The following is a 144,179-nucleotide window of genomic DNA, read 5'->3' as shown; positions in this document are numbered from 1 at the left end:
GCGACACTTCCTTGCAAGGAAATAGCGCTTGCACATATCTACGTATCGAAGCAATAGAGTTCAAATGCTTCTTAAAACGAGATATTGCATCTCATATCTATGTTTCATGATAAGATATAATATTCATTACGAAGTGTTATGCATTCCTGGTCTACGATTCAAATGAATGTAAATGCGACACTTCCTTGCAAGGAAATAGCGTTTGCACATATCTACGTATCGAAGCAATAGTGTTCAAATGCTTCTTAAAACGAGATATCGCATCTCATTTCTATGTTTCATGGTAAGATATAATATTCATTTGCGAAGTGTTATGCATTCCTCGTCTACGCTTCAAATCAACGTAAATGCGACACTTCCTTGCAAGGAAATAGCGTTTGCAGATGCCTACGTATCGAAGCAATAGAGTTCAAATGCTTCTTAAAACGAGATATTGCATCTCATATCTATGTTTCATAATAAGATATAATATTCATTGCGAAGTGTTATGCATTCCTCGTCTACGATTCAAATGAATGTAAATGCGACACTTCCATGCAAGGAAATAGCGTTTGCAGATGTCTACGTATCGTAGCAATAGAGTTCTTATGATTCTTAAAACGCGATATCGCATCTCATTTCTATGTTTCATGGTAAGATATAATATGATTTGCGAAGTGTTATGCATTCCTCGTCTACACTTCAAATGAATGTGAATGCGACACTTCCTTGCATGGAAATAGCGTTTGCAGATGTCTACGTATCGTAGCAATAGAGTTCTTATGATTCTTAAAACGCGATATTGCATCTCATTTCTATGTTTCATGGTAAGATATAACATGATTTGCGAAGTGTTATATATTCCCCGTCTACACATCAAATGAATGTGAATGCGACACTTCCTCGCTAGGAAATAGCGTCTGAAGATGTCTAGGTATTTTAGCAATAGAGTTCTTATGATTCTTAAAACGCGATATTGCATCTCATTTCAATGTTTCATGGTAAGATATAATATGATATGCGAAGTGTCATGTATTCCTCGTCTACACTTCAAATGAATGTAAATGCGACACTTCCTTGCTAGGAAATAGCGTCTGAAGATGTCTAGGTATCGTAGCAATAGAGTTCTAATGCTTCTCAAAACGCGATATCGCATCTCATTTCTATGTTTCATGGTAAGATATAACATGATTTGCGAAGTGTTATGTATTCCCCGTCTACACTTCAAATGAATGTGAATGCGACACTTCCTTGCTAGGAAATAGCGTTTGCAGATGTCTACGTATGGTTGCAATAGATTTCTAATGCTTCTTAAAACGCGATATCGCATCTCATTTCTATGTTTCATGGTAAGATATAATATTCATTGCGAAGTGTTATGCATTCCTCGTCTACGCTTCAAATGAACGTAAATGCGACACTTCCTTCCAAGGAAATAGCGTTTGCAGATGCCTACGTATCGAAGCAATAGAGTTCAAATGCTTCTTAAAACGAGATATTGCATTTCATATCTATGTTTCATAATAAGATATAATATTCATTGCGAAGTGTTATGCATTCCTCGTCTACGATTCAAATGAAAGTAAATGCGACACTTCCTTGCATGGAAATAGCGTTTGCAGATGTCTACGTATCGTAGCAATAGAGTTCTTATGATTCTTAAAAAGCGATATTGCATCTCATTTCTATGTTTCATGGTGAGGTATAATATGATTTGCGAAGTGTCATGTATTCCTCGTCTGCACTTCAAATGAATGTAATTGCGACACTTGCTTGCAAGGAAATAGCGTTTGCAGATGTCTCCGTATCGTAGCAATAGAGCTCTTATGATTCTTGAAACGCGATATCGAATCTCATTTCTATGTTTCATGGTAAGATATAATATGATATGCGAAGTGTCATGTATTCCTCGTCTACACTTCAAATGAATGTAAATGCGACACTTCCTTGCTAGGAAATAGCGTCTGAAGATGTCTAGGTATCGTAGCAATAGAGTTCTAATGCTTCTTAAAATGCGATATCGCATCTCATTTCTATGTTTCATGGTAAGATATAATATGATTTGCGAAGTTTTATGTATTCCTCGTCTACACTTCAAATGAATGTAAATGCGACACTTCCTTGCTAGGATATAGCGTTTGCAGATGTCTACGTATCGTAGCAATAGATTTCTAATGCTTCTTAAAACGCGATATCGCACCTCATTTCTATGTTTCATGGTAAGATATAATATTCATTGCGAAGTGTTATGCATTCCTCGTCTACGCTTCAAATCAACGTAAATGCGACACTTCCTTGCAAGGAAATAGTGTTTGCAGATGCCTACGTATCGAAGCAATAGAGTTCAAATGCTTCTTAAAACGAGATATTGCATCTCATATCTATGTTTCATAATAAGATATAATATTCATTGCGAAGTGTTATGCATTCCTCGTCTACGATTCAAATGAATGTAAATGCGACACTTCCTTGCAAGGAAATAGCGTTTGCAGATGTCTACGTATCGTAGCAATAGAGTTCTTATGATTCTTAAAACGCGATATCGCATCTCATTTCTATGTTTCATGGTAAGATATAATATGACATGCGAAGTGTCATGTATTCCTCGTCTACACTTCAAATGAATGTAAATGCGACACTTCCTCGCTAGGAAATGGCGTTTGCAGATGTCTACGTATCGTAGCAATAGTTTTCTAATGCTTCCTAAAACGCAATATCGCATCTCATTTCTATGTTTCATGGTAAGATATAATATGATTTGCGAAGTGTTATGTATTCCTCGTCTACACTTCAAATGAATGTAAATGCGACACTTCCTTGCTAGGAAATAGCGTTTGCAGATGTCTACGTATCGTAGCAATAGATTTCTAATGCTTCTTAAAACGCGATATCGCACCTCATTTCTATGTTTCATGGTAAGATATAATATTCATTGCGAAGTGTTATGCATTCCTCGTCTACGCTTCAAATCAACGTAAATGCGAAACTTCCTTGCAAGGAAATAGTGTTTGCAGATGCCTACGTATCGAAGCAATAGAGTTCAAATGCTTCTTAAAACGAGATATTGCATCTCATATCTATGTTTCATAATAAGATATAATATTCATTGCGAAGTGTTATGCATTCCTCGTCTACGATTCAAATGAACGTACATGCGACACTTCCTTGCAAGGAAATAGCGTTTGCAGATGCCTACGTATCGAAGCAATAGAGTTCAAATGCTTCTTAAAACGAGATATTGCATTTCATATCTATGTTTCATGGTAAGGTATAATATGATTTGCGAAGTGTCATGTATTCCTCGTCTGCACTTCAAATGAATGTAAATGCGACACTTCCTTGCATGGAAATAGCGTTTGCAGATGTCTACGTATCGTAGCAATAGAGTTCTTATGATTCTTAAAGCGCGATATCGCATCTCATTTCTATGTTTCATGATAAGATATAATATTCATTACGAAGTGTTATGCATTCCTGGTCTACGATTCAAATGAATGTAAATGCGGCACTTCCTTGCTAGGAAATAGCGTCTGAAGATGTCTACGTATCGTAGCAATAGAGTTCTTATGATTCTTAAAACGCGATATTGCATCTCATTTCTATGTTTCATGGTAAGATATAACATGATTTGCGAAGTGTTATGTATTCCTCGTCTACACTTCAAATGAATGTGAATGCGACACTTCGTCGCTAGGAAATGGCGTTTGCAGATGTCTACGTATCGTAGCAATAGTTTGCTAATGCTTCCTAAAACGCGATATCGCATCTCATTTCTGTGTTTCATGGTAAGATATAACACGATTTGCGAAGTGTTATGTATTCCTCGTCTACACTTCAAATGAATGTAAATGCGACACTTCCTTGCTAGGAAATAGCGCCTGCAGATGTCTAGGTATCGTAGCGATAGAGTTATAATGCTACTTAAAACGCGATACCGCATCTCATTTCTATGTTTCATGGTAAGATATAATATTCATTGCGAAGTGTTATGAATTCCTCGTCTACGCTTCAAATGAACGTAAATGCGACAATTCCTTGCAAGGAAATAGCGTTTGCAGATGCCTACGTATCGAAGCAATAGAGTTCAAATGCTTCTTAAAACGAGATATTGCATCTCATATCTATGTTTCATAATAAGATATAATATTCATTGCGAAGTGTTATGCATTCCACGTCTACGCTTCAAATGAACGTAAATGCGACACTTCCTTGCAAGGAAATAGCGTTTGCAGATGCCTACGTATCGAAGCAATGGAGTTCAAATGCTTCTTAAAACGAGATATTGCATCTCATATCTATGTTTCATAATAAGATTTAATATTCATTGCGAAGTGTTATGCATTCCTCGTCTACGATTCAAATGAATGTAAATGCGACACTTCCTTGCAAGGAAATAGCGTTTGCAGATGTCTACGTATCGTAGCAATAGAGTTCTTATGATTCTTAAAACGCGATATCGCATCTCATTTCTATGTTTCATGGTAAGATATAATATGATTTGCGAAGTGTTATGTATTCCTCGTCTACACTTCAAATGGATGTAAATGCGACACTTCCTTGCAAGGAAATAGCGTTTGCAGATATCTACGTATCGAAGCAATAGAGTTCAAATGCTTCTTAAAACGAGATATTGCATCTCATATCTATGTTTCATGATAAGATATAATATTCAACACGACGTGTTATGCATTCCTGGTCTACGATTCAAATGAATGTAAATGCGACACTTCCTTGCAAGGAAATAGCGTTTGCAGATGTCTACGTATCGACGCAATAGAGTTCAAATGCTTCTTAAAACGAGATATTGCATCTCATATCTATGTTTCATGATAAGATATAATATTCATTGCGCAGTGTTATGTATTCCTCGTCTACACTTCAAATGAATGTGAATGCGACACTTCCTTGCATGGAAATAGCGCTTGCAGATGTCTACGTATCGTAGCAATAGAGTTCTTATGATTCTTAAAACGCGATATCGCATCTCATTTCTATGTTTCATGGTAAGATATAATATAATTTGCGAAGTGTTATGTATTCCTCGTCTACACTTCAAATGAATGTGAATGCGACACTTCCTTGCATGGAAATAGCGTTTGCAGATGTCTACGTATCGTAGCAATAGAGTTCTTATGATTCTTAAAACGCGATATTGCATCTCATTTCTATGTTTCATGGTAAGGTATGATATGTTTTGCGAAGTGTCATGTATTCCTCGTCTGCACTTCAAATGAATGTAAATGCGACACTTGCTTGCAAGGAAATAGCGTTTGCAGATGTCTCCGTATCGTAGCAATAGAGTTCTTATGATTCTTAAAACGCGATATCGCATCTCATTTCTATGTTTCATGGTAAGATATAATATGATATGCGAAGTGTCATGTATTCCTCGTCTACACTTCAAATGAATGTAAATGCGACACTTCCTTGCTAGGAAATAGCGTCTGAAGATGTCTAGGTATCGTAGCAATAGAGTTCTAATGCTTCTTAAAACGCGATATCGCATCTCATTTCTATGTTTCATGGTAAGATATAATATGATTTGCGAAGTGTTATGTATTCCTCGTCTACACTTCAAATGAATGTAAATGCGACACTTCCTTGCAAGGAAATAGCGTTTGCACATATCTACGTATCGAAGCAATAGAGTTCAAATGCTTCTTAAAACGAGATATTGCATCTCATATCTATGTTTCATGATAAGATATAATATTCATTACGAAGTGTTATGTATTCCTGGTCTACGATTCAAATGAATGTAAATCCGACACTTCCTTGCAAGGAAATAGCGTTTGCAGATGTCTACGTATCGAAGCAATAGAGTTCAAACGCTTCTTAAAACGAGATATTGCATCTCATATCTATGTTTCATGATAAGATATAATATTCATTGCAAAGTGTTATGCATTCCTCGTCTACGATTCAAATGAAAGTAAATGCGACACTTCCTTGCAAGGAAATAGAGTTTGCAGATATCTACGTATCGTAGCAATAGAGTTCATATGATTCTTAAAACGCGATATCGCATCTCATTTCTATGTTTCATGGTAAGATATAACATGATTCGCGAAGTGTTATGTATTCCTCGTCTACACTTCAAATGAATGTGAATGCGACACTTCCTCGCTAGGAAATGGCGTTTGCAGATGTCTACGTATCGTAGCAATAGTTTTCTAATGCTTCCTAAAACGCGATATCGCATCTCATTTCTGTGTTTCATGGTAAGATATAACACGATTTGCGAAGTGTTATGTATTCCTCGTCTACACTTCAAATGAATGTAAATGCGACACTTCCTTGCTAGGAAATAGCGTTTGCAGATGTCTACGTATCGTAGCAATAGTTTTCTAATGCTTCCTAAAACGCGATATCGCATCTCATTTCTGTGTTTCATGGTGAGATATAACACGATTTGCGAAGTGTTATGTATTCCTCGTCTACACTTCAAATCAATGTAAATGCGACACTTCCTTGCTAGGAAATAGCGTTTGCAGATGTCTACGTATCGTAGCAATAGATTTCTAATGCTTCTTAAAACGCGATGTCGCATCTCATTTCCATGTTACATGGTAAGATATAATATTCATTGCGAAGTGTTATGCATTCCTCGTCTACGCTTCAAATGAACGTAAATGCGACACTTCCTTGCAAGGAAATAGCGTTTGCAGATGCCTACGTATCGAAGCAATAGAGTTCAAATGCTTCTTAAAACGAGATATTGCATTTCATATCTATGTTTCATGGTAAGATATAATATGATATGCGAAGTGTCATGTATTCCTCGTATACACTTCAAATGAATGTAAATGCGACACTTCCTTGCTAGGAAATAGCGTCTGAAGATGTCTAGGTATCGTAGCAATAGAGTTCTAATGCTTCTTAAAACGCGATATCGCATCTCATCTCTATGTTTCATGGTAAGATATAATATGATTTGCGAAGTGTTATGTATTCCTCGTCTACACTTCAAATGAATGTAAATGCGACACTTCCTTGCAAGGAAATAGCGTTTGCACATATCTACGTATCGAAGCAATAGAGTTCAAATGCTTCTTAAAACGAGATATTGCATCTCATATCTATGTTTCATGATAAGATATAATATTCATTACGAAGTGTTATGCATTCCTGGTCTACGATTCAAATGAATGTAAATGCGACACTTCCTTGCAAGGAGATAGCGTTTGCAGATGTCTACGTATCGAAGCAATAGAGTTCATATGATTCTTAAAACGCGATATCGCATCTCAATTCTATGTTTCATGGTAAGATATAACAGGATTTGCGAAGTGTTATGTATTCCTCGTCTACACTTCAAATGAATGTGAATGCGACACTTCCTCGCTAGGAAATGGCGTTTGCAGATGTCTACGTATCGTAGCAATAGAGTTCTTATGATTCTTAAAACGCGATATCGCATCTCATTTCTATGTTTCATGGTAAGATATAATATGATTTGCGAAGTGTTATGTATTCCTCGTCTACACTTCAAATGAATGTGAATGCGACACTTCCTTGCATGGAAATAGCGTTTGCAGATGTCTACGTATCGTAGCAATAGAGTTCTTATGATTCTTAAAACGCGATATTGCATCTCATTTCTATGTTTCATGGTAAGGTATAATATGATTTGCGAAGTGTCATGTATTCCTCGTCTACACTTCAAATGAATGTAAATGCGACACTTCCTTGCTAGGAAATAGCGTCTGAAGATGTCTAGGTATCGTAGCAATAGAGTTCTAATGCTTCTTAAAACGCGATATCGCATCTCATTTCTATGTTTCATGGTAAGATATAATATGATTTGCGAAGTGTTATGTATTCCTCGTCTACACTTCAAATGAATGTAAATGCGACACTTCCTTGCAAGGAAATAGCGTTTGCACATATCTACGTATCGAAGCAATAGAGTTCAAATGCTTCTTAAAACGAGATATTGCATCTCATATCTATGTTTCATGATAAGATATAATATTCATTACGAAGTGTTATGCATTCCTGGTCTACGATTCAAATGAATGTAAATGCGACACTTCCTTGCAAGGAAATAGCGTTTGCAGATGTCTACGTATCGAAGCAATAGAGTTCAAATGCTTCTTAAAACGAGATATTGCATCTTATATCTATGTTTCATGGTAAGATATAATATGATTTGCGAAGTGTTATGTATTCCTCGTCTGCACTTCAAATGAATGTAAATGCGACACTTCCTTGCAAGGAAATAGCGTTTGCACATATCTACGTATCGAAGCAATAGAGTTCAAATGCTTCTTAAAACGAGATATTGCATCTCATATCTATGTTTCATAATAAGATATAATATTCATTGCGAAGTGTTATGCATTCCTCGTCTACGATTCAAATGAATGTAAATGCGACACTTCCATGCAAGGAAATAGCGTTTGCAGATGTCTACGTATCGTAGCAATAGAGTTCTTATGATTCTTAAAACGCGATATCGCATCTCATTTCTATGTTTCATGGTAAGATATAATATGATTTGCGAAGTGTTATGCATTCCTCGTCTACACTTCAAATGAATGTGAATGCGACACTTCCTTGCATGGAAATAGCGTTTGCAGATGTCTACGTATCGTAGCAATAGAGTTCTTATGATTCTTAAAACGCGATATTGCATCTCATTTCTATGTTTCATGGTAAGATATAACATGATTTGCGAAGTGTTATATATTCCCCGTCTACACATCAAATGAATGTGAATGCGACACTTCCTCGCTAGGAAATAGCGTCTGAAGATGTCTAGGTATTTTAGCAATAGAGTTCTTATGATTCTTAAAACGCGATATTGCATCTCATTTCAATGTTTCATGGTAAGATATAATATGATATGCGAAGTGTCATGTATTCCTCGTCTACACTTCAAATGAATGTAAATGCGACACTTCCTTGCTAGGAAATAGCGTCTGAAGATGTCTAGGTATCGTAGCAATAGAGTTCTAATGCTTCTCAAAACGCGATATCGCATCTCATTTCTATGTTTCATGGTAAGATATAACATGATTTGCGAAGTGTTATGTATTCCCCGTCTACACTTCAAATGAATGTGAATGCGACACTTCCTTGCTAGGAAATAGCGTTTGCAGATGTCTACGTATGGTTGCAATAGATTTCTAATGCTTCTTAAAACGCGATATCGCATCTCATTTCTATGTTTCATGGTAAGATATAATATTCATTGCGAAGTGTTATGCATTCCTCGTCTACGATTCAAATGAAAGTAAATGCGACACTTCCTTGCATGGAAATAGCGTTTGCAGATGTCTACGTATCGTAGCAATAGAGTTCTTATGATTCTTAAAAAGCGATATTGCATCTCATTTCTATGTTTCATGGTAAGATATAATATGATATGCGAAGTGTCATGTATTCCTCGTCTACACTTCAAATGAATGTAAATGCGACACTTCCTTGCTAGGAAATAGCGTCTGAAGATGTCTAGGTATCGTAGCAATAGAGTTCTAATGCTTCTTAAAATGCGATATCGCATCTCATTTCTATGTTTCATGGTAAGATATAATATGATTTGCGAAGTTTTATGTATTCCTCGTCTACACTTCAAATGAATGTAAATGCGACACTTCCTTGCTAGGATATAGCGTTTGCAGATGTCTACGTATCGTAGCAATAGATTTCTAATGCTTCTTAAAACGCGATATCGCACCTCATTTCTATGTTTCATGGTAAGATATAATATTCATTGCGAAGTGTTATGCATTCCTCGTCTACGCTTCAAATCAACGTAAATGCGACACTTCCTTGCAAGGAAATAGTGTTTGCAGATGCCTACGTATCGAAGCAATAGAGTTCAAATGCTTCTTAAAACGAGATATTGCATCTCATATCTATGTTTCATAATAAGATATAATATTCATTGCGAAGTGTTATGCATTCCTCGTCTACGCTTCAAATCAACGTAAATGCGACACTTCCTTGCAAGGAAATAGTGTTTGCAGATGCCTACGTATCGAAGCAATAGAGTTCAAATGCTTCTTAAAACGAGATATTGCATCTCATATCTATGTTTCATAATAAGATATAATATTCATTGCGAAGTGTTATGCATTCCTCGTCTACGATTCAAATGAATGTAAATGCGACACTTCCTTGCAAGGAAATAGCGTTTGCAGATGTCTACGTATCGTAGCAATAGAGTTCTTATGATTCTTAAAACGCGATATCGCATCTCATTTCTATGTTTCATGGTAAGATATAATATGACATGCGAAGTGTCATGTATTCCTCGTCTACACTTCAAATGAATGTAAATGCGACACTTCCTCGCTAGGAAATGGCGTTTGCAGATGTCTACGTATCGTAGCAATAGTTTTCTAATGCTTCCTAAAACGCAATATCGCATCTCATTTCTATGTTTCATGGTAAGATATAATATGATTTGCGAAGTGTTATGTATTCCTCGTCTACACTTCAAATGAATGTAAATGCGACACTTCCTTGCTAGGAAATAGCGTTTGCAGATGTCTACGTATCGTAGCAATAGATTTCTAATGCTTCTTAAAACGCGATATCGCACCTCATTTCTATGTTTCATGGTAAGATATAATATTCATTGCGAAGTGTTATGCATTCCTCGTCTACGCTTCAAATCAACGTAAATGCGAAACTTCCTTGCAAGGAAATAGTGTTTGCAGATGCCTACGTATCGAAGCAATAGAGTTCAAATGCTTCTTAAAACGAGATATTGCATCTCATATCTATGTTTCATAATAAGATATAATATTCATTGCGAAGTGTTATGCATTCCTCGTCTACGATTCAAATGAACGTACATGCGACACTTCCTTGCAAGGAAATAGCGTTTGCAGATGCCTACGTATCGAAGCAATAGAGTTCTAATGCTTCTTAAAATGCGATATCGCATCTCATTTCTATGTTTCATGGTAAGATATAATATGATTTGCGAAGTTTTATGTATTCCTCGTCTACACTTCAAATGAATGTAAATGCGACACTTCCTTGCTAGGATATAGCGTTTGCAGATGTCTACGTATCGTAGCAATAGATTTCTAATGCTTCTTAAAACGCGATATCGCACCTCATTTCTATGTTTCATGGTAAGATATAATATTCATTGCGAAGTGTTATGCATTCCTCGTCTACGCTTCAAATCAACGTAAATGCGACACTTCCTTGCAAGGAAATAGTGTTTGCAGATGCCTACGTATCGAAGCAATAGAGTTCAAATGCTTCTTAAAACGAGATATTGCATCTCATATCTATGTTTCATAATAAGATATAATATTCATTGCGAAGTGTTATGCATTCCTCGTCTACGATTCAAATGAATGTAAATGCGACACTTCCTTGCAAGGAAATAGCGTTTGCAGATGTCTACGTATCGTAGCAATAGAGTTCTTATGATTCTTAAAACGCGATATCGCATCTCATTTCTATGTTTCATGGTAAGATATAATATGACATGCGAAGTGTCATGTATTCCTCGTCTACACTTCAAATGAATGTAAATGCGACACTTCCTCGCTAGGAAATGGCGTTTGCAGATGTCTACGTATCGTAGCAATAGTTTTCTAATGCTTCCTAAAACGCAATATCGCATCTCATTTCTATGTTTCATGGTAAGATATAATATGATTTGCGAAGTGTTATGTATTCCTCGTCTACACTTCAAATGAATGTAAATGCGACACTTCCTTGCTAGGAAATAGCGTTTGCAGATGTCTACGTATCGTAGCAATAGATTTCTAATGCTTCTTAAAACGCGATATCGCACCTCATTTCTATGTTTCATGGTAAGGTATAATATGATTTGCGAAGTGTCATGTATTCCTCGTCTGCACTTCAAATGAATGTAATTGCGACACTTGCTTGCAAGGAAATAGCGTTTGCAGATGTCTCCGTATCGTAGCAATAGAGCTCTTATGATTCTTGAAACGCGATATCGAATCTCATTTCTATGTTTCATGGTAAGATATAATATGATATGCGAAGTGTCATGTATTCCTCGTCTACACTTCAAATGAATGTAAATGCGACACTTCCTTGCTAGGAAATAGCGTCTGAAGATGTCTAGGTATCGTAGCAATAGAGTTCTAATGCTTCTTAAAATGCGATATCGCATCTCATTTCTATGTTTCATGGTAAGATATAATATGATTTGCGAAGTTTTATGTATTCCTCGTCTACACTTCAAATGAATGTAAATGCGACACTTCCTTGCTAGGATATAGCGTTTGCAGATGTCTACGTATCGTAGCAATAGATTTCTAATGCTTCTTAAAACGCGATATCGCACCTCATTTCTATGTTTCATGGTAAGATATAATATTCATTGCGAAGTGTTATGCATTCCTCGTCTACGCTTCAAATCAACGTAAATGCGACACTTCCTTGCAAGGAAATAGTGTTTGCAGATGCCTACGTATCGAAGCAATAGAGTTCAAATGCTTCTTAAAACGAGATATTGCATCTCATATCTATGTTTCATAATAAGATATAATATTCATTGCGAAGTGTTATGCATTCCTCGTCTACGATTCAAATGAATGTAAATGCGACACTTCCTTGCAAGGAAATAGCGTTTGCAGATGTCTACGTATCGTAGCAATAGAGTTCTTATGATTCTTAAAACGCGATATCGCATCTCATTTCTATGTTTCATGGTAAGATATAATATGACATGCGAAGTGTCATGTATTCCTCGTCTACACTTCAAATGAATGTAAATGCGACACTTCCTCGCTAGGAAATGGCGTTTGCAGATGTCTACGTATCGTAGCAATAGTTTTCTAATGCTTCCTAAAACGCAATATCGCATCTCATTTCTATGTTTCATGGTAAGATATAATATGATTTGCGAAGTGTTATGTATTCCTCGTCTACACTTCAAATGAATGTAAATGCGACACTTCCTTGCTAGGAAATAGCGTTTGCAGATGTCTACGTATCGTAGCAATAGATTTCTAATGCTTCTTAAAACGCGATATCGCACCTCATTTCTATGTTTCATGGTAAGATATAATATTCATTGCGAAGTGTTATGCATTCCTCGTCTACGCTTCAAATCAACGTAAATGCGAAACTTCCTTGCAAGGAAATAGTGTTTGCAGATGCCTACGTATCGAAGCAATAGAGTTCAAATGCTTCTTAAAACGAGATATTGCATCTCATATCTATGTTTCATAATAAGATATAATATTCATTGCGAAGTGTTATGCATTCCTCGTCTACGATTCAAATGAACGTACATGCGACACTTCCTTGCAAGGAAATAGCGTTTGCAGATGCCTACGTATCGAAGCAATAGAGTTCAAATGCTTCTTAAAACGAGATATTGCATTTCATATCTATGTTTCATGGTAAGGTATAATATGATTTGCGAAGTGTCATGTATTCCTCGTCTGCACTTCAAATGAATGTAAATGCGACACTTCCTTGCATGGAAATAGCGTTTGCAGATGTCTACGTATCGTAGCAATAGAGTTCTTATGATTCTTAAAGCGCGATATCGCATCTCATTTCTATGTTTCATGATAAGATATAATATTCATTACGAAGTGTTATGCATTCCTGGTCTACGATTCAAATGAATGTAAATGCGGCACTTCCTTGCTAGGAAATAGCGTCTGAAGATGTCTACGTATCGTAGCAATAGAGTTCTTATGATTCTTAAAACGCGATATTGCATCTCATTTCTATGTTTCATGGTAAGATATAACATGATTTGCGAAGTGTTATGTATTCCTCGTCTACACTTCAAATGAATGTGAATGCGACACTTCGTCGCTAGGAAATGGCGTTTGCAGATGTCTACGTATCGTAGCAATAGTTTGCTAATGCTTCCTAAAACGCGATATCGCATCTCATTTCTGTGTTTCATGGTAAGATATAACACGATTTGCGAAGTGTTATGTATTCCTCGTCTACACTTCAAATGAATGTAAATGCGACACTTCCTTGCTAGGAAATAGCGCCTGCAGATGTCTAGGTATCGTAGCGATAGAGTTATAATGCTACTTAAAACGCGATACCGCATCTCATTTCTATGTTTCATGGTAAGATATAATATTCATTGCGAAGTGTTATGAATTCCTCGTCTACGCTTCAAATGAACGTAAATGCGACAATTCCTTGCAAGGAAATAGCGTTTGCAGATGCCTACGTATCGAAGCAATAGAGTTCAAATGCTTCTTAAAACGAGATATTGCATCTCATATCTATGTTTCATAATAAGATATAATATTCATTGCGAAGTGTTATGCATTCCACGTCTACGCTTCAAATGAACGTAAATGCGACACTTCCTTGCAAGGAAATAGCGTTTGCAGATGCCTACGTATCGAAGCAATGGAGTTCAAATGCTTCTTAAAACGAGATATTGCATCTCATATCTATGTTTCATAATAAGATTTAATATTCATTGCGAAGTGTTATGCATTCCTCGTCTACGATTCAAATGAATGTAAATGCGACACTTCCTTGCAAGGAAATAGCGTTTGCAGATGTCTACGTATCGTAGCAATAGAGTTCTTATGATTCTTAAAACGCGATATCGCATCTCATTTCTATGTTTCATGGTAAGATATAATATGATTTGCGAAGTGTTATGTATTCCTCGTCTACACTTCAAATGGATGTAAATGCGACACTTCCTTGCAAGGAAATAGCGTTTGCAGATATCTACGTATCGAAGCAATAGAGTTCAAATGCTTCTTAAAACGAGATATTGCATCTCATATCTATGTTTCATGATAAGATATAATATTCAACACGACGTGTTATGCATTCCTGGTCTACGATTCAAATGAATGTAAATGCGACACTTCCTTGCAAGGAAATAGCGTTTGCAGATGTCTACGTATCGACGCAATAGAGTTCAAATGCTTCTTAAAACGAGATATTGCATCTCATATCTATGTTTCATGATAAGATATAATATTCATTGCGCAGTGTTATGTATTCCTCGTCTACACTTCAAATGAATGTGAATGCGACACTTCCTTGCATGGAAATAGCGCTTGCAGATGTCTACGTATCGTAGCAATAGAGTTCTTATGATTCTTAAAACGCGATATCGCATCTCATTTCTATGTTTCATGGTAAGATATAATATAATTTGCGAAGTGTTATGTATTCCTCGTCTACACTTCAAATGAATGTGAATGCGACACTTCCTTGCATGGAAATAGCGTTTGCAGATGTCTACGTATCGTAGCAATAGAGTTCTTATGATTCTTAAAACGCGATATTGCATCTCATTTCTATGTTTCATGGTAAGGTATGATATGTTTTGCGAAGTGTCATGTATTCCTCGTCTGCACTTCAAATGAATGTAAATGCGACACTTGCTTGCAAGGAAATAGCGTTTGCAGATGTCTCCGTATCGTAGCAATAGAGTTCTTATGATTCTTAAAACGCGATATCGCATCTCATTTCTATGTTTCATGGTAAGATATAATATGATATGCGAAGTGTCATGTATTCCTCGTCTACACTTCAAATGAATGTAAATGCGACACTTCCTTGCTAGGAAATAGCGTCTGAAGATGTCTAGGTATCGTAGCAATAGAGTTCTAATGCTTCTTAAAACGCGATATCGCATCTCATTTCTATGTTTCATGGTAAGATATAATATGATTTGCGAAGTGTTATGTATTCCTCGTCTACACTTCAAATGAATGTAAATGCGACACTTCCTTGCAAGGAAATAGCGTTTGCACATATCTACGTATCGAAGCAATAGAGTTCAAATGCTTCTTAAAACGAGATATTGCATCTCATATCTATGTTTCATGATAAGATATAATATTCATTACGAAGTGTTATGCATTCCTGGTCTACGATTCAAATGAATGTAAATCCGACACTTCCTTGCAAGGAAATAGCGTTTGCAGATGTCTACGTATCGAAGCAATAGAGTTCAAACGCTTCTTAAAACGAGATATTGCATCTCATATCTATGTTTCATGATAAGATATAATATTCATTGCGAAGTGTTATGCATTCCTCGTCTACGATTCAAATGAAAGTAAATGCGACACTTCCTTGCAAGGAAATAGAGTTTGCAGATATCTACGTATCGTAGCAATAGAGTTCATATGATTCTTAAAACGCGATATCGCATCTCATTTCTATGTTTCATGGTAAGATATAACATGATTCGCGAAGTGTTATGTATTCCTCGTCTACACTTCAAATGAATGTGAATGCGACACTTCCTCGCTAGGAAATGGCGTTTGCAGATGTCTACGTATCGTAGCAATAGTTTTCTAATGCTTCCTAAAACGCGATATCGCATCTCATTTCTGTGTTTCATGGTAAGATATAACACGATTTGCGAAGTGTTATGTATTCCTCGTCTACACTTCAAATGAATGTAAATGCGACACTTCCTTGCTAGGAAATAGCGTTTGCAGATGTCTACGTATCGTAGCAATAGTTTTCTAATGCTTCCTAAAACGCGATATCGCATCTCATTTCTGTGTTTCATGGTAAGATATAACACGATTTGCGAAGTGTTATGTATTCCTCGTCTACACTTCAAATCAATGTAAATGCGACACTTCCTTGCTAGGAAATAGCGTTTGCAGATGTCTACGTATCGTAGCAATAGATTTCTAATGCTTCTTAAAACGCGATGTCGCATCTCATTTCCATGTTACATGGTAAGATATAATATTCATTGCGAAGTGTTATGCATTCCTCGTCTACGCTTCAAATGAACGTAAATGCGACACTTCCTTGCAAGGAAATAGCGTTTGCAGATGCCTACGTATCGAAGCAATAGAGTTCAAATGCTTCTTAAAACGAGATATTGCATTTCATATCTATGTTTCATGGTAAGATATAATATGATATGCGAAGTGTCATGTATTCCTCGTATACACTTCAAATGAATGTAAATGCGACACTTCCTTGCTAGGAAATAGCGTCTGAAGATGTCTAGGTATCGTAGCAATAGAGTTCTAATGCTTCTTAAAACGCGATATCGCATCTCATCTCTATGTTTCATGGTAAGATATAATATGATTTGCGAAGTGTTATGTATTCCTCGTCTACACTTCAAATGAATGTAAATGCGACACTTCCTTGCAAGGAAATAGCGTTTGCACATATCTACGTATCGAAGCAATAGAGTTCAAATGCTTCTTAAAACGAGATATTGCATCTCATATCTATGTTTCATGATAAGATATAATATTCATTACGAAGTGTTATGCATTCCTGGTCTACGATTCAAATGAATGTAAATGCGACACTTCCTTGCAAGGAGATAGCGTTTGCAGATGTCTACGTATCGAAGCAATAGAGTTCATATGATTCTTAAAACGCGATATCGCATCTCAATTCTATGTTTCATGGTAAGATATAACAGGATTTGCGAAGTGTTATGTATTCCTCGTCTACACTTCAAATGAATGTGAATGCGACACTTCCTCGCTAGGAAATGGCGTTTGCAGATGTCTACGTATCGTAGCAATAGAGTTCTTATGATTCTTAAAACGCGATATCGCATCTCATTTCTATGTTTCATGGTAAGATATAATATGATTTGCGAAGTGTTATGTATTCCTCGTCTACACTTCAAATGAATGTGAATGCGACACTTCCTTGCATGGAAATAGCGTTTGCAGATGTCTACGTATCGTAGCAATAGAGTTCTTATGATTCTTAAAACGCGATATTGCATCTCATTTCTATGTTTCATGGTAAGGTATAATATGATTTGCGAAGTGTCATGTATTCCTCGTCTACACTTCAAATGAATGTAAATGCGACACTTCCTTGCAAGGAAATAGAGTTTGCAGATGTCTACGTATCGTAGCAATAGAGTTCATATGATTCTTAAAACGCGATATCGCATCTCATTTCTATGTTTCATGGTAAGATATAACATGATTTGCGAAGTGTTATGTATTCCTCGTCTACACTTCAAATGAATGTGAATGCGACACTTCCTCGCTAGGAAATGGCGTTTGCAGATGTCTACGTATCGTAGCAATAGTTTTCTAATGCTTCCTAAAACGCGATATCGCATCTCATTTCCGTGTTTCATGGTAAGATATAACACGATTTGCGAAGTGTTATGTATTCCTCGTCTACACTTCAAATCAATGTAAATGCGACACTTCCTTGCTAGGAAATAGCGTTTGCAGATGTCTACGTATCGTAGCAATAGATTTCTAATGCTTCTTAAAACGCGATGTCGCATCTCATTTCCATGTTACATGGTAAGATATAATATTCATTGCGAAGTGTTATGCATTCCTCGTCTACGCTTCAAATGAACGTAAATGCGACACTTCCTTGCAAGGAAATAGCGTTTGCAGATGCCTACGTATCGAAGCAATAGAGTTCAAATGCTTCTTAAAACGAGATATTGCATTTCATATCTATGTTTCATGGTAAGATATAATATGATATGCGAAGTGTCATGTATTCCTCGTATACACTTCAAATGAATGTAAATGCGACACTTCCTTGCTAGGAAATAGCGTCTGAAGATGTCTAGGTATCGTAGCAATAGAGTTCTAATGCTTCTTAAAACGCGATATCGCATCTCATCTCTATGTTTCATGGTAAGATATAATATGATTTGCGAAGTGTTATGTATTCCTCGTCTACACTTCAAATGAATGTAAATGCGACACTTCCTTGCAAGGAAATAGCGTTTGCACATATCTACGTATCGAAGCAATAGAGTTCAAATGCTTCTTAAAAGGAGATATTGCATCTCATATCTATGTTTCATGATAAGATATAATATTCATTACGAAGTGTTATGCATTCCTGGTCTACGATTCAAATGAATGTAAATGCGACACTTCCTTGCAAGGAAATAGCGTTTGCAGATGTCTACGTATCGAAGCAATAGAGTTCATATGATTCTTAAAACGCGATATCGCATCTCAATTCTATGTTTCATGGTAAGATATAACATGATTTGCGAAGTGTTAAGTATTCCTCGTCTACACTTCAAATGAATGTGAATGCGACACTTCCTCGCTAGGAAATGGCGTTTGCAGATGTCTACGTATCGTAGCAATAGTTTTCTAATGCTTCCTAAAACGCGATATCGCATCTCATTTCTGTGTTTCATGGTAAGATATAACACTGATTTGCGAAGTGTTATGTATTCCTCGTCTACACTTCAAATGAATGTAAATGCGACACTTCCTTGCTAGGAAATAGCGTTTGCAGATGCCTACGTATCGAAGCAATAGAGTTCTTATTATTCTTAAAACGCGATATCGCATCTCATTTCTATGTTTCATGGTAAGATATAATATGATATGCGAAGTGTCATGTATTCCTCGTCTACACTTCAAATGAATGTAAATGCGACACTTCCTTGCTAGGAAATAGCGTCTGAAGATGTCTAGGTATCGTAGCAATAGAGTTCTAATGCTTCTTAAAACGCGATATCGCATCTCATTTCTATGTTTCATGGTAAGATATAATATGATTTGCGAAGTGTTATGTATTCCTCGTCTACACTTCAAATGAATGTAAATGCGACACTTCCTTGCAAGGAAATAGCGTTTGCACATATCTACGTATCGAAGCAATAGAGTTCAAATGCTTCTTAAAACGATATATTGCATCTCATATCTATGTTTCATGATAAGATATAATATTCATTGCAAAGTGTTATGCATTCCTCGTCTACGATTCAAATGAAAGTAAATGCGACACTTCCTTGCAAGGAAATAGAGTTTGCAGATGCCTACGTATCGAAGCAATAGAGTTCAAATGCTTCTTAAAACGAGATATTGCATCTCATATCTATGTTTCATAATAAGATATAATATTCATTGCGAAGTGTTATGCATTCCTCGTCTACGATTCAAATGAACGTAAATGCGACACTTCCTTGCAAGGAAATAGCGTTTGCAGATGCCTACGTATCGAAGCAATAGAGTTCAAATGCTTCTTAAAACGAGATATTGCATCTCATATCTATGTTTCATAATAAGATATAATATTCATTGCGAAGTGTTATGCATTCCTCGTCTACGATTCAAATGAAAGTAAATGCGACACTTCCTTGCAAGGAAATAGAGTTTGCAGATGCCTACGTATCGAAGCAATAGAGTTCAAATGCTTCTTAAAAGGAGATATTGCATCTCATATCTATGTTTCATAATAAGATATAATATTCATTGCGAAGTGTTATGCATTCCTCGTCTACGATTCAAATGAACGTAAATGCGACACTTCCTTGCAAGGAAATAGCGTTTGCAGATTGCTACGTATCGAAGCAATAGAGTTCAAATGCTTCTTAAAACGAGATATTGCATCTCATATCTATGTTTCATAATAAGATATAATATTCATTGCGAAGTGTTATGCATTCCTCGTCTACGATTCAAATGAATGTAAATGCGACACTTCCTTGCAAGGAAATAGCGTCTGCAGATGTCTAGGTATCGTAGCAATAGTGTTCTAATGCTTCTTAAAACGAGATATTGCATCTCATATCTATGTTTCATGATAAGATATAATATTCATTGCGAAGTGTTATGCATTCCTCGTCTACGATTCAAATGAAAGTAAATGCGACACTTCCTTTCATGGAAATAGCGTTTGCAGATGTCTACGTATCGTAGCAATAGAGTTCTTATGATTCTTAAAACGCGATATCGCATCTCATTTCTATGTTTCATAGTAAGATATAATATTCATTGCGAAGTGTTATGCATTCCTCGTCTACGATTCAAATGAAAGTAAATGCGACACTTCCTTGCATGGAAATAGCGTTTGCAGATGTCTACGTATCGTAGCAATAGAGTTCTTATGATTCTTAAAACGCGATATCGCATCTCATTTCTATGTTTCATGGTAAGATATAATATGATATGCGAAGTGTCATGTATTCCTCGTCTACACTTCAAATGAATGTAAATGCGACACTCCCTTGCTAGGAAATAGCGTTTGCACATGTCTACGTATCGTAGCAATAGATTTCAATTGCTTCTTAAAACGCGATATCGCATCTCATTTCTATGTTTCATGGTAAGATATAATATTCATTGCGAAGTGTTATGCATTCCTCGTCTACGATTCAAATGAATGTAAATGCGACACTTCCTTGCAAGGAAATAGCGTTTGCAGATGTCTACGTATCGTAGCAATAGAGTTCTTATGATTCTTAAAACGCGATATCGCATCTCATTTCTATGTTTCGTGGTAAGATATAATATGATTTGCGAAGTGTTATGTATTCCTCGTCTACACTTCAAATGGATGTAAATGCGACACTTCCTTGCAAGGAAATAGCGTTTGCAGATATCTACGTATCGAAGCAATAGAGTTCAAATGCTTCTTAAAACGAGATATTGCATCTCATATCTATGTTTCATGATAAGATATAATATTCAACACGACGTGTTATGCATTCCTGGTCTACGATTCAAATGAATGTAAATGCGACACTTCCTTGCAAGGAAATAGCGTTTGCAGATGTCTACGTATCGACGCAATAGAGTTCAAATGCTTCTTAAAACGAGATATTGCATCTCATATCTATGTTTCATGATAAGATATAATATTCATTGCGCAGTGTTATGTATTCCTCGTCTACACTTCAAATGAATGTGAATGCGACACTTCCTTGCATGGAAATAGCGCTTGCAGATGTCTACGTATCGTAGCAATAGAGTTCTTATGATTCTTAAAACGCGATATCGCATCTCATTTCTATGTTTCATGGTAAGATATAATATGATTTGCGAAGTGTTATGTATTCCTCGTCTACACTTCAAATGAATGTAAATGCGACACTTCCTTGCTAGGAAATAGCGTCTGAAGATGTCTAGGTATCGTAGCAATAGAGTTCTAATGCTACTTAAAACGCGATACCGCATCTCATTTCTATGTTTCATGGTAAGATATATTATGATTTGCGAAGTGTCATGTATTCCTCGTCTACACTTCAAATGAATGTAAATGCGACACTTCCTTGCCAGGAAATAGCGTTTGCAGATGTCTACGTATCGTAGCAATAGATTTCTAATGCTTCTTAAAACGCGATATCGCATCTCATTTCTATGTTTCATGGTAAGATATAATATTCATTGCGAAGTGTTATGCATTCCTCGTCTACGCTTCAAATGAACGTAAATGCGACAATTCCTTGCAAGGAAATAGCGTTTGCAGATGCCTACGTATCGAAGCAATAGAGTTCAAATGCTTCTTAAAACGAGATATTGCATCTCATATCTATGTTTCATAATAAGATATAATATTCATTGCGAAGTGTTATGCATTCCTCGTCTACGCTTCAAATGAACGTAAATGCGACACTTCCTTGCAAGGAAATAGCGTTTGCAGATGCCTACGTATCGAAGCAATAGAGTTCAAATGCTTCTTAAAACGAGATATTGCATCTTATATCTATGTTTCATGATAAGATATAATATTCATTGCGAAGTGTTATGCATTCCACGTCTACGATTCAAATGAAAGTAAATGCGACACTTCCTTGCAAGGAAATAGAGTTTGCAGATGTCTACGTATCGTAGCAATAGAGTTCATATGATTCTTAAAACGCGATATCGCATCTCATTTCTATGTTTCATGGTAAGATATAACATGATTTGCGAAGTGTTATGTATTCCTCGTCTACACTTCAAATGAATGTGAATGCGACACTTCCTCGCTAGGAAATGGCGTTTGCAGATGTCTACGTATCGTAGCAATAGTTTTCTAATGCTTCCTAAAACGCGATATCGCATCTCATTTCTATGTTTCATGGTAAGATATAATATGATTTGCGAAGTGTTATGTATTCCTCGTCTACACTTCAAATCAATGTAAATGCGACACTTCCTTGCTAGGAAATAGCGTTTGCAGATGTCTACGTATCGTATGTGACGTCAGGCGTAGCGCCTGCCACCCATTACATACGTCAGCATCCTCGTAACCTCCAGCATCGACCCCTGGACACAGGCAACCTGCAATACTCGCCTGAAGTATCGGCAACCAGCAGAGTTCGCGCGCGCACGACCGCACGCACTCAGTCGTACCTGCAAGGACCGCTGTCTCGCTCGCACCTACGAGCAACCCTATCGCCCTCTCATCAGGAATTCCGCCCAACAGAGAGAAGAAGCCGCAGTCCGTCGCCGCAATGGGGACTTTTCCAGTTCAGGGAATCTACGTTGCCTGAACCTACGTACTATTTTTAGAATAAGCCTATAATACTCATAGATATAAGTACTCGACACGAATTGTAACACACCACAACACACATGTAATTCTAAGTCCTTATTCTTAAGATTAGACGCTAGATGCGCCCAGGCTATCGGCACGAGCCGCTAGCCCCACCACGAGCCGCGAGTCCCCACTCGCTGGACCGCGCGCTCCCTACCACGAGCGCCTGCGACCGTAGCGCCTCGCGAACCGAGGAGGTCCCAGACGCGCCTCGAGAGACACATTCGGGTCCTCGGGCTTCTAGAGTTAACATCGATCTTCCATCTCAAGCCGCCTCAATGTGGGGTCTAGGCTACGCGTTGCTATTTCCATTTTACTAGTTCTAACTTAGAATAATTTCACTTTTGTACACTTTAACTTAGAATATATTTTACTTTAGTTACTAAATCCAATCTACAAGTTCTTTTACCAGTTCTACTAGTTCCTATTCCAATAATTACTAAATCTAAACATAATATACTAGTTCTTACGTTAAAACATTATTCTTAAACTACGAATTCTACGACGTGTTCCTTCCAACAACTGGGTTGCGTTTGTTCACCTTGAAGGAGTATAGAACTCAGCTTTGCGACGTTGCGATAGAGCGGACCGCCGCTTATCCTTCTGAACATTGCCTGAAAGTACAGAAAAACTGGGTGAATGAAACGTGGATCCGGTTCGCGAAGAACACGACGCGCGGGTCGTAAGAATTTTATACGTTCACTTGTTCGTGAATACCTGGGAGATACACCCCGAGTCCTCGTACCGCAGCAACCTGTCGTCATCGTTCCGGTTCAGTCACAGTTTTCCGAAACGCCGATCAACGCCGATTCGCCTGCCTCTGCAGCCAACGTCTCTGCAATATCCACAGTCTCCGCTGAATCTACTCTGCATCCAGACCGCTGTTTCCCGTTTTGCTGGAAGTTAATCGAAGTCACCGTCAACATCAACCGACCGATCGCTGCATCGATACCTACCAACGACCCCCGACGCACATTCTACCTGCGTATCGAGACTGAAGCCAGCGAAAGGTAAGGCTTTTCCATCATATCGCGAGTGTTTTTCCCGCGTCGCGTAAGCCAAAAATATCGGACCCGGTCGTAACGCGTTCCCGCGGACCGAAAACCGTATAAATAGGCTCGTGTCGTGAAGCCTCCGGATAAACGAAAAATTCTTTCGCCGGACGTGACATAAATTTGGTGACAGCGGTGGGATTGTCGCGCTTACCTTGCTTTAATTCGACTGTTAGGGTACGCGAACAGCCATGGCTACGCGCACGCCAGTTAAACGCACGCGTCTCCAATCGCAAAAGGACACCGCCAACGAAACCGAACACCGCCAAGTCCTAGAATTCCATGACGCGCCCGCTACAGACGCCGCCGCCGTTCCTACAAATCCGATAGCTTCGACTTCTGCGAATAAAGACAAAGAACAGACGATTATAAGTTTGACGCATCAGATGGAAATATTACGGCAAGAACTAGATTCACTGCGCGCTAACCAGTCGACCAACGCTGAGGCGATTTCTTTTGGCACACCACGTACTCAGACATTTGTACCCTCCGTATCCGATACTCTAACACCGCATTCAGATAAACTGTCTTTCCGCGAAGCCCTCGAAAGCGTCCCAATATTCGACGGGAAAAATATTCCTGTGCTGCAGTTTATCCGGGCATGTAAACGAGCCAAAGAATTAGTGTCGCCCGACGCAGAACCTTCGCTTACGCGGTTAATAATCAACCGTCTTCGGGGTCGAGCTTACCTGGCGGTCGAGGACGAACCGTGCACCTCGATCAGGCAATTAGCCGACGTTTTACGGTCAGCCTTCGGTTCATTAAAATCTACAGACCATTACCGCGGAGAATTGACGAACACCTTCATGCGTCCCGGTGAACACATTTTGGATTTTATAGGCCGTGTTAAAGATTTACGAAATGCGGCAATTGATTGTGAACGGTACGACCCCGCAGAACTAATTAACTCGCGTTCCGGTATTGATGCTCTCACTTTGAGGTGCTTCTGTGACGGACTTATTCCTGAGATTCGTTTAGCGATGAACAGTCGGTTATATGACAACTTTAACGATGCATTCGCTCACGCGAAAGAATTATATCGTCGGTATGAATTAGATAGAGAACGACTCGTCACATCGCGCCAGCGTAGCGAACCTTCATTTAACGAACGCCGTATCGAAAATATCTGCAGTAAATGCAATAGCCGAAATCATAGTACGCGCGATTGTAGAGTTAATAATAATCCCCGGCCGTATGTTACTTACCCTCGCGACGAACCGCCGAGGGATCCGCGCCGTTTCCAAGACAATAGACCCCAAATAACGGGACCTCCGCGCGGTCAGTACGCGCCGCGCGACCGATTCGAAACTACCTGTCGATATTGCAAATATCCAGGGCACACTATCGATGAGTGCCGAAAACGCATATATAATAATTCAATTACAAATAGAAACGTCGAAAATAATATCCGCCAGCGTCAGGGAAACGAGAACGGCCTCCAGATCCGCCGCGAGACGGCACGCGGGGCCGCATCGAATCACAACGTTCTCGCAATAACGGAAGAGAGAGAGAAGATATAAATTATAGAGCCGCGGTTAATGTAACCGGAAAAACGAGCGTTCCTACCGTAATAATAGATTCTAAATCGTTAATTCAACCGGTCATAATGATGATTGATACCGGGGCGGAAATCAATGTAATAAAGGAGAACTTTCTTAGGAAAGACATCCCAGTAAACCGCGCCGAGCAGTTAACTATCACCGGGGTTACTCAGGGCACCGTAGGCACGTTAGGAACCGTCACATTATTTATGTTCTCGCGAGAAGTGCCTTTCAACGTAGTCAGCTCAGAATTTCCTATCAAGACAGCCGGAATCCTAGGATCAGGCTTCTGTGCGGACGCCGACATCTCCTTCAGAGATAAATTCATTCTTTGGCACGGTAATCGCATACCGTTCGCGTGTCGAAAGGACACAGTCGAGAAAATAACACTTCCTCCACGAACCAACTCAGGAATTCGCGTTAGGGTAATTAACTCCAACGTTGATGAGGGAATAATCCCCAAAGTTGAGCTCGCCGAGGGAGTATATTTCGGTAACGCGATAGTACGCATCGAAAAGGGACATGCGGTGACGCGCATAATAAATGCGACCGACCGCGAAATGACGATCCCTATTCCGAAAGTCTATGTGGATCCTCTTCCCGCTTCCAACACAATACTAAATCCTTCACTGTATCCATTATTTTCTAATTCTAATGTCCAACAAACATCTCCGAATCAAAAATTACCAAGCACTGCATCCAATAATACCAAGTCCGTCAACGCTGGATCCTCAAAAATCACGAAATTTTTTTCAAACCATGATTCAAAGCATCGCGTAAATATTCAACATCAGCAAATATCGAATAAATCCCTTTCTAAGAACCCTAGAGCTGGGAATGTAAACGAAGCTTCATACGCCGATATCGTTAAGAGACACCCGACACCAAAGATAACGCGCAGCGTCTCAAGTGCGACGCAATCCGAGAATAGACTTAAGAAAATAATCTCAGCCTTACGCCTCGATCACCTCAACAGTGAGGAAAGAAAAGATATACATGATTTAATTTCCAATGCACAAGACCTTTTTCATTTACCCGGCGACAAATTAGGATGTACAAATGTAACTTCACACCGAATTCCAACAGTTAACGACCAACCCGTAAATGTTAAACAATACAGATTTCCTCCGATACACAAACAGGAAATTCAAAAACAAATGGAACAATTGTTAAACGACGACATAATCAGACCTTCGAAATCTCCGTACAATTCCCCGCTCTGGGTAGTTCCAAAAAAGCCAGACTCTGCAGGGAACAAGAGGTGGCGCGTCGTGATCGACTACCGCGCGCTGAACGAACGATCCATAGCCGACGCATACCCTCTCCCCTGCATCACGGAAATACTGGACCAACTGGGCAGTGCAAAGTACTTCAGTACATTTGACCTGGCCAGTGGTTTCCACCAAATACCAATGTCTCCCTCCGACGCTGCGAAAACCGCGTTTTCGACTCCACACGGACATTTCGAATTCCAGCGAATGCCCTTTGGTTTACGTAATGCTCCAGCCACGTTCCAGAGACTCATGGATAGCGTGTTAACGGGTCTCCAAGGGAACGAAATGTTCGTGTACTTAGACGATATTGTTATATACGCTAGTTCGCTACAGGAACACAGAAATAAATTTAATAAACTTGCCGAGCGATTACGGGCTGCAAATTTAGTATTGCAGCCTGATAAATGTGAGTTCTTGCGACGGGAGGTAAATTATCTAGGACACATAATTAGTGAGAGAGGGGTAAAACCCGATCCAAATAAAGTTCGCGCCGTGAAAGATTTTCCGAGACCGCAAAATCCAAAACAGATCAAGCAATTTCTCGGCCTCGCAGGCTACTACCGTCGATTTATTGCCAATTTTTCCGCACTTGCAAAACCATTAACCAATTTGCTAAAAAAGGACGCTAAATTCATTTGGCGTAACGATCATGAAAACGCGTTCGTAACCCTTCGCGACATGCTTTGTGAAGCACCAATTCTGCAATATCCCGATTTCACAAAACCATTTATTATTACATCTGATGCATCCGCAGACGCAATTGGCGCCGTATTAAGTCAGGGTCCTATTGGAAAGGATCTACCAATCGCCTACGCATCTAGATTATTAAATAATGCCGAAAAAAATTATTCGACTATTGAAAAGGAATGCTTGGCGATCATATATGCAGTACATTTCTTCAGACCGTATATTTATGGAAAAACATTCAAACTAGTTACCGATCACAGGCCACTAGTTTGGATGAATTCAGTAAAAGACCCTTCGAGTAGGTTAATCCGCTGGCGACTCAAATTGGCAGAATACGAGTATGAAATAATCTACAAGCCAGGTAAAATCAACATGAATGCTGACGCGTTGTCTCGTAATCCAGTAGCTGTACAACCTATTACTAATCCCACTGATTCCGAGGACGATCTTTTCGACATCCGTCGTCCCTCTACAATTTCAATTCCGATCGCTCCACCGCCAACGCCAGCATCCTCTTCCGAAAGCCTTAATACTCCTTATCCACCGACAGAACAAGAGAACCCTTCATTACCGACACCATCCACCGAATGGCCGACCGCCGATACCGACTTGACCAGACGACAACGACCTCTGTTCGTAACAACTAGAGATTCAATAGCTGCACGTCGCGATAACCAAGTAATTTTTATAACAAAAGGTGGCCGCCCACTCGATAGAGGCGCCCTCGAATTGCAAAAAGCAGGAAAATTTTTCCAACATAAAGAACATATTACATTAGGAAGGGCCAAAGTAAACTCTGACAGTGGTTATTTCCAAATCGCGCTTCCAGTCACCGAACACGAGAGAAAAGCTATCGATAATGAAATCCTTATAGAATCACTAAGATCATTGTATGACGTAGTAACCGAACTACAACTTCAAACATTTAGCATTAGACAAACATACATAGACACCGTAACTTTCGCCCAAATTAAAAGAATTCTGTTAGATCTTTTCTTCGAAACAAACGTACAAATAACCATTTGCCAAGGGCTAATCCAAATTCCACCACCAGAACGTAGAACCGATATAATACGCGAAAACCATGACACACCACTCGGAGGTCACAAAGGCATCAATAAAACGTATTCAAGAATCCGCGAGAGACACTTTTGGCCAAATATGAAATCAGAAATACAAACATATATCGATAACTGTGACCAATGCCAGAAACAAAAGCTAACACGGGTTAAGACGCGTCAACCACTTACACTCACAGACACTCCGGGCACCGCCTTTGAAAAAATTTCTATGGACGTCATGGGTCCTTTACCACCAACACCAGACGGATTCACTAACATCCTAACCATTCAATGCCTATTAACCAAGTATTCCTTAGCCGTTCCCTTAAAACGCACTACAGCAGTAGACATCGCCGACGCCTTCATTACGCATTTCATCTGCCAATTTGGATGTCCCAAAGGTATTCTTACAGATCAAGGATCTAATTTTATCAATTCACTTATGAAAACAATAGCAAAACGTTTCAAAATTCAACAATTCAAAACCACAGCTTTTCATCCACAAACTAATGGTTCCGTAGAAAGGTCGCACCATGTACTCGCGGAATATTTAAAACATTTTATTGGCAATCGTAACAACTGGGAGAAGTGGCTCCCTTTCGCAATGTTCTCATATAATACGAGCACGCACGAGGGTACGCGTTATACACCGTACGAGCTCGTATACGGTAAAGTCGCCAGGCCCCCTTCATCAATTCCATTTCATGACACTTCCGAAAATGAATCTTACGCTAAATATCTGGATGAACTTAGCGACAGAATCCGAACTTCGCAAGAACTCGCGAAACAGAATTTAGATGGAGCGAAAGTCCGTTCTAAACATTATTATGATAGGAAACTCAATGTCCAGAAATTCCAAGTAGGTCAATGGGTGTACCTACTCCGCGAACCATTGCAACACAAATTTCAATCACAATACACCGGACCATATAAAATATTGGAAATTCTGGATAATCATAATGCGAAAATTAATGTTAAGGGTAGGCATAAGGTTGTACATACAAACAAATTAAAATTATGTAAACGATTGCAAGCATCTAATGTAAGAGCGAATGTATGCAAGAATGATAAATCTAGTGCCAGTGTTCAGTGCACCCCCAATTCAAAAACTGAAAACCACGATGAACAAAGTGTAATAGAAAACCCCAAAAACATAGTGGAAAGTGTGACAAGGACCACTAGTGTAGCAACACAAGACATGGCCAGCACAACATCACCGCAGAATCCACAGCATCCGCAGCGTCCGCTGAACACGCAGAGTCAGCAGCATCTACAGCATCCGCAACACAGGCAGAGCCCGCAGAACGCACAGCATCCGCAGCAAACACAACGCCACCAGAATCCATCGCATCCGCAGCATCCGCAGCATCCGCAGCATATGTTGCACCCACTACATCTACAAAGCCGAGAAAAGGATAAGAGCCAGGGAAAAGAAATAATCCACCCGCAATTGACAACCCGCACATCCTCAGTCCAGAGATTTCGGCATCGCCGAAATTCTTTTTCAATGGGGGGAGGTGTGACGTCAGGCGTAGCGCCTGCCACCCATTACATACGTCAGCATCCTCGTAACCTCCAGCATCGACCCCTGGACACAGGCAACCTGCAATACTCGCCTGAAGTATCGGCAACCAGCAGAGTTCGCGCGCGCACGACCGCACGCACTCAGTCGTACCTGCAAGGACCGCTGTCTCGCTCGCACCTACGAGCAACCCTATCGCCCTCTCATCAGGAATTCCGCCCAACAGAGAGAAGAAGCCGCAGTCCGTCGCCGCAATGGGGACTTTTCCAGTTCAGGGAATCTACGTTGCCTGAACCTACGTACTATTTTTAGAATAAGCCTATAATACTCATAGATATAAGTACTCGACACGAATTGTAACACACCACAACACACATGTAATTCTAAGTCCTTATTCTTAAGATTAGACGCTAGATGCGCCCAGGCTATCGGCACGAGCCGCTAGCCCCACCACGAGCCGCGAGTCCCCACTCGCTGGACCGCGCGCTCCCTACCACGAGCGCCTGCGACCGTAGCGCCTCGCGAACCGAGGAGGTCCCAGACGCGCCTCGAGAGACACATTCGGGTCCTCGGGCTTCTAGAGTTAACATCGATCTTCCATCTCAAGCCGCCTCAATGTGGGGTCTAGGCTACGCGTTGCTATTTCCATTTTACTAGTTCTAACTTAGAATAATTTCACTTTTGTACACTTTAACTTAGAATATATTTTACTTTAGTTACTAAATCCAATCTACAAGTTCTTTTACCAGTTCTACTAGTTCCTATTCCAATAATTACTAAATCTAAACATAATATACTAGTTCTTACGTTAAAACATTATTCTTAAACTACGAATTCTACGACGTGTTCCTTCCAACAACTGGGTTGCGTTTGTTCACCTTGAAGGAGTATAGAACTCAGCTTTGCGACGTTGCGATAGAGCGGACCGCCGCTTATCCTTCTGAACATTGCCTGAAAGTACAGAAAAACTGGGTGAATGAAACGTGGATCCGGTTCGCGAAGAACACGACGCGCGGGTCGTAAGAATTTTATACGTTCACTTGTTCGTGAATACCTGGGAGATACACCCCGAGTCCTCGTACCGCAGCAACCTGTCGTCATCGTTCCGGTTCAGTCACAGTTTTCCGAAACGCCGATCAACGCCGATTCGCCTGCCTCTGCAGCCAACGTCTCTGCAATATCCACAGTCTCCGCTGAATCTACTCTGCATCCAGACCGCTGTTTCCCGTTTTGCTGGAAGTTAATCGAAGTCACCGTCAACATCAACCGACCGATCGCTGCATCGATACCTACCAACGACCCCCGACGCACATTCTACCTGCGTATCGAGACTGAAGCCAGCGAAAGGTAAGGCTTTTCCATCATATCGCGAGTGTTTTTCCCGCGTCGCGTAAGCCAAAAATATCGGACCCGGTCGTAACGCGTTCCCGCGGACCGAAAACCGTATAAATAGGCTCGTGTCGTGAAGCCTCCGGATAAACGAAAAATTCTTTCGCCGGACGTGACACGTAGCAATAGATTACTAATGCTTCTTAAAACGCGATATCGCATCTCATTTCCATGTTTCATGGTAAGATATAATATTCATTGCGAAGTGTTATGCATTCCTCGTCTACGCTTCAAATGAACGTAAATGCGACACTTCCTTGCAAGGAAATAGCGTTTGCAGATGCCTACGTATCGAAGCAATAGAGTTCAAATGCTTCTTAAAACGAGATATTGCATTTCATATCTATGTTTCATGGTAAGGTATAATATGATTTGCGAAGTGTCATGTATTCCTCGTCTGCACTTCAAATGAATGTAAATGCGACACTTCCTTGCATGGAAATAGCGTTTGCAGATGTCTACGTATCGTAGCAATAGAGTTCTTATGATTCTTAAAACGCGATATTGCATCTCATTTCTATGTTTCATGGTAAGGTATAATATGATTTGCGAAGTGTCATGTATTCCTCGTCTGCACTTCAAATGAATGTAAATGCGACACTTGCTTGCAAGGAAATAGCGTTTGCAGATGTCTCCGTATCGTAGCAATAGAGTTCTTATGATTCTTAAAACGCGATATCGCATCTCATTTCTATGTTTCATGGTAAGATATAATATGATATGCGAAGTGTCATGTATTCCTCGTCTACACTTCAAATGAATGTAAATGCGACACTTCCTTGCTAGGAAATAGCGTCTGAAGATGTCTAGGTATCGTAGCAATAGTTTTCTAATGCTTCTTAAAACGCGATATCGCATCTCATTTCTATGTTTCATGGTAAGATATAACATGATTTGCGAAGTGTTATATATTCCCCGTCTACACATCAAATGAATGTGAATGCGACACTTCCTTGCTAGGAAATAGCGTTTGCAGATGTCTACGTATCGTAGCAATAGATTTCTAATGCTTCTTAAAACGCGATATCGCATCTCATTTCTATGTTTCATGGTAAGATATAATATGATTTGCGAAGTGTTATGTATTCCTCGTCTACACTTCAAATGAATGTAAATGCGACACTTCCTTGCTAGGAAATAGCGTCTGAAGATGTCTAGGTATCGTAGCAATAGAGTTCTAATGCTTCTTAAAACGCGATATCGCATCTCATTTCTATGTTTCATGGTAAGATATAATATGATTTGCGAAGTGTTATGTATTCCTCGTCTACACTTCAAATGAATGTAAATGCGACACTTCCTTGCAAGGAAATAGCGTTTGCACATATCTACGTATCGAAGCAATAGTTTTCTAATGCTTCCTAAAACGCGATATCGCATCTCATTTCTGTGTTTCATGGTAAGATATAACACGATTTGCGAAGTGTTATGTATTCCTCGTCTACACTTCAAATGAATGTAAATGCGACACTTCCTTGCTAGGAAATAGCGTTTGCAGATGTCTACGTATCGTAGCAATAGATTTCTAATGCTTCTTAAAACGCGATATCGCATCTCATTTCTATGTTTCATGGTAAGATATAATATGATTTGCGAAGTGTTATGTATTCCTCGTCTACACTTCAAATGAATGTAAATGCGACACTTCCTTGCAAGGAAATAGCGTTTGCAGATGTCTACGTATCGAAGCAATAGAGTTCAAATGCTTCTTAAAACGAGATATTGCATCTCATATCTATGTTTCATAATAAGATATAATATTCATTGCGAAGTGTTATGCATTCCTCGTCTACGATTCAAATGAATGTAAATGCGACACTTCCTTGCAAGGAAATAGCGTCTGCAGATGTCTAGGTATCGAAGCAATAGAGTTCAAATGCTTCTTAAAACGAGATATTGCATCTCATATCTATGTTTCATAATAAGATTTAATATTCATTGCGAAGTGTTATGCATTCCTCGTCTACGATTCAAATGAATGTAAATGCGACACTTCCTTGCAAGGAAATAGCGTTTGCAGATGTCTACGTATCGTAGCAATAGAGTTCTTATGATTCTTAAAACGCGATATCGCATCTCATTTCTATGTTTCATGGTAAGATATAATATGATTTGCGAAGTGTTATGTATTCCTCGTCTACACTTCAAATGGATGTAAATGCGACACTTCCTTGCAAGGAAATAGCGTTTGCAGATATCTACGTATCGTAGCAATAGATTTCTAATGCTTCTTAAAACGCGATATCGCATCTCATTTCTATGTTTCATGGTAAGGTATAATATGATTTGCGAAGTGTCATGTATTCCTCGTCTGCACTTCAAATGAATGTAAATGCGACACTTGCTTGCAAGGAAATAGCGTTTGCAGATGTCTCCGTATCGTAGCAATAGTGTTCTTATGATTCTTAAAACGCGATATCGCATCTCATTTCTATGTTTCATGATAAGATATAATATTCATTACGAAGTGTTATGCATTCCTGGTCTACGATTCAAATGAATGTAAATGCGACACTTCCTTGCAAGGAAATAGCGTTTGCAGATGTCTACGTATCGAAGCAATAGAGTTCAAATGCTTCTTAAAACGAGATATTGCATCTCATATCTATGTTTCATAATAAGATATAATATTCATTGCGAAGTGTTATGCATTCCTCGTCTACGATTCAAATGAATGTAAATGCGACACTTCCTTGCAAGGAAATAGCGTCTGCAGATGTCTAGGTATCGTAGCAATAGTGTTCTAATGTTTCTTAAAACGAGATATTGCATCTCATATCTATGTTTCATGATAAGATATAATATTCATTGCGAAGTGTTATGCATTCCTCGTCTACGATTCAAATGAAAGTAAATGCGACACTTCCTTGCATGGAAATAGCGTTTGCAGATGTCTACGTATCGTAGCAATAGAGTTCTTATGATTCTTAAAACGCGATATCGCATCTCATTTCTATGTTTCATGGTAAGATATAATATGATATGCGAAGTGTCATGTATTCCTCGTCTACACTTCAAATGAATGTAAATGCGACACTCCCTTGCTAGGAAATAGCGTTTGCAGATGTCTACGTATCGTAGCAATAGATTTCAATTGCTTCTTAAAACGCGATATCGCATCTCATTTCTATGTTTCATGGTAAGATATAATATTCATTGCGAAGTGTTATGCATTCCTCGTCTACGATTCAAATGAATGTAAATGCGACACTTCCTTGCAAGGAAATAGCGTTTGCAGATGTCTACGTATCGTAGCAATAGAGTTCTTATGATTCTTAAAACGCGATATCGCATCTCATTTCTATGTTTCGTGGTAAGATATAATATGATTTGCGAAGTGTTATGTATTCCTCGTCTACACTTCAAATGGATGTAAATGCGACACTTCCTTGCAAGGAAATAGCGTTTGCAGATATCTACGTATCGAAGCAATAGAGTTCAAATGCTTCTTAAAACGAGATATTGCATCTCATATCTATGTTTCATGATAAGATATAATATTCAACACGACGTGTTATGCATTCCTGGTCTACGATTCAAATGAATGTAAATGCGACACTTCCTTGCAAGGAAATAGCGTTTGCAGATGTCTACGTATCGACGCAATAGAGTTCAAATGCTTCTTAAAACGAGATATTGCATCTCATATCTATGTTTCATGATAAGATATAATATTCATTGCGCAGTGTTATGTATTCCTCGTCTACACTTCAAATGAATGTGAATGCGACACTTCCTTGCATGGAAATAGCGCTTGCAGATGTCTACGTATCGTAGCAATAGAGTTCTTATGATTCTTAAAACGCGATATCGCATCTCATTTCTATGTTTCATGGTAAGATATAATATGATTTGCGAAGTGTTATGTATTCCTCGTCTACACTTCAAATGAATGTAAATGCGACACTTCCTTGCTAGGAAATAGCGTCTGAAGATGTCTAGGTATCGTAGCAATAGAGTTCTAATGCTACTTAAAACGCGATACCGCATCTCATTTCTATGTTTCATGGTAAGATATATTATGATTTGCGAAGTGTTATGTATTCCTCGTCTACACTTCAAATGAATGTAAATGCGACACTTCCTTGCCAGGAAATAGCGTTTGCAGATATCTACGTATCGTAGCAATAGATTTCTAATGCTTCTTAAAACGCGATATCGCATCTCATTTCTATGTTTCATGGTAAGATATAATATTCATTGCGAAGTGTTATGCATTCCTCGTCTACGCTTCAAATGAACGTAAATGCGACAATTCCTTGCAAGGAAATAGCGTTTGCAGATGCCTACGTATCGAAGCAATAGAGTTCAAATGCTTCTTAAAACGAGATATTGCATCTCATATCTATGTATCATAATAAGATATAATATTCATTGCGAAGTGTTATGCATTCCTCGTCTACGCTTCAAATGAACGTAAATGCGACACTTCCTTGCAAGGAAATAGCGTTTGCAGATGCCTACGTATCGAAGCAATAGAGTTCAAATGCTTCTTAAAACGAGATATTGCATCTTATATCTATGTTTCATGATAAGATATAATATTCATTGCGAAGTGTTATGCATTCCACGTCTACGATTCAAATGAAAGTAAATGCGACACTTCCTTGCAAGGAAATAGAGTTTGCAGATGTCTACGTATCGTAGCAATAGAGTTCATATGATTCTTAAAACGCGATATCGCATCTCATTTCTATGTTTCATGGTAAGATATAACATGATTTGCGAAGTGTTATGTATTCCTCGTCTACACTTCAAATGAATGTGAATGCGACACTTCCTCGCTAGGAAATGGCGTTTGCAGATGTCTACGTATCGTAGCAATAGTTTTCTAATGCTTCCTAAAACGCGATATCGCATCTCATTTCTATGTTTCATGGTAAGATATAATATGATTTGCGAAGTGTTATGTATTCCTCGTCTACACTTCAAATCAATGTAAATGCGACACTTCCTTGCTAGGAAATAGCGTTTGCAGATGTCTACGTATCGTAGCAATAGATTACTAATGCTTCTTAAAACGCGATATCGCATCTCATTTCCATGTTTCATGGTGTCACGTCCGGCGAAAGAATTTTTCGTTTATCCGGAGGCTTCACGACACGAGCCTATTTATACGGTTTTCGGTCCGCGGGAACGCGTTACGACCGGGTCCGATATTTTTGGCTTACGCGACGCGGGAAAAACACTCGCGATATGATGGAAAAGCCTTACCTTTCGCTGGCTTCAGTCTCGATACGCAGGTAGAATGTGCGTCGGGGGTCGTTGGTAGGTATCGATGCAGCGATCGGTCGGTTGATGTTGACGGTGACTTCGATTAACTTCCAGCAAAACGGGAAACAGCGGTCTGGATGCAGAGTAGATTCAGCGGAGACTGTGGATATTGCAGAGACGTTGGCTGCAGAGGCAGGCGAATCGGCGTTGATCGGCGTTTCGGAAAACTGTGACTGAACCGGAACGATGACGACAGGTTGCTGCGGTACGAGGACTCGGGGTGTATCTCCCAGGTATTCACGAACAAGTGAACGTATAAAATTCTTACGACCCGCGCGTCGTGTTCTTCGCGAACCGGATCCACGTTTCATTCACCCAGTTTTTCTGTACTTTCAGGCAATGTTCAGAAGGATAAGCGGCGGTCCGCTCTATCGCAACGTCGCAAAGCTGAGTTCTATACTCCTTCAAGGTGAACAAACGCAACCCAGTTGTTGGAAGGAACACGTCGTAGAATTCGTAGTTTAAGAATAATGTTTTAACGTAAGAACTAGTATATTATGTTTAGATTTAGTAATTATTGGAATAGGAACTAGTAGAACTGGTAAAAGAACTTGTAGATTGGATTTAGTAACTAAAGTAAAATATATTCTAAGTTAAAGTGTACAAAAGTGAAATTATTCTAAGTTAGAACTAGTAAAATGGAAATAGCAACGCGTAGCCTAGACCCCACATTGAGGCGGCTTGAGATGGAAGATCGATGTTAACTCTAGAAGCCCGAGGACCCGAATGTGTCTCTCGAGGCGCGTCTGGGACCTCCTCGGTTCGCGAGGCGCTACGGTCGCAGGCGCTCGTGGTAGGGAGCGCGCGGTCCAGCGAGTGGGGACTCGCGGCTCGTGGTGGGGCTAGCGGCTCGTGCCGATAGCCTGGGCGCATCTAGCGTCTAATCTTAAGAATAAGGACTTAGAATTACATGTGTGTTGTGGTGTGTTACAATTCGTGTCGAGTACTTATATCTATGAGTATTATAGGCTTATTCTAAAAATAGTACGTAGGTTCAGGCAACGTAGATTCCCTGAACTGGAAAAGTCCCCATTGCGGCGACGGACTGCGGCTTCTTCTCTCTGTTGGGCGGAATTCCTGATGAGAGGGCGATAGGGTTGCTCGTAGGTGCGAGCGAGACAGCGGTCCTTGCAGGTACGACTGAGTGCGTGCGGTCGTGCGCGCGCGAACTCTGCTGGTTGCCGATACTTCAGGCGAGTATTGCAGGTTGCCTGTGTCCAGGGGTCGATGCTGGAGGTTACGAGGATGCTGACGTATGTAATGGGTGGCAGGCGCTACGCCTGACGTCACACCTCCCCCCATTGAAAAAGAATTTCGGCGATGCCGAAATCTCTGGACTGAGGATGTGCGGGTTGTCAATTGCGGGTGGATTATTTCTTTTCCCTGGCTCTTATCCTTTTCTCGGCTTTGTAGATGTAGTGGGTGCAACATATGCTGCGGATGCTGCGGATGCTGCGGATGCGATGGATTCTGGTGGCGTTGTGTTTGCTGCGGATGCTGTGCGTTCTGCGGGCTCTGCCTGTGTTGCGGATGCTGTAGATGCTGCTGACTCTGCGTGTTCAGCGGACGCTGCGGATGCTGTGGATTCTGCGGTGATGTTGTGCTGGCCATGTCTTGTGTTGCTACACTAGTGGTCCTTGTCACACTTTCCACTATGTTTTTGGGGTTTTCTATTACACTTTGTTCATCGTGGTTTTCAGTTTTTGAATTGGGGGTGCACTGAACACTGGCACTAGATTTATCATTCTTGCATACATTCGCTCTTACATTAGATGCTTGCAATCGTTTACATAATTTTAATTTGTTTGTATGTACAACCTTATGCCTACCCTTAACATTAATTTTCGCATTATGATTATCCAGAATTTCCAATATTTTATATGGTCCGGTGTATTGTGATTGAAATTTGTGTTGCAATGGTTCGCGGAGTAGGTACACCCATTGACCTACTTGGAATTTCTGGACATTGAGTTTCCTATCATAATAATGTTTAGAACGGACTTTCGCTCCATCTAAATTCTGTTTCGCGAGTTCTTGCGAAGTTCGGATTCTGTCGCTAAGTTCATCCAGATATTTAGCGTAAGATTCATTTTCGGAAGTGTCATGAAATGGAATTGATGAAGGGGGCCTGGCGACTTTACCGTATACGAGCTCGTACGGTGTATAACGCGTACCCTCGTGCGTGCTCGTATTATATGAGAACATTGCGAAAGGGAGCCACTTCTCCCAGTTGTTACGATTGCCAATAAAATGTTTTAAATATTCCGCGAGTACATGGTGCGACCTTTCTACGGAACCATTAGTTTGTGGATGAAAAGCTGTGGTTTTGAATTGTTGAATTTTGAAACGTTTTGCTATTGTTTTCATAAGTGAATTGATAAAATTAGATCCTTGATCTGTAAGAATACCTTTGGGACATCCAAATTGGCAGATGAAATGCGTAATGAAGGCGTCGGCGATGTCTACTGCTGTAGTGCGTTTTAAGGGAACGGCTAAGGAATACTTGGTTAATAGGCATTGAATGGTTAGGATGTTAGTGAATCCGTCTGGTGTTGGTGGTAAAGGACCCATGACGTCCATAGAAATTTTTTCAAAGGCGGTGCCCGGAGTGTCTGTGAGTGTAAGTGGTTGACGCGTCTTAACCCGTGTTAGCTTTTGTTTCTGGCATTGGTCACAGTTATCGATATATGTTTGTATTTCTGATTTCATATTTGGCCAAAAGTGTCTCTCGCGGATTCTTGAATACGTTTTATTGATGCCTTTGTGACCTCCGAGTGGTGTGTCATGGTTTTCGCGTATTATATCGGTTCTACGTTCTGGTGGTGGAATTTGGATTAGCCCTTGGCAAATGGTTATTTGTACGTTTGTTTCGAAGAAAAGATCTAACAGAATTCTTTTAATTTGGGCGAAAGTTACGGTGTCTATGTATGTTTGTCTAATGCTAAATGTTTGAAGTTGTAGTTCGGTTACTACGTCATACAATGATCTTAGTGATTCTATAAGGATTTCATTATCGATAGCTTTTCTCTCGTGTTCGGTGACTGGAAGCGCGATTTGGAAATAACCACTGTCAGAGTTTACTTTGGCCCTTCCTAATGTAATATGTTCTTTATGTTGGAAAAATTTTCCTGCTTTTTGCAATTCGAGGGCGCCTCTATCGAGTGGGCGGCCACCTTTTGTTATAAAAATTACTTGGTTATCGCGACGTGCAGCTATTGAATCTCTAGTTGTTACGAACAGAGGTCGTTGTCGTCTGGTCAAGTCGGTATCGGCGGTCGGCCATTCGGTGGATGGTGTCGGTAATGAAGGGTTCTCTTGTTCTGTCGGTGGATAAGGAGTATTAAGGCTTTCGGAAGAGGATGCTGGCGTTGGCGGTGGAGCGATCGGAATTGAAATTGTAGAGGGACGACGGATGTCGAAAAGATCGTCCTCGGAATCAGTGGGATTAGTAATAGGTTGTACAGCTACTGGATTACGAGACAACGCGTCAGCATTCATGTTGATTTTACCTGGCTTGTAGATTATTTCATACTCGTATTCTGCCAATTTGAGTCGCCAGCGGATTAACCTACTCGAAGGGTCTTTTACTGAATTCATCCAAACTAGTGGCCTGTGATCGGTAACTAGTTTGAATGTTTTTCCATAAATATACGGTCTGAAGAAATGTACTGCATATATGATCGCCAAGCATTCCTTTTCAATAGTCGAATAATTTTTTTCGGCATTATTTAATAATCTAGATGCGTAGGCGATTGGTAGATCCTTTCCAATAGGACCCTGACTTAATACGGCGCCAATTGCGTCTGCGGATGCATCAGATGTAATAATAAATGGTTTTGTGAAATCGGGATATTGCAGAATTGGTGCTTCACAAAGCATGTCGCGAAGGGTTACGAACGCGTTTTCATGATCGTTACGCCAAATGAATTTAGCGTCCTTTTTTAGCAAATTGGTTAATGGTTTTGCAAGTGCGGAAAAATTGGCAATAAATCGACGGTAGTAGCCTGCGAGGCCGAGAAATTGCTTGATCTGTTTTGGATTTTGCGGTCTCGGAAAATCTTTCACGGCGCGAACTTTATTTGGATCGGGTTTTACCCCTCTCTCACTAATTATGTGTCCTAGATAATTTACCTCCCGTCGCAAGAACTCACATTTATCAGGCTGCAATACTAAATTTGCAGCCCGTAATCGCTCGGCAAGTTTATTAAATTTATTTCTGTGTTCCTGTAGCGAACTAGCGTATATAACAATATCGTCTAAGTACACGAACATTTCGTTCCCTTGGAGACCCGTTAACACGCTATCCATGAGTCTCTGGAACGTGGCTGGAGCATTACGTAAACCAAAGGGCATTCGCTGGAATTCGAAATGTCCGTGTGGAGTCGAAAACGCGGTTTTCGCAGCGTCGGAGGGAGACATTGGTATTTGGTGGAAACCACTGGCCAGGTCAAATGTACTGAAGTACTTTGCACTGCCCAGTTGGTCCAGTATTTCCGTGATGCAGGGGAGAGGGTATGCGTCGGCTATGGATCGTTCGTTCAGCGCGCGGTAGTCGATCACGACGCGCCACCTCTTGTTCCCTGCAGAGTCTGGCTTTTTTGGAACTACCCAGAGCGGGGAATTGTACGGAGATTTCGAAGGTCTGATTATGTCGTCGTTTAACAATTGTTCCATTTGTTTTTGAATTTCCTGTTTGTGTATCGGAGGAAATCTGTATTGTTTAACATTTACGGGTTGGTCGTTAACTGTTGGAATTCGGTGTGAAGTTACATTTGTACATCCTAATTTGTCGCCGGGTAAATGAAAAAGGTCTTGTGCATTGGAAATTAAATCATGTATATCTTTTCTTTCCTCACTGTTGAGGTGATCGAGGCGTAAGGCTGAGATTATTTTCTTAAGTCTATTCTCGGATTGCGTCGCACTTGAGACGCTGCGCGTTATCTTTGGTGTCGGGTGTCTCTTAACGATATCGGCGTATGAAGCTTCGTTTACATTCCCAGCTCTAGGGTTCTTAGAAAGGGATTTATTCGATATTTGCTGATGTTGAATATTTACGCGATGCTTTGAATCATGGTTTGAAAAAAATTTCGTGATTTTTGAGGATCCAGCGTTGACGGACTTGGTATTATTGGATGCAGTGCTTGGTAATTTTTGATTCGGAGATGTTTGTTGGACATTAGAATTAGAAAATAATGGATACAGTGAAGGATTTAGTATTGTGTTGGAAGCGGGAAGAGGATCCACATAGACTTTCGGAATAGGGATCGTCATTTCGCGGTCGGTCGCATTTATTATGCGCGTCACCGCATGTCCCTTTTCGATGCGTACTATCGCGTTACCGAAATATACTCCCTCGGCGAGCTCAACTTTGGGGATTATTCCCTCATCAACGTTGGAGTTAATTACCCTAACGCGAATTCCTGAGTTGGTTCGTGGAGGAAGTGTTATTTTCTCGACTGTGTCCTTTCGACACGCGAACGGTATGCGATTACCGTGCCAAAGAATGAATTTATCTCTGAAGGAGATGTCGGCGTCCGCACAGAAGCCTGATCCTAGGATTCCGGCTGTCTTGATAGGAAATTCTGAGCTGACTACGTTGAAAGGCACTTCTCGCGAGAACATAAATAATGTGACGGTTCCTAACGTGCCTACGGTGCCCTGAGTAACCCCGGTGATAGTTAACTGCTCGGCGCGGTTTACTGGGATGTCTTTCCTAAGAAAGTTCTCCTTTATTACATTGATTTCCGCCCCGGTATCAATCATCATTATGACCGGTTGAATTAACGATTTAGAATCTATTATTACGGTAGGAACGCTCGTTTTTCCGGTTACATTAACCGCGGCTCTATAATTTATATCTTCTCTCTCTCTTCCGTTATTGCGAGAACGTTGTGATTCGATGCGGCCCCGCGTGCCGTCTCGCGGCGGATCTGGAGGCCGTTCTCGTTTCCCTGACGCTGGCGGATATTATTTTCGACGTTTCTATTTGTAATTGAATTATTATATATGCGTTTTCGGCACTCATCGATAGTGTGCCCTGGATATTTGCAATATCGACAGGTAGTTTCGAATCGGTCGCGCGGCGCGTACTGACCGCGCGGAGGTCCCGTTATTTGGGGTCTATTGTCTTGGAAACGGCGCGGATCCCTCGGCGGTTCGTCGCGAGGGTAAGTAACATACGGCCGGGGATTATTATTAACTCTACAATCGCGCGTACTATGATTTCGGCTATTGCATTTACTGCAGATATTTTCGATACGGCGTTCGTTAAATGAAGGTTCGCTACGCTGGCGCGATGTGACGAGTCGTTCTCTATCTAATTCATACCGACGATATAATTCTTTCGCGTGAGCGAATGCATCGTTAAAGTTGTCATATAACCGACTGTTCATCGCTAAACGAATCTCAGGAATAAGTCCGTCACAGAAGCACCTCAAAGTGAGAGCATCAATACCGGAACGCGAGTTAATTAGTTCTGCGGGGTCGTACCGTTCACAATCAATTGCCGCATTTCGTAAATCTTTAACACGGCCTATAAAATCCAAAATGTGTTCACCGGGACGCATGAAGGTGTTCGTCAATTCTCCGCGGTAATGGTCTGTAGATTTTAATGAACCGAAGGCTGACCGTAAAACGTCGGCTAATTGCCTGATCGAGGTGCACGGTTCGTCCTCGACCGCCAGGTAAGCTCGACCCCGAAGACGGTTGATTATTAACCGCGTAAGCGAAGGTTCTGCGTCGGGCGACACTAATTCTTTGGCTCGTTTACATGCCCGGATAAACTGCAGCACAGGAATATTTTTCCCGTCGAATATTGGGACGCTTTCGAGGGCTTCGCGGAAAGACAGTTTATCTGAATGCGGTGTTAGAGTATCGGATACGGAGGGTACAAATGTCTGAGTACGTGGTGTGCCAAAAGAAATCGCCTCAGCGTTGGTCGACTGGTTAGCGCGCAGTGAATCTAGTTCTTGCCGTAATATTTCCATCTGATGCGTCAAACTTATAATCGTCTGTTCTTTGTCTTTATTCGCAGAAGTCGAAGCTATCGGATTTGTAGGAACGGCGGCGGCGTCTGTAGCGGGCGCGTCATGGAATTCTAGGACTTGGCGGTGTTCGGTTTCGTTGGCGGTGTCCTTTTGCGATTGGAGACGCGTGCGTTTAACTGGCGTGCGCGTAGCCATGGCTGTTCGCGTACCCTAACAGTCGAATTAAAGCAAGGTAAGCGCGACAATCCCACCGCTGTCACCAAATTTATGTCACGTCCGGCGAAAGAATTTTTCGTTTATCCGGAGGCTTCACGACACGAGCCTATTTATACGGTTTTCGGTCCGCGGGAACGCGTTACGACCGGGTCCGATATTTTTGGCTTACGCGACGCGGGAAAAACACTCGCGATATGATGGAAAAGCCTTACCTTTCGCTGGCTTCAGTCTCGATACGCAGGTAGAATGTGCGTCGGGGGTCGTTGGTAGGTATCGATGCAGCGATCGGTCGGTTGATGTTGACGGTGACTTCGATTAACTTCCAGCAAAACGGGAAACAGCGGTCTGGATGCAGAGTAGATTCAGCGGAGACTGTGGATATTGCAGAGACGTTGGCTGCAGAGGCAGGCGAATCGGCGTTGATCGGCGTTTCGGAAAACTGTGACTGAACCGGAACGATGACGACAGGTTGCTGCGGTACGAGGACTCGGGGTGTATCTCCCAGGTATTCACGAACAAGTGAACGTATAAAATTCTTACGACCCGCGCGTCGTGTTCTTCGCGAACCGGATCCACGTTTCATTCACCCAGTTTTTCTGTACTTTCAGGCAATGTTCAGAAGGATAAGCGGCGGTCCGCTCTATCGCAACGTCGCAAAGCTGAGTTCTATACTCCTTCAAGGTGAACAAACGCAACCCAGTTGTTGGAAGGAACACGTCGTAGAATTCGTAGTTTAAGAATAATGTTTTAACGTAAGAACTAGTATATTATGTTTAGATTTAGTAATTATTGGAATAGGAACTAGTAGAACTGGTAAAAGAACTTGTAGATTGGATTTAGTAACTAAAGTAAAATATATTCTAAGTTAAAGTGTACAAAAGTGAAATTATTCTAAGTTAGAACTAGTAAAATGGAAATAGCAACGCGTAGCCTAGACCCCACATTGAGGCGGCTTGAGATGGAAGATCGATGTTAACTCTAGAAGCCCGAGGACCCGAATGTGTCTCTCGAGGCGCGTCTGGGACCTCCTCGGTTCGCGAGGCGCTACGGTCGCAGGCGCTCGTGGTAGGGAGCGCGCGGTCCAGCGAGTGGGGACTCGCGGCTCGTGGTGGGGCTAGCGGCTCGTGCCGATAGCCTGGGCGCATCTAGCGTCTAATCTTAAGAATAAGGACTTAGAATTACATGTGTGTTGTGGTGTGTTACAATTCGTGTCGAGTACTTATATCTATGAGTATTATAGGCTTATTCTAAAAATAGTACGTAGGTTCAGGCAACGTAGATTCCCTGAACTGGAAAAGTCCCCATTGCGGCGACGGACTGCGGCTTCTTCTCTCTGTTGGGCGGAATTCCTGATGAGAGGGCGATAGGGTTGCTCGTAGGTGCGAGCGAGACAGCGGTCCTTGCAGGTACGACTGAGTGCGTGCGGTCGTGCGCGCGCGAACTCTGCTGGTTGCCGATACTTCAGGCGAGTATTGCAGGTTGCCTGTGTCCAGGGGTCGATGCTGGAGGTTACGAGGATGCTGACGTATGTAATGGGTGGCAGGCGCTACGCCTGACGTCACAATGGTAAGATATAATATTCATTGCGAAGTGTTATGCATTCCTCGTCTACGCTTCAAATGAACGTAAATGCGACACTTCCTTGCAAGGAAATAGCGTTTGCAGATGCCTACGTATCGAAGCAATAGAGTTCAAATGCTTCTTAAAACGAGATATTGCATTTCATATCTATGTTTCATGGTAAGGTATAATATGATTTGCGAAGTGTCATGTATTCCTCGTCTGCACTTCAAATGAATGTAAATGCGACACTTCCTTGCATGGAAATAGCGTTTGCAGATGTCTACGTATCGTAGCAATAGAGTTCTTATGATTCTTAAAACGCGATATTGCATCTCATTTCTATGTTTCATGGTAAGATATAACATGATTTGCGAAGTGTTATATATTCCCCGTCTACACATCAAATGAATGTGAATGCGACACTTCCTTGCATGGAAATAGCGTTTGCAGATGTCTACGTATCGTAGCAATAGAGTTCTTATGATTCTTAAAGCGCGATATCGCATCTCATTTCTATGTTTCATGGTAAGATATAATATGATATGCGAAGTGTCATGTATTCCTCGTCTACACTTCAAATGAATGTAAATGCGACACTTCCTTGCTAGGAAATAGCGTCTGAAGATGTCTAGGTATCGTAGCAATAGAGTTCTAATGCTTCTTAAAACGCGATATCGCATCTCATTTCTATGTTTCATGGTAAGATATAATATGATTTGCGAAGTGTTATGTATTCCTCGTCTACACTTCAAATGAATGTAAATGCGACACTTCCTTGCAAGGAAATAGCGTTTGCACATATCTACGTATCGAAGCAATAGTTTTCTAATGCTTCCTAAAACGCGATATCGCATCTCATTTCTGTGTTTCATGGTAAGATATAACACGATTTGCGAAGTGTTATGTATTCCTCGTCTACACTTCAAATGAATGTAAATGCGACACTTCCTTGCTAGGAAATAGCGTTTGCAGATGTCTACGTATCGTAGCAATAGATTTCTAATGCTTCTTAAAACGCGATATCGCATCTCATTTCCATGTTTCATGGTAAGATATAATATTCATTGCGAAGTGTTATGCATTCCTCGTCTACGCTTCAAATGAACGTAAATGCGACACTTCCTTGCAAGGAAATAGCGTTTGCAGATGCCTACGTATCGAAGCAATAGAGTTCTAATGCTTCTTAAAACGCGATATCGCATCTCATTTCTATGTTTCATGGTAAGATATAATATGATTTGCGAAGTGTTATGTATTCCTCGTCTACACTTCAAATGGATGTAAATGCGACACTTCCTTGCAAGGAAATAGCGTTTGCAGATATCTACGTATCGAAGCAATAGAGTTCAAATGCTTCTTAAAACGAGATATCGCATCTCATTTCTATGTTTCATGGTAAGATATAATATTCATTTGCGAAGTGTTATGCATTCCTCGTCTACGCTTCAAATCAACGTAAATGCGACACTTCCTTGCAAGGAAATAGCGTTTGCAGATGCCTACGTATCGAAGCAATAGAGTTCAAATGCTTCTTAAAACGAGATATTGCATCTCATATCTATGTTTCATGATAAGATATAATATTCATTGCGCAGTGTTATGTATTCCTCGTCTACACTTCAAATGAATGTGAATGTGACACTTCCTTGCATGGAAATAGCGCTTGCAGATGTCTACGTATCATAGCAATAGAGTTCTTACGATTCTTAAAACGCGATATCGCATCTCATTTCTATGTTTCATGGTAAGATATAATATGATTTGCGAAGTGTTATGTATTCCTCGTCTACACTTCAAATGAATGTAAATGCGACACTTCCTTGCTAGGAAATAGCGTCTGAAGATGTCTAGGTATCGTAGCAATAGAGTTCTAATGCTACTTAAAACGCGATACCGCATCTCATTTCTATGTTTCATGGTAAGATATAATATGATTTGCGAAGTGTTATGTATTCCTCGTCTACACTTCAAATGAATGTAAATGCGACACTTCCTTGCTAGGAAATAGCGTCTGAAGATGTCTAGGTATCGTAGCAATAGAGTTCTAATGCTTCTTAAAACGCGATATCGCATCTCATTTCTATGTTTCATGGTAAGATATAATATGATTTGCGAAGTGTTATGTATTCCTCGTCTACACTTCAAATCAATGTAAATGCGACACTTCCTTGCTAGGAAATAGCGTTTGCAGATGTCTACGTATCGTAGCAATAGATTACTAATGCTTCTTAAAACGCGATATCGCATCTCATTTCCATGTTTCATGGTAAGATATAATATTCATTGCGAAGTGTTATGCATTCCTCGTCTACGCTTCAAATGAACGTAAATGCGACACTTCCTTGCAAGGAAATAGCGTTTGCAGATGCCTACGTATCGAAGCAATAGAGTTCAAATGCTTCTTAAAACGAGATATTGCATTTCATATCTATGTTTCATGGTAAGGTATAATATGATTTGCGAAGTGTCATGTATTCCTCGTCTGCACTTCAAATGAATGTAAATGCGACACTTCCTTGCATGGAAATAGCGTTTGCAGATGTCTACGTATCGTAGCAATAGAGTTCTTATGATTCTTAAAGCGCGATATCGCATCTCATTTCTATGTTTCATGGTAAGATATAATATGATATGCGAAGTGTCATGTATTCCTCGTCTACACTTCAAATGAATGTATATGCGACACTTCCTTGCTAGGAAATAGCGTCTGAAGGTGTCTAGGTATCGTAGCAATAGAGTTCTAATGCTTCTTAAAACGCGATATCGCATCTCATTTCTATGTTTCATGGTAAGATATAATATGATTTGCGAAGTGTTATGTATTCCTCGTCTACACTTCAAATGAATGTAAATGCGACACTTCCTTGCAAGGAAATAGCGTTTGCACATATCTACGTATCGAAGCAATAGTTTTCTAATGCTTCCTAAAACGCGATATCGCATCTCATTTCTGTGTTTCATGGTAAGATATAACACGATTTGCGAAGTGTTATGTATTCCTCGTCTACACTTCAAATGAATGTAAATGCGACACTTCCTTGCTAGCAAATAGCGTTTGCAGATGTCTACGTATCGTAGCAATAGATTTCTAATGCTTCTTAAAACGCGATATCGCATCTCATTTCCATGTTTCATGGTAAGATATAATATTCATTGCGAAGTGTTATGCATTCCTCGTCTACGCTTCAAATGAACGTAAATGCGACACTTCCTTGCAAGGAAATAGCGTTTGCAGATGCCTACGTATCGAAGCAATAGAGTTCTAATGCTTCTTAAAACGCGATATCGCATCTCATTTCTATGTTTCATGGTAAGATATAATATGATTTGCGAAGTGTTATGTATTCCTCGTCTACACTTCAAATGAATGTAAATGCGACACTTCCTTGCAAGGAAATAGCGTTTGCACATATCTACGTATCGAAGCAATAGTTTTCTAATGCTTCCTAAAACGCGATATCGCATCTCATTTCTGTGTTTCATGGTAAGATATAACACGATTTGCGAAGTGTTATGTATTCCTCGTCTACACTTCAAATGAATGTAAATGCGACACTTCCTTGCTAGCAAATAGCGTTTGCAGATGCCTACGTATCGAAGCAATAGAGTTCAAATGCTTCTTTAAACGAGATATTGCATCTCATATCTATGTTTCATAATAAGATATAATATTCATTGCGAAGTGTTATGCATTCCTCGTCTACGATTCAAATGAATGTAAATGCGACACTTCCATGCAAGGAAATAGCGTTTGCAGATGTCTACGTATCGTAGCAATAGAGTTCTTATGATTCTTAAAACGCGATATCGCATCTCATTTCTATGTTTCATGGTAAGATATAATATGATTTGCGAAGTGTTATGTATTCCTCGTCTACACTTCAAATGAATGTGAATGCGACACTTCCTTGCATGGAAATAGCGTTTGCAGATGTCTAGGTATCGTAGCAATAGTTTTCTAATGCTTCTTAAAACGCGATACCGCATCTCATTTTTATGTTTCATGGTAAGATATATCATGATTTGCGAAGTGTTATGTATTCCCCGTCTACACTTCAAGTGAATGTGAATGCGACACTTCCTTGCATGGAAATAGCGTTTGCAGATGTCTACGTATCGTAGCAATAGAGTTCTTATGATTCTTAAAACGCGATATTGCATCTCATTTCTATGTTTCATGGTAAGGTATAATATGATTTGCGAAGTGTCATGCATTCCTCGTCTGCACTTCAAATGAATGTAAATGCGACACTTGCTTGCAATGAAATAGCGTTTGCAGATGTCTCCGTATCGTAGCAATAGAGTTCTTATGATTCTTAAAACGCGATATCGCATCTCATTTCTATGTTTCATGGTAAGATATAATATGATATGCGAAGTGTCATGTATTCCTCGTCTACACTTCAAATGAATGTAAATGCGACACTTCCTTGCTAGGAAATAGCGTCTGAAGATGTCTAGGTATCGTAGCAATAGTTTTCTAATGCTTCTTAAAACGCGATATCGCATCTCATTTCTATGTTTCATGGTAAGATATAACATGATTTGCGAAGTGTTATATATTCCCCGTCTACACATCAAATGAATGTGAATGCGACACTTCCTCGCTAGGAAATAGCGTCTGAAGATGTCTAGGTATCGTAGCAATAGAGTTCTTATGATTCTTAAAACGCGATATTGCATCTCATTTCAATGTTTCATGGTAAGATATAATATGATATGCGAAGTGTCATGTATTCCTCGTCTACACTTCAAATGAATGTAAATGCGACACTTCCTTGCTAGGAAATAGCGTCTGAAGATGTCTAGGTATCGTAGCAATAGAGTTCTAATGCTTCTCAAAACGCGATATCGCATCTCATTTCTATGTTTCATGGTAAGATATAACATGATTTGCGAAGTGTTATGTATTCCCCGTCTACACTTCAAATGAATGTGAATGCGACACTTCCCTGCTAGGAAATAGCGTTTGCAGATGTCTACGTATGGTTGCAATAGATTTCTAATGCTTCTTAAAACGCGATATCGCATCTCATTTCTATGTTTCATGGTAAGATATAATATTCATTGCGAAGTGTTATGCATTCCTCGTCTACGCTTCAAATGAACGTAAATGCGACACTTCCTTCCAAGGAAATAGCGTTTGCAGATGCCTACGTATCGAAGCAATAGAGTTCAAATGCTTCTTAAAACGAGATATTGCATTTCATATCTATGTTTCATAATAAGATATAATATTCATTGCGAAGTGTTATGCATTCCTCGTCTACGATTCAAATGAAAGTAAATGCGACACTTCCTTGCATGGAAATAGCGTTTGCAGATGTCTACGTATCGTAGCAATAGAGTTCTTATGATTCTTAAAAAGCGATATTGCATCTCATTTCTATGTTTCATGGTAAGGTATAATATGATTTGCGAAGTGTCATGTATTCCTCGTCTGCACTTCAAATGAATGTAAATGCGACACTTGCTTGCAAGGAAATAGCGTTTGCAGATGTCTACGTATCGTAGCAATAGATTTCTAATGCTTCTTAAAACGCGATATCGCACCTCATTTCTATGTTTCATGGTAAGATATAATATTCATTGCGAAGTGTTATGCATTCCTCGTCTACGCTTCAAATCAACGTAAATGCGACACTTCCTTGCAAGGAAATAGTGTTTGCAGATGCCTACGTATCGAAGCAATAGAGTTCAAATGCTTCTTAAAACGAGATATTGCATCTCATATCTATGTTTCATAATAAGATATAATATTCATTGCGAAGTGTTATGCATTCCTCGTCTACGATTCAAATGAATGTAAATGCGACACTTCCTTTCAAGGAAATAGCGTTTGCAGATGTCTACGTATCGTAGCAATAGAGTTCTTATGATTCTTAAAACGCGATATCGCATCTCATTTCTATGTTTCATGGTAAGATATAATATGATATGCGAAGTGTCATGTATTCCTCGTCTACACTTCAAATGAATGTAAATGCGACACTTCCTCGCTAGGAAATGGCGTTTGCAGATGTCTACGTATCGTAGCAATAGTTTTCTAATGCTTCCTAAAACGCGATATCGCATCTCATTTCTATGTTTCATGGTAAGATATAATATGATTTGCGAAGTGTTATGTATTCCTCGTCTACGATTCAAATGAATGTAAATGCGACACTTCCTTGCAAGGAAATAGCGTTTGCAGATGTCTACGTATCGTAGCAATAGAGTTCTTATGATTCTTAAAACGCGATATCGCATCTCATTTCGATGTTTCATGGTAAGATATAATATGATATGCGAAGTGTCATGTATTCCTCGTCTACACTTCAAATGAATGTAAATGCGACACTTCCTTGCTAGGAAATAGCGTCTGAAGATGTCTAGGTATCGTAGCAATAGAGTTCTAATGCTTCTTAAAACGCGATATCGCATCTCATTTCTATGTTTCATGGTAAGATATAATATGATTTGCGAAGTGTTATGTATTCCTCGTCTACACTTCAAATCAATGTAAATGCGACACTTCCTTGCTAGGAAATAGCGTTTGCAGATGTCTACGTATCGTAGCAATAGATTACTAATGCTTCTTACAACGCGATATCGCATCTCATTTCCATGTTTCATGGTAAGATATAATATTCATTGCGAAGTGTTATGCATTCCTGGTCTACACTTCAAATGAATGTAAATGCGACACTTCCTTGCAAGGAAATAGCGTTTGCACATATCTACGTATCGAAGCAATAGAGTTCAAATGCTTCTTAAAACGAGATATCGCATCTCATTTCTATGTTTCATGGTAAGATATAATATTCATTTGCGAAGTGTTATGCATTCCTCGTCTACGCTTCAAATCAACGTAAATGCGACTCTTCCTTGCAAGGAAATAGCGTTTGCAGATGCCTACGTATCGAAGCAATAGAGTTCAAATGCTTCTTAAAACGAGATATTGCATCTCATATCTATGTTTCATAATAAGATATAATATTCATTGCGAAGTGTTATGCATTTCTGGTCTACGATTCAAATGAATGTAAATGCGGCACTTCCTTGCTAGGAAATAGCGTCTGAAGATGTCTACGTATCGTAGCAATAGAGTTCTTATGATTCTTAAAACGCGATATTGCATCTCATTTCTATGTTTCATGGTAAGATATAACATGATTTGCGAAGTGTTATGTATTCCTCGTCTACACTTCAAATGAATGTGAATGCGACACTTCGTCGCTAGGAAATGGCGTTTGCAGATGTCTACGTATCGTAGCAATAGTTTGCTAATGCTTCCTAAAACGCGATATCGCATCTCATTTCTGTGTTTCATGGTAAGATATAACACGATTTGCGAAGTGTTATGTATTCCTCGTCTACACTTCAAATGAATGTAAATGCGACACTTCCTTGCTAGGAAATAGCGCCTGCAGATGTCTAGGTATCGTAGCGATAGAGTTATAATGCTACTTAAAACGCGATACCGCATCTCATTTCTATGTTTCATGGTAAGATATAATATTCATTGCGAAGTGTTATGAATTCCTCGTCTACGCTTCAAATGAACGTAAATGCGACAATTCCTTGCAAGGAAATAGCGTTTGCAGATGCCTACGTATCGAAGCAATAGAGTTCAAATGCTTCTTAAAACGAGATATTGCATCTCATATCTATGTTTCATAATAAGATATAATATTCATTGCGAAGTGTTATGCATTCCTCGTCTACGCTTCAAATGAACGTAAATGCGACACTTCCTTGCAAGGAAATAGCGTTTGCAGATGCCTACGTATCGAAGCAATAGAGTTCAAATGCTTCTTAAAACGAGATATTGCATCTCATATCTATGTTTCATAATAAGATTTAATATTCATTGCGAAGTGTTATGCATTCCTCGTCTACGATTCAAATGAATGTAAATGCGACACTTCCTTGCAAGGAAATAGCGTTTGCAGATGTCTACGTATCGTAGCAATAGAGTTCTTATGATTCTTAAAACGCGATATCGCATCTCATTTCTATGTTTCATGGTAAGATATAATATGATTTGCGAAGTGTTATGTATTCCTCGTCTACACTTCAAATGGATGTAAATGCGACACTTCCTTGCAAGGAAATAGCGTTTGCAGATATCTACGTATCGAAGCAATAGAGTTCAAATGCTTCTTAAAACGAGATATTGCATCTCATATCTATGTTTCATGATAAGATATAATATTCAACACGACGTGTTATGCATTCCTGGTCTACGATTCAAATGAATGTAAATGCGACACTTCCTTGCAAGGAAATAGCGTTTGCAGATGTCTACGTATCGACGCAATAGAGTTCAAATGCTTCTTAAAACGAGATATTGCATCTCATATCTATGTTTCATGATAAGATATAATATTCATTACGAAGTGTTATGCATTCCTGGTCTACGATTCAAATGAATGTAAATGCGACACTTCCTTGCTAGGAAATAGCGTCTGAAGATGTCTACGTATCGTAGCAATAGAGTTCTTATGATTCTTAAAACGCGATATTGCATCTCATTTCTATGTTTCATGGTAAGATATAACATGATTTGCGAAGTGTTATGTATTCCTCGTCTACACTTCAAATGAATGTAAATGCGACACTTCCTTGCTAGGAAATAGCGTCTGAAGATGTCTAGGTATCGTAGCAATAGAGTTCTAATGCTACTTAAAACGCGATACCGCATCTCATTTCTATGTTTCATGGTAAGATATATTATGATTTGCGAAGTGTTATGTATTCCTCGTCTACACTTCAAATGAATGTAAATGCGACACTTCCTTGCCAGGAAATAGCGTTTGCAGATGTCTACGTATCGTAGCAATAGATTTCTAATGCTTCTTAAAACGCGATATCGCATCTCATTTCTATGTTTCATGGTAAGATATAATATTCATTGCGAAGTGTTATGCATTCCTCGTCTACGCTTCAAATGAACGTAAATGCGACAATTCCTTGCAAGGAAATAGCGTTTGCAGATGCCTACGTATCGAAGCAATAGAGTTCAAATGCTTCTTAAAACGAGATATTGCATCTCATATCTATGTTTCATAATAAGATATAATATTCATTGCGAAGTGTTATGCATTCCTCGTCTACGCTTCAAATGAACGTAAATGCGACACTTCCTTGCAAGGAAATAGCGTTTGCAGATGCCTACGTATCGAAGCAATAGAGTTCAAATGCTTCTTAAAACGAGATATTGCATCTTATATCTATGTTTCATGATAAGATATAATATTCATTGCGAAGTGTTATGCATTCCACGTCTACGATTCAAATGAAAGTAAATGCGACACTTCCTTGCAAGGAAATAGAGTTTGCAGATGTCTACGTATCGTAGCAATAGAGTTCATATGATTCTAGAAAACGCGATATCGCATCTCATTTCTATGTTTCATGGTAAGATATAACATGATTTGCGAAGTGTTATGTATTCCTCGTCTACACTTCAAATGAATGTGAATGCGACACTTCCTCGCTAGGAAATGGCGTTTGCAGATGTCTACGTATCGTAGCAATAGTTTTCTAATGCTTCCTAAAACGCGATATCGCATCTCATTTCTATGTTTCATGGTAAGATATAATATGATTTGCGAAGTGTTATGTATTCCTCGTCTACACTTCAAATCAATGTAAATGCGACACTTCCTTGCTAGGAAATAGCGTTTGCAGATGTCTACGTATCGTAGCAATAGATTACTAATGCTTCTTAAAACGCGATATCGCATCTCATTTCCATGTTTCATGGTAAGATATAATATTCATTGCGAAGTGTTATGCATTCCTCGTCTACGCTTCAAATGAACGTAAATGCGACACTTCCTTGCAAGGAAATAGCGTTTGCAGATGCCTACGTATCGAAGCAATAGAGTTCAAATGCTTCTTAAAACGAGATATTGCATTTCATATCTATGTTTCATGGTAAGGTATAATATGATTTGCGAAGTGTCATGTATTCCTCGTCTGCACTTCAAATGAATGTAAATGCGACACTTCCTTGCATGGAAATAGCGTTTGCAGATGTCTACGTATCGTAGCAATAGAGTTCTTATGATTCTTAAAACGCGATATTGCATCTCATTTCTATGTTTCATGGTAAGGTATAATATGATTTGCGAAGTGTCATGTATTCCTCGTCTGCACTTCAAATGAATGTAAATGCGACACTTGCTTGCAAGGAAATAGCGTTTGCAGATGTCTCCGTATCGTAGCAATAGAGTTCTTATGATTCTTAAAACGCGATATCGCATCTCATTTCTATGTTTCATGGTAAGATATAATATGATATGCGAAGTGTCATGTATTCCTCGTCTACACTTCAAATGAATGTAAATGCGACACTTCCTTGCTAGGAAATAGCGTCTGAAGATGTCTAGGTATCGTAGCAATAGTTTTCTAATGCTTCTTAAAACGCGATATCGCATCTCATTTCTATGTTTCATGGTAAGATATAACATGATTTGCGAAGTGTTATATATTCCCCGTCTACACATCAAATGAATGTGAATGCGACACTTCCTTGCATGGAAATAGCGTTTGCAGATGTCTACGTATCGTAGCAATAGAGTTCTTATGATTCTTAAAGCGCGATATCGCATCTCATTTCTATGTTTCATGGTAAGATATAATATGATATGCGAAGTGTCATGTATTCCTCGTCTACACTTCAAATGAATGTAAATGCGACACTTCCTTGCTAGGAAATAGCGTCTGAAGATGTCTAGGTATCGTAGCAATAGAGTTCTAATGCTTCTTAAAACGCGATATCGCATCTCATTTCTATGTTTCATGGTAAGATATAATATGATTTGCGAAGTGTTATGTATTCCTCGTCTACACTTCAAATGAATGTAAATGCGACACTTCCTTGCAAGGAAATAGCGTTTGCACATATCTACGTATCGAAGCAATAGTTTTCTAATGCTTCCTAAAACGCGATATCGCATCTCATTTCTGTGTTTCATGGTAAGATATAACACGATTTGCGAAGTGTTATGTATTCCTCGTCTACACTTCAAATGAATGTAAATGCGACACTTCCTTGCTAGGAAATAGCGTTTGCAGATGTCTACGTATCGTAGCAATAGATTTCTAATGCTTCTTAAAACGCGATATCGCATCTCATTTCCATGTTTCATGGTAAGATATAATATTCATTGCGAAGTGTTATGCATTCCTCGTCTACGCTTCAAATGAACGTAAATGCGACACTTCCTTGCAAGGAAATAGCGTTTGCAGATGCCTACGTATCGAAGCAATAGAGTTCTAATGCTTCTTAAAACGCGATATCGCATCTCATTTCTATGTTTCATGGTAAGATATAATATGATTTGCGAAGTGTTATGTATTCCTCGTCTACACTTCAAATGGATGTAAATGCGACACTTCCTTGCAAGGAAATAGCGTTTGCAGATATCTACGTATCGAAGCAATAGAGTTCAAATGCTTCTTAAAACGAGATATCGCATCTCATTTCTATGTTTCATGGTAAGATATAATATTCATTTGCGAAGTGTTATGCATTCCTCGTCTACGCTTCAAATCAACGTAAATGCGACACTTCCTTGCAAGGAAATAGCGTTTGCAGATGCCTACGTATCGAAGCAATAGAGTTCAAATGCTTCTTAAAACGAGATATTGCATCTCATATCTATGTTTCATGATAAGATATAATATTCATTGCGCAGTGTTATGTATTCCTCGTCTACACTTCAAATGAATGTGAATGCGACACTTCCTTGCATGGAAATAGCGCTTGCAGATGTCTACGTATCGTAGCAATAGAGTTCTTATGATTCTTAAAACGCGATATCGCATCTCATTTCTATGTTTCATGGTAAGATATAATATGATTTGCGAAGTGTTATGTATTCCTCGTCTACACTTCAAATGAATGTAAATGCGACACTTCCTTGCTAGGAAATAGCGTCTGAAGATGTCTAGGTATCGTAGCAATAGAGTTCTAATGCTACTTAAAACGCGATACCGCATCTCATTTCTATGTTTCATGGTAAGATATATTATGATTTGCGAAGTGTTATGTATTCCTCGTCTACACTTCAAATGAATGTAAATGCGACACTTCCTTGCCAGGAAATAGCGTTTGCAGATGTCTACGTATCGTAGCAATAGATTTCTAATGCTTCTTAAAACGCGATATCGCATCTCATTTCCATGTTTCATGGTAAGATATAATATTCATTGCGAAGTGTTATGCATTCCTCGTCTACGCTTCAAATGAACGTAAATGCGACACTTCCTTGCAAGGAAATAGCGTTTGCAGATGCCTACGTATCGAAGCAATAGAGTTCTAATGCTTCTTAAAACGCGATATCGCATCTCATTTCTATGTTTCATGGTAAGATATAATATGATTTGCGAAGTGTTATGTATTCCTCGTCTACACTTCAAATGAATGTAAATGCGACACTTCCTTGCAAGGAAATAGCGTTTGCACATATCAACGTATCGAAGCAATAGAGTTCAAATGCTTCTTAAAACGAGATATCGCATCTCATTTCTATGTTTCATGGTAAGATATAATATTCATTTGCGAAGTGTTATGCATTCCTCGTCTACGCTTCAAATCAACGTAAATGCGACACTTCCTTGCAAGGAAATAGCGTTTGCAGATGCCTACGTATCGAAGCAATAGAGTTCAAATGCTTCTTAAAACGAGATATTGCATCTCATATCTATGTTTCATAATAAGATATAATATTCATTGCGAAGTGTTATGCATTCCTCGTCTACGATTCAAATGAATGTAAATGCGACACTTCCTTGCAAGGAAATAGAGTTTGCAGATGTCTACGTATCGTAGCAATAGAGTTCATATGATTCTTAAAACGCGATATCGCATCTCATTTCTATGTTTCATGGTAAGATATAATATGATTTGCGAAGTGTTATGTATTCCCCGTCTACACTTCAAATGAATGTGAATGCGACACTTCCTTGCATGGAAATAGCGTTTGCAGATGTCTACGTATCGTAGCAATAGAGTTCTTATGATTCTTAAAACGCGATATTGCATCTCATTTCTATGTTTCATGGTAAGGTATAATATGATTTGCGAAGTGTCATGTATTCCTCGTCTGCACTTCAAATGAATGTAAATGCGACACTTGCTTGCAAGGAAATAGCGTTTGCAGATGTCTCCGTATCGTAGCAATAGAGTTCCTATGATTCTTAAAACGTGATATCGCATCTCATTTCTATGTTTCATGGTAAGATATAATATGATATGCGAAGTGTCATGTATTCCTCGTCTACACTTCAAATGAATGTAAATGCGACACTTCCGTGCTAGGAAATAGCGTCTGAAGATGTCTAGGTATCGTAGCAATAGTTTTCTAATGCTTCTTAAAACGCGATATCGCATCTCATTTCTATGTTTCATGGTAAGATATAACATGATTTGCGAAGTGTTATATATTCCCCGTCTACACATCAAATGAATGTGAATGCGACACTTCCTCGCTAGGAAATAGCGTTTGCAGATGACTACGTAACGTAGCAATAGATTACTAATGCTTCTTAAAACGCGATATCGCATCTCATTTCTGTTTCAGGGTAAGATATAATATGATTTGCGAAGTGTCACGTATTCCTCGTCTACACTTCAAATGAATGTAAATGCGACATTTCCTTGCTAGGAAATAGCGTCTGCAGATGTCTAGGTATCGTAGCGATAGAGTTCTAATGCTACTTAAAACGCGATACCGCATCTCATTTCTATGTTTCATGGTAAGATATAATATGATTTGCGAAGTGTAATGTATTCCTGGTCTACGATTCAAATGAATGTAAATGCGACACTTCCTTGCAAGGAAATAGCGTTTGCAGATGTCTACGTATCGAAGCAATAGAGTTCAAATGCTTCTTAAAACGAGATATTGCATCTCATATCTATGTTTCATGATAAGATATAATATTCATTGCGAAGTGTTATGCATTCCTCGTCTACGATTCAAATGAAAGTAAATGCGGCACTTCCTTGCAAGGAAATAGAGTTTGCAGATGTCTACGTATCCTAGCAATAGAGTTCATATGATTCTTAAAACGCGATATCGCATCTCATTTCTATGTTTCATGGTAAGATATAACATGATTTGCGATGTGTTATGTATTCCTCGTCTACACTTCAAATGAATGTAAATGCGACACTTCCTTGCTAGGAAATAGCGTCTGAAGATGTCTAGGTATCGTAGCAATAGAGTTCTTATGATTCTTAAAACGCGATATTGCATCTCATTTCTATGTTTCATGGTAAGATAAAATATGATATGCGAAGTGTCATGTATTCCTCGTCTACACTTCAAATGAATGTAAATGCGTCACTTCCTTGCTAGGAAATAGCGTCTGAAGATGTCTAGGTATCGTAGCAATAGAGTTCTAATGCTTCTCAAAACGCGATATCGCATCTCATTTCTATGTTTCATGGTAAGATATAATATGATTTGCGAAGTGTTATGTATTCCTCGTCTACACTTCAAATGAATGTAAATGCGACACTTCCTTGCAAGGAAATAGCGTTTGCACATATCTACGTATCGAAGCAATAGAGTTCAAATGCTTCTTAAAACGAGATATTGCATCTCATATCTATGTTTCATGATAAGATATAATATTCATTACGAAGTGTTATGCATTCCTGGTCTACGATTCAAATGAATGTAAATGCGACACTTCCTTGCAAGGAAATAGCGTTTGCACATATCTACGTATCGAAACAATAGAGTTCAAATGCTTCTTAAAACGAGATATCGCATCTTATTTCTATGTTTCATGGTAAGATATAATATTCATTTGCGAAGTGTTATGCATTCCTCGTCTACGCTTCAAATCAACGTAAATGCGACACTTCCTTGCAAGGAAATAGCGTTTGCAGATGCCTACGTATCGAAGCAATAGAGTTCAAATGCTTCTTAAAACGAGATATTGCATCTCATATCTATGTTTCATAATAAGATATAATATTCATTGCGAAGTGTTATGCATTCCTCGTCTACGATTCAAATGAATGTAAATGCGACACTTCCATGCAAGGAAATAGCGTTTGCAGATGTCTACGTATCGTAGCAATAGAGTTCTTATGATTCTTAAAACGCGATATCGCATCTCATTTCTATGTTTCATGGTAAGATATAATATGATTTGCGAAGTGTTATGTATTCCTCGTCTACACTTCAAATGAATGTGAATGCGACACTTCCTTGCATGGAAATAGCGTTTGCAGATGTCTAGGTATCGTAGCAATAGTTTTCTAATGCTTCTTAAAACGCGATACCGCATCTCATTTCTATGTTTCATGGTAAGATATAACATGATTTGCGAAGTGTTATGTATTCCCCGTCTACACTTCAAATGAATGTGAATGCGACACTTCCTTGCATGGAAATAGCGTTTGCAGATGTCTACGTATCGTAGCAATAGAGTTCTTATGATTCTTAAAACGCGATATTGCATCTCATTTCTATGTTTCATGGTAAGGTATAATATGATTTGCGAAGTGTCATGTATTCCTCGTCTGCACTTCAAATGAATGTAAATGCGACACTTGCTTGCAAGGAAATAGCGTTTGCAGATGTCTCCGTATCGTAGCAATAGAGTTCTTATGATTCTTAAAACGCGATATCGCATCTCATTTCTATGTTTCATGGTAAGATATAATATGATATGCGAAGTGTCATGTATTCCTCGTCTACACTTCAAATGAATGTAAATGCGACACTTCCTTGCTAGGAAATAGCGTCTGAAGATGTCTAGGTATCGTAGCAATAGTTTTCTAATGCTTCTTAAAACGCGATATCGCATCTCATTTCTATGTTTCATGGTAAGATATAACATGATTTGCGAAGTGTTATATATTCCCCGTCTACACATCAAATGAATGTGAATGCGACACTTCCTCGCTAGGAAATAGCGTCTGAAGATGTCTAGGTATCGTAGCAATAGAGTTCTTATGATTCTTAAAACGCGATATTGCATCTCATTTCAATGTTTCATGGTAAGATATAATATGATATGCGAAGTGTCATGTATTCCTCGTCTACACTTCAAATGAATGTAAATGCGACACTTCCTTGCTAGGAAATAGCGTCTGAAGATGTCTAGGTATCGTAGCAATAGAGTTCTAATGCTTCTCAAAACGCGATATCGCATCTCATTTCTATGTTTCATGGTAAGATATAACATGATTTGCGAAGTGTTATGTATTCCCCGTCTACACTTCAAATGAATGTGAATGCGACACTTCCTTGCTAGGAAATAGCGTTTGCAGATGTCTACGTATGGTTGCAATAGATTTCTAATGCTTCTTAAAACGCGATATCGCATCTCATTTCTATGTTTCATGGTAAGATATAATATTCATTGCGAAGTGTTATGCATTCCTCGTCTACGCTTCAAATGAACGTGAATGCGACACTTCCTTCCAAGGAAATAGCGTTTGCAGATGCCTACGTATCGAAGCAATAGAGTTCAAATGCTTCTTAAAACGAGATATTGCATTTCATATCTATGTTTCATAATAAGATATAATATTCATTGCGAAGTGTTATGCATTCCTCGTCTACGATTCAAATGAAAGTAAATGCGACACTTCCTTGCATGGAAATAGCGTTTGCAGATGTCTACGTATCGTAGCAATAGAGTTCTTATGATTCTTAAAAAGCGATATTGCATCTCATTTCTATGTTTCATGGTAAGGTATAATATGATTTGCGAAGTGTCATGTATTCCTCGTCTGCACTTCAAATGAATGTAAATGCGACACTTGCTTGCAAGGAAATAGCGTTTGCAGATGTCTCCGTATCGTAGCAATAGAGCTCTTATGATTCTTGAAACGCGATATCGAATCTCATTTCTATGTTTCATGGTAAGATATAATATGATATGCGAAGTGTCATGTATTCCTCGTCTACACTTCAAATGAATGTAAATGCGACACTTCCTTGCTAGGAAATAGCGTCTGAAGATGTCTAGGTATCGTAGCAATAGAGTTCTAATGCTTCTTAAAATGCGATATCGCATCTCATTTCTATGTTTCATGGTAAGATATAATATGATTTGCGAAGTTTTATGTATTCCTCGTCTACACTTCAAATGAATGTAAATGCGACACTTCCTTGCTAGGAAATGGCGTTTGCAGATGTCTACGTTTCGTAGCAATAGATTTCTAATGCTTCTTAAAACGCGATATCGCACCTCATTTCTATGTTTCATGGTAAGATATAATATTCATTGCGAAGTGTTATGCATTCCTCGTCTACGCTTCAAATCAACGTAAATGCGACACTTCCTTGCAAGGAAATAGTGTTTGCAGATGCCTACGTATCGAAGCAATAGAGTTCAAATGCTTCTTAAAACGAGATATTGCATCTCATATCTATGTTTCATAATAAGATATAATATTCATTGCGAAGTGTTATGCATTCCTCGTCTACGATTCAAATGAATGTAAATGCGACACTTCCTTGCAAGGAAATAACGTTTGCAGATGTCTACGTATCGTAGCAATAGAGTTCTTATGATTCTTAAAACGCGATATCGCATCTCATTTCTATGTTTCATGGTAAGATATAATATGATATGCGAAGTGTCATGTATTCCTCGTCTACACTTCAAATGAATGTAAATGCGACACTTCCTCGCTAGGAAATGGCGTTTGCAGATGTCTACGTATCGTAGCAATAGTTTTCTAATGCTTCCTAAAACGCGATATCGCATCTCATTTCTATGTTTCATGGTAAGATATAATATGATTTGCGAAGTGTTATGTATTCCTCGTCTACACTTCAAATGAATGTAAATGCGACACTTCCTTGCTAGGAAATAGCGTTTGCAGATGTCTACGTATCGTAGCAATAGATTTCTAATGCTTCTTAAAACGCGATATCGCACCTCATTTCTATGTTTCATGGTAAGATATAATATTCATTGCGAAGTGTTATGCATTCCTCGTCTACGCTTCAAATCAACGTAAATGCGACACTTCCTTGCAAGGAAATAGTGTTTGCAGATGCCTACGTATCGAAGCAATAGAGTTCAAATGCTTCTTAAAACGAGATATTGCATCTCATATCTATGTTTCATAATAAGATATAATATTCATTGCGAAGTGTTATGCATTCCTCGTCTACGATTCAAATGAATGTAAATGCGACACTTCCTTGCAAGGAAATAGCGTTTGCAGATGTCTACGTATCGTAGCAATAGAGTTCTTATGATTCTTAAAACGCGATATCGCATCTCATTTCGATGTTTCATGGTAAGATATAATATGATATGCGAAGTGTCATGTATTCCTCGTCTACACTTCAAATGAATGTAAATGCGACACTTCCTTGCTAGGAAATAGCGTCTGAAGATGGCTAGGTATCGTAGCAATAGAGTTCTAATGCTTCTTAAAACGCGATATCGCATCTCATTTCTATGTTTCATGGTAAGATATAATATGATTTGCGAAGTGTTATGTATTCCTCGTCTACACTTCAAATCAATGTAAATGCGACACTTCCTTGCTAGGAAATAGCGTTTGCAGATGTCTACGTATCGTAGCAATAGATTACTAATGCTTCTTAAAACGCGATATCGCATCTCATTTCCATGTTTCATGGTAAGATATAATATTCATTGCGAAGTGTTATGCATTCCTCGTCTACGCTTCAAATGAACGTAAATGCGACACTTCCTTGCAAGGAAATAGCGTTTGCAGATGCCTACGTATCGAAGCAATAGAGTTCAAATGCTTCTTAAAACGAGATATTGCATTTCATATCTATGTTTCATGGTAAGGTATAATATGATTTGCGAAGTGTCATGTATTCCTCGTCTACACTTCAAATGAATGTAAATGCGACACTTCCTTGCTAGGAAATAGCGTCTGAAGATGTCTAGGTATCGTAGCAATAGAGTTCTAATGCTTCTTAAAACGCGATATCGCATCTCATTTCTATGTTTCATGGTAAGATATAATATGATTTGCGAAGTGTTATGTATTCCTCGTCTACACTTCAAATCAATGTAAATGCGACACTTCCTTGCTAGGAAATAGCGTTTGCAGATGTCTACGTATCGTAGCAATAGATTACTAATGCTTCTTAAAACGCGATATCGCATCTCATTTCCATGTTTCATGGTAAGATATAATATTCATTGCGAAGTGTTATGCATTCCTCGTCTACGATTCAAATGAATGTAAATGCGACACTTCCTTGCAAGGAAATAGCGTTTGCAGATGTCTACGTATCGTAGCAATAGAGTTCTTATGATTCTTAAAACGCGATATCGCATCTCATTTCTATGTTTCATGGTAAGATATAATATGATATGCGAAGTGTCATGTATTCCTCGTCTACACTTCAAATGAATGTAAATGCGACACTTCCTCGCTAGGAAATGGCGTTTGCAGATGTCTACGTATCGTAGCAATAGTTTTCTAATGCTTCCTAAAACGCGATATCGCATCTCATTTCTATGTTTCATGGTAAGATATAATATGATTTGCGAAGTGTTATGTATTCCTCGTCTACACTTCAAATGAATGTAAATGCGACACTTCCTTGCTAGGAAATAGCGTTTGCAGATGTCTACGTATCGTAGCAATAGATTTCTAATCCTTCTTAAAACGCGATATCGCACCTCATTTCTATGTTTCATGGTAAGATATAATATTCATTGCGAAGTGTTATGCATTCCTCGTCTACGCTTCAAATCAACGTAAATGCGACACTTCCTTGCAAGGAAATAGTGTTTGCAGATGCCTACGTATCGAAGCAATAGAGTTCAAATGCTTCTTAAAACGAGATATTGCATCTCATATCTATGTTTCATAATAAGATATAATATTCATTGCGAAGTGTTATGCATTCCTCGTCTACGATTCAAATGAATGTAAATGCGACACTTCCTTGCAAGGAAATAGCGTTTGCAGATGTCTACGTATCGTAGCAATAGAGTTCTTATGATTCTTAAAACGCGATATCGCATCTCATTTCGATGTTTCATGGTAAGATATAATATGATATGCGAAGTGTCATGTATTCCTCGTCTACACTTCAAATGAATGTAAATGCGACACTTCCTTGCTAGGAAATAGCGTCTGAAGATGTCTAGGTATCGTAGCAATAGAGTTCTAATGCTTCTTAAAACGCGATATCGCATCTCATTTCTATGTTTCATGGTAAGATATAATATGATTTGCGAAGTGTTATGTATTCCTCGTCTACACTTCAAATCAATGTAAATGCGACACTTCCTTGCTAGGAAATAGCGTTTGCAGATGTCTACGTATCGTAGCAATAGATTACTAATGCTTCTTAAAACGCGATATCGCATCTCATTTCCATGTTTCATGGTAAGATATAATATTCATTGCGAAGTGTTATGCATTCCTCGTCTACGCTTCAAATGAACGTAAATGCGACACTTCCTTGCAAGGAAATAGCGTTTGCAGATGCCTACGTATCGAAGCAATAGAGTTCAAATGCTTCTTAAAACGAGATATTGCATTTCATATCTATGTTTCATGGTAAGGTATAATATGATTTGCGAAGTGTCATGTATTCCTCGTCTGCACTTCAAATGAATGTAAATGCGACACTTCCTTGCATGGAAATAGCGTTTGCAGATGTCTACGTATCGTAGCAATAGAGTTCTTATGATTCTTAAAGCGCGATATCGCATCTCATTTCTATGTTTCATGGTAAGATATAATATGATATGCGAAGTGTCATGTATTCCTCGTCTACACTTCAAATGAATGTATATGCGACACTTCCTTGCTAGGAAATAGCGTCTGAAGGTGTCTAGGTATCGTAGCAATAGAGTTCTAATGCTTCTTAAAACGCGATATCGCATCTCATTTCTATGTTTCATGGTAACATATAATATGATTTGCGAAGTGTTATGTATTCCTCGTCTACACTTCAAATGAATGTAAATGCGACACTTCCTTGCAAGGAAATAGCGTTTGCACATATCTACGTATCGAAGCAATAGTTTTCTAATGCTTCCTAAAACGCGATATCGCATCTCATTTCTGTGTTTCATGGTAAGATATAACACGATTTGCGAAGTGTTATGTATTCCTCGTCTACACTTCAAATGAATGTAAATGCGACACTTCCTTGCTAGCAAATAGCGTTTGCAGATGTCTACGTATCGTAGCAATAGATTTCTAATGCTTCTTAAAACGCGATATCGCATCTCATTTCCATGTTTCATGGTAAGATATAATATTCATTGCGAAGTGTTATGCATTCCTCGTCTACGCTTCAAATGAACGTAAATGCGACACTTCCTTGCAAGGAAATAGCGTTTGCAGATGCCTACGTATCGAAGCAATAGAGTTCTAATGCTTCTTAAAACGCGATATCGCATCTCATTTCTATGTTTCATGGTAAGATATAATATGATTTGCGAAGTGTTATGTATTCCTCGTCTACACTTCAAATGAATGTAAAAGCGACACTTCCTTGCAAGGAAATAGCGTTTGCACATATCTACGTATCGAAGCAATAGTTTTCTAATGCTTCCTAAAACGCGATATCGCATCTCATTTCTGTGTTTCATGGTAAGATATAACACGATTTGCGAAGTGTTATGTATTCCTCGTCTACACTTCAAATGAATGTAAATGCGACACTTCCTTGCTAGCAAATAGCGCTTGCAGATGCCTACGTATCGAAGCAATAGAGTTCAAATGCTTCTTTAAACGAGATATTGCATCTCATATCTATGTTTCATAATAAGATATAATATTCATTGCGAAGTGTTATGCATTCCTCGTCTACGATTCAAATGAATGTAAATGCGACACTTCCATGCAAGGAAATAGCGTTTGCAGATGTCTACGTATCGTAGCAATAGAGTTCTTATGATTCTTAAAACGCGATATCGCATCTCATTTCTATGTTTCATGGTAAGATATAATATGATTTGCGAAGTGTTATGTATTCCTCGTCTACACTTCAAATGAATGTGAATGCGACACTTCCTTGCATGGAAATAGCGTTTGCAGATGTCTAGGTATCGTAGCAATAGTTTTCTAATGCTTCTTAAAACGCGATACCGCATCTCATTTTTATGTTTCATGGTAAGATATATCATGATTTGCGAAGTGTTATGTATTCCCCGTCTACACTTCAAGTGAATGTGAATGCGACACTTCCTTGCATGGAAATAGCGTTTGCAGATGTCTACGTATCGTAGCAATAGAGTTCTTATGATTCTTAAAACGCGATATTGCATCTCATTTCTATGTTTCATGGTAAGGTATAATATGATTTGCGAAGTGTCATGTATTCCTCGTCTGCACTTCAAATGAATGTAAATGCGACACTTGCTTGCAATGAAATAGCGTTTGCAGATGTCTCCGTATCGTAGCAATAGAGTTCTTATGATTCTTAAAACGCGATATCGCATCTCATTTCTATGTTTCATGGTAAGATATAATATGATATGCGAAGTGTCATGTATTCCTCGTCTACACTTCAAATGAATGTAAATGCGACACTTCCTTGCTAGGAAATAGCGTCTGAAGATGTCTAGGTATCGTAGCAATAGTTTTCTAATGCTTCTTAAAACGCGATATCGCATCTCATTTCTATGTTTCATGGTAAGATATAACATGATTTGCGAAGTGTTATATATTCCCCGTCTACACATCAAATGAATGTGAATGCGACACTTCCTCGCTAGGAAATAGCGTCTGAAGATGTCTAGGTATCGTAGCAATAGAGTTCTTATGATTCTTAAAACGCGATATTGCATCTCATTTCAATGTTTCATGGTAAGATATAATATGATATGCGAAGTGTCATGTATTCCTCGTCTACACTTCAAATGAATGTAAATGCGACACTTCCTTGCTAGGAAATAGCGTCTGAAGATGTCTAGGTATCGTAGCAATAGAGTTCTAATGCTTCTCAAAACGCGATATCGCATCTCATTTCTATGTTTCATGGTAAGATATAACATGATTTGCGAAGTGTTATGTATTCCCCGTCTACACTTCAAATGAATGTGAATGCGACACTTCCCTGCTAGGAAATAGCGTTTGCAGATGTCTACGTATGGTTGCAATAGATTTCTAATGCTTCTTAAAACGCGATATCGCATCTCATTTCTATGTTTCATGGTAAGATATAATATTCATTGCGAAGTGTTATGCATTCCTCGTCTACGCTTCAAATGAACGTAAATGCGACACTTCCTTCCAAGGAAATAGCGTTTGCAGATGCCTACGTATCGAAGCAATAGAGTTCAAATGCTTCTTAAAACGAGATATTGCATTTCATATCTATGTTTCATAATAAGATATAATATTCATTGCGAAGTGTTATGCATTCCTCGTCTACGATTCAAATGAAAGTAAATGCGACACTTCCTTGCATGGAAATAGCGTTTGCAGATGTCTACGTATCGTAGCAATAGAGTTCTTATGATTCTTAAAAAGCGATATTGCATCTCATTTCTATGTTTCATGGTAAGGTATAATATGATTTGCGAAGTGTCATGTATTCCTCGTCTGCACTTCAAATGAATGTAAATGCGACACTTGCTTGCAAGGAAATAGCGTTTGCAGATGTCTACGTATCGTAGCAATAGATTTCTAATGCTTCTTAAAACGCGATATGGCACCTCATTTCTATGTTTCATGGTAAGATATAATATTCACTGCGAAGTGTTATGCATTCCTCGTCTACGCTTCAAATCAACGTAAATGCGACACTTCCTTGCAAGGAAATAGTGTTTGCAGATGCCTACGTATCGAAGCAATAGAGTTCAAATGCTTCTTAAAACGAGATATTGCATCTCATATCTATGTTTCATAATAAGATATAATATTCATTGCGAAGTGTTATGCATTCCTCGTCTACGATTCAAATGAATGTAAATGCGACACTTCCTTTCAAGGAAATAGCGTTTGCAGATGTCTACGTATCGTAGCAATAGAGTTCTTATGATTCTTAAAACGCGATATCGCATCTCATTTCTATGTTTCATGGTAAGATATAATATGATATGCGAAGTGTCATGTATTCCTCGTCTACACTTCAAATGAATGTAAATGCGACACTTCCTCGCTAGGAAATGGCGTTTGCAGATGTCTACGTATCGTAGCAATAGTTTTCTAATGCTTCCTAAAACGCGATATCGCATCTCATTTCTATGTTTCATGGTAAGATATAATATGATTTGCGAAGTGTTATGTATTCCTCGTCTACACTTCAAATGAATGTAAATGCGACACTTCCTTGCTAGGAAATAGCGTTTGCAGATGTCTACGTATCGTAGCAATAGATTTCTAATGCTTCTTAAAACGCGATATCGCACCTCATTTCTATGTTTCATGGTAAGATATAATATTCATTGCGAAGTGTTATGCATTCCTCGTCTACGCTTCAAATCAACGTAAATGCGACACTTCCTTGCAAGGAAATAGTGTTTGCAGATGCCTACGTATCGAAGCAATAGAGTTCAAATGCTTCTTAAAACGAGATATTGCATCTCATATCTATGTTTCATAATAAGATATAATATTCATTGCGAAGTGTTATGCATTCCTCGTCTACGATTCAAATGAATGTAAATGCGACACTTCCTTGCAAGGAAATAGCGTTTGCAGATGTCTACGTATCGTAGCAATAGAGTTCTTATGATTCTTAAAACGCGATATCGCATCTCATTTCGATGTTTCATGGTAAGATATAATATGATATGCGAAGTGTCATGTATTCCTCGTCTACACTTCAAATGAATGTAAATGCGACACTTCCTTGCTAGGAAATAGCGTCTGAAGATGTCTAGGTATCGTAGCAATAGAGTTCTAATGCTTCTTAAAACGCGATATCGCATCTCATTTCTATGTTTCATGGTAAGATATAATATGATTTGCGAAGTGTTATGTATTCCTCGTCTACACTTCAAATCAATGTAAATGGGACACTTCCTTGCTAGGAAATAGCGTTTGCAGATGTCTACGTATCGTAGCAATAGATTACTAATGCTTCTTACAACGCGATATCGCATCTCATTTCCATGTTTCATGGTAAGATATAATATTCATTGCGAAGTGTTATGCATTCCTGGTCTACACTTCAAATGAATGTAAATGCGACACTTCCTTGCAAGGAAATAGCGTTTGCACATATCTACGTATCGAAGCAATAGAGTTCAAATGCTTCTTAAAACGAGATATCGCATCTCATTTCTATGTTTCATGGTAAGATATAATATTCATTTGCGAAGTGTTATGCATTCCTCGTCTACGCTTCAAATCAACGTAAATGCGACTCTTCCTTGCAAGGAAATAGCGTTTGCAGATGCCTACGTATCGAAGCAATAGAGTTCAAATGCTTCTTAAAACGAGATATTGCATCTCATATCTATGTTTCATAATAAGATATAATATTCATTGCGAAGTGTTATGCATTTCTGGTCTACGATTCAAATGAATGTAAATGCGGCACTTCCTTGCTAGGAAATAGCGTCTGAAGATGTCTACGTATCGTAGCAATAGAGTTCTTATGATTCTTAAAACGCGATATTGCATCTCATTTCTATGTTTCATGGTAAGATATAACATGATTTGCGAAGTGTTATGTATTCCTCGTCTACACTTCAAATGAATGTGAATGCGACACTTCGTCGCTAGGAAATGGCGTTTGCAGATGTCTACGTATCGTAGCAATAGTTTGCTAATGCTTCCTAAAACGCGATATCGCATCTCATTTCTGTGTTTCATGGTAAGATATAACACGATTTGCGAAGTGTTATGTATTCCTCGTCTACACTTCAAATGAATGTAAATGCGACACTTCCTTGCTAGGAAATAGCGCCTGCAGATGTCTAGGTATCGTAGCGATAGAGTTATAATGCTACTTAAAACGCGATACCGCATCTCATTTCTATGTTTCATGGTAAGATATAATATTCATTGCGAAGTGTTATGAATTCCTCGTCTACGCTTCAAATGAACGTAAATGCGACAATTCCTTGCAAGGAAATAGCGTTTGCAGATGCCTACGTATCGAAGCAATAGAGTTCAAATGCTTCTTAAAACGAGATATTGCATCTCATATCTGTGTTTCATAATAAGATATAATATTCATTGCGAAGTGTTATGCATTCCTCGTCTACGCTTCAAATGAACGTAAATGCGACACTTCCTTGCAAGGAAATAGCGTTTGCAGATGTCTACGTATCGACGCAATAGAGTTCAAATGCTTCTTAAAACGAGATATTGCATCTCATATCTATGTTTCATGATAAGATATAATATTCATTACGAAGTGTTATGCATTCCTGGTCTACGATTCAAATGAATGTAAATGCGACACTTCCTTGCTAGGAAATAGCGTCTGAAGATGTCTACGTATCGTAGCAATAGAGTTCTTATGATTCTTAAAACGCGATATTGCATCTCATTTCTATGTTTCATGGTAAGATATAACATGATTTGCGAAGTGTTATGTATTCCTCGTCTACACTTCAAATGAATGTGAATGCGACACTTTGTCGCTAGGAAATGGCGTTTGCAGATGTCTACGTATCGTAGCAATAGTTTGCTAATGCTTCCTAAAACGCGATATCGCATCTCATTTCTGTGTTTCATGGTAAGATATAACACGATTTGCGAAGTGTTATGTATTCCTCGTCTACACTTCAAATGAATGTAAATGCGACACTTCCTTGCTAGGAAATAGCGTCTGCAGATGTCTAGGTATCGTAGCGATAGAGTTCTAATGCTACTTAAAACGCGATACCGCATCTCATTTCTATGTTTCATGGTAAGATATATTATGATTTGCGAAGTGTTATGTATTCCTCGTCTACACTTCAAATGAATGTAAATGCGACACTTCCTTGCCAGGAAATAGCGTTTGCAGATGTCTACGTATCGTAGCAATAGATTTCTAATGCTTCTTAAAACGCGATATCGCATCTCATTTCTATGTTTCATGGTAAGATATAATATTCATTGCGAAGTGTTATGCATTCCTCGTCTACGCTTCAAATGAACGTTAATGCGACAATTCCTTGCAAGGAAATAGCGTTTGCAGATGCCTACGTATCGAAGCAATAGAGTTCAAATGCTTCTTAAAACGAGATATTGCATCTCATATCTATGTTTCATAATAAGATATAATATTCATTGCGAAGTGTTATGCATTCCTCGTCTACGCTTCAAATGAACGTAAATGCGACACTTCCTTGCAAGGAAATAGCGTTTGCAGATGCCTACGTATCGAAGCAATAGAGTTCAAATGCTTCTTAAAACGAGATATTGCATCTCATATCTATGTTTCATAATAAGATTTAATATTCATTGCGAAGTGTTATGCATTCCTCGTCTACGATTCAAATGAATGTAAAGGCGACACTTCCTTGCAAGGAAATAACGTTTGCAGATGTCTACGTATCGTAGCAATAGAGTTCTTATGATTCTTAAAACGCGATATCGCATCTCATTTCTATGTTTCATGGTAAGATATAATATGATTTGCGAAGTGTTATGTATTCCTCGTCTACACTTCAAATGGATGTAAATGCGACACTTCCTTGCAAGGAAATAGCGTTTGCAGATATCTACGTATCGTAGCAATAGATTTCTAATGCTTCTTAAAACGCGATATCGCATCTCATTTCTATGTTTCATGGTAAGATATAATATTCATTGCGAAGTGTTATGCATTCCTCGTCTACGCTTCAAATGAATGTAAATGCGACACTTCCTTGCAAGGAAATAGCGTTTGCAGATGTCTCCGTATCGTAGCAATAGAGTTCTTATGATTCTTAAAACGCGATATCGCATATCATTTCTATGTTTCATGGTAAGATATAATATGATATGCGAAGTGTCATGTATTCCTCGTCTACACTTCAAATGAATGTAAATGCGACACTTCCTTGCTAGGAAATAGCGTCTGAAGATGTCTAGGTATCGTAGCAATAGAGTTCTAATGCTTCTTAAAACGCGATATCGCATCTCATTTCTATGTTTCATGGTAAGATATAATATGATTTGCGAAGTGTTATATATTCCTCGTCTACACTTCAAATGAATGTAAATGCGACACTTCCTTGCAAGGAAATAGCGTTTGCACATATCTACGTATCGAAGCAATAGAGTTCAAATGCTTCTTAAAAGGAGATATTGCATCTCATATCTATGTTTCATGATAAGATGTAATATTCATTACGAAGTGTTATGCATTCCTGGTCTACGATTCAAATGAATGTAAATGCGACACTTCCTTGCAAGGAAATAGCGTTTGCAGATGCCTACGTATCGAAGCAATAGAGTTCAAATGCTTCTTAAAACGAGATATTGCATCTCATATCTATGTTTCATAATAAGATTTAATATTCATTGCGAAGTGTTATGCATTCCTCGTCTACGATTCAAATGAATGTAAAGGCGACACTTCCTTGCAAGGAAATAACGTTTGCAGATGTCTACGTATCGTAGCAATAGAGTTCTTATGATTCTTAAAACGCGATATCGCATCTCATTTCTATGTTTCATGGTAAGATATAATATGATTTGCGAAGTGTTATGTATTCCTCGTCTACACTTCAAATGGATGTAAATGCGACACTTCCTTGCAAGGAAATAGCGTTTGCAGATATCTACGTATCGTAGCAATAGATTTCTAATGCTTCTTAAAACGCGATATCGCATCTCATTTCTATGTTTCATGGTAAGATATAATATTCATTGCGAAGTGTTAAGCATTCCTCGTCTACGCTTCAAATGAATGTAAATGCGACACTTCCTTGCAAGGAAATAGCGTTTGCAGATGTCTCCGTATCGTAGCAATAGAGTTCTTATGATTCTTAAAACGCGATATCGCATATCATTTCTATGTTTCATGGTAAGATATAATATGATATGCGAAGTGTCATGTATTCCTCGTCTACACTTCAAATGAATGTAAATGCGACACTTCCTTGCTAGGAAATAGCGTCTGAAGATGTCTAGGTATCGTAGCAATAGAGTTCTAATGCTTCTTAAAACGCGATATCGCATCTCATTTCTATGTTTCATGGTAAGATATAATATGATTTGCGAAGTGTCATGTATTCCTCGTCTGCACTTCAAATGAATGTAAATGCGACACTTGCTTGCAAGGAAATAGCGTTTGCAGATGTCTCCGTATCGTAGCAATAGAGTTCTTATGATTCTTAAAACGCGATATCGCATCTCATTTCTATGTTTCATGATAAGATATAATATTCATTACGAAGTGTTATGCATTCCTGGTCTACGATTCAAATGAATGTAAATGCGACACTTCCTTGCAAGGAAATAGCGTTTGCAGATGTCTACGTATCGAAGCAATAGAGTTCAAATGCTTCTTAAAACGAGATATTGCATCTCATATCTATGTTTCATAATAAGATATAATATTCATTGCGAAGTGTTATGCATTCCTCGTCTACGATTCAAATGAATGTAAATGCGACACTTCCTTGCAAGGAAATAGCGTTTGCAGATGTCTACGTATCGTAGCAATAGAGTTCTTATGATTCTTAAAACGCGATATCGCATCTCATTTCTATGTTTCATGGTAAGATATAACATGATTTGCGAAGTGTTATGTATTCCTCGTCTACACTTCAAATGAATGTGAATGCGACACTTCCTTGCTAGGAAATAGCGTTTGCAGATGTCTACGTATCGTAGCAATAGATTTCAATTGCTTCTTAAAACGCGATATCGCATCTCATTTCTATGTTTCATGGTAAGATATAATATTCATTGCGAAGTGTTATGCATTCCTCGTCTACGCTTCAAATGAATGTAAATGCGACACTTCCTTGCAAGGAAATAGCGTTTGCAGATGCCTACGTATCGAAGCAATAGAGTTCAAATGCTTCTTAAAACGAGATATTGCATCTCATATCTATGTTTCATGGTAAGGTATGATATGATTTGCGAAGTGTCATGTATTCCTCGTCTGCACTTCAAATGAATGTAAATGCGACACTTGCTTGCAAGGAAATAGCGTTTGCACATGTCTCCGTATCGTAGCAATAGAGTTCTTATGATTCTTAAAACGCGATATCGCATCTCATTTCTATGTTTCATGGTAAGATATAATATGATATGCGAAGTGTCATGTATTCCTCGTCTACACTTCAAATGAATGTAAATGCGACACTTCCTTGCAAGGAAATAGCGTTTGCAGATGTCTACGTATCGAAGCAATAGAGTTCAAACGCTTCTTAAAACGAGATATTGCATCTCATATCTATGTTTCATGATAAGATATAATATTCATTGCGAAGTGTTATGTATTCCTCGTCTACACTTCAAATGAATGTGAATGCGACACTTCCTCTCTAGGAAATGGCGTTTGCAGATGTCTACGTATCGTAGCAATAGTTTTCTAATGCTTCCTAAAACGCGATATCGCATATCATTTCTGTGTTTCATGGTAAGATATAACACGATTTGCGAAGTGTTATGTATTCCTCGTCTACACTTCAAATGAATGTAAATGCGACACTTCCTTGCTAGGAAATAGCGTTTGCAGATGTCTACGTATCGTAGCAATAGATTTCTAATGCTTCTTAAAACGCGATGTCGCATCTCATTTCCATGTTTCATGGTAAGATATAATATTCATTGCGAAGTGTTATGCATTCCTCGTCTACGCTTCAAATGAACGTAAATGCGACACTTCCTTGCAAGGAAATAGCGTTTGCAGATGCCTACGTATCGAAGCAATAGAGTTCTAATGCTTCTTAAAACGCGATATCGTATCTCATTTCTATGTTTCATGGTAAGATATAATATGATTTGCGAAGTGTTATGTATTGCTCGTCTACACTTCAAATGAATGTAAATGCGACACTTCCTTGCAAGGAAATAGCGTTTGCACATATCTACGTATCGAAGCAATAGAGTTCAAATGCTTCTTAAAACGAGATATTGCATCTCATATCTATGTTTCATGATAAGATATAATATTCATTACGAAGTGTTATGCATTCCTGGTCTACGATTCAAATGAATGTAAATGCGACACTTCCTTGCAAGGAAATAGCGTTTGCAGATGTCTACGTATCGAAGCAATAGAGTTCAAATGCTTCTTAAAACGAGATATTGCATCTTATATCTATGTTTCATGGTAAGATATAATATGATTTGCGAAGTGTTATGTATTCCTCGTCTACACTTCAAATGAATGTAAATGCGACACTTCCTTGCAAGGAAATAGCGTTTGCACATATCTACGTATCGAAGCAGTAGAGTTCAAATGCTTCTTAAAACGAGATATTGCATCTCATATCTATGTTTCATGATAAGATATAATATTCATTCCGAAGTGTTATGCATTCCTGGTCTACGATTCAAATGAATGTAAATGCGACACTTCCTTGCAAGGAAATAGCGTTTGCAGATGTCTACGTATCGAAGCAATAGAGTTCATATGATTCTTAAAACGCGATATCGCATCTCAATTCTATGTTTCATGGTAAGATATAACAGGATTTGCGAAGTGTTATGTATTCCTCGTCTACACTTCAAATGAATGTGAATGCGACACTTCCTCGCTAGGAAATGGCGTTTGCAGATGTCTACGTATCGTAGCAATAGAGTTCTTATGGTTCTTAAAACGCGATATCGCATCTCATTTCTATGTTTCATGGTAAGATATAATATGATTTGCGAAGTGTTATGTATTCCTCGTCTACACTTCAAATGAATGTGAATGCGACACTTCCTTGCATGGAAATAGCGTTTGCAGATGTCTACGTATCGTAGCAATAGAGTTCGTATGATTCTTAAAACGCGATATTGCATCTCATTTCTATGTTTCATGGTAAGGAATAATATGATTTGCGAAGTGTCATGTATTCCTCGTCTACACTTCAAATGAATGTAAATGCGACACTTCCTTGCTAGGAAATAGCGTCTGAAGATGTCTAGGTATCGTAGCAATAGAGTTCTAATGCTTCTTAAAACGCGATATCGCATCTCATTTCTATGTTTCATGGTAAGATATAATATGATTTGCGAAGTGTTATGTATTCCTCGTCTACACTTCAAATGAATGTAAATGCGACACTTCCTTGCAAGGAAATAGCGTTTGCACATATCTACGTATCGAAGCAATAGAGTTCAAATGCTTCTTAAAACGAGATATTGCATCTCATATCTATGTTTCATGATAAGATATAATATTCATTACGAAGTGTTATGCATTCCTGGTCTACGATTCAAATGAATGTAAATGCGACACTTCCTTGCAAGGAAATAGCGTTTGCAGATGTTTACGTATCGAAGCAATAGAGTTCAAATGCTTCTTAAAACGAGATATTGCATCTCATATCTATGTTTCATGATAAGATATAATATTCATTGCGAAGTGTTATGCATTCCTCGTCTACGATTCAAATGAAAGTAAATGCGACACTTCCTTGCAAGGAAATAGAGTTTGCAGATGTCTACGTATCGTAGCAATAGAGTTCATATGATTCTTAAAACGCGATATCGCATCTCATTTCTATGTTTCATGGTAAGATATAACATGATTTGCGAAGTGTTATGTATTCCTCGTCTACACTTCAAATGAATGTGAATGCGACACTTCCTCGCTAGGAAATGGCGTTTGCAGATGTCTACGTATCGTAGCAATAGTTTTCTAATGCTTCCTAAAACGCGAAATCGCATCTCATTTCTGTGTTTCATGGTAAGATATAACACGATTTGCGAAGTGTTATGTATTCCTCGTCTACACTTCAAATGAATGTAAATGCGACACTTCCTTGCTAGGAAATAACGTTTGCAGATGTCTACGTATCGTAGCAATAGATTTCTAATGCTTCTTAAAACGCGATGTCGCATCTCATTTCCATGTTTCATGGTAAGATATAATATTCATTGCGAAGTGTTATGCATTCCTCGTCTACGCTTCAAATGAACGTAAATGCGACACTTCCTTGCAAGGAAATAGCGTTTGCAGATGCCTACGTATCGAAGCAATAGAGTTCAAATGCTTCTTAAAACGAGATATTGCATTTCATATCTATGTTTCATGGTAAGATATAATATGATATGCGAAGTGTCATGTATTCCTCGTTTACACTTCAAATGAATGTAAATGCGACACTTCCTTGCTAGGAAATAGCGTCTGAAGATGTCTAGGTATCGTAGCAATAGAGTTCTAATGCTTCTTAGAACGCGATATCGCATCTCATTTCTATGTTTCATGGTAAGATATAATATGATTTGCGAAGTGTTATGTATTCCTCGTCTACACTTCAAATGAATGTAAATGCGACACTTCCTTGCAAGGAAATAGCGTTTGCACATATCTACGTATCGAAGCAATAGAGTTCAAATGCTTCTTAAAAGAAGATATTGCATCTCATATCTATGTTTCATGATAAGATATAATATTCATTACGAAGTGTTATGCATTCCTGGTCTACGATTCAAATGAATGTAAATGCGACACTTCCTTGCAAGGAAATAGCGTTTGCAGATGTCTACGTATCGAAGCAATAGAGTTCATATGATTCTTAAAACGCGATATCGCATCTCAATTCTATGTTTCATGGTAAGATATAACATGATTTGCGAAGTGTTAAGTATTCCTCGTCTACACTTCAAATGAATGTGAATGCGACACTTCCTCGCTAGGAAATGGCGTTTGCAGATGTCTACGTATCGTAGCAATAGTTTTCTAATGCTTCCTAAAACGCGATATCGCATCTCATTTCTGTGTTTCATGGTAAGATATAACACTGATTTGCGAAGTGTTATGTATTCCTCGTCTACACTTCAAATGAATGTAAATGCGACACTTCCTTGCTAGGAAATAGCGTTTGCAGATGCCTACGTATCGAAGCAATAGAGTTCTAATGCTTCATAAAACGCGATATCGCATCTCATTTCTATGTTTCATGGTAAGATATAATATGATTTGCGAAGTGTTATGTATTCCTCGTCTACACTTCAAATGAATGTAAATGCGACACTTCCTTGCAAGGAAATAGCGTTTGCACATATCTACGTATCGAAGCAATAGAGTTCAAATGCTTCTTAAAACGAGATATTGCATTTCATATCTATGTTTCATGATAAGATATAATATTCATTACGAAGTGTTATGCATTCCTGGTCTACGATTCAAATGAATGTAAATGCGACACTTCCTTGCAAGGAAATAGCGTTTGCAGATGTCTACGTATCGAAGCAATAGAGTTCAAATGCTTCTTAAAACGAGATATTGCATCTCATATCTATGTTTCATGATAAGATATAATATTCATTACGAAGTGTTATGCATTCCTGGTCTACGATTCAAGTGAATGTAAATGCGACACTTCCTTGCAAGGAAATAGCGTTTGCAGATGTCTACGTATCGAAGCAATAGAGTTCAAATGCTTCTTAAAACGATATATTGCATCTCATATCTATGTTTCATGATAAGATATAATATTCATTGCAAAGTGTTATGCATTCCTCGTCTACGATTCAAATGAAAGTAAATGCGACACTTCCTTGCAAGGAAATAGAGTTTGCAGATGCCTACGTATCGAAGCAATAGAGTTCAAATGCTTCTTAAAACGAGATATTGCATCTCATATCTATGTTTCATAATAAGATATAATATTCATTGCGAAGTGTTATGCATTCCTCGTCTACGATTCAAATGAACGTAAATGCGACACTTCCTTGCAAGGAAATAGCGTTTGCAGATGCCTACGTATCGAAGCAATAGAGTTCAAATGCTTCTTAAAACGAGATATTGCATCTCATATCTATGTTTCATAATAAGATATAATATTCATTGCGAAGTGTTATGCATTCCTCGTCTACGATTCAAATGAAAGTAAATGCGACACTTCCTTGCAAGGAAATAGAGTTTGCAGATGCCTACGTATCGAAGCAATAGAGTTCAAATGCTTCTTAAAACGAGATATTGCATCTCATATCTATGTTTCATAATAAGATATAATATTCATTGCGAAGTGTTATGCATTCCTCGTCTACGATTCAAACGAACGTAAATGCGACACTTCCTTGCAAGGAAATAGCGTTTGCAGATTGCTACGTATCGAAGCAATAGAGTTCAAATGCTTCTTAAAACGAGATATTGCATCTCATATCTATGTTTCATAATAAGATATAATATTCATTGCGAAGTGTTATGCATTCCTCGTCTACGATTCAAATGAATGTAAATGCGACACTTCCTTGCAAGGAAATAGCGTCTGCAGATGTCTAGGTATCGTAGCAATAGTGTTCTAATGCTTCTTAAAACGAGATATTGCATCTCATATCTATGTTTCATGATAAGATATAATATTCATTGCGAAGTGTTATGCATTCCTCGTCTACGATTCAAATGAAAGTAAATGCGACACTTCCTTGCATGGAAATAGCGTTTGCAGATGTCTACGTATCGTAGCAATAGAGTTCTTATGATTCTTAAAACGCGATATCGCATCTCATTTCTATGTTTCATGGTAAGATATAATATGATATGCGAAGTGTCATGTATTCCTCGTCTACACTTCAAATGAATGTAAATGCGACACTTCCTTGCTAGGAAATAGCTTCTGAAGATGTCTAGGTATCGTAGCAATAGTTTTCTAATGCTTCTCAAAACGCGATATCGCATCTCATTTCTATGTTTCATGGTAAGATATAACATGATTTGCGAAGTGTTATGTATTCCCCGTCTACACTTCAAATGAATGTGAATGCGACACTTCCTTGCATGGAAATAGTGTTTGCAGATGTCTACGTATCGTAGCAATAGAGTTCTTATGATTCTTAAAAAGCGATATTGCATCTCATTTCTATGTTTCATGGTAAGGTATAATATGATATGCGAAGTGTCATGTATTCCTCGTCTACACTTCAAATGAATGTAAATGCGACACTTCCTTGCTAGGAAATAGCGTCTGAAGATGTCTAGGTATCGTAGCAATAGAGTTCTAATGCTTCTTAAAACGCGATATCGCATCTCATTTCTATGTTTCATGGTAAGATATAATATGATTTGCGAAGTGTTATGTATTCCTCGTCTACACTTCAAATCAATGTAAATGCGACACTTCCTTGCTAGGAAATAGCGTTTGCAGATGTCTACGTATCGTAGCAATAGATTACTAATGCTTCTTACAACGCGATATCGCATCTCATTTCCATGTTTCATGGTAAGATATAATATTCATTGCGAAGTGTTATGCATTCCTGGTCTACACTTCAAATGAATGTAAATGCGACACTTCCTTGCAAGGAAATAGCGTTTGCACATATCTACGTATCGAAGCAATAGAGTTCAAATGCTTCTTAAAACGAGATATCGCATCTCATTTCTATGTTTCATGGTAAGATATAATATTCATTTGCGAAGTGTTATGCATTCCTCGTCTACGCTTCAAATCAACGTAAATGCGACTCTTCCTTGCAAGGAAATAGCGTTTGCAGATGCCTACGTATCGAAGCAATAGAGTTCAAATGCTTCTTAAAACGAGATATTGCATCTCATATCTATGTTTCATAATAAGATATAATATTCATTGCGAAGTGTTATGCATTTCTGGTCTACGATTCAAATGAATGTAAATGCGGCACTTCCTTGCTAGGAAATAGCGTCTGAAGATGTCTACGTATCGTAGCAATAGAGTTCTTATGATTCTTAAAACGCGATATTGCATCTCATTTCTATGTTTCATGGTAAGATATAACATGATTTGCGAAGTGTTATGTATTCCTCGTCTACACTTCAAATGAATGTGAATGCGACACTTCGTCGCTAGGAAATGGCGTTTGCAGATGTCGACGTATCGTAGCAATAGTTTGCTAATGCTTCCTAAAACGCGATATCGCATCTCATTTCTGTGTTTCATGGTAAGATATAACACGATTTGCGAAGTGTTATGTATTCCTCGTCTACACTTCAAATGAATGTAAATGCGACACTTCCTTGCTAGGAAATAGCGCCTGCAGATGTCTAGGTATCGTAGCGATAGAGTTATAATGCTACTTAAAACGCGATACCGCATCTCATTTCTATGTTTCATGGTAAGATATAATATTCATTGCGAAGTGTTATGAATTCCTCGTCTACGCTTCAAATGAACGTAAATGCGACAATTCCTTGCAAGGAAATAGCGTTTGCAGATGCCTACGTATCGAAGCAATAGAGTTCAAATGCTTCTTAAAACGAGATATTGCATCTCATATCTATGTTTCATAATAAGATATAATATTCATTGCGAAGTGTTATGCATTCCTCGTCTACGCTTCAAATGAACGTAAATGCGACACTTCCTTGCAAGGAAATAGCGTTTGCAGATGCCTACGTATCGAAGCAATAGAGTTCAAATGCTTCTTAAAACGAGATATTGCATCTCATATCTATGTTTCATAATAAGATTTAATATTCATTGCGAAGTGTTATGCATTCCTCGTCTACGATTCAAATGAATGTAAATGCGACACTTCCTTGCAAGGAAATAGCGTTTGCAGATGTCTACGTATCGTAGCAATAGAGTTCTTATGATTCTTAAAACGCGATATCGCATCTCATTTCTATGTTTCATGGTAAGATATAATATGATTTGCGAAGTGTTATGTATTCCTCGTCTACACTTCAAATGGATGTAAATGCGACACTTCCTTGCAAGGAAATAGCGTTTGCAGATATCTACGTATCGAAGCAATAGAGTTCAAATGCTTCTTAAAACGAGATATTGCATCTCATATCTATGTTTCATGATAAGATATAATATTCAACACGACGTGTTATGCATTCCTGGTCTACGATTCAAATGAATGTAAATGCGACACTTCCTTGCAAGGAAATAGCGTTTGCAGATGTCTACGTATCGACGCAATAGAGTTCAAATGCTTCTTAAAACGAGATATTGCATCTCATATCTATGTTTCATGATAAGATATAATATTCATTACGAAGTGTTATGCATTCCTGGTCTACGATTCAAATGAATGTAAATGCGACACTTCCTTGCTAGGAAATAGCGTCTGAAGATGTCTACGTATCGTAGCAATAGAGTTCTTATGATTCTTAAAACGCGATATTGCATCTCATTTCTATGTTTCATGGTAAGATATAACATGATTTGCGAAGTGTTATGTATTCCTCGTCTACACTTCAAATGAATGTGAATGCGACACTTCGTCGCTAGGAAATGGCGTTTGCAGATGTCTACGTATCGTAGCAATAGTTTGCTAATGCTTCCTAAAACGCGATATCGCATCTCATTTCTGTGTTTCATGGTAAGATATAACACGATTTGCGAAGTGTTATGTATTCCTCGTCTACACTTCAAATGAATGTAAATGCGACACTTCCTTGCTAGGAAATAGCGTCTGCAGATGTCTAGGTATCGTAGCGATAGAGTTCTAATGCTACTTAAAACGCGATACCGCATCTCATTTCTATGTTTCATGGTAAGATATATTATGATTTGCGAAGTGTTATGTATTCCTCGTCTACACTTCAAATGAATGTAAATGCGACACTTCCTTGCCAGGAAATAGCGTTTGCAGATGTCTACGTATCGTAGCAATAGATTTCTAATGCTTCTTAAAACGCGATATCGCATCTCATTTCTATGTTTCATGGTAAGATATAATATTCATTGCGAAGTGTTATGCATTCCTCGTCTACGCTTCAAATGAACGTTAATGCGACACTTCCTTGCAAGGAAATAGCGTTTGCAGATGCCTACGTATCGAAGCAATAGAGTTCAAATGCTTCTTAAAACGAGATATTGCATCTCATATCTATGTTTCATAATAAGATATAATATTCATTGCGAAGTGTTATGCATTCCTCGTCTACGCTTCAAATGAATGTAAATGCGACACTTCCTTGCAAGGAAATAGCGTTTGCAGATGCCTACGTATCGAAGCAATAGAGTTCAAATGCTTCTTAAAACGAGATATTGCATCTCATATCTATGTTTCATAATAAGATTTAATATTCATTGCGAAGTTTTATGCATTCCTCGTCTACGATTCAAATGAATGTAAAGGCGACACTTCCTTGCAAGGAAATAACGTTTGCAGATGTCTACGTATCGTAGCAATAGAGTTCTTATGATTCTTAAAACGCGATATCGCATCTCATTTCTATGTTTCATGGTAAGATATAATATGATTTGCGAAGTGTTATGTATTCCTCGTCTACACTTCAAATGGATGTAAATGCGACACTTCCTTGCAAGGAAATAGCGTTTGCAGATATCTACGTATCGTAGCAATAGATTTCTAATGCTTCTTAAAACGCGATATCGCATCTCATTTCTATGTTTCATGGTAAGATATAATATTCATTGCGAAGTGTTATGCATTCCTCGTCTACGCTTCAAATGAATGTAAATGCGACACTTCCTTGCAAGGAAATAGCGTTTGCAGATGTCTCCGTATCGTAGCAATAGAGTTCTTATGATTCTTAAAACGCGATATCGCATATCATTTCTATGTTTCATGGTAAGATATAATATGATATGCGAAGTGTCATGTATTCCTCGTCTACACTTCAAATGAATGTAAATGCGACACTTCCTTGCTAGGAAATAGCGTCTGAAGATGTCTAGGTATCGTAGCAATAGAGTTCTAATGCTTCTTAAAACGCGATATCGCATCTCATTTCTATGTTTCATGGTAAGATATAATATGATTTGCGAAGTGTTATATATTCCTCGTCTACACTTCAAATGAATGTAAATGCGACACTTCCTTGCAAGGAAATAGCGTTTGCACATATCTACGTATCGAAGCAATAGAGTTCAAATGCTTCTTAAAAGGAGATATTGCATCTCATATCTATGTTTCATGATAAGATATAATATTCATTACGAAGTGTTATGCATTCCTGGTCTACGATTCAAATGAATGTAAATGCGACACTTCCTTGCAAGGAAATAGCGTTTGCAGATGTCTACGTATCGATGCAATAGAGTTCATATGATTCTTAAAACGCGATATCGCATCTCAATTCTATGTTTCATGGTAAGATATAACATGATTTGCGAAGTGTTATGTATTCCTCGTCTACACTTCAAATGAATGTGAATGCGACACTTCCTCGCTAGGAAATGGCGTTTGCAGATGTCTACGTATCGTAGCAATAGAGTTCTTATGATTCTTAAAACGCGATATCGCATCTCATTTCTATGTTTCATGGTAAGATATAACATGATTTGCGAAGTGTTATGTATTCCTCGTCTACACTTCAAATGAATGTGAATGCGACACTTCCTTGCAAGGAAATAGCGTTTGCAGATGCCTACGTATCGAAGCAATAGAGTTCAAATGCTTCCTAAAACGAGATATTGCATCTCATATCTATGTTTCATGGTAAGGTATGATATGATTTGCGAAGTGTCATGTATTCCTCGTCTGCACTTCAAATGAATGTAAATGCGACACTTGCTTGCAAGGAAATAGCGTTTGCAGATGTCTCCGTATCGTAGCAATAGAGTTCTTATGATTCTTAAAACGCGATATCGCATCTCATTTCTATGTTTCATGATAAGATATAATATTCATTACGAAGTGTTATGCATTCCTGGTCTACGATTCAAATGAATGTAAATGCGACACTTCCTTGCAAGGAAATAGCGTTTGCAGATGTCTACGTATCGAAGCAATAGAGTTCAAATGCTTCTTAAAACGAGATATTGCATCTCATATCTATGTTTCATAATAAGATATAATATTCATTGCGAAGTGTTATGCATTCCTCGTCTACGATTCAAATGAATGTAAATGCGACACTTCCTTGCAAGGAAATAGCGTTTGCAGATGTCTACGTATCGTAGCAATAGAGTTCTTATGATTCTTAAAACGCGATATCGCATCTCATTTCTATGTTTCATGGTAAGATATAATATGATATGCGAAGTGTCATGTATTCCTCGTCTACACTTCAAATGAATGTAAATGCGACACTTCCTTGCAAGGAAATAGCGTTTGCAGATGTCTACGTATCGAAGCAATAGAGTTCAAACGCTTCTTAAAACGAGATATTGCATCTCATATCTATGTTTCATGATAAGATATAATATTCATTGCGAAGTGTTATGTATTCCTCGTCTACACTTCAAATGAATGTGAATGCGACACTTCCTCGCTAGGAAATGGCGTTTGCAGATGTCTACGTATCGTAGCAATAGTTTTCTAATGCTTCCTAAAACGCGATATCGCATCTCATTTCTGTGTTTCATGGTAAGATATAACACGATTTGCGAAGTGTTATGTATTCCTCGTCTACACTTCAAATGAATGTAAATGCGACACTTCCTTGCTAGGAAATAGCGTTTGCAGATGTCTACGTATCGTAGCAATAGATTTCTAATGCTTCTTAAAACGCGATGTCGCATCTCATTTCCATGTTTCATGGTAAGATATAATATTCATTGCGAAGTGTTATGCATTCCTCGTCTACGCTTCAAATGAACGTAAATGCGACACTTCCTTGCAAGGAAATAGCGTTTGCAGATGCCTACGTATCGAAGCAATAGAGTTCTAATGCTTCTTAAAACGCGATATCGTATCTCATTTCTATGTTTCATGGTAAGATATAATATGATTTGCGAAGTGTTATGTATTGCTCGTCTACACTTCAAATGAATGTAAATGCGACACTTCCTTGCAAGGAAATAGCGTTTGCACATATCTACGTATCGAAGCAATAGAGTTCAAATGCTTCTTAAAACGAGATATTGCATCTCATATCTATGTTTCATGATAAGATATAATATTCATTACGAAGTGTTATGCATTCCTGGTCTACGATTCAAATGAATGTAAATGCGACACTTCCTTGCAAGGAAATAGCGTTTGCAGATGTCTACGTATCGAAGCAATAGAGTTCAAATGCTTCTTAAAACGAGATATTGCATCTTATATCTATGTTTCATGGTAAGATATAATATGATTTGCGAAGTGTTATGTATTCCTCGTCTACACTTCAAATGAATGTAAATGCGACACTTCCTTGCAAGGAAATAGCGTTTGCACATATCTACGTATCGAAGCAGTAGAGTTCAAATGCTTCTTAAAACGAGATATTGCATCTCATATCTATGTTTCATGATAAGATATAATATTCATTCCGAAGTGTTATGCATTCCTGGTCTACGATTCAAATGAATGTAAATGCGACACTTCCTTGCAAGGAAATAGCGTTTGCAGATGTCTACGTATCGAAGCAATAGAGTTCATATGATTCTTAAAACGCGATATCGCATCTCAATTCTATGTTTCATGGTAAGATATAACAGGATTTGCGAAGTGTTATGTATTCCTCGTCTACACTTCAAATGAATGTGAATGCGACACTTCCTCGCTAGGAAATGGCGTTTGCAGATGTCTACGTATCGTAGCAATAGAGTTCTTATGGTTCTTAAAACGCGATATCGCATCTCATTTCTATGTTTCATGGTAAGATATAATATGATTTGCGAAGTGTTATGTATTCCTCGTCTACACTTCAAATGAATGTGAATGCGACACTTCCTTGCATGGAAATAGCGTTTGCAGATGTCTACGTATCGTAGCAATAGAGTTCGTATGATTCTTAAAACGCGATATTGCATCTCATTTCTATGTTTCATGGTAAGGTATAATATGATTTGCGAAGTGTCATGTATTCCTCGTCTACACTTCAAATGAATGTAAATGCGACACTTCCTTGCTAGGAAATAGCGTCTGAAGATGTCTAGGTATCGTAGCAATAGAGTTCTAATGCTTCTTAAAACGCGATATCGCATCTCATTTCTATGTTTCATGGTAAGATATAATATGATTTGCGAAGTGTTATGTATTCCTCGTCTACACTTCAAATGAATGTAAATGCGACACTTCCTTGCAAGGAAATAGCGTTTGCACATATCTACGTATCGAAGCAATAGAGTTCAAATGCTTCTTAAAACGAGATATTGCATCTCATATCTATGTTTCATGATAAGATATAATATTCATTACGAAGTGTTATGCATTCCTGGTCTACGATTCAAATGAATGTAAATGCGACACTTCCTTGCAAGGAAATAGCGTTTGCAGATGTTTACGTATCGAAGCAATAGAGTTCAAATGCTTCTTAAAACGAGATATTGCATCTCATATCTATGTTTCATGATAAGATATAATATTCATTGCGAAGTGTTATGCATTCCTCGTCTACGATTCAAATGAAAGTAAATGCGACACTTCCTTGCAAGGAAATAGAGTTTGCAGATGTCTACGTATCGTAGCAATAGAGTTCATATGATTCTTAAAACGCGATATCGCATCTCATTTCTATGTTTCATGGTAAGATATAACATGATTTGCGAAGTGTTATGTATTCCTCGTCTACACTTCAAATGAATGTGAATGCGACACTTCCTCGCTAGGAAATGGCGTTTGCAGATGTCTACGTATCGTAGCAATAGTTTTCTAATGCTTCCTAAAACGCGAAATCGCATCTCATTTCTGTGTTTCATGGTAAGATATAACACGATTTGCGAAGTGTTATGTATTCCTCGTCTACACTTCAAATGAATGTAAATGCGACACTTCCTTGCTAGGAAATAACGTTTGCAGATGTCTACGTATCGTAGCAATAGATTTCTAATGCTTCTTAAAACGCGATGTCGCATCTCATTTCCATGTTTCATGGTAAGATATAATATTCATTGCGAAGTGTTATGCATTCCTCGTCTACGCTTCAAATGAACGTAAATGCGACACTTCCTTGCAAGGAAATAGCGTTTGCAGATGCCTACGTATCGAAGCAATAGAGTTCAAATGCTTCTTAAAACGAGATATTGCATTTCATATCTATGTTTCATGGTAAGATATAATATGATATGCGAAGTGTCATGTATTCCTCGTTTACACTTCAAATGAATGTAAATGCGACACTTCCTTGCTAGGAAATAGCGTCTGAAGATGTCTAGGTATCGTAGCAATAGAGTTCTAATGCTTCTTAGAACGCGATATCGCATCTCATTTCTATGTTTCATGGTAAGATATAATATGATTTGCGAAGTGTTATGTATTCCTCGTCTACACTTCAAATGAATGTAAATGCGACACTTCCTTGCAAGGAAATAGCGTTTGCACATATCTACGTATCGAAGCAATAGAGTTCAAATGCTTCTTAAAAGAAGATATTGCATCTCATATCTATGTTTCATGATAAGATATAATATTCATTACGAAGTGTTATGCATTCCTGGTCTACGATTCAAATGAATGTAAATGCGACACTTCCTTGCAAGGAAATAGCGTTTGCAGATGTCTACGTATCGAAGCAATAGAGTTCATATGATTCTTAAAACGCGATATCGCATCTCAATTCTATGTTTCATGGTAAGATATAACATGATTTGCGAAGTGTTAAGTATTCCTCGTCTACACTTCAAATGAATGTGAATGCGACACTTCCTCGCTAGGAAATGGCGTTTGCAGATGTCTACGTATCGTAGCAATAGTTTTCTAATGCTTCCTAAAACGCGATATCGCATCTCATTTCTGTGTTTCATGGTAAGATATAACACTGATTTGCGAAGTGTTATGTATTCCTCGTCTACACTTCAAATGAATGTAAATGCGACACTTCCTTGCTAGGAAATAGCGTTTGCAGATGCCTACGTATCGAAGCAATAGAGTTCTTATGATTCTTAAAACGCGATATCGCATCTCATTTCTATGTTTCATGGTAAGATATAATATGATATGCGAAGTGTCATGTATTCCTCGTCTACACTTCAAATGAATGTAAATGCGACACTTCCTTGCTAGGAAATAGCGTCTGAAGATGTCTAGGTATCGTAGCAATAGAGTTCTAATGCTTCATAAAACGCGATATCGCATCTCATTTCTATGTTTCATGGTAAGATATAATATGATTTGCGAAGTGTTATGTATTCCTCGTCTACACTTCAAATGAATGTAAATGCGACACTTCCTTGCAAGGAAATAGCGTTTGCACATATCTACGTATCGAAGCAATAGAGTTCAAATGCTTCTTAAAACGAGATATTGCATTTCATATCTATGTTTCATGATAAGATATAATATTCATTACGAAGTGTTATGCATTCCTGGTCTACGATTCAAATGAATGTAAATGCGACACTTCCTTGCAAGGAAATAGCGTTTGCAGATGTCTACGTATCGAAGCAATAGAGTTCAAATGCTTCTTAAAACGAGATATTGCATCTCATATCTATGTTTCATGATAAGATATAATATTCATTACGAAGTGTTATGCATTCCTGGTCTACGATTCAAGTGAATGTAAATGCGACACTTCCTTGCAAGGAAATAGCGTTTGCAGATGTCTACGTATCGAAGCAATAGAGTTCAAATGCTTCTTAAAACGATATATTGCATCTCATATCTATGTTTCATGATAAGATATAATATTCATTGCAAAGTGTTATGCATTCCTCGTCTACGATTCAAATGAAAGTAAATGCGACACTTCCTTGCAAGGAAATAGAGTTTGCAGATGCCTACGTATCGAAGCAATAGAGTTCAAATGCTTCTTAAAACGAGATATTGCATCTCATATCTATGTTTCATAATAAGATATAATATTCATTGCGAAGTGTTATGCATTCCTCGTCTACGATTCAAATGAACGTAAATGCGACACTTCCTTGCAAGGAAATAGCGTTTGCAGATGCCTACGTATCGAAGCAATAGAGTTCAAATGCTTCTTAAAACGAGATATTGCATCTCATATCTATGTTTCATAATAAGATATAATATTCATTGCGAAGTGTTATGCATTCCTCGTCTACGATTCAAATGAAAGTAAATGCGACACTTCCTTGCAAGGAAATAGAGTTTGCAGATGCCTACGTATCGAAGCAATAGAGTTCAAATGCTTCTTAAAACGAGATATTGCATCTCATATCTATGTTTCATAATAAGATATAATATTCATTGCGAAGTGTTATGCATTCCTCGTCTACGATTCAAATGAACGTAAATGCGACACTTCCTTGCAAGGAAATAGCGTTTGCAGATTGCTACGTATCGAAGCAATAGAGTTCAAATGCTTCTTAAAACGAGATATTGCATCTCATATCTATGTTTCATAATAAGATATAATATTCATTGCGAAGTGTTATGCATTCCTCGTCTACGATTCAAATGAATGTAAATGCGACACTTCCTTGCAAGGAAATAGCGTCTGCAGATGTCTAGGTATCGTAGCAATAGTGTTCTAATGCTTCTTAAAACGAGATATTGCATCTCATATCTATGTTTCATGATAAGATATAATATTCATTGCGAAGTGTTATGCATTCCTCGTCTACGATTCAAATGAAAGTAAATGCGACACTTCCTTGCATGGAAATAGCGTTTGCAGATGTCTACGTATCGTAGCAATAGAGTTCTTATGATTCTTAAAACGCGATATCGCACCTCATTTCTATGTTTCATGGTAAGATATAATATGATATGCGAAGTGTCATGTATTCCTCGTCTACACTTCAAATGAATGTAAATGCGACACTTCCTTGCTAGGAAATAGCTTCTGAAGATGTCTAGGTATCGTAGCAATAGTTTTCTAATGCTTCTCAAAACGCGATATCGCATCTCATTTCTATGTTTCATGGTAAGATATAACATGATTTGCGAAGTGTTATGTATTCCCCGTCTACACTTCAAATGAATGTGAATGCGACACTTCCTTGCATGGAAATAGCGTTTGCAGATGTCTACGTATCGTAGCAATAGAGTTCTTATGATTCTTAAAAAGCGATATTGCATCTCATTTCTATGTTTCATGGTAAGGTATAATATGATATGCGAAGTGTCATGTATTCCTCGTCTACACTTCAAATGAATGTAAATGCGACACTTCCTTGCTAGGAAATAGCGTCTGAAGATGTCTAGGTATCGTAGCAATAGAGTTCTAATGCTTCTTAAAACGCGATATCGCATCTCATTTCTATGTTTCATGGTAAGATATAATATGATTTGCGAAGTGTTATGTATTCCTCGTCTACACTTCAAATGAATGTAAATGCGACACTTCCTTGCAAGGAAATAGCGTTTGCACATATCTACGTATCGAAGCAATAGAGTTCAAATGCTTCTTAAAACGAGATATTGCATTTCATATCTATGTTTCATGATAAGATATAATATTCATTACGAAGTGTTATGCATTCCTGGTCTACGATTCAAATGAATGTAAATGCGACACTTCCTTGCAAGGAAATAGCGTTTGCAGATGTCTACGTATCAAAGCAATAGAGTTCAAATGCTTCTTAAAACGAGATATTGCATCTCATATCTATGTTTCATGATAAGATATAATATTCATTACGAAGTGTTATGCATTCCTGGTCTACGATTCAAGTGAATGTAAATGCGACACTTCCTTGCAAGGAAATAGCGTTTGCAGATGTCTACGTATCGAAGCAATAGAGTTCAAATGCTTCTTAAAACGAGATATTGCATCTCATATCTATGTTTCATGATAAGATATAATATTCATTGCGAAGTGTTATGCATTCCTCGTCTACGATTCAAATGAATGTAAATGCGACACTTCCTTGCAAGGAAATAGCGTCTGCAGATGTCTAGGTATCGTAGCAATAGTGTTCTAATGCTTCTTAAAACGAGATATTGCATCTCATATCTATGTTTCATGATAAGATATAATATTCATTGCGAAGTGTTATGCATTCCTCGTCTACGATTCAAATGAAAGTAAATGCGACACTTCCTTGCATGGAAATAGCGTTTGCAGATGTCTACGTATCGTAGCAATAGAGTTCTTATGATTCTTAAAACGCGATATCGCACCTCATTTCTATGTTTCATGGTAAGATATAATATGATATGCGAAGTGTCATGTATTCCTCGTCTACACTTCAAATGAATGTAAATGCGACACTTCCTTGCTAGGAAATAGCTTCTGAAGATGTCTAGGTATCGTAGCAATAGTTTTCTAATGCTTCTCAAAACGCGATATCGCATCTCATTTCTATGTTTCATGGTAAGATATAACATGATTTGCGAAGTGTTATGTATTCCCCGTCTACACTTCAAATGAATGTGAATGCGACACTTCCTTGCATGGAAATAGCGTTTGCAGATGTCTACGTATCGTAGCAATAGAGTTCTTATGATTCTTAAAAAGCGATATTGCATCTCATTTCTATGTTTCATGGTAAGGTATAATATGATATGCGAAGTGTCATGTATTCCTCGTCTACACTTCAAATGAATGTAAATGCGACACTTCCTTGCTAGGAAATAGCGTCTGAAGATGTCTAGGTATCGTAGCAATAGAGTTCTAATGCTTCTTAAAACGCGATATCGCATCTCATTTCTATGTTTCATGGTAAGATATAATATGATTTGCGAAGTGTTATGTATTCCTCGTCTACACTTCAAATGAATGTAAATGCGACACTTCCTTGCAAGGAAATAGCGTTTGCACATATCTACGTATCGAAGCAATAGAGTTCAAATGCTTCTTAAAACGAGATATTGCATTTCATATCTATGTTTCATGATAAGATATAATATTCATTACGAAGTGTTATGCATTCCTGGTCTACGATTCAAATGAATGTAAATGCGACACTTCCTTGCAAGGAAATAGCGTTTGCAGATGTCTACGTATCAAAGCAATAGAGTTCAAATGCTTCTTAAAACGAGATATTGCATCTCATATCTATGTTTCATGATAAGATATAATATTCATTACGAAGTGTTATGCATTCCTGGTCTACGATTCAAGTGAATGTAAATGCGACACTTCCTTGCAAGGAAATAGCGTTTGCAGATGTCTACGTATCGAAGCAATAGAGTTCAAATGCTTCTTAAAACGAGATATTGCATCTCATATCTATGTTTCATGATAAGATATAATATTCATTGCGAAGTGTTATGCATTGCTCGTCTACGATTCAAGTGAAAGTAAATGCGACACTTCCTTGCAAGGAAATAGAGTTTGCAGATGTCTACGTATCGTAGCAATAGAGTTCATATGATTCTTAAAACGCGATATCGCATCTCATTTCTATGTTTCATGGTAAGGTATAATATGATATGCGAAGTGTCATGTATTCCTCGTCTACACTTCAAATGAATGTAAATGCGACACTTCCTTGCTAGGAAATAGCGTCTGAAGATGTCTAGGTATCGTAGCAATAGAGTTCTAATGCTTCTTAAAACGCGATATCGCATCTCATTTCTATGTTTCATGGTAAGATATAATATGATTTGCGAAGTGTTATGTATTCCTCGTCTACACTTCAAATGAATGTAAATGCGACACTTCCTTGCTAGGAAATAGCGTCTGAAGATGTCTAGGTATCGTAGCAATAGAGTTCTAATGCTTCTTAAAACGCGATATCGCATCTCATTTCTATGTTTCATGGTAAGATATAATATGATTTGCGAAGTGTTATGTATTCCTCGTCTACACTTCAAATGAATGTAAATGCGACACTTCCTTGCAAGGAAATAGCGTTTGCACATATCTACGTATCGAAGCAATAGAGTTCAAATGCTTCTTAAAACGAGATATTGCATCTCATATCTATGTTTCATGATAAGATATAATATTCATTACGAAGTGTTATGACTTCCTGGTCTACGATTCAAATGAATGTAAATGCGACACTTCCTTGCTAGGAAATAGCGTCTGAAGATGTCTACGTATCGTAGCAATAGAGTTCTTATGATTCTTAAAACGCGATATTGCATCTCATTTCTATGTTTCATGGTAAGATATAACATGATTTGCGAAGTGTTATGTATTCCTCGTCTACACTTCAAATGAATGTAAATGCGACACTTCCTTGCTAGGAAATAGCGTCTGCAGATGTCTAGGTATCGAAGCAATAGAGTTCAAATGCTTCTTAAAACGAGATATTGCATCTCATATCTATGTTTCATAATAAGATTTAATATTCATTGCGAAGTGTTATGCATTCCTCGTCTACGATTCAAATGAATGTAAATGCGACACTTCCTTGCAAGGAAATAGCGTTTGCAGATGTCTACGTATCGTAGCAATAGAGTTCTTATGATTCTTAAAACGCGATATCGCATCTCATTTCTATGTTTCATGGTAAGATATAATATGATTTGCGAAGTGTTATGTATTCCTCGTCTACACTTCAAATGGATGTAAATGCGACACTTCCTTGCAAGGAAATAGCGTTTGCAGATATCTACGTATCGAAGCAATAGAGTTCAAATGCTTCTTAAAACGAGATATTGCATCTCATATCTATGTTTCATGATAAGATATAATATTCAACACGACGTGTTATGCATTCCTGGTCTACGATTCAAATGAATGTAAATGCGACACTTCCTTGCAAGGAAATAGCGTTTGCAGATGTCTACGTATCGACGCAATAGAGTTCAAATGCTTCTTAAAACGAGATATTGCATCTCATATCTATGTTTCATGATAAGATATAATATTCATTGCGCAGTGTTATGTATTCCTCGTCTACACTTCAAATGAATGTGAATGCGACACTTCCTTGCATGGAAATAGCGCTTGCAGATGTCTACGTATCGTAGCAATAGAGTTCTTATGATTCTTAAAACGCGATATTGCATCTCATTTCTATGTTTCATGGTAAGGTATAATATGATTTGCGAAGTGTCAAGTATTCCTCGTCTGCACTTCAAATGAATGTAAATGCGACACTTGCTTGCAAGGAAATAGCGTTTGCAGATGTCTCCGTATCGTAGCAATAGAGTTCTTATGATTCTTAAAACGCGATATCGCATATCATTTCTATGTTTCATGGTAAGATATAACATGATTTGCGAAGTGTTATGTATTCCTCGTCTACACTTCAAATGAATGTAAATGCGACACTTCCTTGCCAGGAAATAGCGTTTGCAGATGTCTACGTATCGTAGCAATAGATTTCTAATGCTTCTTAAAACGCGATATCGCATCTCATTTCTATGTTTCATGGTAAGATATAATATTCATTGCGAAGTGTTATGCATTCCTCGTCTACGCTTCAAATGAACGTAAATGCGACAATTCCTTGCAAGGAAATAGCGTTTGCAGATGCCTACGTATCGAAGCAATAGAGTTCAAATGCTTCTTAAAACGAGATATTGCATCTCATATCTATGTTTCATAATAAGATATAATATTCATTGCGAAGTGTTATGCATTCCTCGTCTACGATTCAAATGAACGTAAATGCGACACTTCCTTGCAAGGAAATAGCGTTTGCAGATGCCTACGTATCGAAGCAATAGAGTTCAAATGCTTCTTAAAACGAGATATTGCATCTCATATCTATGTTTCATAATAAGATATAATATTCATTGCGAAGTGTTATGCATTCCTCGTCTACGATTCAAATGAAAGTAAATGCGACACTTCCTTGCAAGGAAATGGAGTTTGCAGATGCCTACGTATCGAAGCAATAGAGTTCAAATGCTTCTTAAAACGAGATATTGCATCTCATATCTATGTTTCATAATAAGATATAATATTCATTGCGAAGTGTTATGCATTCCTCGTCTACGATTCAAATGAATGTAAATGCGACACTTCCTTGCAAGGAAATAGCGTCTGCAGATGTCTAGGTATCGTAGCAATAGTGTTCTAATGCTTCTTAAAACGAGATATTGCATCTCATATCTATGTTTCATGATAAGATATAATATTCATTGCGAAGTGTTATGCATTCCTCGTCTACGATTCAAATGAAAGTAAATGCGACACTTCCTTGCATGGAAATAGCGTTTGCAGATGTCTACGTATCGTAGCAATAGAGTTCTTATGATTCTTAAAACGCGATATCGCACCTCATTTCTATGTTTCATGGTAAGATATAATATGATATGCGAAGTGTCATGTATTCCTCGTCTACACTTCAAATGAATGTAAATGCGACACTTCCTTGCTAGGAAATAGCTTCTGAAGATGTCTAGGTATCGTAGCAATAGTTTTCTAATGCTTCTCAAAACGCGATATCGCATCTCATTTCTATGTTTCATGGTAAGATATAACATGATTTGCGAAGTGTTATGTATTCCCCGTCTACACTTCAAATGAATGTGAATGCGACACTTCCTTGCATGGAAATAGCGTTTGCAGATGTCTACGTATCGTAGCAATAGAGTTCTTATGATTCTTAAAAAGCGATATTGCATCTCATTTCTATGTTTCATGGTAAGGTATAATATGATATGCGAAGTGTCATGTATTCCTCGTCTACACTTCAAATGAATGTAAATGCGACACTTCCTTGCTAGGAAATAGCGTCTGAAGATGTCTAGGTATCGTAGCAATAGAGTTCTAATGCTTCTTAAAACGCGATATCGCATCTCATTTCTATGTTTCATGGTAAGATATAATATGATTTGCGAAGTGTTATGTATTCCTCGTCTACACTTCAAATGAATGTAAATGCGACACTTCCTTGCAAGGAAATAGCGTTTGCACATATCTACGTATCGAAGCAATAGAGTTCAAATGCTTCTTAAAACGAGATATTGCATTTCATATCTATGTTTCATGATAAGATATAATATTCATTACGAAGTGTTATGCATTCCTGGTCTACGATTCAAATGAATGTAAATGCGACACTTCCTTGCAAGGAAATAGCGTTTGCAGATGTCTACGTATCAAAGCAATAGAGTTCAAATGCTTCTTAAAACGAGATATTGCATCTCATATCTATGTTTCATGATAAGATATAATATTCATTACGAAGTGTTATGCATTCCTGGTCTACGATTCAAGTGAATGTAAATGCGACACTTCCTTGCAAGGAAATAGCGTTTGCAGATGTCTACGTATCGAAGCAATAGAGTTCAAATGCTTCTTAAAACGAGATATTGCATCTCATATCTATGTTTCATGATAAGATATAATATTCATTGCGAAGTGTTATGCATTGCTCGTCTACGATTCAAGTGAAAGTAAATGCGACACTTCCTTGCAAGGAAATAGAGTTTGCAGATGTCTACGTATCGTAGCAATAGAGTTCATATGATTCTTAAAACGCGATATCGCATCTCATTTCTATGTTTCATGGTAAGGTATAATATGATATGCGAAGTGTCATGTATTCCTCGTCTACACTTCAAATGAATGTAAATGCGACACTTCCTTGCTAGGAAATAGCGTCTGAAGATGTCTAGGTATCGTAGCAATAGAGTTCTAATGCTTCTTAAAACGCGATATCGCATCTCATTTCTATGTTTCATGGTAAGATATAATATGATTTGCGAAGTGTTATGTATTCCTCGTCTACACTTCAAATGAATGTAAATGCGACACTTCCTTGCTAGGAAATAGCGTCTGAAGATGTCTAGGTATCGTAGCAATAGAGTTCTAATGCTTCTTAAAACGCGATATCGCATCTCATTTCTATGTTTCATGGTAAGATATAATATGATTTGCGAAGTGTTATGTATTCCTCGTCTACACTTCAAATGAATGTAAATGCGACACTTCCTTGCAAGGAAATAGCGTTTGCACATATCTACGTATCGAAGCAATAGAGTTCAAATGCTTCTTAAAACGAGATATTGCATCTCATATCTATGTTTCATGATAAGATATAATATTCATTACGAAGTGTTATGACTTCCTGGTCTACGATTCAAATGAATGTAAATGCGACACTTCCTTGCTAGGAAATAGCGTCTGAAGATGTCTACGTATCGTAGCAATAGAGTTCTTATGATTCTTAAAACGCGATATTGCATCTCATTTCTATGTTTCATGGTAAGATATAACATGATTTGCGAAGTGTTATGTATTCCTCGTCTACACTTCAAATGAATGTAAATGCGACACTTCCTTGCTAGGAAATAGCGTCTGCAGATGTCTAGGTATCGAAGCAATAGAGTTCAAATGCTTCTTAAAACGAGATATTGCATCTCATATCTATGTTTCATAATAAGATTTAATATTCATTGCGAAGTGTTATGCATTCCTCGTCTACGATTCAAATGAATGTAAATGCGACACTTCCTTGCAAGGAAATAGCGTTTGCAGATGTCTACGTATCGTAGCAATAGAGTTCTTATGATTCTTAAAACGCGATATCGCATCTCATTTCTATGTTTCATGGTAAGATATAATATGATTTGCGAAGTGTTATGTATTCCTCGTCTACACTTCAAATGGATGTAAATGCGACACTTCCTTGCAAGGAAATAGCGTTTGCAGATATCTACGTATCGAAGCAATAGAGTTCAAATGCTTCTTAAAACGAGATATTGCATCTCATATCTATGTTTCATGATAAGATATAATATTCAACACGACGTGTTATGCATTCCTGGTCTACGATTCAAATGAATGTAAATGCGACACTTCCTTGCAAGGAAATAGCGTTTGCAGATGTCTACGTATCGACGCAATAGAGTTCAAATGCTTCTTAAAACGAGATATTGCATCTCATATCTATGTTTCATGATAAGATATAATATTCATTGCGCAGTGTTATGTATTCCTCGTCTACACTTCAAATGAATGTGAATGCGACACTTCCTTGCATGGAAATAGCGCTTGCAGATGTCTACGTATCGTAGCAATAGAGTTCTTATGATTCTTAAAACGCGATATTGCATCTCATTTCTATGTTTCATGGTAAGGTATAATATGATTTGCGAAGTGTCAAGTATTCCTCGTCTGCACTTCAAATGAATGTAAATGCGACACTTGCTTGCAAGGAAATAGCGTTTGCAGATGTCTCCGTATCGTAGCAATAGAGTTCTTATGATTCTTAAAACGCGATATCGCATATCATTTCTATGTTTCATGGTAAGATATAACATGATTTGCGAAGTGTTATGTATTCCTCGTCTACACTTCAAATGAATGTAAATGCGACACTTCCTTGCCAGGAAATAGCGTTTGCAGATGTCTACGTATCGTAGCAATAGATTTCTAATGCTTCTTAAAACGCGATATCGCATCTCATTTCTATGTTTCATGGTAAGATATAATATTCATTGCGAAGTGTTATGCATTCCTCGTCTACGCTTCAAATGAACGTAAATGCGACAATTCCTTGCAAGGAAATAGCGTTTGCAGATGCCTACGTATCGAAGCAATAGAGTTCAAATGCTTCTTAAAACGAGATATTGCATCTCATATCTATGTTTCATAATAAGATATAATATTCATTGCGAAGTGTTATGCATTCCTCGTCTACGATTCAAATGAACGTAAATGCGACACTTCCTTGCAAGGAAATAGCGTTTGCAGATGCCTACGTATCGAAGCAATAGAGTTCAAATGCTTCTTAAAACGAGATATTGCATCTCATATCTATGTTTCATAATAAGATATAATATTCATTGCGAAGTGTTATGCATTCCTCGTCTACGATTCAAATGAAAGTAAATGCGACACTTCCTTGCAAGGAAATGGAGTTTGCAGATGCCTACGTATCGAAGCAATAGAGTTCAAATGCTTCTTAAAACGAGATATTGCATCTCATATCTATGTTTCATAATAAGATATAATATTCATTGCGAAGTGTTATGCATTCCTCGTCTACGATTCAAATGAACGTAAATGCGACACTTCCTTGCAAGGAAATAGCGTTTGCAGATTGCTACGTATCGAAGCAATAGAGTTCAAATGCTTCTTAAAACGAGATATTGCATCTCATATCTATGTTTCATAATAAGATATAATATTCATTGCGAAGTGTTATGCATTCCTCGTCTACGATTCAAATGAATGTAAATGCGACACTTCCTTGCAAGGAAATAGCGTCTGCAGATGTCTAGGTATCGTAGCAATAGTGTTCTAATGCTTCTTAAAACGAGATATTGCATCTCATATCTATGTTTCATGATAAGATATAATATTCATTGCGAAGTGTTATGCATTCCTCGTCTACGATTCAAATGAAAGTAAATGCGACACTTCCTTGCATGGAAATAGCGTTTGCAGATGTCTACGTATCGTAGCAATAGAGTTCTTATGATTCTTAAAACGCGATATCGCATCTCATTTCTATGTTTCATGGTAAGATATAATATGATATGCGAAGTGTCATGTATTCCTCGTCTACACTTCAAATGAATGTAAATGCGACACTTCCTTGCTAGGAAATAGCTTCTGAAGATGTCTAGGTATCGTAGCAATAGTTTTCTAATGCTTCTTAAAACGCGATATCGCATCTCATTTCTATGTTTCATGGTAAGATATAACATGATTTGCGAAGTGTTATGTATTCCCCGTCTACACTTCAAATGAATGTGAATGCGACACTTCCTTGCATGGAAATAGCGTTTGCAGATGTCTACGTATCGTAGCAATAGAGTTCTTATGATTCTTAAAAAGCGATATTGCATCTCATTTCTATGTTTCATGGTAAGGTATAATATGATATGCGAAGTGTCATGTATTCCTCGTCTACACTTCAAATGAATGTAAATGCGACACTTCCTTGCTAGGAAATAGCGTCTGAAGATGTCTAGGTATCGTAGCAATAGAGTTCTAATGCTTCTTAAAACGCGATATCGCATCTCATTTCTATGTTTCATGGTAAGATATAATATGATTTGCGAAGTGTTATGTATTCCTCGTCTACACTTCAAATGAATGTAAATGCGATACTTCCTTGCAAGGAAATAGCGTTTGCACATATCTACGTATCGAAGCAATAGAGTTCAAATGCTTCTTAAAACGAGATATTGCATTTCATATCTATGTTTCATGATAAGATATAATATTCATTACGAAGTGTTATGCATTCCTGGTCTACGATTCAAATGAATGTAAATGCGACACTTCCTTGCAAGGAAATAGCGTTTGCAGATGTCTACGTATCGTAGCAATAGAGTTCTTATGCTTCTTAAAACGAGATATTGCATCTCATATCTATGTTTCATGATAAGATATAATATTCATTACGAAGTGTTATGCATTCCTGGTCTACGATTCAAGTGAATGTAAATGCGACACTTCCTTGCAAGGAAATAGCGTTTGCAGATGTCTACGTATCGAAGCAATAGAGTTCAAATGCTTCTTAAAACGAGATATTGCATCTCATATCTATGTTTCATGATAAGATATAATATTCATTGCGAAGTGTTATGCATTGCTCGTCTACGATTCAAGTGAAAGTAAATGCGACACTTCCTTGCAAGGAAATAGAGTTTGCAGATGTCTACGTATCGTAGCAATAGAGTTCATATGATTCTTAAAACGCGATATCGCATCTCATTTCTATGTTTCATGGTAAGGTATAATATGATATGCGAAGTGTCATGTATTCCTCGTCTACACTTCAAATGAATGTAAATGCGACACTTCCTTGCTAGGAAATAGCTTCTGAAGATGTCTAGGTATCGTAGCAATAGTTTTCTAATGCTTCTTAAAACGCGATATCGCATCTCATTTCTATGTTTCATGGTAAGATATAACATGATTTGCGAAGTGTTATGTATTCCCCGTCTACACTTCAAATGAATGTGAATGCGACACTTCCTTGCATGGAAATAGCGTTTGCAGATGTCTACGTATCGTAGCAATAGAGTTCTTATGATTCTTAAAAAGCGATATTGCATCTCATTTCTATGTTTCATGGTAAGGTATAATATGATATGCGAAGTGTCATGTATTCCTCGTCTACACTTCAAATGAATGTAAATGCGACACTTCCTTGCTAGGAAATAGCGTCTGAAGATGTCTAGGTATCGTAGCAATAGAGTTCTAATGCTTCTTAAAACGCGATATCGCATCTCATTTCTATGTTTCATGGTAAGATATAATATGATTTGCGAAGTGTTACGTATTCCTCGTCTACACTTCAAATGAATGTAAATGCGACACTTCCTTGCAAGGAAATAGCGTTTGCACATATCTACGTATCGAAGCAATAGAGTTCAAATGCTTCTTAAAACGAGATATTGCATTTCATATCTATGTTTCATGATAAGATATAATATTCATTACGAAGTGTTATGCATTCCTGGTCTACGATTCAAATGAATGTAAATGCGACACTTCCTTGCAAGGAAATAGCGTCTGCAGATGTCTAGGTATCGTAGCAATAGTGTTCTAATGCTTCTTAAAACGAGATATTGCATCTCATATCTATGTTTCATGATAAGATATAATATTCATTGCGAAGTGTTATGCATTCCTCGTCTACGATTCAAATGAAAGTAAATGCGACACTTCCTTGCATGGAAATAGCGTTTGCAGATGTCTACGTATCGTAGCAATAGAGTTCTTATGATTCTTAAAACGCGATATCGCATCTCATTTCTATGTTTCATGGTAAGATATAATATGATATGCGAAGTGTCATGTATTCCTCGTCTACACTTCAAATGAATGTAAATGCGACACTTCCTTGCTAGGAAATAGCTTCTGAAGATGTCTAGGTATCGTAGCAATAGTTTTCTAATGCTTCTTAAAACGCGATATCGCATCTCATTTCTATGTTTCATGGTAAGATATAACATGATTTGCGAAGTGTTATGTATTCCCCGTCTACACTTCAAATGAATGTGAATGCGACACTTCCTTGCATGGAAATAGCGTTTGCAGATGTCTACGTATCGTAGCAATAGAGTTCTTATGATTCTTAAAAAGCGATATTGCATCTCATTTCTATGTTTCATGGTAAGGTATAATATGATATGCGAAGTGTCATGTATTCCTCGTCTACACTTCAAATGAATGTAAATGCGACACTTCCTTGCTAGGAAATAGCGTCTGAAGATGTCTAGGTATCGTAGCAATAGAGTTCTAATGCTTCTTAAAACGCGATATCGCATCTCATTTCTATGTTTCATGGTAAGATATAATATGATTTGCGAAGTGTTATGTATTCCTCGTCTACACTTCAAATGAATGTAAATGCGATACTTCCTTGCAAGGAAATAGCGTTTGCACATATCTACGTATCGAAGCAATAGAGTTCAAATGCTTCTTAAAACGAGATATTGCATTTCATATCTATGTTTCATGATAAGATATAATATTCATTACGAAGTGTTATGCATTCCTGGTCTACGATTCAAATGAATGTAAATGCGACACTTCCTTGCAAGGAAATAGCGTTTGCAGATGTCTACGTATCGTAGCAATAGAGTTCTTATGCTTCTTAAAACGAGATATTGCATCTCATATCTATGTTTCATGATAAGATATAATATTCATTACGAAGTGTTATGCATTCCTGGTCTACGATTCAAGTGAATGTAAATGCGACACTTCCTTGCAAGGAAATAGCGTTTGCAGATGTCTACGTATCGAAGCAATAGAGTTCAAATGCTTCTTAAAACGAGATATTGCATCTCATATCTATGTTTCATGATAAGATATAATATTCATTGCGAAGTGTTATGCATTGCTCGTCTACGATTCAAGTGAAAGTAAATGCGACACTTCCTTGCAAGGAAATAGAGTTTGCAGATGTCTACGTATCGTAGCAATAGAGTTCATATGATTCTTAAAACGCGATATCGCATCTCATTTCTATGTTTCATGGTAAGGTATAATATGATATGCGAAGTGTCATGTATTCCTCGTCTACACTTCAAATGAATGTAAATGCGACACTTCCTTGCTAGGAAATAGCTTCTGAAGATGTCTAGGTATCGTAGCAATAGTTTTCTAATGCTTCTTAAAACGCGATATCGCATCTCATTTCTATGTTTCATGGTAAGATATAACATGATTTGCGAAGTGTTATGTATTCCCCGTCTACACTTCAAATGAATGTGAATGCGACACTTCCTTGCATGGAAATAGCGTTTGCAGATGTCTACGTATCGTAGCAATAGAGTTCTTATGATTCTTAAAAAGCGATATTGCATCTCATTTCTATGTTTCATGGTAAGGTATAATATGATATGCGAAGTGTCATGTATTCCTCGTCTACACTTCAAATGAATGTAAATGCGACACTTCCTTGCTAGGAAATAGCGTCTGAAGATGTCTAGGTATCGTAGCAATAGAGTTCTAATGCTTCTTAAAACGCGATATCGCATCTCATTTCTATGTTTCATGGTAAGATATAATATGATTTGCGAAGTGTTACGTATTCCTCGTCTACACTTCAAATGAATGTAAATGCGACACTTCCTTGCAAGGAAATAGCGTTTGCACATATCTACGTATCGAAGCAATAGAGTTCAAATGCTTCTTAAAACGAGATATTGCATTTCATATCTATGTTTCATGATAAGATATAATATTCATTACGAAGTGTTATGCATTCCTGGTCTACGATTCAAATGAATGTAAATGCGACACTTCCTTGCAAGGAAATAGCGTCTGCAGATGTCTAGGTATCGTAGCAATAGTGTTCTAATGCTTCTTAAAACGAGATATTGCATCTCATATCTATGTTTCATGATAAGATATAATATTCATTGCGAAGTGTTATGCATTCCTCGTCTACGATTCAAATGAAAGTAAATGCGACACTTCCTTGCATGGAAATAGCGTTTGCAGATGTCTACGTATCGTAGCAATAGAGTTCTTATGATTCTTAAAACGCGATATCGCATCTCATTTCTATGTTTCATGGTAAGATATAATATGATATGCGAAGTGTCATGTATTCCTCGTCTACACTTCAAATGAATGTAAATGCGACACTTCCTTGCTAGGAAATAGCTTCTGAAGATGTCTAGGTATCGTAGCAATAGTTTTCTAATGCTTCTTAAAACGCGATATCGCATCTCATTTCTATGTTTCATGGTAAGATATAACATGATTTGCGAAGTGTTATGTATTCCCCGTCTACACTTCAAATGAATGTGAATGCGACACTTCCTTGCATGGAAATAGCGTTTGCAGATGTCTACGTATCGTAGCAATAGAGTTCTTATGATTCTTAAAAAGCGATATTGCATCTCATTTCTATGTTTCATGGTAAGGTATAATATGATATGCGAAGTGTCATGTATTCCTCGTCTACACTTCAAATGAATGTAAATGCGACACTTCCTTGCTAGGAAATAGCGTCTGAAGATGTCTAGGTATCGTAGCAATAGAGTTCTAATGCTTCTTAAAACGCGATATCGCATCTCATTTCTATGTTTCATGGTAAGATATAATATGATTTGCGAAGTGTTATGTATTCCTCGTCTACACTTCAAATGAATGTAAATGCGATACTTCCTTGCAAGGAAATAGCGTTTGCACATATCTACGTATCGAAGCAATAGAGTTCAAATGCTTCTTAAAACGAGATATTGCATTTCATATCTATGTTTCATGATAAGATATAATATTCATTACGAAGTGTTATGCATTCCTGGTCTACGATTCAAATGAATGTAAATGCGACACTTCCTTGCAAGGAAATAGCGTTTGCAGATGTCTACGTATCGTAGCAATAGTGTTCTTATGCTTCTTAAAACGAGATATTGCATCTCATATCTATGTTTCATGATAAGATATAATATTCATTACGAAGTGTTATGCATTCCTGGTCTACGATTCAAGTGAATGTAAATGCGACACTTCCTTGCAAGGAAATAGCGTTTGCAGATGTCTACGTATCGAAGCAATAGAGTTCAAATGCTTCTTAAAACGAGATATTGCATCTCATATCTATGTTTCATGATAAGATATAATATTCATTGCGAAGTGTTATGCATTGCTCGTCTACGATTCAAGTGAAAGTAAATGCGACACTTCCTTGCAAGGAAATAGAGTTTGCAGATGTCTACGTATCGTAGCAATAGAGTTCATATGATTCTTAAAACGCGATATCGCATCTCATTTCTATGTTTCATGGTAAGGTATAATATGATATGCGAAGTGTCATGTATTCCTCGTCTACACTTCAAATGAATGTAAATGCGACACTTCCTTGCTAGGAAATAGCTTCTGAAGATGTCTAGGTATCGTAGCAATAGTTTTCTAATGCTTCTTAAAACGCGATATCGCATCTCATTTCTATGTTTCATGGTAAGATATAACATGATTTGCGAAGTGTTATGTATTCCCCGTCTACACTTCAAATGAATGTGAATGCGACACTTCCTTGCATGGAAATAGCGTTTGCAGATGTCTACGTATCGTAGCAATAGAGTTCTTATGATTCTTAAAAAGCGATATTGCATCTCATTTCTATGTTTCATGGTAAGGTATAATATGATATGCGAAGTGTCATGTATTCCTCGTCTACACTTCAAATGAATGTAAATGCGACACTTCCTTGCTAGGAAATAGCGTCTGAAGATGTCTAGGTATCGTAGCAATAGAGTTCTAATGCTTCTTAAAACGCGATATCGCATCTCATTTCTATGTTTCATGGTAAGATATAATATGATTTGCGAAGTGTTACGTATTCCTCGTCTACACTTCAAATGAATGTAAATGCGACACTTCCTTGCAAGGAAATAGCGTTTGCACATATCTACGTATCGAAGCAATAGAGTTCAAATGCTTCTTAAAACGAGATATTGCATTTCATATCTATGTTTCATGATAAGATATAATATTCATTACGAAGTGTTATGCATTCCTGGTCTACGATTCAAATGAATGTAAATGCGACACTTCCTTGCAAGGAAATAGCGTCTGCAGATGTCTAGGTATCGTAGCAATAGTGTTCTAATGCTTCTTAAAACGAGATATTGCATCTCATATCTATGTTTCATGATAAGATATAATATTCATTGCGAAGTGTTATGCATTCCTCGTCTACGATTCAAATGAAAGTAAATGCGACACTTCCTTGCATGGAAATAGCGTTTGCAGATGTCTACGTATCGTAGCAATAGAGTTCTTATGATTCTTAAAACGCGATATCGCATCTCATTTCTATGTTTCATGGTAAGATATAATATGATATGCGAAGTGTCATGTATTCCTCGTCTACACTTCAAATGAATGTAAATGCGACACTTCCTTGCTAGGAAATAGCTTCTGAAGATGTCTAGGTATCGTAGCAATAGTTTTCTAATGCTTCTTAAAACGCGATATCGCATCTCATTTCTATGTTTCATGGTAAGATATAACATGATTTGCGAAGTGTTATGTATTCCCCGTCTACACTTCAAATGAATGTGAATGCGACACTTCCTTGCATGGAAATAGCGTTTGCAGATGTCTACGTATCGTAGCAATAGAGTTCTTATGATTCTTAAAAAGCGATATTGCATCTCATTTCTATGTTTCATGGTAAGGTATAATATGATATGCGAAGTGTCATGTATTCCTCGTCTACACTTCAAATGAATGTAAATGCGACACTTCCTTGCTAGGAAATAGCGTCTGAAGATGTCTAGGTATCGTAGCAATAGAGTTCTAATGCTTCTTAAAACGCGATATCGCATCTCATTTCTATGTTTCATGGTAAGATATAATATGATTTGCGAAGTGTTATGTATTCCTCGTCTACACTTCAAATGAATGTAAATGCGATACTTCCTTGCAAGGAAATAGCGTTTGCACATATCTACGTATCGAAGCAATAGAGTTCAAATGCTTCTTAAAACGAGATATTGCATTTCATATCTATGTTTCATGATAAGATATAATATTCATTACGAAGTGTTATGCATTCCTGGTCTACGATTCAAATGAATGTAAATGCGACACTTCCTTGCAAGGAAATAGCGTTTGCAGATGTCTACGTATCGTAGCAATAGTGTTCTTATGCTTCTTAAAACGAGATATTGCATCTCATATCTATGTTTCATGATAAGATATAATATTCATTACGAAGTGTTATGCATTCCTGGTCTACGATTCAAGTGAATGTAAATGCGACACTTCCTTGCAAGGAAATAGCGTTTGCAGATGTCTACGTATCGAAGCAATAGAGTTCAAATGCTTCTTAAAACGAGATATTGCATCTCATATCTATGTTTCATGATAAGATATAATATTCATTGCGAAGTGTTATGCATTGCTCGTCTACGATTCAAGTGAAAGTAAATGCGACACTTCCTTGCAAGGAAATAGAGTTTGCAGATGTCTACGTATCGTAGCAATAGAGTTCATATGATTCTTAAAACGCGATATCGCATCTCATTTCTATGTTTCATGGTAAGGTATAATATGATATGCGAAGTGTCATGTATTCCTCGTCTACACTTCAAATGAATGTAAATGCGACACTTCCTTGCTAGGAAATAGCTTCTGAAGATGTCTAGGTATCGTAGCAATAGTTTTCTAATGCTTCTTAAAACGCGATATCGCATCTCATTTCTATGTTTCATGGTAAGATATAACATGATTTGCGAAGTGTTATGTATTCCCCGTCTACACTTCAAATGAATGTGAATGCGACACTTCCTTGCATGGAAATAGCGTTTGCAGATGTCTACGTATCGTAGCAATAGAGTTCTTATGATTCTTAAAAAGCGATATTGCATCTCATTTCTATGTTTCATGGTAAGGTATAATATGATATGCGAAGTGTCATGTATTCCTCGTCTACACTTCAAATGAATGTAAATGCGACACTTCCTTGCAAGGAAATAGCGTTTGCAGATGTCTACGTATCGTAGCAATAGAGTTCTTATGCTTCTTAAAACGAGATATTGCATCTCATATCTATGTTTCATGATAAGATATAATATTCATTACGAAGTGTTATGCATTCCTGGTCTACGATTCAAGTGAATGTAAATGCGACACTTCCTTGCAAGGAAATAGCGTTTGCAGATGTCTACGTATCGAAGCAATAGAGTTCAAATGCTTCTTAAAACGAGATATTGCATCTCATATCTATGTTTCATAATAAGATTTAATATTCATTGCGAAGTGTTATGCATTCCTCGTCTACGATTCAAATGAATGTAAATGCGACACTTCCTTGCAAGGAAATAGCGTTTGCAGATGTCTACGTATCGACGCAATAGAGTTCAAATGCTTCTTAAAACGAGATATTGCATCTCATATCTATGTTTCATGATAAGATATAATATTCATTGCGCAGTGTTATGTATTCCTCGTCTACACTTCAAATGAATGTGAATGCTACACTTCCTTGCATGGAAATAGCGCTTGCAGATGTCTACGTATCGTAGCAATAGAGTTCTTATGATTCTTAAAACGCGATATTGCATCTCATTTCTATGTTTCATGGTAAGGTATAATATGATTTGCGAAGTGTCAAGTATTCCTCGTCTGCACTTCAAATGAATGTAAATGCAACACTTGCTTGCAAGGAAATAGCGTTTGCAGATGTCTCCGTATCGTAGCAATAGAGTTCTTATGATTCTTAAAACGCGATATCGCATATCATTTCTATGTTTCATGGTAAGATATAACATGATTTGCGAAGTGTTATGTATTCCTCGTCTACACTTCAAATGAATGTGAATGCGACACTTCCTCGCTAGGAAATGGCGTTTGCAGATGTCTACGTATCGTAGCAATAGTTTTCTAATGCTTCCTAAAGCGCGATATCGCATCTCATTTCTATGTTTCATGGTAAGATATAATATGATTTGCGAAGTGTTATGTATTCCTCGTCTACACTTCAAATGAATGTAAATGCGACACTTCCTTGCTAGGAAATAGCGTCTGAAGATGTCTAGGTATCGTAGCAATAGAGTTCTAATGCTACTTAAAACGCGATACCGCATCTCATTTCTATGTTTCATGGTAAGATATATTATGATTTGCGAAGTGTTATGTATTCCTCGTCTACACTTCAAATGAATGTAAATGCGACACTTCCTTGCCAGGAAATAGCGTTTGCAGATGTCTACGTATCGAAGCAATAGAGTTCAAATGCTTCTTAAAACGAGATATTGCATCTCATATCTATGTTTCATGATAAGATATAATATTCATTGCGAAGTGTTATGCATTGCTCGTCTACGATTCAAGTGAAAGTAAATGCGACACTTCCTTGCAAGGAAATAGAGTTTGCAGATGTCTACGTATCGTAGCAATAGAGTTCATATGATTCTTAAAACGCGATATCGCATCTCATTTCTATGTTTCATGGTAAGGTATAATATGATATGCGAAGTGTCATGTATTCCTCGTCTACACTTCAAATGAATGTAAATGCGACACTTCCTTGCTAGGAAATAGCTTCTGAAGATGTCTAGGTATCGTAGCAATAGTTTTCTAATGCTTCTTAAAACGCGATATCGCATCTCATTTCTATGTTTCATGGTAAGATATAACATGATTTGCGAAGTGTTATGTATTCCCCGTCTACACTTCAAATGAATGTGAATGCGACACTTCCTTGCATGGAAATAGCGTTTGCAGATGTCTACGTATCGTAGCAATAGAGTTCTTATGATTCTTAAAAAGCGATATTGCATCTCATTTCTATGTTTCATGGTAAGGTATAATATGATATGCGAAGTGTCATGTATTCCTCGTCTACACTTCAAATGAATGTAAATGCGACACTTCCTTGCTAGGAAATAGCGTCTGAAGATGTCTAGGTATCGTAGCAATAGAGTTCTAATGCTTCTTAAAACGCGATATCGCATCTCATTTCTATGTTTCATGGTAAGATATAATATGATTTGCGAAGTGTTACGTATTCCTCGTCTACACTTCAAATGAATGTAAATGCGACACTTCCTTGCAAGGAAATAGCGTTTGCACATATCTACGTATCGAAGCAATAGAGTTCAAATGCTTCTTAAAACGAGATATTGCATTTCATATCTATGTTTCATGATAAGATATAATATTCATTACGAAGTGTTATGCATTCCTGGTCTACGATTCAAATGAATGTAAATGCGACACTTCCTTGCAAGGAAATAGCGTCTGCAGATGTCTAGGTATCGTAGCAATAGTGTTCTAATGCTTCTTAAAACGAGATATTGCATCTCATATCTATGTTTCATGATAAGATATAATATTCATTGCGAAGTGTTATGCATTCCTCGTCTACGATTCAAATGAAAGTAAATGCGACACTTCCTTGCATGGAAATAGCGTTTGCAGATGTCTACGTATCGTAGCAATAGAGTTCTTATGATTCTTAAAACGCGATATCGCATCTCATTTCTATGTTTCATGGTAAGATATAATATGATATGCGAAGTGTCATGTATTCCTCGTCTACACTTCAAATGAATGTAAATGCGACACTTCCTTGCTAGGAAATAGCTTCTGAAGATGTCTAGGTATCGTAGCAATAGTTTTCTAATGCTTCTTAAAACGCGATATCGCATCTCATTTCTATGTTTCATGGTAAGATATAACATGATTTGCGAAGTGTTATGTATTCCCCGTCTACACTTCAAATGAATGTGAATGCGACACTTCCTTGCATGGAAATAGCGTTTGCAGATGTCTACGTATCGTAGCAATAGAGTTCTTATGATTCTTAAAAAGCGATATTGCATCTCATTTCTATGTTTCATGGTAAGGTATAATATGATATGCGAAGTGTCATGTATTCCTCGTCTACACTTCAAATGAATGTAAATGCGACACTTCCTTGCTAGGAAATAGCGTCTGAAGATGTCTAGGTATCGTAGCAATAGAGTTCTAATGCTTCTTAAAACGCGATATCGCATCTCATTTCTATGTTTCATGGTAAGATATAATATGATTTGCGAAGTGTTATGTATTCCTCGTCTACACTTCAAATGAATGTAAATGCGATACTTCCTTGCAAGGAAATAGCGTTTGCACATATCTACGTATCGAAGCAATAGAGTTCAAATGCTTCTTAAAACGAGATATTGCATTTCATATCTATGTTTCATGATAAGATATAATATTCATTACGAAGTGTTATGCATTCCTGGTCTACGATTCAAATGAATGTAAATGCGACACTTCCTTGCAAGGAAATAGCGTTTGCAGATGTCTACGTATCGTAGCAATAGTGTTCTTATGCTTCTTAAAACGAGATATTGCATCTCATATCTATGTTTCATGATAAGATATAATATTCATTACGAAGTGTTATGCATTCCTGGTCTACGATTCAAGTGAATGTAAATGCGACACTTCCTTGCAAGGAAATAGCGTTTGCAGATGTCTACGTATCGAAGCAATAGAGTTCAAATGCTTCTTAAAACGAGATATTGCATCTCATATCTATGTTTCATGATAAGATATAATATTCATTGCGAAGTGTTATGCATTGCTCGTCTACGATTCAAGTGAAAGTAAATGCGACACTTCCTTGCAAGGAAATAGAGTTTGCAGATGTCTACGTATCGTAGCAATAGAGTTCATATGATTCTTAAAACGCGATATCGCATCTCATTTCTATGTTTCATGGTAAGGTATAATATGATATGCGAAGTGTCATGTATTCCTCGTCTACACTTCAAATGAATGTAAATGCGACACTTCCTTGCTAGGAAATAGCTTCTGAAGATGTCTAGGTATCGTAGCAATAGTTTTCTAATGCTTCTTAAAACGCGATATCGCATCTCATTTCTATGTTTCATGGTAAGATATAACATGATTTGCGAAGTGTTATGTATTCCCCGTCTACACTTCAAATGAATGTGAATGCGACACTTCCTTGCATGGAAATAGCGTTTGCAGATGTCTACGTATCGTAGCAATAGAGTTCTTATGATTCTTAAAAAGCGATATTGCATCTCATTTCTATGTTTCATGGTAAGGTATAATATGATATGCGAAGTGTCATGTATTCCTCGTCTACACTTCAAATGAATGTAAATGCGACACTTCCTTGCAAGGAAATAGCGTTTGCAGATGTCTACGTATCGTAGCAATAGAGTTCTTATGCTTCTTAAAACGAGATATTGCATCTCATATCTATGTTTCATGATAAGATATAATATTCATTACGAAGTGTTATGCATTCCTGGTCTACGATTCAAGTGAATGTAAATGCGACACTTCCTTGCAAGGAAATAGCGTTTGCAGATGTCTACGTATCGAAGCAATAGAGTTCAAATGCTTCTTAAAACGAGATATTGCATCTCATATCTATGTTTCATAATAAGATTTAATATTCATTGCGAAGTGTTATGCATTCCTCGTCTACGATTCAAATGAATGTAAATGCGACACTTCCTTGCAAGGAAATAGCGTTTGCAGATGTCTACGTATCGACGCAATAGAGTTCAAATGCTTCTTAAAACGAGATATTGCATCTCATATCTATGTTTCATGATAAGATATAATATTCATTGCGCAGTGTTATGTATTCCTCGTCTACACTTCAAATGAATGTGAATGCTACACTTCCTTGCATGGAAATAGCGCTTGCAGATGTCTACGTATCGTAGCAATAGAGTTCTTATGATTCTTAAAACGCGATATTGCATCTCATTTCTATGTTTCATGGTAAGGTATAATATGATTTGCGAAGTGTCAAGTATTCCTCGTCTGCACTTCAAATGAATGTAAATGCAACACTTGCTTGCAAGGAAATAGCGTTTGCAGATGTCTCCGTATCGTAGCAATAGAGTTCTTATGATTCTTAAAACGCGATATCGCATATCATTTCTATGTTTCATGGTAAGATATAACATGATTTGCGAAGTGTTATGTATTCCTCGTCTACACTTCAAATGAATGTGAATGCGACACTTCCTCGCTAGGAAATGGCGTTTGCAGATGTCTACGTATCGTAGCAATAGTTTTCTAATGCTTCCTAAAGCGCGATATCGCATCTCATTTCTATGTTTCATGGTAAGATATAATATGATTTGCGAAGTGTTATGTATTCCTCGTCTACACTTCAAATGAATGTAAATGCGACACTTCCTTGCTAGGAAATAGCGTCTGAAGATGTCTAGGTATCGTAGCAATAGAGTTCTAATGCTACTTAAAACGCGATACCGCATCTCATTTCTATGTTTCATGGTAAGATATATTATGATTTGCGAAGTGTTATGTATTCCTCGTCTACACTTCAAATGAATGTAAATGCGACACTTCCTTGCCAGGAAATAGCGTTTGCAGATGTCTACGTATCGAAGCAATAGAGTTCAAATGCTTCTTAAAACGAGATATTGCATCTCATATCTATGTTTCATGATAAGATATAATATTCATTGCGAAGTGTTATGCATTGCTCGTCTACGATTCAAGTGAAAGTAAATGCGACACTTCCTTGCAAGGAAATAGAGTTTGCAGATGTCTACGTATCGTAGCAATAGAGTTCATATGATTCTTAAAACGCGATATCGCATCTCATTTCTATGTTTCATGGTAAGGTATAATATGATATGCGAAGTGTCATGTATTCCTCGTCTACACTTCAAATGAATGTAAATGCGACACTTCCTTGCTAGGAAATAGCTTCTGAAGATGTCTAGGTATCGTAGCAATAGTTTTCTAATGCTTCTTAAAACGCGATATCGCATCTCATTTCTATGTTTCATGGTAAGATATAACATGATTTGCGAAGTGTTATGTATTCCCCGTCTACACTTCAAATGAATGTGAATGCGACACTTCCTTGCATGGAAATAGCGTTTGCAGATGTCTACGTATCGTAGCAATAGAGTTCTTATGATTCTTAAAAAGCGATATTGCATCTCATTTCTATGTTTCATGGTAAGGTATAATATGATATGCGAAGTGTCATGTATTCCTCGTCTACACTTCAAATGAATGTAAATGCGACACTTCCTTGCTAGGAAATAGCGTCTGAAGATGTCTAGGTATCGTAGCAATAGAGTTCTAATGCTTCTTAAAACGCGATATCGCATCTCATTTCTATGTTTCATGGTAAGATATAATATGATTTGCGAAGTGTTACGTATTCCTCGTCTACACTTCAAATGAATGTAAATGCGACACTTCCTTGCAAGGAAATAGCGTTTGCACATATCTACGTATCGAAGCAATAGAGTTCAAATGCTTCTTAAAACGAGATATTGCATTTCATATCTATGTTTCATGATAAGATATAATATTCATTACGAAGTGTTATGCATTCCTGGTCTACGATTCAAATGAATGTAAATGCGACACTTCCTTGCAAGGAAATAGCGTCTGCAGATGTCTAGGTATCGTAGCAATAGTGTTCTAATGCTTCTTAAAACGAGATATTGCATCTCATATCTATGTTTCATGATAAGATATAATATTCATTGCGAAGTGTTATGCATTCCTCGTCTACGATTCAAATGAAAGTAAATGCGACACTTCCTTGCATGGAAATAGCGTTTGCAGATGTCTACGTATCGTAGCAATAGAGTTCTTATGATTCTTAAAACGCGATATCGCATCTCATTTCTATGTTTCATGGTAAGATATAATATGATATGCGAAGTGTCATGTATTCCTCGTCTACACTTCAAATGAATGTAAATGCGACACTTCCTTGCTAGGAAATAGCTTCTGAAGATGTCTAGGTATCGTAGCAATAGTTTTCTAATGCTTCTTAAAACGCGATATCGCATCTCATTTCTATGTTTCATGGTAAGATATAACATGATTTGCGAAGTGTTATGTATTCCCCGTCTACACTTCAAATGAATGTGAATGCGACACTTCCTTGCATGGAAATAGCGTTTGCAGATGTCTACGTATCGTAGCAATAGAGTTCTTATGATTCTTAAAAAGCGATATTGCATCTCATTTCTATGTTTCATGGTAAGGTATAATATGATATGCGAAGTGTCATGTATTCCTCGTCTACACTTCAAATGAATGTAAATGCGACACTTCCTTGCTAGGAAATAGCGTCTGAAGATGTCTAGGTATCGTAGCAATAGAGTTCTAATGCTTCTTAAAACGCGATATCGCATCTCATTTCTATGTTTCATGGTAAGATATAATATGATTTGCGAAGTGTTATGTATTCCTCGTCTACACTTCAAATGAATGTAAATGCGATACTTCCTTGCAAGGAAATAGCGTTTGCACATATCTACGTATCGAAGCAATAGAGTTCAAATGCTTCTTAAAACGAGATATTGCATTTCATATCTATGTTTCATGATAAGATATAATATTCATTACGAAGTGTTATGCATTCCTGGTCTACGATTCAAATGAATGTAAATGCGACACTTCCTTGCAAGGAAATAGCGTTTGCAGATGTCTACGTATCGTAGCAATAGTGTTCTTATGCTTCTTAAAACGAGATATTGCATCTCATATCTATGTTTCATGATAAGATATAATATTCATTACGAAGTGTTATGCATTCCTGGTCTACGATTCAAGTGAATGTAAATGCGACACTTCCTTGCAAGGAAATAGCGTTTGCAGATGTCTACGTATCGAAGCAATAGAGTTCAAATGCTTCTTAAAACGAGATATTGCATCTCATATCTATGTTTCATGATAAGATATAATATTCATTGCGAAGTGTTATGCATTGCTCGTCTACGATTCAAGTGAAAGTAAATGCGACACTTCCTTGCAAGGAAATAGAGTTTGCAGATGTCTACGTATCGTAGCAATAGAGTTCATATGATTCTTAAAACGCGATATCGCATCTCATTTCTATGTTTCATGGTAAGGTATAATATGATATGCGAAGTGTCATGTATTCCTCGTCTACACTTCAAATGAATGTAAATGCGACACTTCCTTGCTAGGAAATAGCTTCTGAAGATGTCTAGGTATCGTAGCAATAGTTTTCTAATGCTTCTTAAAACGCGATATCGCATCTCATTTCTATGTTTCATGGTAAGATATAACATGATTTGCGAAGTGTTATGTATTCCCCGTCTACACTTCAAATGAATGTGAATGCGACACTTCCTTGCATGGAAATAGCGTTTGCAGATGTCTACGTATCGTAGCAATAGAGTTCTTATGATTCTTAAAAAGCGATATTGCATCTCATTTCTATGTTTCATGGTAAGGTATAATATGATATGCGAAGTGTCATGTATTCCTCGTCTACACTTCAAATGAATGTAAATGCGACACTTCCTTGCAAGGAAATAGCGTTTGCAGATGTCTACGTATCGTAGCAATAGAGTTCTTATGCTTCTTAAAACGAGATATTGCATCTCATATCTATGTTTCATGATAAGATATAATATTCATTACGAAGTGTTATGCATTCCTGGTCTACGATTCAAGTGAATGTAAATGCGACACTTCCTTGCAAGGAAATAGCGTTTGCAGATGTCTACGTATCGAAGCAATAGAGTTCAAATGCTTCTTAAAACGAGATATTGCATCTCATATCTATGTTTCATAATAAGATTTAATATTCATTGCGAAGTGTTATGCATTCCTCGTCTACGATTCAAATGAATGTAAATGCGACACTTCCTTGCAAGGAAATAGCGTTTGCAGATGTCTACGTATCGACGCAATAGAGTTCAAATGCTTCTTAAAACGAGATATTGCATCTCATATCTATGTTTCATGATAAGATATAATATTCATTGCGCAGTGTTATGTATTCCTCGTCTACACTTCAAATGAATGTGAATGCTACACTTCCTTGCATGGAAATAGCGCTTGCAGATGTCTACGTATCGTAGCAATAGAGTTCTTATGATTCTTAAAACGCGATATTGCATCTCATTTCTATGTTTCATGGTAAGGTATAATATGATTTGCGAAGTGTCAAGTATTCCTCGTCTGCACTTCAAATGAATGTAAATGCAACACTTGCTTGCAAGGAAATAGCGTTTGCAGATGTCTCCGTATCGTAGCAATAGAGTTCTTATGATTCTTAAAACGCGATATCGCATATCATTTCTATGTTTCATGGTAAGATATAACATGATTTGCGAAGTGTTATGTATTCCTCGTCTACACTTCAAATGAATGTGAATGCGACACTTCCTCGCTAGGAAATGGCGTTTGCAGATGTCTACGTATCGTAGCAATAGTTTTCTAATGCTTCCTAAAGCGCGATATCGCATCTCATTTCTATGTTTCATGGTAAGATATAATATGATTTGCGAAGTGTTATGTATTCCTCGTCTACACTTCAAATGAATGTAAATGCGACACTTCCTTGCTAGGAAATAGCGTCTGAAGATGTCTAGGTATCGTAGCAATAGAGTTCTAATGCTACTTAAAACGCGATACCGCATCTCATTTCTATGTTTCATGGTAAGATATATTATGATTTGCGAAGTGTTATGTATTCCTCGTCTACACTTCAAATGAATGTAAATGCGACACTTCCTTGCCAGGAAATAGCGTTTGCAGATGTCTACGTATCGTAGCAATAGATTTCTAATGCTTCTTAAAACGCGATATCGCATCTCATTTCTATGTTTCATGGTAAGATATAATATTCATTGCGAAGTGTTATGCATTCCTCGTCTACGCTTCAAATGAACGTAAATGCGACAATTCCTTGCAAGGAAATAGCGTTTGCAGATGCCTACGTATCGAAGCAATAGAGTTCAAATGCTTCTTAAAACGAGATATTGCATCTCATATCTATGTTTCATAATAAGATATAATATTCATTGCGAAGTGTTATGCATTCCTCGTCTACGCTTCAAATGAACGTAAATGCGACACTTCCTTGCAAGGAAATAGCGTTTGCAGATGCCTACGTATCGAAGCAATAGAGTTCAAATGCTTCTTAAAACGAGATATTGCATCTCATATCTATGTTTCATAATAAGATTTAATATTCATTGCGAAGTGTTATGCATTCCTCGTCTACGATTCAAATGAATGTAAATGCGACACTTCCTTGCAAGGAAATAGCGTTTGCAGATGTCTACGTATCGTAGCAATAGAGTTCTTATGATTCTTAAAACGCGATATCGCATCTCATTTCTATGTTTCATGGTAAGATATAATATGATTTGCGAAGTGTTATGTATTCCTCGTCTACACTTCAAATGGATGTAAATGCGACACTTCCTTGCAAGGAAATAGCGTTTGCAGATATCTACGTATCGTAGCAATAGATTTCTAATGCTTCTTAAAACGCGATATCGCATCTCATTTCTATGTTTCATGGTAAGGTATAATATGATTTGCGAAGTGTCATGTATTCCTCGTCTGCACTTCAAATGAATGTAAATGCGACACTTGCTTGCAAGGAAATAGCGTTTGCAGATGTCTCCGTATCGTAGCAATAGTGTTCTTATGATTCTTAAAACGCGATATCGCATCTCATTTCTATGTTTCATGATAAGATATAATATTCATTACGAAGTGTTATGCATTCCTGGTCTACGATTCAAATGAATGTAAATGCGACACTTCCTTGCAAGGAAATAGCGTTTGCAGATGTCTACGTATCGAAGCAATAGAGTTCAAATGCTTCTTAAAACGAGATATTGCATCTCATATCTATGTTTCATAATAAGATATAATATTCATTGCGAAGTGTTATGCATTCCTCGTCTACGATTCAAATGAATGTAAATGCGACACTTCCTTGCAAGGAAATAGCGTTTGCAGATGTCTACGTATCGTAGCAATAGGGTTCTTATGATTCTTAAAACGCGATATCGCATCTCATTTCTATGTTTCATGGTAAGATATAACATGATTTGCGAAGTGTTATGTATTCCTCGTCTACACTTCAAATGAATGTGAATGCGACACTTCCTTGCTAGGAAATAGCGTTTGCAGATGTCTACGTATCGTAGCAATAGGTTTCAATTGCTTCTTAAAACGCGATATCGCATCTCATTTCTATGTTTCATGGTAAGATATAATATTCATTGCGAAGTGTTATGCATTCCTCGTCTACGATTCAAATGAATGTAAATGCGACACTTCCTTGCAAGGAAATAGCGTTTGCAGATGTCTACGTATCGTAGCAATAGAGTTCTTATGATTCTTAAAACGCGATATCGCATCTCATTTCTATGTTTCATGGTAAGATATAATATGATTTGCGAAGTGTTATGTATTCCTCGTCTACACTTCAAATGGATGTAAATGCGACACTTCCTTGCAAGGAAATAGCGTTTGCAGATATCTACGTATCGAAGCAATAGAGTTCAAATGCTTCTTAAAACGAGATATTGCATCTCATATCTATGTTTCATGATAAGATATAATATTCAACACGACGTGTTATGCATTCCTGGTGTACGATTCAAATGAATGTAAATGCGACACTTCCTTGCAAGGAAATAGCGTTTGCAGATGTCTACGTATCGACGCAATAGAGTTCAAATGCTTCTTAAAACGAGATATTGCATCTCATATCTATGTTTCATGATAAGATATAATATTCATTGCGCAGTGTTATGTATTCCTCGTCTACACTTCAAATGAATGTGAATGCGACACTTCCTTGCATGGAAATAGCGCTTGCAGATGTCTACGTATCGTAGCAATAGAGTTCTTATGATTCTTAAAACGCGATATTGCATCTCATTTCTATGTTTCATGGTAAGGTATAATATGATTTGCGAAGTGTCATGTATTCCTCGTCTGCACTTCAAATGAATGTAAATGCGACACTTGCTTGCAAGGAAATAGCGTTTGCAGATGTCTCCGTATCGTAGCAATAGAGTTCTTATGATTCTTAAAACGCGATATCGCATATCATTTCTATGTTTCATGGTAAGATATAACATGATTTGCGAAGTGTTATGTATTCCTCGTCTACACTTCAAATGAATGTGAATGCGACACTTCCTCGCTAGGAAATGGCGTTTGCAGATGTCTACGTATCGTAGCAATAGTTTTCTAATGCTTCCTAAAGCGCGATATCGCATCTCATTTCTATGTTTCATGGTAAGATATAACATGATTTGCGAAGTGTTATGTATTCCCCGTCTACACTTCAAATGAATGTGAATGCGACACTTCCTTGCATGGAAATAGCGTTTGCAGATGTCTACGTATCGTAGCAATAGAGTTCTTATGATTCTTAAAAAGCGATATTGCATCTCATTTCTATGTTTCATGGTAAGGTATAATATGATATGCGAAGTGTCATGTATTCCTCGTCTACACTTCAAATGAATGTAAATGCGACACTTCCTTGCTAGGAAATAGCGTCTGAAGATGTCTAGGTATCGTAGCAATAGAGTTCTAATGCTTCTTAAAACGCGATATCGCATCTCATTTCTATGTTTCATGGTAAGATATAATATGATTTGCGAAGTGTTATGTATTCCTCGTCTACACTTCAAATGAATGTAAATGCGACACTTCCTTGCAAGGAAATAGCGTTTGCACATATCTACGTATCGAAGCAATAGAGTTCAAATGCTTCTTAAAACGAGATATTGCATTTCATATCTATGTTTCATGATAAGATATAATATTCATTACGAAGTGTTATGCATTCCTGGTCTACGATTCAAATGAATGTAAATGCGACACTTCCTTGCAAGGAAATAGCGCTTGCAGATGTCTACGTATCGTAGCAATAGAGTTCTTATGCTTCTTAAAACGAGATATTGCATCTCATATCTATGTTTCATGATAAGATATAATATTCATTACGAAGTGTTATGCATTCCTGGTCTACGATTCAAGTGAATGTAAATGCGACACTTCCTTGCAAGGAAATAGCGTTTGCAGATGTCTACGTATCGAAGCAATAGAGTTCAAATGCTTCTTAAAACGAGATATTGCATCTCATATCTATGTTTCATGATAAGATATAATATTCATTGCGAAGTGTTATGCATTGCTCGTCTACGATTCAAGTGAAAGTAAATGCGACACTTCCTTGCAAGGAAATAGAGTTTGCAGATGTCTACGTATCGTAGCAATAGAGTTCATATGATTCTTAAAACGCGATATCGCATCTCATTTCTATGTTTCATGGTAAGGTATAATATGATATGCGAAGTGTCATGTATTCCTCGTCTACACTTCAAATGAATGTAAATGCGACACTTCCTTGCTAGGAAATAGCTTCTGAAGATGTCTAGGTATCGTAGCAATAGTTTTCTAATGCTTCTTAAAACGCGATATCGCATCTCATTTCTATGTTTCATGGTAAGATATAACATGATTTGCGAAGTGTTATGTATTCCCCGTCTACACTTCAAATGAATGTGAATGCGACACTTCCTTGCATGGAAATAGCGTTTGCAGATGTCTACGTATCGTAGCAATAGAGTTCTTATGATTCTTAAAAAGCGATATTGCATCTCATTTCTATGTTTCATGGTAAGGTATAATATGATATGCGAAGTGTCATGTATTCCTCGTCTACACTTCAAATGAATGTAAATGCGACACTTCCTTGCTAGGAAATAGCGTCTGAAGATGTCTAGGTATCGTAGCAATAGAGTTCTAATGCTTCTTAAAACGCGATATCGCATCTCATTTCTATGTTTCATGGTAAGATATAATATGATTTGCGAAGTGTTATGTATTCCTCGTCTACACTTCAAATGAATGTAAATGCGACACTTCCTTGCAAGGAAATAGAGTTTGCAGATGTCTACGTATCGTAGCAATAGAGTTCATATGATTCTTAAAACGCGATATCGCATATCATTTCTATGTTTCATGGTAAGATATAACATGATTTGCGAAGTGTTATGTATTCCTCGTCTACACTTCAAATGAATGTGAATGCGACACTTCCTCGCTAGGAAATGGCGTTTGCAGATGTCTACGTATCGTAGCAATAGTTTTCTAATGCTTCCTAAAGCGCGATATCGCATCTCATTTCTATGTTTCATGGTAAGATATAATATGATTTGCGAAGTGTTATGTATTCCTCGTCTACACTTCAAATGAATGTAAATGCGACACTTCCTTGCTAGGAAATAGCGTCTGAAGATGTCTAGGTATCGTAGCAATAGAGTTCTAATGCTACTTAAAACGCGATACCGCATCTCATTTCTATGTTTCATGGTAAGATATATTATGATTTGCGAAGTGTTATGTATTCCTCGTCTACACTTCAAATGAATGTAAATGCGACACTTCCTTGCCAGGAAATAGCGTTTGCAGATGTCTACGTATCGTAGCAATAGATTTCTAATGCTTCTTAAAACGCGATATCGCATCTCATTTCTATGTTTCATGGTAAGATATAATATTCATTGCGAAGTGTTATGCATTCCTCGTCTACGCTTCAAATGAACGTAAATGCGACAATTCCTTGCAAGGAAATAGCGTTTGCAGATGCCTACGTATCGAAGCAATAGAGTTCAAATGCTTCTTAAAACGAGATATTGCATCTCATATCTATGTTTCATAATAAGATATAATATTCATTGCGAAGTGTTATGCATTCCTCGTCTACGCTTCAAATGAACGTAAATGCGACACTTCCTTGCAAGGAAATAGCGTTTGCAGATGCCTACGTATCGAAGCAATAGAGTTCAAATGCTTCTTAAAACGAGATATTGCATCTCATATCTATGTTTCATAATAAGATTTAATATTCATTGCGAAGTGTTATGCATTCCTCGTCTACGATTCAAATGAATGTAAATGCGACACTTCCTTGCAAGGAAATAGCGTTTGCAGATGTCTACGTATCGTAGCAATAGAGTTCTTATGATTCTTAAAACGCGATATCGCATCTCATTTCTATGTTTCATGGTAAGATATAATATGATTTGCGAAGTGTTATGTATTCCTCGTCTACACTTCAAATGGATGTAAATGCGACACTTCCTTGCAAGGAAATAGCGTTTGCAGATATCTACGTATCGTAGCAATAGATTTCTAATGCTTCTTAAAACGCGATATCGCATCTCATTTCTATGTTTCATGGTAAGGTATAATATGATTTGCGAAGTGTCATGTATTCCTCGTCTGCACTTCAAATGAATGTAAATGCGACACTTGCTTGCAAGGAAATAGCGTTTGCAGATGTCTCCGTATCGTAGCAATAGTGTTCTTATGATTCTTAAAACGCGATATCGCATCTCATTTCTATGTTTCATGATAAGATATAATATTCATTACGAAGTGTTATGCATTCCTGGTCTACGATTCAAATGAATGTAAATGCGACACTTCCTTGCAAGGAAATAGCGTTTGCAGATGTCTACGTATCGAAGCAATAGAGTTCAAATGCTTCTTAAAACGAGATATTGCATCTCATATCTATGTTTCATAATAAGATATAATATTCATTGCGAAGTGTTATGCATTCCTCGTCTACGATTCAAATGAATGTAAATGCGACACTTCCTTGCAAGGAAATAGCGTTTGCAGATGTCTACGTATCGTAGCAATAGGGTTCTTAAGATTCTTAAAACGCGATATCGCATCTCATTTCTATGTTTCATGGTAAGATATAACATGATTTGCGAAGTGTTATGTATTCCTCGTCTACACTTCAAATGAATGTGAATGCGACACTTCCTTGCTAGGAAATAGCGTTTGCAGATGTCTACGTATCGTAGCAATAGATTTCAATTGCTTCTTAAAACGCGATATCGCATCTCATTTCTATGTTTCATGGTAAGATATAATATTCATTGCGAAGTGTTATGCATTCCTCGTCTACGATTCAAATGAATGTAAATGCGACACTTCCTTGCAAGGAAATAGCGTTTGCAGATGTCTACGTATCGTAGCAATAGAGTTCTTATGATTCTTAAAACGCGATATCGCATCTCATTTCTATGTTTCATGGTAAGATATAATATGATTTGCGAAGTGTTATGTATTCCTCGTCTACACTTCAAATGGATGTAAATGCGACACTTCCTTGCAAGGAAATAGCGTTTGCAGATATCTACGTATCGAAGCAATAGAGTTCAAATGCTTCTTAAAACGAGATATTGCATCTCATATCTATGTTTCATGATAAGATATAATGTTCAACACGACGTGTTATGCATTCCTGGTGTACGATTCAAATGAATGTAAATGCGACACTTCCTTGCAAGGAAATAGCGTTTGCAGATGTCTACGTATCGACGCAATAGAGTTCAAATGCTTCTTAAAACGAGATATTGCATCTCATATCTATGTTTCATGATAAGATATAATATTCATTGCGCAGTGTTATGTATTCCTCGTCTACACTTCAAATGAATGTGAATGCGACACTTCCTTGCATGGAAATAGCGCTTGCAGATGTCTACGTATCGTAGCAATAGAGTTCTTATGATTCTTAAAACGCGATATTGCATCTCATTTCTATGTTTCATGGTAAGGTATAATATGATCTGCGAAGTGTCATGTATTCCTCGTCTGCACTTCTAATGAATGTAAATGCGACACTTGCTTGCAAGGAAATAGCGTTTGCAGATGTCTCCGTATCGTAGCAATAGAGTTCTTATGATTCTTAAAACGCGATATCGCATATCATTTCTATGTTTCATGGTAAGATATAACATGATTTGCGAAGTGTTATGTATTCCTCGTCTACACTTCAAATGAATGTGAATGCGACACTTCCTCGCTAGGAAATGGCGTTTGCAGATGTCTACGTATCGTAGCAATAGTTTTCTAATGCTTCCTAAAGCGCGATATCGCATCCCATTTCTATGTTTCATGGTAAGATATAATATGATTTGCGAAGTGTTATGTATTCCTCGTCTACACTTCAAGTGAATGTAAATGCGACACTTCCTTGCTAGGAAATAGCGTCTGAAGATGTCTAGGTATCGTAGCAATAGAGTTCTAATGCTACTTAAAACGCGATACCGCATCTCATTTCTATGTTTCATGGTAAGATATATTATGATTTGCGAAGTGTTATGTATTCCTCGTCTACACTTCAAATGAATGTAAATGCGACACTTCCTTGCCAGGAAATAGCGTTTGCAGATGTCTACGTATCGTAGCAATAGATTTCTAATGCTTCTTAAAACGCGATATCGCATCTCATTTCTATGTTTCATGGTAAGATATAATATTCATTGCGAAGTGTTATGCATTCCTCGTCTACGCTTCAAATGAACGTAAATGCGACAATTCCTTGCAAGGAAATAGCGTTTGCAGATGCCTACGTATCGAAGCAATAGAGTTCAAATGCTTCTTAAAACGAGATATTGCATCTCATATCTATGTTTCATAATAAGATATAATATTCATTGCGAAGTGTTATGCATTCCTCGCCTACGCTTCAGATGAACGTAAATGCGACACTTCCTTGCAAGGAAATAGCGTTTGCAGATGCCTACGTATCGAAGCAATAGAGTTCAAATGCTTCTTAAAACGAGATATTGCATCTCATATCTATGTTTCATAATAAGATTTAATATTCATTGCGAAGTGTTATGCATTCCTCGTCTACGATTCAAATGAATGTAAATGCGACACTTCCTTGCAAGGAAATAGCGTTTGCAGATGTCTACGTATCGTAGCAATAGAGTTCTTATGATTCTTAAAACGCGATATCGCATCTCATTTCTATGTTTCATGGTAAGATATAATATGATTTGCGAAGTGTTATGTATTCCTCGTCTACACTTCAAATGGATGTAAATGCGACACTTCCTTGCAAGGAAATAGCGTTTGCAGATATCTACGTATCGTAGCAATAGATTTCTAATGCTTCTTAAAACGCGATATCGCATCACATTTCTATGTTTCATGGTAAGGTATAATATGATTTGCGAAGTGTCATGTATTCCTCGTCTGCACTTCAAATGAATGTAAATGCGACACTTGCTTGCAAGGAAATAGCGTTTGCAGATGTCTCCGTATCGTAGCAATAGTGTTCTTATGATTCTTAAAACGCGATATCGCATCTCATTTCTATGTTTCATGACAAGATATAATATTCATTACGAAGTGTTATGCATTCCTGGTCTACGATTCAAATGAATGTAAATGCGACACTTCCTTGCAAGGAAATAGCGTTTGCAGATGTCTACGTATCGAAGCAATAGAGTTCAAATGCTTCTTAAAACGAGATATTGCATCTCATATCTATGTTTCATAATAAGATATAATATTCATTGCGAAGTGTTATGCATTCCTCGTCTACGATTCAAATGAATGTAAATGCGACACTTCCTTGCAAGGAAATAGCGTTTGCAGATGTCTACGTATCGTAGCAATAGAGTTCTTATGATTCTTAAAACGCGATATCGCATCTCATTTCTATGTTTCATGGTAAGATATAACATGATTTGCGAAGTGTTATGTATTCCTCGTCTACACTTCAAATGAATGTGAATGCGACACTTCCTTGCTAGGAAATAGCGTTTGCAGATGTCTACGTATCGTAGCAATAGATTTCAATTGCTTCTTAAAACGCGATATCGCATCTCATTTCTATGTTTCATGGTAAGATATAATATTCATTGCGAAGTGTTATGCATTCCTCGTCTACGCTTCAAATGAATGTAAATGCGACACTTCCTTGCAAGGAAATAGCGTTTGCAGATGTCTACGTATCGTAGCAATAGAGTTCTTATGATTCTTAAAACGCGATATCGCATCTCATTTCTATGTTTCATGGTAAGATATAATATAATTTGCGAAGTGTTATGTATTCCTCGTCTACACTTCAAATGAATGTGAATGCGACACTTCCTTGCATGGAAATAGCGTTTGCAGATGTCTACGTATCGTAGCAATAAAGTTCTTATGATTCTTAAAACGCGATATTGCATCTCATTTCTATGTTTCATGGTAAGGTATAATATGTTTTGCGAAGTGTCATGTATTCCTCGTCTGCACTTCAAATGAATGTAAATGCGACACTTGCTTGCAAGGAAATAGCGTTTGCAGATGTCTCCGTATCGTAGCAATAGAGTTCTTATGATTCTTAAAACGCGATATCGCATCTCATTTCTATGTTTCATGGTAAGATATAATATGATATGCGAAGTGTCATGTATTCCTCGTCTACACTTCAAATGAATGTAAATGCGACACTTCCTTGCTAGGAAATAGCGTCTGAAGATGTCTAGGTATCGTAGCAATAGAGTTCTAATGCTTCTTAAAACGCGATATCGCATCTCATTTCTATGTTTCATGGTAAGATATAATATGATTTGCGAAGTGTTATGTATTCCTCGTCTACACTTCAAATGAATGTAAATGCGACACTTCCTTGCAAGGAAATAGCGTTTGCACATATCTACGTATCGAAGCAATAGAGTTCAAATGCTTCTTAAAACGAGATATTGCATCCCATATCTATGTTTCATGATAAGATATAATATTCATTACGAAGTGTTATGCATTCCTGGTCTACGATTCAAATGAATGTAAATCCGACACTTCCTTGCAAGGAAATAGCGTTTGCAGATGTCTACGTATCGAAGCAATAGAGTTCAAACGCTTCTTAAAACGAGATATTGCATCTCATATCTATGTTTCATGATAAGATATAATATTCATTGCGAAGTGTTATGTATTCCTCGTCTACACTTCAAATGAATGTGAATGCGACACTTCCTCGCTAGGAAATGGCGTTTGCAGTTGTCTACGTATCGTAGCAATAGTTTTCTAATGCTTCCTAAAACGCGATATCGCATCTCATTTCTGTGTTTCATGGTAAGATATAACACGATTTGCGAAGTGTTATGTATTCCTCGTCTACACTTCAAATGAATGTAAATGCGACACTTCCTTGCTAGGAAATAGCGTTTGCAGATGTCTACGTATCGTAGCAATAGATTTCTAATGCTTCTTAAAACGCGATATCGCATCTCATTCCTATGTTTCATGGTAAGATATAATATTCATTGCGAAGTGTTATGCATTCCTCGTCTACGCTTCAAATCAACGTAAATGCGACACTTCCTTGCAAGGAAATAGCGTTTGCAGATGCCTACGTATCGAAGCAATAGAGTTCAAATGCTTCTTAAAACGAGATATTGCATCTCATATCTATGTTTCATAATAAGATATAATATTCATTGCGAAGTGTTATGCATTCCTCGTCTACGATTCAAATGAATGTAAATGCGACACTTCCTTGCAAGGAAATAGCGTTTGCAGATGTCTACGTATCGTAGCAATAGAGATCTTATGATTCTTAAAACGCGATATCGCATCTCATTTCTATGTTTCATGGTAAGATATAATATGATTTGCGAAGTGTCATGTATTCCTCGTCTGCACTTCAAATGAATGTAAATGCGACACTTGCTTGCAAGGAAATAGCGTTTGCAGATGTCTCCGTATCGTAGCAATAGAGCTCTTATGATTCTTGAAACGCGATATCGAATCTCATTTCTATGTTTCATGGTAAGATATAATATGATATGCGAAGTGTCATGTATTCCTCGTCTACACTTCAAATGAATGTAAATGCGACACTTCCTTGCTAGGAAATAGCGTCTGAAGATGTCTAGGTATCGTAGCAATAGAGTTCTAATGCTTCTTAAAACGCGATATCGTATCTCATTTCTATGTTTCATGGTAAGGTATAATATGATTTGCGAAGTGTCATGTATTCCTCGTCTACACTTCAAATGAATGTAAATGCGACACTTCCTTGCTAGGAAATAGCGTCTGAAGATGTCTAGGTATCGTAGCAATAGAGTTCTAATGCTTCTTAAAATGCGATATCGCATCTCATTTCTATGTTTCATGGTAAGATATAATATGATTTGCGAAGTGTTATGTATTCCTCGTCTACACTTCAAATCAATGTAAATGCGACACTTCCTTGCTAGGAAATAGCGTTTGCAGATGTCCACGTATCGTAGCAATAGATTACTAATGCTTCTTAAAACGCGATATCGCATCTCATTTCCATGTTTCATGGTAAGGTATAATATGATTTGCGAAGTGTCATGTATTCCTCGTCTGCACTTCAAATGAATGTAAATGCGACACTTCCTTGCATGGAAATAGTGTTTGCAGATGTCTACGTATCGTAGCAATAGAGTTCTTATGATTCTTAAAGCGCGATATCGCATCTCATTTCTATGTTTCATGGTAAGATATAATATGATATGCGAAGTGTCATGTATTCCTCGTCTACACTTCAAATGAATGTAAATGCGACACTTCCTTGCTAGGAAATAGCGTCTGAAGATGTCTAGGTATCGTAGCAATAGAGTTCTAATGCTTCTTAAAACGCGATATCGCATCTCATTTCTATGTTTCATGGTAAGATATAATATGATTTGCGAAGTGTTATGTATTCCTCGTCTACACTTCAAATGAATGTAAATGCGACACTTCCTTGCAAGGAAATAGCGTTTGCACATATCTACGTATCGAAGCAATAGTTTTCTAATGCTTCCTAAAACGCGATATCGCATCTCATTTCTGTGTTTCATGGTAAGATATAACACGATTTGCGAAGTGTTATGTATTCCTCGTCTACACTTCAAATGAATGTAAATGCGACACTTCCTTGCTAGGAAATAGCGTTTGCAGATATCTACGTATCGTAGCAATAGATTTCTAATGCTTCTTAAAACGCGATATCGCATCTCATTTCCATGTTTCATGGTAAGATATAATATTCATTGCGAAGTGTTATGCATTCCTCGTCTACGCTTCAAATGAACGTAAATGCGACACTTCCTTGCAAGGAAATAGCGTTTGCAGATGCCTACGTATCGAAGCAATAGAGTTCTAATGCTTCTTAAAACGCGATATCGCATCTCATTTCTATGTTTCATGGTAAGATATAATATGATTTGCGAAGTGTTATGTATTCCTCGTCTACACTTCAAATGAATGTAAATGCGACACTTCCTTGCAAGGAAATAGCGTTTGCACATATCTACGTATCGAAGCAATAGAGTTCAAATGCTTCTTAAAACGAGATATCGCATCTCATTTCTATGTTTCATGGTAAGATATAATATTCATTTGCGAAGTGTTATGCATTCCTCGTCTACGCTTCAAATCAACGTAAATGCGACACTTCCTTGCAAGGAAATAGCGTTTGCAGATGCCTACGTATCGAAGCAATAGAGTTCAAATGCTTCTTAAAACGAGATATTGCATCTCATATCTATGTTTCATAATAAGATATAATATTCATTGCGAAGTGTTATGCATTCCTCGTCTACGATTCAAATGAATGTAAATGCGACACTTCCTTGCAAGGAAATAGCGTTTGCAGATGTCTACGTATCGTAGCAATAGAGTTCTTATGATTCTTAAAACGCGATATCGCATCTCATTTCTATGTTTCATGGTAAGATATAATATGATTTGCGAAGTGTTATGTATTCCGCGTCTACACTTCAAATGAATGTGAATGCGACACTTCCTTGCATGGAAATAGCGTTTGCAGATGTCTACGTATCGTAGCAATAAAGTTCTTATGATTCTTAAAACGCGATATTGCATCTCATTTCTATGTTTCATGGTAAGGTATAATATGATTTGCGAAGTGTCATGTATTCCTCGTCTGCACTTCAAATGAATGTAAATGCGACACTTGCTTGCAAGGAAATAGCGTTTGCAGATGTCTCCGTATCGTAGCAATAGAGTTCTTATGATTCTTAAAACGCGATATCGCATCTCATTTCTATGTTTCATGGTAAGATATAATATGATTTGCGAAGTGTAATGTATTCCTGGTCTACGATTCAAATGAATGTAAATGCGACACTTCCTTGCAAGGAAATAGCGTTTGCAGATGTCTACGTATCGAAGCAATAGAGTTCAAATGCTTCTTAAAACGCGATATCGCATCTCATTTCTATGTTTCATGGTAAGATATAACATGATTTGCGAAGTGTTATGTATTCCTCGTCTACACTTCAAATGAATGTGAATGCGACACTTCCTCGCTAGGAAATGGCGTTTGCAGATGTCTACGTATCGTAGCAATAGTTTTCTAATGCTTCCTAAAACGCGATATCGCATCTCATTTCTGAGTTTCATGGTAAGATATAACACGATTTGCGAAGTGTTATGTATTCCTCGTCTACACTTCAAATGAATGTAAATGCGACACTTCCTTGCTAGGAAATAGCGTCTGAAGATGTCTAGGTATCGTAGCAATAGAGTTCTAATGCTTCTTAAAATGCGATATCGCATCTCATTTCTATGTTTCATGGTAAGATATAATATGATTTGCGAAGTGTTATGTATTCCTCGTCTACACTTCAAATGAATGTGAATGCGACACTTCCTTGCATGGAAATAGCGTTTGCAGATGTCTCCGTATCGTAGCAATAGAGTTCTTATGATTCTTAAAACGCGATATCGCATCTCATTTCTATGTTTCATGTTAAGATATAATATGATATGCGAAGTGTCATGTATTCCTCGTCTACACTTCAAATGAATGTAAATGCGACACTTCCTTGCTAGGAAATAGCGTCTGAAGATGTCTAGGTATCGTAGCAATAGTTTTCTAATGCTTCTTAAAACGCGATATCGCATCTCATTTCTATGTTTCATGGTAAGATATAACATGATTTGCGAGGTGTTATATATTCCCCGTCTACACATCAAATGAATGTGAATGCGACACTTCCTCGCTAGGAAATAGCGTTTGCAGATGACTACGTAACGTAGCAATAGAATTCTAATGCTTCTTAAAACGCGATATCGCATCTCATTTCTGTTTCAGGGTAAGATATAATATGATTTGCGAAGTGTCATGTATTCCTCGTCTACACTTCAAATGAATGTAAATGCGACATTTCCTTGCTAGGAAATAGCGTCTGCAGATGTCTAGGTATCGTAGCGATAGAGTTCTAATGCTACTTAAAACGCGATACCGCACCTCATTTCTATGTTTCATGGTAAGATATAATATGATTTGCGAAGTGTAATGTATTCCTGGTCTACGATTCAAATGAATGTAAATGCGACACTTCCTTGCAAGGAAATAGCGTTTGCAGATGTCTACGTATCGAAGCAATAGAGTTCAAATGCTTCTTAAAACGAGATATTGCATCTCATATCTATGTTTCATGATAAGATGTAATATTCATTGCGAAGTGTTATGCATTCCTCGTCTACGATTCAAATGAAAGTAAATGCGACACTTCCTTGCAAGGAAATAGAGTTTGCAGATGTCTACGTATCGTAGCAATAGAGTTCATATGATTCTTAAAACGCGATATCGCATCTCATTTCTATGTTTCATGGTAAGATATAACACGATTTGCGAAGTGTTATGTATTCCTCGTCTACACTTCAAATGAATGTAAATGCGACACTTCCTTGCTAGGAAATAGCGTCTGAAGATGTCTAGGTATCGTAGCAATAGAGTTCTTATGATTCTTAAAACGCGATATTGCATCTCATTTCTATGTTTCATGGTAAGATATAATATGATATGCGAAGTGTCATGTATTCCTCGTCTACACTTCAAATGAATGTAAATGCGACACTTCCTTGCTAGGAAATAGCGTCTGAAGATGTCTAGGTATCGTAGCAATAGAGTTCTAATGCTTCTCAAAACGCGATATCGCATCTCATTTCTATGTTTCATGGTAAGATATAATATGATTTGCGAAGTGTTATGTATTCCTCGTCTACACTTCAAATGAATGTAAATGCGACACTTCCTTGCAAGGAAATAGCGTTTGCACATATCTACGTATCGGAGCAATAGAGTTCAAATGCTTCTTAAAACGAGATATGGCATCTCATATCTATGTTTCATGATAAGATATAATATTCATTACGAAGTGTTATGCATTCCTGGTCTACGATTCAAATGAATGTAAATGCGACACTTCCTTGCAAGGAAATAGCGTTTGCAGATGTCTACGTATCGAAGCAATAGAGTTCAAATGCTTCTTAAAACGAGATATTGCATCTCATATCTATGTTTCATGATAAGATATAATATTCATTGCGAAGTGTTATGCATTCCTCGTCTACGATTCAAATGAAAGTAAATGCGACACTTCCTTGCATGGAAATAGAGTTTGCAGATGTCTACGTATCGTATCAATAGAGTTCAAATGCTTCTTAAAACGAGATATTGCATCTCATTTCCATGTTTCATGGTAAGATATAATATGATTTGCGAAGTGTTATGTATTCCTCGTCTACACTTCAAATGAATGTAAATGCGACACTTCCTTGCTAGGAAATAGCGTCTGCAGATGTCTACGTATCGTTGCAATAGATTTCTAATGCTTCTTAAAACGCGATATCGCATCTCATTTCTATGTTTCATGGTAAGATATAATATTCATTGCGAAGTGTTATGCATTCCTCGTCTACGCTTCAAATGAACGTAAATGCGACACTTCCTTGCAAGGAAATAGCGTTTGCAGATGCCTACGTATCGAAGCAATAGAGTTCAAATGCTTCTTAAAACGAGATATTGCATTTCATATCTATGTTTCATAATAAGATATAATATTCATTGCGAAGTGTTATGCATTCCTCGTCTACGATTCAAATGAATGTAAATGCGACACTTCCTTGCAAGGAAATAGCGTTTGCAGATGTCTACGTATCGTAGCAATAGAGTTCTTATGATTCTTAAAACGCGATATCGCATCTCATTTCTATGTTTCATGGTAAGATATAATATGATTTGCGAAGTGTTATGTATTCCTCGTCTACACTTCAAATGAATGTGAATGCGACACTTCCTTGCATGGAAATAGCGTTTGCAGATGTCTACGTATCGTAGCAATAGAGTTCTTATGACTCTTAAAACGCGATATCGCATCTCATTTCTATGTTTCATGGTAAGATATAATATGATATGCGAAGTGTCATGTATTCCTCGTCTACACTTCAAATGAATGTAAATGCGACACTTCCTTGCTAGGAAATAGCGTCTGAAGATGTCTAGGTATCGTAGCAATAGTTTTCTAATGCTTCTTAAAACGCGATATCGCATCTCATTTCTATGTTTCATGGTAAGATATAACATGATTTGCGAAGTGTTATGTATTCCTCGTCTACGCTTCAAATGAACGTAAGTGCGACACTTCCTTGCAAGGAAATAGCGTTTGCAGATGCCTACGTATCGAAGCAATAGAGTTCAAATGCTTCTTAAAACGAGATATTGCATTTCATATCTATGTTTCATAATAAGATATAATATTCATTGCGAAGTGTTATGCATTCCTCGTCTACGATTCAAATGAATGTAAATGCGACACTTCCTTGCAAGGAAATAGCGTTTGCAGATGTCTACGTATCGTAGCAATAGAGTTCTTATGATTCTTAAAAAGCGATATTGCATCTCATTTCTATGTTTCATGGTAAGGTATAATATGATTTGCGAAGTGTCATGTATTCCTCGTCTGCACTTCAAATGATTGTAAATGCGACACTTGCTTGCAAGGAAATAGCGTTTGCAGATGTCTCCGTATCGTAGCAATAGAGCTCCTATGATTCTTAAAACGCGATATCGAATCTCATTTCTATGTTTCATGGTAAGATATAATATGATTTGCGAAGTGTTATGTATTCCTCGTCTACACTTCAAATGAATGTAAATGCGACACTTCCTTGCTAGGAAATAGCGTCTGAAGATGTCTAGGTATCGTAGCAATAGAGTTCTAATGCTTCTTAAAACGCGATATCGCATCTCATTTCTATGTTTCATGGTAAGATATAATATGATTTGCGAAGTGTTATGTATTCCTCGTCTACACTTCAAATGAATGTAAATGCGACACTTCCTTGCAAGGAAATAGCGTTTGCACATATCTACGTATCGAAGCAATAGAGTTCAAATGCTTCTTAAAACGAGATATTGCATCTCATATCTATGTTTCATGATAAGATATAATATTCATTACGAAGTGTTATGCATTCCTGGTCTACGATTCAAATGAATGTAAATGCGACACTTCCTTGCAAGGAAATAGCGTTTGCAGATGTCTACGTATCGAAGCAATAGAGTCCAAATGCTTCTTAAAACGAGATATTGCATCTCATATCTATGTTTCATGATAAGATATAATATTCATTGCGAAGTGTTATGCATTCCTCGTCTACGATTCAAATGAAAGTAAATGCGACACTTCCTTGCAAGGAAATAGAGTTTGCAGATGTCTACGTATCGTAGCAATAGAGTTCAAATGCTTCTTAAAACGAGATATTGCATCTCATTTCTATGTTTCATGGTAAGATATAATATGATTTGCGAAGTGTTATGTATTCCTCGTCTACACTTCAAATGAATGTAAATGCGACACTTCCTTGCTAGGAAATAGCGTTTGCAGATGTCTACGTATCGTTGCAATAGATTTCTAATGCTTCTTAAAACGCGATATCGCATCTCATTTCTATGTTTCATGGTAAGATATAATATTCATTGCGAAGTGTTATGCATTCCTCGTCTACGCTTCAAATGAACGTAAATGCGACACTTCCTTGCAAGGAAATAGCGTTTGCAGATGCCTACGTATCGAAGCAATAGAGTTCAAATGCTTCTTAAAACGAGATATTGCATTTCATATCTATGTTTCATAATAAGATATAATATTCATTGCGAAGTGTTTTGCATACCTCGTCTACGATTCAAATGAATGTAAATGCGACACTTCCTTGCAAGGAAATAGCGTTTGCAGATGTCTACGTATCGTAGCAATAGAGTTCTTATGATTCTTAAAACGCGATATCGCATCTCATTTCTATGTTTCATGGTAAGATATAATATGATTTGCGAAGTGTTATGTATTCCTCGTCTACACTTCAAATGAATGTGAATGCGACACTTCCTTGCATGGAAATAGCGTTTGCAGATGTCTACGTATCGTAGCAATAGAGTTCTTATGATTCTTAAAACGCGATATCGCATCTCATTTCTATGTTTCATGGTAAGATATAATATGATTTGCGAAGTGTTATGTATTCCTCGTCTACACTTCAAATGAATGTGAATGCGACACTTCCTTGCATGGAAATAGCGTTTGCAGATGTCTACGTATCGTAGCAATAGAGTTCTTATGATTCTTAAAAAGCGATATTGCATCTCATTTCTATGTTTCATGGTAAGGTATAATATGATTTGCGAAGTATCATGTATTCCTCGTCTGCACTTCAAATGAATGTAAATGCGACACTTGCTTGCAAGGAAATAGCGTTTGCAGATGTCTCCGTATCGTAGCAATAGAGCTCTTATGATTCTTAAAACGCGATATCGAATCTCATTTCTATGTTTCATGGTAAGATATAATATGATATGCGAAGTGTCATGTATTCCTCGTCTACACTTCAAATGAATGTGAATGCGACACTTCCTTGCTAGGAAATAGCGTCTGAAGATGTCTAGGTATCGTAGCAATAGAGTTCTAATGCTTCTTAAAACGCGATATCGCATCTCATTTCTATGTTTCAAGGTAAGATATAATATGATTTGCGAAGTGTTATGTATTCCTCGTCTACACTTCAAATGAATGTAAATGCGACACTTCCTTGCAAGGAAATAGCGTTTGCAGATGTCTACGTATCGTAGCAATAGAGTTCTTATGATTCTTAAAACGCGATATCGCATCTCATTTCTATGTTTCATGGTAAGATATAATATGATTTGCGAAGTGTTATGTATTCCTCGTCTACACTTCAAATGAATGTGAATGCTACACTTCCTTGCATGGAAATAGCGTTTTGAGATGTCTACGTATCGTAGCAATAGAGTTCTTATGATTCTTAAAACGCGATATCGCATCTCATTTCTATGTTTCATGGTAAGATATAATATTCATTGCGAAGTGTTATGCATTCCTCGTCTACGCTTCAAATGAACGTAAATGCGACACTTCCTTGCAAGGAAATAGCGTTTGCAGATGCCTACGTATCGAAGCAATAGAGTTCAAATGCTTCTTAAAACGAGATATTGCATTTCATATCTATGTTTCATAATAAGATATAATATTCATTGCGAAGTGTTATGCATTCCTCGTCTACGATTCAAATGAATGTAAATGCGACACTTCCTTGCAAGGAAATAGCGTTTGCAGATGTCTACGTATCGTAGCAATAGAGTTCTTATGATTCTTAAAACGCGATATCGCATCTCATTTCTATGTTTCATGGTAAGATATAATATGATTTGCGAAGTGTTATGTATTCCTCGTCTACACTTCAAATGAATGTGAATGCGACACTTCCTTGCATGGAAATAGCGTTTGCAGATGTCTACGTATCGTAGCAATAGAGTTCTTATGATTCTTAAAACGCGATATCGCATCTCATTTCTATGTTTCATGGTAAGATATAATATGATTTGCGAAGTGTTATGTATTCCTCGTCTACACTTCAAATGAATGTGAATGCTACACTTCCTTGCATGGAAATAGCGTTTGCAGATGTCTACGTATCGTAGCAATAGAGTTCTTATGATTCTTAAAAAGCGATATTGCATCTCATTTCTATGTTTCATGGAAAGGTATAATATGATTTGCGAAGTGTCATGTATTCCTCGTCTGCACTTCAAATGAATGTAAATGCGACACTTGCTTGCAAGGAAATAGCGTTTGCAGATGTCTCCGTATCGTAGCAATAGAGCTCTTATGATTCTTAGAACGCGATATCGAATCTCATTTCTATGTTTCATGGTAAGATATAATATGATTTGCGAAGTGTTATGTATTCCTCGTCTACACTTCAAATGAATGTAAATGCGACATTTCCTTGCTAGGAAATAGCGTCTGAAGATGTCTAGGTATCGTAGCGATAGAGTTCTAATGCTACTTAAAACGCGATACCGCATCTCATTTCTATGTTTCATGGTAAGATATAATATGATTTGCGAAGTGTAATGTATTCCTGGTCTACGATTCAAATGAATGTAAATGCGACACTTCCTTGCAAGGAAATAGCGTTTGCAGATGTCTACGTATCGAAGCAATAGAGTTCAAATGCTTCTTAAAACGAGATATTGCATCTCATATCTATGTTTCATGATAAGATGTAATATTCATTGCGAAGTGTTATGCATTCCTCGTCTACGATTCAAATGAAAGTAAATGCGACACTTCCTTGCAAGGAAATAGAGTTTGCAGATGTCTACGTATCGTAGCAATAGAGTTCATATGATTCTTAAAACGCGATATCGCATCTCATTTCTATGTTTCATGGTAAGATATAACACGATTTGCGAAGTGTTATGTATTCCTCGTCTACACTTCAAATGAATGTGAATGCGACACTTCCTCGCTAGGAAATGGCGTTTGCAGATGTCTACGTATCGTAGCAATAGAGTTCTTATGATTCTTAAAACGCGATATTGCATCTCATTTCTATGTTTCATGGTAAGATATAATATGATATGCGAAGTGTCATGTATTCCTCGTCTACACTTCAAATGAATGTAAATGCGACACTTCCTTGCTAGGAAATAGCGTCTGAAGATGTCTAGGTATCGTAGCAATAGAGTTCTAATGCTTCTCAAAACGCGATATCGCATCTCATTTCTATGTTTCATGGTAAGATATAATATGATTTGCGAAGTGTTATGTATTCCTCGTCTACACTTCAAATGAATGTAAATGCGACACTTCCTTGCAAGGAAATAGCGTTTGCACATATCTACGTATCGAAGCAATAGAGTTCAAATGCTTCTTAAAACGAGATATTGCATCTCATATCTATGTTTCATGATAAGATATAATATTCATTACGAAGTGTTATGCATTCCTGGTCTACGATTCAAATGAATGTAAATGCGACACTTCCTTGCAAGGAAATAGCGTTTGCAGATGTCTACGTATCGAAGCAATAGAGTTCAAATGCTTCTTAAAACGAGATATTGCATCTCATATCTATGTTTCATGATAAGATATAATATTCATTGCGAAGTGTTATGCATTCCTCGTCTACGATTCAAATGAAAGTAAATGCGACACTTCCTTGCAAGGAAATAGAGTTTGCAGATGTCTACGTATCGTAGCAATAGAGTTCAAATGCTTCTTAAAACGAGATATTGCATCTCATTTCCATGTTTCATGGTAAGATATAATATGATTTGCGAAGTGTTATGTATTCCTCGTCTACACTTCAAATGAATGTAAATGCGACACTTCCTTGCTAGGAAATAGCGTTTGCAGATGTCTACGTATCGTTGCAATAGATTTCTAATGCTTCTTAAAACGCGATATCGCATCTCATTTCTATGTTTCATGGTAAGATATAATATTCATTGCGAAGTGTTATGCATTCCTCGTCTACGCTTCAAATGAACGTAAATGCGACACTTCCTTGCAAGGAAATAGCGTTTGCAGATGCCTACGTATCGAAGCAATAGAGTTCAAATGCTTCTTAAAACGAGATATTGCATTTCATATCTATGTTTCATAATAAGATATAATATTCATTGCGAAGTGTTATGCATTCCTCGTCTACGATTCAAATGAATGTAAATGCGACACTTCCTTGCAAGGAAATAGCGTTTGCAGATGTCTACGTATCGTAGCAATAGAGTTCTTATGATTCTTAAAACGCGATATCGCATCTCATTTCTATGTTTCATGGTAAGATATAATATGATTTGCGAAGTGTTATGTATTCCTCGTCTACACTTCAAATGAATGTGAATGCGACACTTCCTTGCATGGAAATAGCGTTTGCAGATGTCTACGTATCGTAGCAATAGAGTTCTTATGATTCTTAAAACGCGATATCGCATCTCATTTCTATGTTTCATGGTAAGATATAATATGATATGCGAAGTGTCATGTATTCCTCGTCTACACTTCAAATGAATGTAAATGCGACACTTCCTTGCTAGGAAATAGCGTTTGCAGATGTCTACGTATCGTAGCAATAGATTTCTAATGCTTCTTAAAACGCGATGTCGCATCTCATTTCCATGTTTCATGGTAAGATATAATATTCATTGCGAAGTGTTATGCATTCCTCGTCTACGCTTCAAATGAACGTAAATGCGACACTTCCTTGCAAGGAAATAGCGTTTGCAGATGCCTACGTATCGAAGCAATAGAGTTCAAATGCTTCTTAAAACGCGATATCGCATCTCAATTCTATGTTTCATGGTAAGATATAACATGATTTGCGAAGTGTTATGTATTCCTCGTCTACACTTCAAATGAATGTGAATGCGACACTTCCTCGCTAGGAAATGGCGTTTGCAGATGTCTACGTATCGTAGCAATAGTTTTCTAATGCTTCCTAAAACGCGATATCGCATCTCATTTCTGTGTTTCATGGTAAGATATAACACGATTTGCGAAGTGTTATGTATTCCTCGTCTACACTTCAAATCAATGTAAATGCGACACTTCCTTGCTAGGAAATAGCGTTTGCAGATGTCTACGTATCGTAGCAATAGATTACTAATGCTTCTTAAAACGCGATATCGCATCTCATTTCCATGTTTCATGGTAAGATATAATATTCATTGCGAAGTGTTATGCATTCCTCGTCTACGCTTCAAATGAACGTAAATGCGACACTTCCTTGCAAGGAAATAGCGTTTGCAGATGCCTACGTATCGAAGCAATAGAGTTCAAATGCTTCTTAAAACGAGATATTGCATTTCATATCTATGTTTCATGGTAAGGTATAATATGATTTGCGAAGTGTCATGTATTCCTCGTCTGCACTTCAAATGAATGTAAATGCGACACTTCCTTGCATGGAAATAGCGTTTGCAGATGTCTACGTATCGTGGCAATAGAGTTCTTATGATTCTTAAAGCGCGATATCGCATCCCATTTCTATGTTTCATGGTAAGATATAATATGATATGCGAAGTGTCATGTATTCCTCGTCTACACTTCAAATGAATGTAAATGCGACACTTCCTTGCTAGGAAATAGCGTCTGAAGATGTCTAGGTATCGTAGCAATAGAGTTCTAATGCTTCTTAAAACGCGATATCGCATCTCATTTCTATGTTTCATGGTAAGATATAATATGATTTGCGAAGTGTTATGTATTCCTCGTCTACACTTCAAATGAATGTAAATGCGACACTTCCTTGCAAGGAAATAGCGTTTGCTCATATCTACGTATCGAAGCAATAGTTTCCTAATGCTTCCTAAAACGCGATATCGCATCTCATTTCTATGTTTCATGGTAAGATATAATATGATTTGCGAAGTGTTATGTATTCCTCGTCTACACTTCAAATGAATGTAAATGCGACACTTACTTGCTAGGAAATAGCGTTTGCAGATGTCTACGTATCGTAGCAATAGATTTCTAATGCTTCTTACAACGCGATATCGCATCTCATTTCTATGTTTAATGGTAAGATATAATATTCATTGCGAAGTGTTATGCATTCCTCGTCTACGCTTCAAATCAACGTAAATGCGACACTTCCTTGCAAGGAAATAGCGTTTGCAGATGCCTACGTATCGAAGCAATAGAGTTCAAATGCTTCTTAAAACGAGATATTGCATCTCATATCTATGTTTCATAATAAGATATAATATTCATTGCGAAGTGTTATGCATTCCTCGTCTACGATTCAAATGAATGTAAATGCGACACTTCCTTGCAAGGAAATAGCGTTTGCAGATGTCTACGTATCGTAGCAATAGAGTTCTTATGATTCTTAAGACGCGATATCGCATCTCATTTCTATGTTTCATGGTAAGATATAATATGATTTGCGAAGTGTCATGTATTCCTCGTCTGCACTTCAAATGAATGTAAATGCGACACTTGCTTGCAAGGAAATAGCGTTTGCAGATGTCTCCGTATCGTAGCAATAGAGCTCTTATGATTCTTGAAACGCGATATCGAATCTCATTTCTATGTTTCATGGTAAGATATAATATGATATGCGAAGTGTCACGTATTCCTCGTCTACACTTCAAATGAATGTAAATGCGACACTTCCTTGCTAGGAAATAGCGTCTGAAGATGTCTAG

This window comes from Xylocopa sonorina, unplaced genomic scaffold (genome assembly GCF_050948175.1).
Source record: "Xylocopa sonorina isolate GNS202 unplaced genomic scaffold, iyXylSono1_principal scaffold0059, whole genome shotgun sequence".
Lineage (NCBI taxonomy): Eukaryota > Metazoa > Arthropoda > Insecta > Hymenoptera > Apidae > Xylocopa > Xylocopa sonorina.
This window is presented reverse-complemented; position numbering follows the sequence as displayed.